Below are 107,201 nucleotides of genomic sequence, written 5' to 3'. Positions count from 1 at the left end.
TTTTTGGATATGAACATAACTGATCTCAAAACATGTTTTCAGATCTCTAGGTATGTCAGTATATGATATATATCTTAATCTGTCTCTCAATTGTTCTGCCAACCTGTGTTTGGCCATCTGCATTCGGAGTAATGGAAACTTTATTTTCTATTCCAAAAGTTTAAAATCTTTACAGATACTTTTCTTGGATAGTAACAGATTGGATGGGGAATGTGGCAAGATCAGGTTCAGTAAAGTCATACATTTACTACTGTATAAAAATAAATCCATTACTTAACTTGCTGTTTGGAATCCAGTCATTGACATAATGGGAACGTAGCATTGTTCATTGTTTATAATAGAGGCTTGCCGTAGTTCTAGGGGCGAGGCTCAGCCCACTACGCTAATCCTATTGGTTCCTTAACCTATATAGTCCAGGTTCACCTTTCAATACTTGTTCTGCAAGTCTTTCTTCTAGGTAGGTCAAAAGTTGCTACTGAACCATAAACATGGATAACCTACGCGATGATTCTTATGTCTACAACAAACCTCAATCTCCAAATCGTGTCCAGATCACTCCTGCATCTCCAGCTGCTTCTGCATCTCAGTCTATTTCGATCGACCCCTTTTCTGATTTTGAAGCCGACCGGTCTCCATCTCCTTCACGCTACTCTTGTAGCTCAAAGCTCCCTGGAACCTCCAGACTCCCGTCAACCAGATCGCTTCGCTTGCTTCACCTTCCACTTCTGTTCAATGCATCGCTTACCAGCGGTAGGTTTAGGCTCTCGCATCTCCCCTTAAACAATATCTCATGCAAGGCGAACATTACAAAGGAGATGTTTTTCAAAGTCTCAAAACTTTTTAAATTATCTACATCATCTTAAAGTACCAATCCCGGCCGATCTAGACAGAGATTCTCTCTTCAAACTAATGTGCAAATCTACTGAAACAATTCCTGTATTCCCAAGCCGCCACCTTGGATCAGAGGGAATCCAGCATCCACAAAAGGTGCAGATCCCCCTCTTATATCCTTGTCTTTCTCCCATCATCAAGGTGAGCCATCCATTGACACTCCCGACTTCATTCTAGCTACTGCTAAATGTAATTCCTCTTCTGGTTTTACTCCCACAAGGATACACTCCCTTCTACTTAATCTGAAGAAACAAATCGTGGCAGGTAAGTATGTTAATTTAATTTCTCTCCTGACCTCCTCCATTCACAGAATAGATTGTGGAGAAGTATCTGTCACATTGAAATCAAGAAATCCCCGCCTATTAAAAAAAACTAAAAATCATTGAGTCCGTATATTAGCCTTCTCATCCTTCCGGGATATTCTCTGTGATTTTTATCCTAATTGCTACTTATCCAACATCGTTGACCTCCATGTTCAATACGGTGGCACAGCAGCTTTCTATGTCAAGACAATATTATTATTAACTAGACTCAAATTGACCATGATCTGTTTAATCAAGTCTTTTCAGATCTTCGGGCCAACTCTTGTGCTGTCTGCGGTTCAGTTAACCATTCTGTACATCAGGACTTCAGATCTTAAAAATGCTCAAATCCAGATGTCTATTATATAAAGCATTTTTATTAGGATCCAATTTTAGAGAGTTGATGCTCCGTCACCCGGCCTTGGTAAAGCTCTGACCAATGTCAGAGGTTGCACCTCTATTGAGGACAGCTCCATCCGGACCATAATGTGAGATCCTGGGACAAAGAGTTTAATCATATCTTCCCTATTTATTCTGTTATTTTCTTACATTTTTAATTGCACTGGAGGCGTATTTTCCTAGAGGCAGAAGCATTCTGCCCAGGATCCACTTTTGGGGGTCGGTGGTCCTCCATCACCCGGCCTTGGTGACCTCTGACCGACGTCGGAGGTTGCACCTCAAATGAGGGCAGCTCCTAACGGTCCAGAAGATGAGATCCTGGGCCGATACAATGCTGAGCTTCAATCTTTGAAAATTAAGGGTCTTCTGGGATGATTTATTTGCCACTTGTTGCAGCCTTTGTGAAACAAGGGCAAAACAAGTGTTTAGCATCTGCATCTTCTGCCTTAAGTGTGAAATAATAGGAATTTTTTCACTTCTGTCTCTCATCCATTTTACCTTCCATAATTTATGCAGGAATTTGTCAGCAGTTCATGCACATTGACATGCTGAGCAAAAGCCTTTAATGGAGTGACATGCTCATTTCTCACCAGGCGACAGTGCAGCGACGTCTGGGCAACCAGGAGGAGCAGAGCAGGAGACCAGGCGACCTCCTGTGCCTGGTGGTGCTGCGACCTGGGAGTCAGGCCCAGTGACCAAAGGTCCAGACATGGAGCCTGGGTGTCCGGGAGCCCAGGCCGAGGGATCCAACCCCCAGGCGCTGGGCTGTGGCATAGGGGTGGTGGTCGGGGCTGTGGTGGAGGTGGTCTCCTCACCTCCCCCCCCTTCTTCGTGGCCGGCAACTCCCCTTTGTGAGGCTCCGGCCACAGTACTTCCTGCTGCCATTCAGGACTGGCAGCGACCCCAGGAGAAGCAGGACCCTCGGGAGGCGACGGCGGCAGCGGACCCTCGGGAGGCAAGCTCGGGAGGGGAGCCCCTGGCCATGAAGGCGGCAGCGGGAGCTCCACTTCTCCCTCGTACTCTGCAACCGGTGTCTCCCAAGGCGATGCAGAGCAGCAGGCGACCCCAGGCGAAGCAGGACCTTCGGCGACCCTAGGAGGAACAAAAGCAGAGAAGCAGGCAACCCCAGGCGATGCGAGGCAGGCATCCTTGGGCGTGGCCAACATTGCAGGAACCTCCGGCTAGGGTGGCAGTGGCCAGAGTTCCTCTTCCCTGTTGGCAGCAGGAGGTAGAGCCCGCTCCAGCTCCTCTGGTGGCGGACGCGGGAACAGCAGCTCGTCTCCCTCTGATGGCGGAGGCGGGAACAGCAGCTCGTCTCCCTCTGGTGGCGGAGGCGAGAACAGCAACTCGTCTCCCTCTGGTGGCGGAGGCGGGAACGGCGACGCTGGTCCTTCCGGTGGCGCTGGACCCTCTGGACCCCCTGGCGACACGGGACCCCCTGGCCCCTCTGGCGACGCTGGACCCTCTGGACCCCCTGGCGGCGCGGGACCCTCTGGCGGCGCTGGACCCTCTGGCCCCTCTGGCACTCGGGACAGTAGCTCCACCCCAGGCGACGGCGGACCAGCAGCGACCCCAGGCAACGGCGGACCAGCATCCCTAGGAGAAAGCACACTGAGAGTTTCTCTGGACGATGCGGGCAGGCAGGCAACCCCAGGCGATGCGGACAGGCAGGCAACCCCAGGCGATGCGGACAGGCAGGCATCCTTGGGCAGTGCTGTGCCTCTTAGCTGCCGGGCAGCTTGTCCCTGCGCTCCCCTCAGCAGCCAGTACAGAGGCTGGGAGGGACCTCCAGCATCTTCTGCTGGCGGTGGAGGGAGAGACAGCGCCCGCTGTTCCCCCTCTGCTGGCGGTGGAGGGAGAAACAGCTCCGGCTGTTCCCCCTCTGCTGGCGGTGGAGGGAGAGACAGCTCCGGCTGTTCCCCCTCTGCTGGCGGTGGAGGGAGAGACAGCTCCGGCTGTTCCCCCTCTGCTGGCAGTGGTGGTGGGAACAGCCTGTATTCTTCCCCTGCGGGTCCCTTCAGCCCTGGGCCTGTGGGCTTCCCCTTCTTGGGCCGTGGACGCACCGACTCCTCCCGCTCGGGCCGTGGACGCACCGACTCCTCCCGCTCGGGCCGTGGACGCACCGACTCTTTCCGCTCGGGCCGTGGACGCACCGACTCCTCCCGCTCGGGCTCCTCCCCCTCGGGCTGTGGACGTTCGGGCTCCTCCCTCTCGGGCTGTGGACGTTCGGGCTCTTCCCTCTCGGGCTGTGGACGTTCGAGCTCCCCCTCTCTGGGCGACGGCAGCGGCTCCACCCCCTTTTCTTCAAGGAGGGGGATCTCCCCCATGTCTATCGCCAGGTATGCCAGGACCATGACGGCTATCTCCTGGAGGGACCCCGGGTGGTGCTCTCTCTCCCACTCCTCCCACCTCTCCCCATCTCGATGCCACAGCGTGTTGATGGCTGTGGGGAGGTCGTGGAAGAGATCCGCTTTGGGGTGCACCAACCACTCCCAGATCTCCCGTGATGGTGGTGAAGGCGGTGTTGGTGGGGAGGCCGCCGAGGACAGGGTTGGTAGCTGCTCCTGGTCCGGGTTGTGGGGGCATCCTGCCCAGCTGTGGCCATCCAGCTCACAGCGCCCACACCAGTCAGCTGGTGGCCCATCCGGACAGGACCTCCACCGGTGGTCCTCCTTCCCGCACCAGGAGCACCACAGGAACAAGCTCGCTGGGTCCTCCCACAGGGTTTGGGTTGGTGGTGGCGGCCGCTGCTGCCGCTGCTGCTGCTTTCTTCGCTGCCTTTGTTTTTTTCCCATTCCGCGCTCCGCCAAAAAACCCCCCAAAAAAACCCTCCAAAAATCCAAAAATTCAAAAAAATACAAAATTCAAAAAAAATACTGCTCTGAGCCTCTAGGTGGCGCTATCCCACTTCCGACACCAAGTGTGGCAGGATGACAGAGGTTTGAGGCTCAGAGACAGTGAAAAGGGCAAAATAATGATCTTTATTAAACAAAAAATAATCAAATAAATAGGCACAAGGGCCAACAAAAAGGTTCAAATACAAATAATTATTATTATTATTATTATTTATTTCTTAGCAGACGCCCTTATCCAGGGCGACTTACAATCGTAAGCAAAAACATTTAAAGCATAACAATACAAGTAATACAATAAGAGCAAGAAATACAATAACTTTTGTTCAAGTAAAGTACAAGTTTGACAAACCACAATTCAATAATACAGCAGGTAATAGTGATAGTTACATCAGGATATGATTAAATAGTGATAGTTACATCAGGATGTGATTAAATACAAAGTACTACAGGTACTAAACACTTGGCAGATTACAGTATTCTGAAGTACAGGATTAAATGCAGTAGAATAGGGTCTGATAAGAGCAAAATAAAGCACATTTACATGAAGGGTGATAGTGTCCCAGGATACAAACAGAGGAGTTCTACAGGTGCTCTTTGAAGAGGTGAGTCTTAAGGAGGCGCCGGAATGTGGTCAGGGACTGGGCAGTCCTGACATCTGTAGGAAGGTCATTCCACCACTGCGGAGCAAGGGTGGAGAAGGAGCGGGCTTTGGAGGCAGGGGAGCGTAGCGGTGGTAGAGCTAGTCTTCTAGTGCAGGCGGAGCGGAGAGGTCGAGTGGGGGTGTAGGGAGAGATGAGGGTCTGGAGGTAGCTGGGTGCAGACTGGTCAAGGCATCTGTAGGCTAGTACACGTGAATAATACACGTGAAAACTTACAAAATAAATGGTCAGGTTCCAAGGCTTTTCAAACAAAACACTCCCTCCTTCCAAACACAAAACTCCCCAAAACCCAGCACTCCCAAACAGAAAAACACCCCCACACAAAGGGTTTCACCTGCCCTTTATACTCTGTGGCTGGAGCCCAATTAACTAATAATTAACAATTAAGCACTTAAGGTTCCAGCCACATTCTCACATGTATTTTCACAGGGAGGAACTTAACCCCCTCCCTGCTGATCCAAACCAAAACAAGAATCACAAAAACATAATGAAAACAGTAAAACTAACAACAATAACAAACACAAATTTATAGGGGCGAGCTAGCACCCCATCACAGGTACCCATCACTATTTTTGACCACATAATTGATGGCATTACCATCCAAGTCATGCAAATGAATTAAACAAATTCTTCACTTGGCTAAACCTTGTATATGTGATATGGTGGTAAATCTAATTAGTCTTCTGCTGTTTTGAGAAGGGCTTGTGGTGGCTTCCCATCCTTCAGCCATAAATCTTACCTATTGCACACTTCCATTTGTTATGTAGGTATCTGTGACAGCCACCTGCCTTGTGGGTACATGCATTTGCTGCTGAGTGACAGGCAGGAGATTGAGATGGAGGTTGTAGCTGATATGCCCGCAGGCAAACAGGTTTTATTTACATAGACAGCCGTCAGCGGTTTCTTTCTTCGGCTCCGATCCCGGTTTACCCTCACGGAAAAATGTTTTGCTCTCTTTGTCCGGGTAGCGTGGATGATGTTCAGCCCTTTGGCTCTGCAGCAGCCCTGAGCTGAATAAACAGGACCTTTTTATACCTGCTACCCTGCTGGAACACACCTACCTGCTGATTAGATTCCACAGCTGGCAATCACACACAGCAGACAGACTCTCCCAGGAGTGTCAGGTACTGCATTAATTATTTATAATTAGTACACACAATGTTTACAATATATATACACACAAAAAACCCTCTTCATATGCTTCATGTTGTCATAATATTTATAGCTGCATGAGAAGTGAAATGTTGATAATTTATTTCTTTATGTTTAATCTTTTTTTATGTAGGTGTTTCATAAGACGAAAGAGGCCAGGTTGGATCAAGCTATGCATTACTCTCATCTGGAGAGCAACCTGAAAAAGCATGTTTGAAAACTGCATCCACGCTCCATGCTATTCAGGATGGTATGTTAAGTATGTATTATTTTGTATCCAGTCACTTACCGGTGCATGCAGGCCAATAATAAATTAACATTTAATTAAAATAAAGCTGTGCAAACATATTCAGTGTCCTGTTTACAAACACGTTTTACAAGTGAAAGGGAACAATCATTTTGTTTTTTATTATTATTTATTTCTTAGCAGACGCCCTTATCCAGGGCGACTTACAATCGTAAGCAAATACATCCCAAAAGATATGGAAATATCTGCAGTTTATTTTTTTAGCTGGTAAAATGAATCTTACTACCTGAATGTGGTTCTCTGCATATGCGAGGTAACATACATTTTCCAAAAAGTATGATTTAATGGTTCTAGTACTGGTACTGAAATGTGTAGACTAAAAATAAAAGAAAAGGCAGAATATCTCATCTTGCAAATAAGAAGTTTGTAATGTGCGGGTGTTTAAAATCATTTTACTATATAGTACATGCATACATTCAAGGCAGGGTTTATCTTTTGTGTGCCCCATGCAAAGGTTCCGTTTGGGACCCCCACACTTTACTAGAAAACCATACTTCAATTTACCACTGGGCCTGCTCGGGCCCCTGACCAGCTCAGGGCCCTGAGAAATCGCTGGCTCTGTATACATTTCCCAAGTGATAATATCAGCAAGAATTAAAGAATTCTACATTTAAAAGGGGAGTGCAAACTTGTGTCTACTACTGTACAGAGCTATCTTATTTTCCCTAACGTAAGTGTAATTTCTTCATTTAGGTAAATTAAAAAACACAGGTCAGGCTGGGCAGATGCTGTCACTGCTCCTGTATAATGTATAATTTTTAACTTTTCTTTTCTCCTTTTGCTCTCCCGTACTCTCCTCTGTACATCCACCTAGAACACAGAGAACTGCAGGCTTATATACAGGTGACCATCTCCCGATTAGCAACAATTAAACAATTAATTAACTCGGGAGATGGTCACCTTCTGCACAAGGTTTTTAATGTGGATGGGGCTTCCCATCCACGCTGCAAAACAATACAGTATAATAAATTGCACAGGGGCAGAGGAGTACCCCGTTCTATAAATAAATAAATAAATGTACAACTGTTACAGTCCTGAAAATAAATTTCTGAAGATTTATATTTCTATTTTTGAATTCTTATTGGATGCATTTTTTGGAAGGTCTTATCACTAATTCACCCTCCATATCACAACACCTATTTAAAATAAATGAAAGCAAGTCCTCAGTTTACACTCACAAATCAAATAAATGTACAACCTTTGTGCTAGTTATCGCTGCATCTCGATACTCCAAAGTTAAAACCATAGTTTTAACCAACTCACGAATGTGTTTCTTCTTCTCTGTTAACTACTTATAAATAATTAACTATCATTTTTGAAAACTGAAATTCTGAATTAATGGTAATGTACTCTGTGTTAGGTTGTGTTGATTGGGTAGAAATGGTGTAATATCCTTTTTTGTGTGTAATAGACTGCTACAGAAGAATCCGGAGGAGACAGAACTAAAGAGCAGATTTTCCAAAGTTGGCTGGTACATAATAGAACAAATAATGGACATCAATTAACAATACAAAAAGGCAAATGAAAAAACCAAAGCCGCAAGTAACACACATTAAACACTAAACCCTTTGTCAATACAACCAAAATAACCCCTACTTTCTCATGTAAAAATGGTATTTGTAGTGCTCCAAATGTGAAATAAAAATGTTGTCAGTTATCACTTTTTAACAGTCATATTTACTACATTTCTGTTTTGTTAGTAAGATGTTTTATGTTTTGTGTCAATTGATTTTTCTTATTGTTTATTCATAGTATTTTTTTTTTTTTAATTATATACAAATATGTAGTTGTGATTTGTTCTTAAACTGTGTTTAAAGAATAATTCACAAGATTTAAATATTGATGGTATTCTGCAGGTCTATTATTAATAAGGTGTCAAATTATTAAATATAAGAAAGGACGCTAGTGTTATTCCCCAATTTTTTTTTATACCACTTTAAAAGTATTGTAAGAGCATAGCACAGTATTCTGAATAGTACTACAGTTGGGAGCTCTGTCTGGTGGGTAAACATTTTTTAATCCCTCTTTCAGAAAATATTGAAGTAGGTTGCATATTTTATTGCAAAGAAGGCGATACAATATACAGTATTTAAAAGAAAGAGAATGGTAGTCTACTGTAAGCTTTCCTGTGCTCGCTTTGTCCTCTATATTAATACATATATATATATATATATATATATATATATATATATATATATATATATATATATATGGAAAATTTAAATAAATACATAGTTAAGATTGACATTCTTAAATCACTGTGGCCGGTGTGGGTCAGAGCACATACAGCATTCTAGCAGCGATGCTGATAAAGCAGAATTCCTAGCCTTGGTCCTACCAGGTGGGCTACACATGTATCACGGAACTTCTGTTACTGCAGTTCAAATTAGGGCACAGAACTTGTGTGATCACTTCCACAATAGAGAAAATCACAGACGAGCAGCTTGGCAGTTTACCACAAGATTTGAACCCAAGCAAGTGTCTGTCTCTTTATTTCTCAGGGTAGTCGCGGTAGAGCAGAGTTGCATAGAATTTGCAAAGCAGATTTCTTATTTGAGATACTTATCCCCTTTTTCAAAATCAGAAGGGTTAATTATCTATCAAGTGGCTGTTCCTAATACCAAACCAGTTATTTTCCCTATACTTGCTTAAATTATATCAATGCCATTATTCAGAGGTCAATAATTTAACCCCCTGGTGGAAAAACCTGCAGTCTTTAGCACCTACACCCAGCTCAGATCTATTCAAACTTAAATATGTTTGGAGCTCTGTGTATACACAGCTTGTAGTTTTTGACCTGAAGGATGGGACATCCAACCTCTTCTGTATATTAAACTTATGTAACAAGCAGGTGCTAATTTTATTTTAATTGTTGCTGGGGCTTAAGTAAAACCTATATTGCCACTTTAGTATTGGGTTGTTAGAATGGCACTGTGTTAAGCACTTTAATTGTATACTTCAGAAATCAAGTGCATTACAATTGATGGGGGTAAATTAGTGGCTAAAGTGATCTGCCTCTTTAATTAGCTCCCATTGATTTTAACCAGATGTGCTCTTTTGTTAGTTGCTGTGTTGGTTTGTTTTTATTTTATTCTTACGTTGTACTGCTGTGTTGATTTTACTTTATTGAACGTACACGTTTTTCATTGTTAATTATCATTTATGGAGTTAATCACAGAGTTAATTTCTCCCCTATTTAATGGTGTCCAAGGATAGTATTTAGGTAAATAGAGGTGTGGTTATTTGTCAGTGGAGTTTCTTGCTGTGATCTACCTTTGTGTGGTTGTACACAGAACTTTCAGTTTAGCACTGAAATATTGATTGATATAGTCTATTGTGGTAGAGTAGGGGGAGTAAGAGGAAAAAAATGTAGTCCGGAAGGAAATGGCAGGACTACATTTCCCAGAAGGCCACGGGACTGTAGGAAAGGGGAAGCACCTGAGCCTGATTAGGCCTGCATACAGGCAGAAGAAGCCCTGCAGTCATTTTTCCTGGGTTTGAACTCAGCCCCATGTGGCTTAGCAGGCCAATTGGCCGGGTGTTACACTTACATGGGATCGGTGGGCTTCTGCTTTAGTGCAGCGTTGTATGTGGTGAAGAGTATGCATGCCAATCAATAGGCGAAAAGCACTCAATGCGCTCTCATCAATGTTGCGTTTTGCATATGCCGTGGGCCCTGGAACTTCCTTCAAAATATGTTGTTCACCCCTTCTACCTGCAGCTTCAACACCAGGATTTATAGTGTTCCAAACAGTGCCATCATTACCAACCTCTTGAGTGCCCGGTGGTGCTGGCTCTACCGTTGGAGAAGAGGCTGCCTCAGGTGAAGTACTGGCTGGCATCCTTGCAGGGGCTGCACACACTCTGTCCTGGCACTTCGCTGGCAATCTCCTCACTGTCACTGCTGCTGGAAAATTCATCTTCGCAAACCCAGTCTGCTTCAGAGTCATCACTGTCTGTCTCTGCTGCATCAGAATCGTTGTTTTGCTGTCCTGCATCTTCCGTGATCCATTTTCAATGTGTATTGGGGTAACAATGAATTTCTTAGAAAAACAAGTGACTTGTATAGTAACCAGAATGCCGGGCACCATGAGCTGTCAAGGCTGATTGTTGGGCTATCAGGAGGATCATTGAAACAATAGAAATGTCAGAAGACTGCTCACTTGAGGAATGTATACTGATATAATCAATCTTCTATACATGGCAGTAAGTCCTGACTGACAAATACAAATAATACCGCAACAGTTAATTGCTATAATGTTTTATATGTATCGGTCAATTTGACCGCTCCTGGTCGGAATAGGTATGACCGTATTTTATCAGCCTAATTTTTGCAGCTACATGATTCTTTCTTTGTCAGGGTAATTAGTACATATATTTACAAAAAGTCAGGAAAGCACAGCTCCGTATCTTAAACACACGCACCGCAATTTAAATTTAAATTCCAAAAATGGTCAAAATGACCGCTGTGGTCATTCTAGTGTTAATCAGGAAGCTAACCCCATAGCAAACATTACAAATAGACCTGGTTCCTCCTCTCCTGTCAGCCCTACTTACACTTGATTGCGTGATGCAGCCTAAAGTAAAACCAAGTAATCTTATGATTCCTGCTGAGAGAGGGAAGGAGGTTTGGCAGCTATCCCAATGCATGTTAACTTCTAATGGTGTCTGGCATGGTTTGATGCTAGCTATGCCAGCTATTGCTGAGTCCTGTGATCACAACGCAGTCTTTCATGGGTACAGGTGTGTATTTATGTGGGTGTGTGACAGGGTAGCGTTGTGGGCCCAGATGTTATTGGCAGGCAAAGAGACTCAGAGGCAAGGAAACTGTAGTTAAAGCGCTTATGCGCTGTTTAATAAACAAAAGGAAATCAAAAAGTTGAACAAAACACAGCTCACAGAGCAAGAATAAAACAGTTAAACAAAAACAAAACTTTCACAGTAAAACAATCACAAAATAACTGGCACAAGGGCCAAAACAAAAGGTTTAAACAAAATACAGAAATGTAGGCTGGGCATTAGCCTTCACTACAGTTTCTTTCTCAAAAAAATAAACAGCACACAAACAAACACTCACCCAAAACAACTCCACCAAACAAAGGATTTTCCCCTTTTTTATACCATGTGGCTGGAGCCTAATTATCAATTACTCAATTAGCTCCAGCCACATTCTCACATGTATTTTGGCAGGGATAGGAAATTAACCCCATCCCTGCCAACCACCACCAAATCACCACACAACAATATTATTTACAGGCAGGGCCCTGCCCTGCCACAGGGTGTTCATGGAAAGATGGGCTATAAGGAGAACATATTATGTGTTTGTTATCTTTACTGTTCTACACATTGTGAACTGAGACAGAAATGGTTACAGAAAGAAATGTTTCAATATTTCGATTCCTATACGGTATTGGCCACCAGTGGTCCATCTGCATAGTGTAATAGCTCATGTGCTCCTTCCGTAGAGAACTTGATACGGGTGTTGTCAGTTATATGTACAGTATATCAGATACACCAGATTGTAAACATTAACCTTTCCTCTTGCTACATTTTGCCCATAGGGGTTGAAAGAAATACCACACATAAGAAAGTTTACAAACGAGAGGAGGCCATTCGGCCCATCTTGCTCGTTTGGTTGTTAGTAGCTTATTGATCCCAGAATCTCATCAAGCAGCTTCTTGAAGGATCCCAGGGTGTCAGCTTCAAAAGCATTACTGGGGAGTGCCTCCTATTTTCTGTTCTGAATGCCTCTTTATCTAATCTCCATTTGTGACCCCTGGTCCTTGTTTCTTTTTTCGGGTCGAAAAAGTCCCCTGGGTCGACATTGTCAATACCTTTTAGAATTTTGAATGCTTGAATCAGATCACCACGTAGTCTTCTTTGCTCAAGACTGAATAGATATTTTAGAGCTGCGAGGATGGAGAGTTCGGGTTTACCCAGTGGAAGTGGGTTGTCGAGGATTTGTGGCACACTCTACAACCCGGTTTCTCAGAGACGTCGGATTCAGTGGCCAAGAGCTGCGTCGCACAGTGAAGAACTTATCTGAAGCAGCAGAGAGGAGCAGCAACTGGCTGTGGTTGAGACGGAGAGATTCTGGCTGGGGACAGGTAAGTAAGCTGGGCTGAGTTGAGTGGGGGACGGAGGGGGGTGATGCTGGGACGCCAGAATCACCGTCGAGCCCTCTTGAGGTGTCGTGGGCTAGTCGACGAAACACTGAGGATGGAAGGTGCCCACTTGAAAACCCCAGAGATGTACCCTACTTAGCTCAATCCAGACGGTTGTCATGCTGATGCGCTGGGGAGGCCGCACTTTGGTTGATCCCCGGAGCCAGCATCGCAGCCGTTGTGTGTGCTGATGCGCCAGGGAGGCAAAATAAGCTGATCCCTGGAGCCAGCATTACACTTCAGCCATTAACACCAGACAGAAGGATATCTACATCATCATATGGAAGGAAACGTAAATGGATGGAGATACATATGGATCACATTAGTTTACTGTAAAGCTACGTCTTAGTTGGTGCTTATCTTGGCGAGAGCCGAGTTCAAATCAGCATGAAGTTTTAACATCTACTCTCGTGTAATGGAAATCATGAAGATCTGGATACGTCCAGTGACTGCTGTGAATAGTGCAGCTGGCAACAAGGGAAAGACCTTGTGACAGCCTGGAGAGACAGCTGACAGGAGGAAAGAGACCCCATTGGGGCTGGTAAGGGTTAGCTACCCTTGTCGGCAGTATCCAGCTCTGTGTTTACAGGATGCTGGAGACACCCGCCCAAGGCTTCTAAGAAATTAAAGAGAAAAATACCCCTAGAGTCTGCGAGAGCGGGGGCGGAAGATGACTCAACGTTGGACAACACGGTTAACGACTTAGGAACGGAAACGGATATGAGTATGGAGAGTACTTCACAAAAGACTAGTTCAAGATCTGCAGTTAACAAAGACATGGAACTCCAGGTTTGTGTCTGCGGCTGGAGCAAGGCGACAACGGTCAGGGGTTTGAAGATTCATCAAGGGAGAATGAAATGCTTGAGGGAGAAGGGACAAGGGCCTCGCATTGATCAGTACTTCTTACGAAGTCAGTCAAGTCAGTCGAATGAAATCCAGCGACAGGAAGCAAACCACAGTTCGCAGGATATCAGCACCCCTGTCATAGATGTGAGGAGGACTTGCATGAACACAGTTAGTGATGAACCTAATGGTCCTTGTGAACCCGGTCAGACAAACCAGCATAAGAGAGAAAAGAACCTCAACGGGCACAAGCCTGGAGTTAAATGGCCAAGAGCTTGTGAGAAAACTGCATGGGACACAGTAAACACAGATCTCTGCGTTGCTTTGGAAAGATTAAGTGGAACAGTTGAAAAGAAGCTGGATAAATTTGGGGACATCATCTACGCATATGGAAGTGAGAGGTTTGGAGTTGAAAAAAGGAAGGAAAAAGTACAAACTATTCCTGGAAAGTCTAGACGGCAGCAGGAGATTGAACGCTTAGTTAGAGAAAGGAGACAGCTGAGGAACCAATGGAGAAGAGCAGAACAAAGTCAGAAGGAGGGACTCAATCTCTTACAAAAGGTCATAAAAGATAAGCTTGCAACATTGCGCAGAGCTGAGCGCCTACGGAAACGCTACAAAAAGAAGGAGCGTGCGAGAGCTAACTTTTATAAAGACCCATTCAAATTTGTAAAGAAGTTATTCACCAGTGAGAAGAATGGCACACTAAAAGCATCTAAGGTTGAGCTGGAGAGATATTTGGAGGAAACACATACAGATTCAAAAAGGCAGGAGCCTATGTCAATTCCGTCAGACATCCCACCTATCAATCCACCAGAATACCAAATGGAGGACTGTGCACCTAAGTGGAAAGAAATAGAGCAAGCTGTGAAAAAAGCAAGGGCTTCATCATCTCCAGGGCCTAATGGAGTTCCGTACAGAGTGTACAAGAGTGCTTCAGGAGTTCTACGAATTCTGTGGAAATTGATGAAAGTGGCATGGGAAAAACAGGTTGTACCAAGAGCATGGCGCCGAGCAGGTGGAGTCTTTATACCTAAAGAAAAAGATTCTACAAGCATCAGTCAGTTTCGTCCCATTTCCCTATTAAACGTAGAAGGCAAGATTTTCTTCAGCATTATTGCTCAGAGATTGTCAGCTTACCTATTAAAGAACTGCTTCATTGACACTTCAATACAAAAAGCAGGCATCCCAGGTTTCCCAGGTTGCTTAGAACACATCAATGTGATCTGGCAACAAATTCAATCAGCTAAAAAGGAGAGGAAGGAGCTCCATGTGACATTCCTGGATTTGGCTAATGCATATGGTTCAGTGCCACATGAACTACTTTGGGCAGCATTTGATTTTTTCAGTGTACCGATGACAATAACAAATTTAGTGAAAGCCTATTTTGGAGATTTGCAATTCAGTTTTTCAACTTCAGAATTCAGCACTACATGGCAATGCCTAGAGGTTGGAATAATGGCAGGATGCACCATTTCTCCACTGGCTTTTACCATGGCAATGGAAGTAATCATTAGGGCATCAAAATGGGTAGTAGGAGGAGAGCGCTTGGCTTCTGGAATGCGACTACCACCAATTCGAGCATACATGGATGACATGACAACCATGACTACAACAGTAGCCTGCACTAATCGATTATTGGGCAAATTAACCAATAACATTGAATGGGCACGAATGCAATTCAAGCCCACTAAATCAAGGAGCATCTCTATAATTAAAGGCAAAGTAGTAGATAAAACATTCTTCATTAATGGTGAGGCAATACCAACAGTGTCTGAGAAGCCAGTGAAGAGTCTTGGGAGATGGTACGACGGGGATCTAAAGGACACAGTTCGTGTGGGAGAAGTTAGACAACAAGCAGTGGAAGGGTTGAAGAGCATAGACAGCTGCGCTCTACCAGGTAAACTAAAACTCTGGTGCTTTCAGTTTGGTCTACTGCCGAGGTTGCTGTGGCCACTGACTGTGTACGAGGTTTCTTTGACAACAGTAGAGAAGCTGGAAGCTTTAATCAGTTCATACATCAGGAAATGGTTGGGAGTTCCACGCTGCCTCAGCAGAGTGGGACTTTATGGTAAAGGAATACTGCAGCTACCAGTCTCTGCTCTAACCGAGGAGTTTAAGTGCGCCAAGGTCAGACTGGAAATGACATTAGTAGAGTCACGCGACAAATGCGTAAGGGAGGCAGCACCTGTGTTGAAAACTGGAAGAAAGTGGGCGGCAAAGAAAGCTGTGGAAGATGCAAAGGCTGCCCTTCGAATTGGTGATATCATGGGGCAAGTTCAGCATGGAAGAGGGGGTCTTGGTTTCAGTTCAACTCCTCCTACATGGCACAAGGCGGCCCCAGCGCAAAGGAGGAAGCTGGTAGTCAACGAGGTGCAAAAGCAGGAGGAGAGGATGAGGTGTATAAAGGCCATTTCCCAGGCCAAACAGGGAGAATGGATGAGATGGGAGAGTGTGGAACAACGCAAGATTGGCTGGCAAGACCTATGGTCAATGGAACAGAGCAGGATCAGTTTCCTCATCAGGTCAACATATGATGTTCTCCCATCACCACAGAACCTAAACCTCTGGGTAGGAGAGGATCCCTCATGTCCTTTGTGTTCATCACCTGCAACATTAAGGCACATTTTGACAGGATGTAAGGTGGCTCTTAGCCAAGGACGGTTTACTTGGCGCCATGACCAGGTGCTGCGATGTTTGGCCTTAGCATTGGAAGACAAGCGTAACATGACCAATAAGTTGCCACCTGTTCCATCAAAACATTACACACAAAAGACAACATTCCTCCGCCCAGGAGAGCAACCACCAAGAAAAGGTGTTAAAACCAATCCTCGCCCAGGACAACTGGAAGCTGCTAGAGACTGGAATATGCTGGCAGATGTTGGTCAACGGCTTATTTTTCCACCTGAGATTGCCACCACTAACCTTCGACCAGATATTGTCTTGTGGTCTGGATCAGCACGCCTTGTTCACCTGGTAGAGTTAACAGTGCCATGGGAGGATGCTGTAGATGAGGCGTATGAGAGGAAGAAACTGCGGTATGCTCAACTAGCCACTGAAGCGGAACAGCGAGGATGGAGAGTTCGGGTTTACCCAGTGGAAGTGGGTTGTCGAGGATTTGTGGCACACTCTACAACCCGGTTTCTCAGAGACGTCGGATTCAGTGGCCAAGAGCTGCGTCGCACAGTGAAGAACTTATCTGAAGCAGCAGAGAGGAGCAGCAACTGGCTGTGGTTGAGACGGAGAGATTCTGGCTGGGGACAGGTAAGTAAGCTGGGCTGAGTTGAGTGGGGGACGGAGGGGGGTGATGCTGGGACGCCAGAATCACTGTCGAGCCCTCTTGAGGTGTCGTGGGCTAGTCGACGAAACACTGAGGATGGAAGGTGCCCACTTGAAAACCCCAGAGATGTACCCTACTTAGCTCAATCCAGACGGTTGTCATGCTGATGCGCTGGGGAGGCCGCACTTTGGTTGATCCCCGGAGCCAGCATCGCAGCCGTTGTGTGTGCTGATGCGCCCGGGAGGCAAAATAAGCTGATCCCTGGAGCCAGCATTACACTTCAGCCATTAACACCAGACAGAAGGATATCTACATCATCATATGGAAGGAAACGTAAATGGATGGAGACACATATGGATCACATTAGTTTACTGTAAAGCTACGTCTTAGTTGGTGCTTATCTTGGCGAGAGCCGAGTTCAAATCAGCATGAAGTTTTAACATCTACTCTCGTGTAATGGAAATCTAGACTATCTGCATACAACATGCCTTTTAAACCCGGGATAATTCTGGTTGCTCTTCTTTGCACTCTTTCTAGAGCAGCAATATCCTTTTTGATAACGAGGTGACCAGAACTGAACACAATATTCTGGATGAGGTCTTACTAATGCATTGTAAAGTTTTGACATTACTTCCCTTGATTTAAATTCAACAGTTTTCACAATATATCCGAGCATCTTGTTGGTCTTTTTTATAGCTTCCCCAGGTGAAGACATTTCTGAGTCAACATAAACGCCTAGGTCTTTTTCATAGATTCCTTCTTCAATTTCAGTATCTCCCATATGATATTTATAATGCACATTTTTATTGCCTGCGTGCAGTGCCTTATACTTTTTATTATTATTATTATTTATTTCTTAGCTGACACCCTTATCCAGGGCGACTTACAATTGTTACAAGATATCACATTATTTTTACATACAATTACCCATTTATACAGTTGGGTTTTTACTGGAGCAATCTAGGTAAAGTACCTTGCTCAAGGGTACAGCAGCAGTATCCCCACTGGGGATTGAACCCACAACCCTCCGGTCAAGAGTCCAGAGCCCTAACCACTACTCCACACTTTTCTCTATTAAATGTAATTTGCCATGTGTCTGCCCAGTTCTGAATGCTGTCTAGATCATTTTGAATGACCTTTGCTGCTGCAACAGTGTTTGCCACTCCTCCTATTTTTGTGCTGTCTGCAAATTTAACAAGTTTGTTTACTATACCACTGGTTACCTCGCTCCATTTTGAGGTTTCTCCTCTAATCAGTACTTTCTGTTTTCTACATGTTAACCACTCCCTAATCCATGTGCATGCATTTCCTTGAATCCCTACTGCGTTCAGTTTGAGGATTAATATTTTATGCAGGACTTTGTCAAAAGCTTTCTGGAAATCTAAATAAAACATGTCATATGCTTTGCAATTATCCATTGTTGATGTTGCATCCTCAAAAAAATCAAGCAGGTTAGTTAGACACGATCTCCCTTTCCTAAAACCGTGCTGACTGTCTCCCAGGATTCTGTTATCATATAGGTAATTTTCCATTTTGGATCTTATTTGGCCTTTCTGACTTGCGTTTGCAGTTCCAAGTACTCTTTCTGTGTACTTAGTTTTTGGTCCCTTTTAAACGCTCTGTAAAGTGCCTTTTTTCGCTGAATATTTTTTTAAATTGAGCTATTAAACCATTTTGGTCATTTTGTTGTACATTTAGATTTGTCTACTTTTGGGATGTAATTGTTTTGCGCCTCTAGCACTACATTTTTAAAAAACAGCCATCCTTTTTCTGTGGATGTTTTTTTTTCTATTTTATTCAAATCTACTTCTGTTAGTCTCTTTTTCATACCTTAATAGTTTGCTTTTCTAAAATTGTAAACCTTAGCTTTAGTCATTACTTTTGGGGTTTTAAAAATCACTTCAAATGAGACCATGTTATGGTCTGAGTTTGCCAGTTGCTCTCTGAACTCTGTTTTAGTTATTCTGTCTTCGTTATTTGTAAAGACTAAATCAAGGCATGCCTCCCCTCTAGTCGGTGCCTTGACAAATTGCGTTAGGAAGCAGTCATTTGTCATTTCCACCATTTCAATTTTGTCCATCGTGCTCCCCACTGGGTTTTCCCATTTTATTAATGAAATTCCCCATTAGTATGGCTTCTCCTTTGCTACACGCATTTCTAATGTCATTGTATAACAGATTATTTTGCTCGGCGTCTGAATTTGGCGGTCTATAGCATGCTTTTTGCATTGTTTGCCTTGTCCAGATTAAACACCTGGGCTTCAAGACTATTTCTTATGTATAGCGCTACCCCTCCGCCTCTTCTGTCCTGCCTGTCTTTCCTATACAGTGTGTACCCACTAATATTATATTCGTCTCCATCACTCTCAGACAACCAAGTTTCTGTAACACCTATCACATCATAGTTACTTGTTAGTGCAGTAGCTTCAAGTTCTAACATTTTGTTTCTGAGACTTATATCATTCAGATAAATACATTTAATAGCTGTCTTACCTGAGTTGTTGCCCTTGTTTTGATGTGGTCTCCCTTCTGTTTTTTTTTTGTTTTCTCTCCCCTTCCTTTCTAGTTTAAATGCTTCTTAAATGAACATGTTTGCCACATAATAGTTTGGTGTGAAAATACCAGTATTGCTAAGTTTTGCTGAAACTTAAAATATAGGCCATCACAAACACAATGATAGTAATGAAAAAAGTGTAGGTAAAAATATGTTTGGCATGGTATAGTATATGGCAGGGAAACACAATTAAATGGCAACATTGCCATACAAACTTAACATGCATTTTGTGTATCTTATTTCCCTCACAGTATTGTTAATACTAAATAAAAAATGTCACATAATTTACACATGTGGTTGTGCAGTTACAATACAATATAGTGTAATTGAAGATACTAATGTATCATATTCAACACTCAAGCTTTTTATTGCCAGTTAGTTTACTTGTCTAGCAATACCTGCTGAATGTTGCACCAGTAAGAAGAACATTGGGCAGATTTGCGATCTTTGCTGTCAGAGTGTGGGATATCTTGCAGTAATGATTATGGCAAGTGAATAAATATTACGAATGTCATCCCAAGTTTTTATTCGCTTTGCATGAAATGTAGGCTACTTAGCGTGCATGTGTTGTAGTTACTGGCATTTGTTTGAAAACAAATCTGTTAATCATTCAAAAACCAAGGTCCACTGCCAAGAATCTCTCTAACCACAGTCAAACAGAAAATCTATTTTGGTACTTTCTCTGAAGCCCATAACAGCTCATTTCTGTCAAAACGTTTACCTGTAGAGGAATTTATAGATACATACCAACCGTATTTACATTGACACATTGTGTACATTGACACATTGTGGCAGGGTAAAAGCCCTTAATGTAAATAGTGTGTGTGTGGGAATGGAAGGTTGGCATTTTGTGCTTGCACAGTTCAAATAAAATGTATTGAAATAAACTGTGGAGCAAAAGTACACAGCTCAAATAAAGATCTTGCGCCCCCTTGCGTAAATTGAATTTCCATTTAAGGGAAGCTGTTTTTTTTATAAAGAATTGAATTTTAAGGTATGCTCTTTTTTGTTCTTGAGTAAATTGAATTTCGAGGTATGCTGTTTTGTTGTTAATAGATACATTTTTTGTTAATAGTTGAGTTTGTGTGTTTCATGTTGGGTCAATTGCAACAAACTTGTAGATTTAGTATGGAGCTGCGTACTAAGTTGCGGACTAGCCGAGACGGGACTATCTCAGGATCATCCCCAGCTGTGTACTAACATACTACCAATTGCAACGAAAAAAGATTAAGTCTAGCTGATCCCCAGCTTTAGTCTGGAGCTCAGGATTAAGCTCTTTATGTGCTACCAAACAGGAACTGAAGGGGGCCTCAAAATCTGAGTGATTGGTTCCAGCTATTATATTTTAGGACTGTTATATTTCGTTACAAGTTCAAAATCTTTTTTTTAAGATACCTAACATCTTAATTATTATATATTTTTTTTAATTAACATTTTTTTAACTTGAAAAAATGATGTATGGAAATGTATTTATGCATGAAAGTAAATACTAAGGCTGAATTGCAAATTAATATTTTGCCATTTTCTTAAACCAAATTCACATGTATGATCACATTTTCCTAAAACATAACCAAAATTAATGAAGCTGCATTAGAGGATAAACAAAACCTGTATTAGTCCTCATTATTTAATTCACACACAAAACAAATGCATTCGTTTATAGGACTGTCACAAAGACGGCCGGAGTGGGTGGCGTCAGACCAGAGCCAGGAAATAAACAACAGAGACTTGGGGTTTTGGTGAGGCTGAGCGCGTGATCGCGCTCAGCATTTAATAAACAGAACAGAAAATAAAAGGTTTGAACACAAAACACGGGACACGGCACTATACGCCAAAATAAAGAGACAAACAAAAACGGACTATACAGTGCACAGACAGACGAACAAAACACGGTGAGCAGATACTCTTATATTTACGCTTTTACAATTTACAATTACCTCCGTCTCCAATCCCGTTCTCCACTCACCGAACACCCAACCCTGAGTGAAAGAAACGTGCATCTACATATACTGTTGTGCTGGGATTCAATTACTAATTAATTATTCACTTGAATCCCAGCACGTGAATTAATTCTGTGCAACCCCGTGCTCGCATATTACATTTAACCAGCACGTGAAGTGATTTGTGCTCTCCTCGTGCCTAAATACAAATCTACACTTTTTAAATACACGTGAAACACAGACCCGTTTATATCCCGTGTACCAATGACTATACACCAACATTAACACACGCACGCAACACCCAACACATAATATGCACACAGGGGCGGGGCACATTGCCACATGGACCAAAAGGTGTATTGTAGACTATAAAAGGTGCAAATCACAGGTGCTAATGACATATTTCAGGCATAGCCTATAAAAGCTTAATTTCTCAACACATCCATACAGAGGCAATCATGGCCAGTAGTTGTGTGCAAAATTATACAACGGAGCAAAAACTTTATTTCATAGAGTGTATAAAAGAGTTTATTGAACCTGTGGAGGATGGCTGAAAGGATCCCACAGCAATTCTGCAGTGCACAACTGCATGGAATACACTTGTAAGCGGATTTAATGCTGCCTGCCCTGCGGAAGAGGCTGACAGTAGAGACACTGAAAGTCATACTGGAATTATTTCTTATTATTTTTTTTTGTATATAAAATAGGCCTTTGTTAAGTTGAATAAGTTAAATAAGGACGAACCTGGTTTTGTTGCAAACGTTTTGCACATGTTTTTTTTTCCCCCCCCTCCCAGAAGATTATAAAAAAAATTACATAATTTTTGGTTATGAAAAGTTCAGTTTCATAAAAGTTGTCAATACATTTTGGGATTTTTCATATTTGTCGTTAGTACGATTCCACAAGTCTACAGTCTACAGAAATTGCTGGACTAACTTAGTAGTAAAATACAGAAAGACATATAAATACGCTTACCTATTTTAAAGACATAACAGTTTTCTGGCACTGTTGCATTGAAGTTTTAATCGTAATTATACAGAGACTACCTAACTATTTCCAAGCCAAAGGAACAAGCTTGGCGCTCTGCAAAGCAACGTGTCCATGCCTGCAAACAGGGTGGGGCGAGTTTGCATTTTAAAGCAATATCACACAGTAAACGTTAACCAAAATAACCTCAGAAATATTTTAGTTATTTCTTTCTAATAACATAATATTATTACGATTTTTTAGAGCAAACCTGAAAGAGGATTACAACTGCACCATAACTTTTTTTTTTTTTCTTTTAATTTACTACATTCTTGTGTGAATTGCCTTGGACAAATTAGTCTGACAAATAAATAAATAACAACACTCCGTAACAACTTGCAGTGTTATGTGTCCGTCTATGAATATATATATATATATATATATATATATATATATATATATATATATATATATATATATATATATATATTACTTTTTGTAAACCATACATGACTGTATAGGTCGGAATGTATTATCGTAAAAGCAAGAATTTTTCTTAAACGCCTTAGCCTCAGAAAAACATAAACGTTACTAATTCTACTCTGAATTGGTATATATTTAACATTGTCCTTTTACACAAAATATTTTAGTTTAACAAATCCTAAAATGCTTTTTATTTTAAGTGTAAAACGCTTAAGGCTAAACAGGATACATGTGCGTTGTTCTCTGGACTTAGGAGGCTACCATACTTTGCAGTACATAACTGAAAAACGTAATACCGATCCACAAAAAGGGAGACAAAACCGAACCAGGTAACTACAGACCAATAAGCCTGACTTCTATTATATGTAAACTTATGGAAACTATAATAAGATCTAAAATGAAAAATTACCTATATGGTAACAATATCCTGGGAGACAATCAGCATGGTTTTAGGAAAGCAGATCGTGTCTAACTAACCTGCTTGATTTTTTTGAGGATGCAACATCGACAATGGATAATTGCAAAGCATACGACATGGTTTACTTAGATTTCCAGAAAGCTTTTGACAAAGCCCCGCATAAAAGATTAATTATCAAACTGAATGCAGTAGAGTTTCAAGGAAATGCATGCACATGGATTAGGGAGTGGTTAACATGTAGAAAACAGAAAGTACTGATTAGAGGAGAAACCTCAAAATGGAGTGAGGTAACCAGTGGTGTACCACATGGTTATCAGTAATAATAATCATTATTATTATTATTTATTTCTTAGCAGGCGCCCTTATCCAGGGCGATTTACAGTCGTAAACAAATACATTTCAAGAATCACAGTGCAAGTAATAATTAAGAGCAAGATAAATACAATGATGAATACAATGACTTTGGTTCAAGCAAGTACAAGTGTGACAAAATACAGTTCAATAATACAGCAGATATAATTAAATACAAAATAGTTACATCAGGATATAATTAAATACAAAATACTACAGATTAAACACTTGGCAGATTATAGTACTCTGAAGTACAGGATTAAATGCAGTAAAATAGGGGGCAGATAAGAGCAAGTAAAGCGTATTTAAAGAAGGGTGATATGTGTCCCAGGGGAAAAACAGAGGAGTTCTACAGGTGCTTTCTGAAGAGGTGAGTCTTGAGGAGGCGCCGGAATGTGGTCAGGGACTGGGCAGTCCTGACATCTGTAGGAAGCTCATTCCACCACTGCGGGGCGAGGGTGGAGAAGGAGCGGGCTCTGGAGGCAGGGGAGCGGAGGTAGAGCCAGTTTTCTAGTGCAGGCGGAGCGGAGAGGTCGAGTGGGGGTGTAGGGAGAGATGAGGGTCTGGAGGTAGCTGGGTGCAGTCTGGTCAAGGCATCTGTAGGCTAGTACAAGAGTCTTGAACTGGATGCGAGCGGTGATCGGGAGCTAGTGGAGTGAGCGGTGTAGTGGAGTTGCATGGGAGTATTAGGTCCCAGTATTAGGTCCTCTGCTATTCCTAATCTACAGTAATGACTTAGATTCTGGTATAGTAAGCAAACTTGTTACATTTGCAGACAACATAAAATTGGAGGAGTGGCAAACACTGCTGCAGCAGCAAAGGTCATTCAAAATGATCTAGGTCAACATTCAGAACTGGGCAGACACATGGCAAATGACATTTAATAGAGAAAAGTGTAAAGTATTGCATGCAGGCAATAAAAATGTGCATTATAAATATCATATGGGAGATACTGAAATTGAAGAAGGAATCTATGAAAAAGACCTAGGGGTTTATGTTGACTCAGAAATGTCTTCATCTAGACAATGTGGGGAAGCTATAAAAAAGGCCAACAAGATTCTTGGATATATTGTGAGAAGTGTTGAATTTAAATCAAGGGAAGTAATGTTAAAACTTTACAATGCATTAGTAAGACCTCACCTAGAATATTGTGTTCAGTTCTGGTCACCTCGTTACAAAAAGGATATTGCTGCTCTAGAAAGAGTGCAAAGGAGAGCAACCAGAATTATCCCGGGTTTAAAATAATTGAATCTATTCTTATGAAAAGCATATCATTGGATAGAATCGATTTCATGTTTTTTCTGTCTATACTTTTACACGATTTATAAATATCAAGTACGGATATATGAATAATGTTCCACGATTAAAATGTGTAGGCTATCATTTTATTTTTTATTTTTTAACAAAGGATAATCGTGTGAAGAACTATCATTATACCCCCCACACCCGGTTCCACCGTTTGTGTCCCGAGACAGAAACTCGGGCGTGAATCGGGTGATTGAATTTGACAAAAACATTTTAATATTTCCCCTCAGACAATTTGCATCACACTAATACAGTAACTGTTACTTATCAATAAACCCATTGTATAATATAATAAACATTATTTGTGTATTTATTACATTCTCTCATGATTTACAGTTTAATCAGATTAATTTCAATATTGTGCCTCAGACAATTTGGATAGCACTATCGTCTGTCACAGTTAACTCGCTTTATATATGGAATATGTGAATATTATGTTAAATTAGCTACACATAGTACCAGTTATAAACTACATGGTTACAATAATTATTATGAAAGAAAAACAAAACATTTAAACGCAAACTAACAATTCATAAAACAGGCCACTTAATGTTTCCTCTATTCAATAAATATTCATGATAACAATAAACATATACATTTTATATACATATATATTTTATAGATACAATGAGTAAGAAACAAAACTTACCAAAGTATTAAGAGCGTCTCAAATCAGCCTTTCAAAAGACGTTTCTCTGGAACTGAGGGATTTTTATTTTTATTTTTTAACGTTTCTTAAGAGGAGACAGCATGAGATCAGAATTCTGCGTTGGGCTATCGTCGGCGTTTGGTTAGTTTGCCGACGCTAACCAACACCGACTGATTCGACTTAAAGCCAATGTTGGGCCAACGTTATGATGTTTACTGGGAAGTAGATGAAAAACAGCCTTCATTTTTTGTCCTAGTCAGAAACAGTCAACTTACTAATTAGTTAATCGTCCCTGTTTTGCGATTTTTTCGCCTTTTTTTAAGTACAGTACTCCGCCGTGGTCTTGGCAAGGTAATAGCAGAGTAGGCCTAATTTATTAGGTTGTGTTCGTGCCATTCAAAAATAAAGTAAACAATCTTATGGATTATTTGATTAATCATTCTGATTAAGTGTTTATCATGTTCAAGTAGTACTAATAGCTGCTCTATTTTTAAAATTAAAGTTCATTTTGAAATTGTAATTGTTCATTTGTATAAGTTCTGCATATGCTATAGAGTAGGGTGTAAAAATAGCTGAGTTTTGCTTGTCTGTTTCTTGTCCAACTCATAAATACATCATACAAATAGGAAAGCACTATTTTTACTGTACCAATGATGAATTTAAAATAATTTGATTTATAAGCTGCATGTTAAAGTACTATACTTTGTCTCCCTCTAGAGGCAACTGAATGTATTTTCACCAGAACAGAAGTCAAACTCAGTTTATGCATTTGTAATAACGTTTTGTTCTTTGATAATGTAACATTAAGGTTACAATACATACACATTTGTTGTGTTCCTGAAAGCATACTTACTGTCTAAAAGCTTCCTTACCCATCACCTTCCTGTCCTAAATGTCATCCAGTTGACCTGGTCTCACCCCCACAGTCACAGTTTGACTCAAGAAGTGATAGGGTACATAAATAATCCATAACTATACAACTATAATTTAGAAATTACAAAAGAAATTTAATAAATGTAATGGCACATATTTCGACTAGAAGTCTTTTTTGATGTGTACAAGATATTTGTCATTCAGGCTAGGACCAAATCAAAACTTTGACAACCTTCTAATCGCACTTAACAAAACTGTATTTAATACCGTTTTCTTTTTATGAGTAGAAGAAATAAGATACTTACCAAAAAAAAAGAAAACACTATTAAATACAACACATATAAATAAAACACTAAAGGGCCAATCCCAAAGGATCTAGGAATAAGAATACGAAGAATATGCTAAAAAGAAAGTGACTATGTAAAACAAAGAAATGTATTAAAAACAAATCTTAAAAAAGAGGATACAAAGAAAGAATTAGAGACGGAGTTAAGAAAAGTGGATCAACTAAAAAAGAGATGATCTACTAGATTATAAAAATAGAGATAAAAAGGTCAAAAGAGTCCCATTAGTAATGACTTACTCTAAACTTTTGCACAATATTTCTAAGATAGTTTGGAAACACTTGCGGATTCTACATAATTCAGAAAAATTGAAAAAAAGTATTTCATAAGGCCCCAGTTGTAGCTTTCAAAAGAGAAGCTAATTTAGGTGATATTTTAGTTCACAGTAAACATAAAAGAATAATTGACAAAAATAGGTTCTACGAATATTTGCATTAGTACATGTAAAGTGTGTAAATACATGGACAAAAGTAAAAATATAATTAAACTTAAGAACACCACATATCCACTAAAAACTAATACCTACTGTAAAAATAGCAATGTTGTTTATGGAATAGCCTGTGAAAAATGTGATGAAATAAAATATGTTGGAGAGACTGGAACAACTTTATATAAAATAATTCAGAACCACCTTTCATTAATTTAGAAATAAAAAAAAATGAACGAACCAGTAGTACAGAACTTCACCATTCAAGGATGTAAAGTTTGTAGTCTTAGAACAGCTAAAATTAGACAATGCAACATATAGAAGAATAAAAGAAAGTAAATGGACAAATAGACTGAACACAATTATGCCAGCGGGACTCAACAGAAAAGAATGAACTAATTAACTTCAATAAATATATAACATTTAAATAAATAAACAAAATTCATTCAAAAGTTGTGCATGCTGATGCGCTGGGGAGGCCAAATCAAGACTGATCCTCAGAGCCAGCATTGCATGATAATATAAATATCAGTTTATATAAAGTAATGTTAATTAGAATTAATACAGATTTAAAGATAGAAGTAAAAATGATGTCACAATATATAGAACACCATTACATCATGTAAGAATAAACCATGGGTTTGACTATAAACAATAACAAGTAGTTGTCATGCCGTCAAAAACCTATAAATACCTCCAATGTTTTGATTTAAACACAGGCTCCCTTGAGAAAGATATGTACAACATATCAAAACCTTGGGCAGCTGGCTCTTTGAGCTAATATATATATATATATATATATATATATATATATATATATATATATATATATATATATATATATATATATATACTGTATATAATGTGAAAGTCAGATAATGAAAGCACTGCATAACATGGCTTTCTATGGCATACAAAATAATTCTATTTGATAACAGAACTTTACTAGAAGTAGTTGCATTTAGTTCCATTCTAGAGTTCATTTCAGAGACATAAGGAAGTGAAAAGCCCCCCTCTTGTGCTGAAGCAGTTTGGTGGCTGCAGACTTCCTAAGAGAGGTTGTGAATCAAATTCTTGCTGTTATCTTGTGCTGTGCTAGAAATAGAGGCTGTGACCGATGCTCTTTGAAAAATGACAGCTGACTTCAAAACCTGCTTGAGCTGCCACCTTGATATCGTCCAGACCAACAAATAAGCAGGCTGGAGTTGTAATCCTGTACTTTACCAGATGGGGGAGGCAGAAGGAGCTACATTCAAGACAATTAAGATGTGGCTATCCTCCGAGTGGCTTCATCCACTGCTAAGACAGACTGGTGCTCCTTTACTTCAGCACTAAACTGAAGGATTCTCATGCGATTCACCATGTCTTCAGCTACAGCAAGGATTCTCTTAGCTCTTTTCATCTCACTTATTGAACTCACCTCGGCAGAAAAAGGTAGGCAAAGAATGTCCATACTTCTGCAAATTCTGACAAACTAACCAGAAGTCTAAATGCATGAGATAAAGGTTGAACTGGAATATACATGTATGATTTGAGAGGAGTGATATGTATCCTACAAAGTTTGGGGGGGGGGGGGGGGGACTTTAGAATGTTACAAAGGTGTTTGAATTTGACATGCATGGGAACAGTGTTTACATTTTCAAAGCTGAGCAAGGAGTGAGGCAGGAAGGTGCTTAGTTAACTAAATAAATGGCTATTTTATTGTGCCACTAAATAATTTAAAATAGATATTTGACTGGTTACCGCTAAGAAGTAAAATAGTTAAATGTGCATTGCTGTTTAAGATATAGGAGATATGTTACAAAATGTAAAATATATGCCTAAGAACTACAATATGCATGTCTGTGGTCTAGAAAAAATTAAATAGAATAAGTGCATCTGAAAGTATATTTCAATATTCTTTTTTCCCCCAAGTAATCCAAAATGATGAAAGCCAAATACTGATAAACATGCCTCCTTTAGGTTTACGGCAGGTGTTATCTGTTAGAGGGCATTGGATTTCTTTCTGTGCTTAAATGAAATCTTCAGGTTTATATTTAAACATATTGTTATGTGCTGCATTTGCTTAATCCATATTATATATCACATCATTTACTGTATAAATCACCCAGTACCTGAGAAAGATTTTGAGTTAATTTAATCAGTGTCTCCAAATATGACTGATCCCCAATACCTAATACAGATTATGTGGTTAGACTCATCTGCAGATGTGGAAGAATGATACTCTGTTGTAATTGTTTTTGAGAACAAAAGATGACAATGTTGAATTATTTTCAGAGGAATATAAGCTGTGACTTGTCCCAGTTTGGAAAATGAGTTCCATACACTTGCCAGTTAAGTAACTGAATAGCTCTGGAATATACTGTGCAATTTTTTATTAAAAACAGTTACTGTCAGTGTTTATGTTCAACTCCTATCTCTCAATCTCGATCTTCAATAGATACAGATATATTGTTGAGGTGAGGCAAGTACTTATTTGGGAAGCCTAAGCTTCTGCAAAGGAACATTTTCTGCACATCAGTTTTTCAGTGCTTTGGATTTAGATATCATACGGTTACATTCATCCCTGCAGTTAGATTTTTATCTGCCTGGATAAACACTACCATTTGCAATTTATGAATTCTCTCTAGTCATTTGCATTTTGTTTTTCTTTTGTTCCATGTAACAACAACAACAACAACATGGAATAATTTACTGAGGCCAAACATTTGGTGCCATTAATTACAATGCCATTATGTGTTACAGTGTAAATATACTATTTAGCTGTGTTGTGTAATAACAAACTTAGTAGTGTTTTTTTTTTTTGTTTTTTTTTTTATATATAATTTCCCTGTACACAGATGTTGTTTTGTAGTTACAATGAATATAGCGTAATTGTGGTCTTATATAAAAAAATGTCAAGTTTATATAGGACAGAATCCAAAAAGTACAGCACTGCTTTTTGATCAATTTTTCTATCACTTCCAAAGACACCTGCGTTCACAAAAATGAGTATTGTGATTGCTAACTATATTATTGCCAAGTGTGACTGAATTCTGACATATAATATGGAAAAATCTATTTTGAGTCAAAAATGAATGCTTGAAAGACAATCTAAATAATCAATAATTCATATTTAAGGCAATTCACCTTTTAGAAAAAATGATCCCACAAGTGAAAAAGAAATGTCAAGCCACACTTGCTAGGAGGTTGTACTGCTTTGTGACTCTTTGCCTTCGTGCTTGAGCACTCTGCAAATGCCAACCAACCGATTTATAATGGATTGTTGAAAACACAGAAGTTACTTGAATTATGGAAAGAAACTATAATAAACTATATAGAAGAGCAGAACAAAGTCAGAAGGAGGGACTCAATCTCTTACAAAGGGTCATAAAAGATAAGCTTGCAACATTGCGCAGAGCTGAGCGCCTACGGAAACGCTACAAAAAGAAGGAGCATGCGAGAGCTAACTTTTATAAAGACCCATTCAAATTTGTAAAGAAGTTATTCACCAGTGAGAAGAATGGCATACTAAAAGCATCTAAGTTTGAGCTGGAGAGATATTTGGAGGAAACACATACAGATTAAAAAAGGCAGGAGCCTATGTCAATTCCGTCAGACATCCCACCTATCAACCCACCAGAATACCAAATGGAGGACTGTGCACCTAAGTGGAAAGAAGTAGAGCAAGCTGTGAAAAAAGCAAGGGCTTCATCATCTCCAGGGCCTAATGGAGTTCCATACAGGGTGTACAAGAGTGCTTCAGGAGTTCTACGAATTCTGTGGAAATTGATGAAAGTGGCATGGGAAAAACAGGTTGTACCAAGAGCATGGCGCCGAGCAGGTGGAGTCTTTATACCTAAAGAAAAGCATCAGTCAGTTTCGTCCTATTTCCCTATTAAACGTAGAAGGCAAGATTTTCTTCAGCATTATTGCTCAGAGATTGTCAACTTACCTATTAAAGAACTGCTTCATTGACACTTCAATACAAAAAGTGGGCATTCCAGGTTTCCCAGGATGCTTAGAACACATCAATTCAATCAGCTAAAAAGGAGAGGAAGGAGCTCCATGTGACATTCCTGGATTTGGCTAATGCATATGGTTCAGTGCCACATGAACTTATTTGGGCAGCATTTGATTTTTTCAGTGTACCGATGACAATAACAAATTTAGTGAAAGCCTACTTTGGAGATTTGCAGTTTAGTTTTTCAACTTCAGAATTCAACATTACATGGCAATGCCTAGAGGTTGGAATAATGGCAGGATGCACCATTTCTCCACTGGCTTTTACCATGGCAATGGAAGCAATCATTAGGGCATCAAAATGGGTAGTAGGAGGAGAGCGCTTGGCTTCTGGAATGTGACTACCACCAATTCGAGCATACATGGATGACATAACAACCATGACTACAACAGTAGCCTGCACTAATCGGTTATTGTGCAAATTAACCAATAACATTGAATGGGCACGAATGCAATTCAAGCCCTAAATCAAGGAGCATCTCTATAATTAAAGGTAAAGTAGTAGATAAAACATTCTTCATTAATGGTGAGGCAATACCAACAGTGTCTGAGAAGCCAGTGAAGAGTCTTGGGAGATGGTACGACGGGGATCAAAAGGACACAGTTTGTGTGGGAGAAGTTAGACAACAAGCAGTAGAAGGGCTGAAGAGCATAGACAGCAGCACTCTACCAGGCAAACTAAAACTCTGGTGCTTTCAGTTTGGTCTACTGCCGAGGTTGCTGTGGCCACTGACTGTGTACGAGGTTTCTTTGACAACAGTAGAGAAGCTGGAAGCTTTAATCAGTTCATACATCAGGAAATGGTTGGGAGTTCCACGCTGCCTCAGCAGAGTGGGACTTTATGGTAAAGGAATACTGCAGCTACCAGTCTCCGCTCTAACCGAGGAGTTTAAGTGCGCCAAGGTCAGACTGGAAATGACATTAGTAGAGTCACGCGTCAAATGCGTAAGGGAGGCAGCACCTGTGTTGAAAACTGGAAGAAAGTGGGCGGCAAAGAAAGCTGTGGAAGATGCAAAGGCTGCCCTTCAAATTGGTGATATCATGGGGTAAGTTCAGCATTGAAGAGGGGGTCTTGGTCTCAGTTCAGCTCCTCCTACATGGCACACGGCAGCCCCAGCTCAAAGGAGGAAGCTGGTAGTCAACGAGGTGCAAAAGCAGGAGGAGAGGATGAGGTGTATAAAGGCCAAGCAGGGAGAATGGATGAGATGGGAGAGTGTGGAACAACGCAAGATTGGCTGGTAAGACCTATGGTCAATGGAACATAGCAGGATCAGTTTCCTCATCAGGTCAACCTATGATGTTCTCCCATCACCACAGAACCTACACCTCTGGGTAGGAGAGGATCCCTCATGTCCTTTGTGTTCATCACCTGCAACATTAAGGCACATTTTGACAGGATGTAAGGTGGCTCTTAGTCAAGGACGGTTTACTTGGCGCCGTGACCAGGTGCTGCGATGTTTGGCCTTAGCATTGGAAGACAAGCGTAACATGACCAATAAGTTGCCACCTGTTCCATCAAAACATTACACACAAAAGACAACATTCCTCTGCCCAGGAGAGCAACCACCAAAAAAAGGTGTTAAAACCAATCCTCGCCCAGGACAACTGGAAGCTGCTAACAAGTAAGTCACAGGTTTTATTTATTTGTATTTATTATAATAGGCAGTGCTTAATTTGTAAAGAAAGAGGTGCCGGGGCGCAAGCAATGACAATAATACCGTCCTTAAGAACTGCACATTCAAAATCTTAACGTACTAGTGTTAGATGTTTGCATTCATGTATTCTACATGCCCAGGACAACTGGAAGTTGCTAGAGACTGGAAAATCCTGGCAGATGTTGATCAACGGCTTACTTTTTCACCTGAGATTGACACCACTAACCTTCGACCAGATATTGTCTTGTGGTCAGGATCAGAGTCGTCGGATTCAGTGGCCAAGAGTTGCGTCACACAGTGAAGAACTTATCTGAAGCAGCAGAGAGGAGCAGCAACTGGCTGTGGTTGAGACGGAAAGATTCTGGCTGGGGATCTCAAGCACAATAGAAAGAAAGAAACGCCGATGTACAGGTAAGTAAGCTGGGCTGAGTTGAGTGGGGGATGGAGGGGGGTGATGCTGGGACGCCAGAATCACCGTCGAGCCCTCTTGAGGTGTCGTGGGCTAGTCGACAAAACACTGAGGATGGAAGGTGCCCACTTGAAGACCCCAGAGATGTACCCTACTTAGCTCAATCCAGACGGTTGTCATGCTGATGCGCCGGGGAGGCCGCACTGTGGTTGATCCCCGGAGCCAGCTTCGCAGCCGTTGTGTGTGCTGATGTGCCAGGGAGGCAAAATAAGCTTATCCCTGGAGCCAGCATTACACTTCAGCCATTAACACCAGGCAGAAGGATATCTACATCATCATATGGAAGGAAGCGCAAATGGATGGAGACACATATGGATCACATTAGTTTACTGTAAAGCTACGTCTTAGTTGGTGCTTATCTTGGTGAGAGCCGAGTTCAAATCAGCATGAAGTTTTAACATCTACTCTCGTGTAATGGAAATCATTAATAATGAAGTAACTTCTCATTTCCTGTTTTCCGACCATTTATGTTTCCAATGAGGGTGACATTTTGTACTGAAGCTACACCTTTAGATATTGGGCTCTTTGCACTGACAGAGCTGTATTTTATAACCCTTAATATTAATTATTTACAATGGAAATGAGAACCAGCACAGTAGTTGCCACAGAAGATGCCAGCTGCTGAACGTTTTTATAGCTTGTAAAACTTGTTTCAAAAGGAACACTTAAAGAATTAGCAAATTGGTGTTTAACAAAGAAACAAAGTCCAATGCAAAATGGAAATAGTCCTGTGACTGGTGCTGAAAACTAAGACAATCTGTTATAGACATTGTTATCTCTGATCTTGGGCACTTGTGTTGCATCTGTGATGAGCTTAGGATGGTGATCTGTGAGATAATAAAGAAGGCAGCAAAACCGTATAGACCTATAATGGAGTGTTTACAGCTGCCACGTTACCACAGTCTTTATGTCTGACTTCAAGATGCTTTTGCTTTTGAATATTTGTTGAATGAGATCACATATAACAACGACACTGGAGATTGAATAGCAGCTGCTTGGTGTGTAACTCTGTTTAAACACTTGTTGGCAGCAAAACTGTAATCTCATTGTAAGTAGAATACCAGGATAGGACTGTTAAAGAGTACATAACACAAACAGGAATTAGACTTAGTGATTGGAAATATGTGGGAATGATCCTTATTTAATCTTCTCTGTCCATCCAATGAGACTAGACATTAACAAACCCAAACAGTGATCCTCACATTAGCAACTACAAATCTGCTCCAGGCCACAGTGCAATGCGAAAAACTGAATTCCTCAAACCTGTAATACTATAGTTCTTCACAATTCCCTATAATAAAACTCATTGAGGGCTATTTTAATGATCTAAACAGTGGCAGGTCTTAATATCACAGCTTACCACATGCAATAACAATTCAAGATCAAGAATAAAATGACAAGCCACTCCGACAAAGTAATGCAATATGTAATTGAGATCAAATATATAATTCTGTGCAAATTACCCCATATTATAGGGGTGGGCTTTCAGTCATTAGTTGTGCTATTAACTATTGTTTTTGTTCCTTTTTCGCTCAGTTGAATGTTAAATAAATATCCCATTACAGCTGTGACACAGTGATGTTGCATGAGAATTATAAATATAGGTTATTGTCTATATTTGTATTAGGGCAAGCATTTAGGTTAAATCTATACATTTTTTTTTAGTTACCCTCCAACAGGCATGTGGGAAGCCATGTGAGAATGTGACTGACCTGTGCTAAGTCTGACCTAATTGGAGGGGAACTGAAAGGTCATGTGAGAATGTGGCCAGGTTAGATTAGATCATTGGAAAGGTATCAGCCTAGTAAAGACCTCATGTAAAAGTGGTTACGAACACATAACTAACAAGTTTTATAGTAGGAGGAACTAGTAGCAACATGAATAAAAATATGTTTGGCCCATTTGTGTCCTGTTTAACTTAAACACTTTTACATTAGACCTTTGCTCGGCTGATCCTTTTTTGCATATAACTTGGCCACAGTAAATTTTACATTGTGTTTTTAAATACTGTGTATTTACACAGTAGTTAATTCGTAAATACATGTGTACTTACACATAATTACAGTTTTATTATGCATAGTTATGATGTACTTAATGTGTACATCTTTTTGCACGATATATGTAAATATACAATTGTATGAGAAAAGGGTTAGGGCTAGGGTTCAGGGTTAGGGTTAGGTTTAAAGTTAGGGTTTACACATTAAGAACACTAACTATGCACAATAACATTGTTATTATGTGTAAGAACACATGTATTTACTAAGTAACTATTATGTAAATACACTCAATTAGAGACAATTAATGTAAAGTGTTACCTTGGCGACTTTATATCACATCTTTATATGGCTGGTCCCTTTATTCTAATAAAGTTTTTTGGACAGTTTTTTTTTTCTTCCAGTGGGATTTGAACTCATGAATCCATATGTGTCAAACATCCCATAAATCTGTCACAGAAGTTTTTATCCTTTAATCTGACTTGGCGGGAGTAACTACCATGACTCCCAATAAGTGGAATGTCTAAATTCCTAGTTAGTTCAACCTGGGACTCACAGGAGATTTGCATGTTGCATGTGCTTTGCAATGAATCTCCGGCTGATGTGTTACTGACATCAGCATAAGACACATACTTGCCTCTTGCTCTTTAGTTGAAGGGTAAGATGTTCGCCTTTGAACCGTATGGTTTGCACTCGGTCATGAGCTACACTATAGTAGCTTTAGCTTGTTGTTACTCTGGACCCAAGTACATGCCTGAATGTAAGACTTGTTCATAGAAAGTTGTGCCAGTCTCCAGTAAACTGAACTACTGGTAGTTATATATATAATTAGGGCTTCTGATTTTCTGTGTTTTACCCAAATTTCTACTGTCCTTCAATAATTAAATTGATATCGTTAAGCCATTTGAGTATCTCAATCACAACTGAGAAACGTTTTAATAGTAAAATTGATTTAATTTATGATTTTTTTTTTCTGTGAAACAACTAAATGGGCTTTTAAATCAGTCAAGCCTTAATTTTTCATTTACAAGCAGAATATACAAACAAGATCGCAACATGTTAATAAGCGCCTAATCTTTATTAAAGCTATAATGAAAAATTAAGTATTTCATGCTGGACACACTTTATTACAATCATTATGCATAACTGTATATACATTAATAAAGAAGAATCACTTCTGCTTTGAAATGAAAAAGTAAGACTTACGATTTAAAAGCCAATTTAGTTCTTTCACAGAAAAAAAAAACTGTAAATGGAATCAGTTTTACTATTAACACGTTTCTCAGTTGTGATTTAGATACACAAACTGCTTAACATTTTATTTAACCAGCTCACAAGTTTCTGAAGGCAGTAAGGATTTTAGACCCACAACATGTCTGGATAAATACCTCCTGTTAGAGTTTATTCCAGGGTTTGATGCTTACTGTAAATCAGAAATGGAGGGATATCATATATGCAAAAGAAAAAGGTAGTGGAATTTCTTTGACCGAATTTTGGAGAAATGCAGAACTATTTCCCAATTTAGCAAGAAAGGCTAAAATATGTCAGTTGTTACCAATTCTGTGGATGCTGAAAGTGTTTCTTCATATGGACATGGATTTTTTTTCTCTTTCATGCAAATATAAGTAACACCAAGTTATTGGCTTCTTATGAACAACCTATTTTTTATATTATATTTAGGGCTTCTGTTTTTCGGGTTTTATTAATTTTATTTTTAGGTGCTTATTTTGAGCTATTTTCGAGTTTTATGTAAATCGTTTTTTTTTCGGGGCTTTTGTTTTTGATATACTGTATGAAATTAGTGTTTTCGGTTACTTTTCAAAATGCTTGAGCGTTTTTTTTTTCTGTCAAAATATGTATAGTAGTAACTCGACAGTACTTGCACACTTAAGTTGTACCTTCTTTCCTTTGCTGTCTTCCACAATGAAATCCCTATGGTCATGGACACATTCTTCTGGGGTTTTTGTGTGTAGGAATTTTTGTACATTTCGACACAATTCTATTTTAAATCCTCTGTATTTTAACTGTAATACAGCTTGAAATCCCGCTAACAAACCTCCATTCCCGATTGTAATCTCGTTTTAAATCTCGCAAGCGGAGTCTCCAATAGAAATGTAGGAATGTGCTGTCACTAAGTAGTTGGGCGGGTTTAAAGTATTGAGAACTAATCAATGATAGATACAAGTTAGGAAGGTGGGACATTACCCAGCAGCATTGGGAAATGTATTTATTATTATTTTTGTAGTAGGCTTTATTTTTTAATGGTTAAAGGGTAAAGTCAACGTGAATTGATTAACCATTTACAGTTTTTTCAGTGTTTATTGGCTATCCACCGATTTAATTTTTTTGTACCGGGGGTGTTTTGTCGGGTTTTATCGGTTAAAACCGAAAATCACAATCCCTAATTATATTCAAAGAACAAAACAAAACCACTAAAAACAAAACAAAGAAAAAATAAATAAACACAGCTTCCATATGTTGCAGAATCTATCAAATGCCCAGATTCCAAGAAATGATTATACAGCCAGCGCCACTTTATCAGGAAGCCTCGGGAGAAATAAAAGTATCCAGAATAAGCGGTTGTCCCAATTAAATGAAAGGCATTTGAGATGACCTTAGACACACTTTTTTTTTTCTAAATGAAATGAAAAATAATAAAATCACATCACATTATGATTACACACTGTACATCATTTAAAATACTAGTCAATTAATCACTGATTTTTTTTATTTCTACTTGAAATGAAAAAGAATGAAATCACAGCATATCACAAGGCGCAGCACCTGCCATGTTGACACGACAACTTTTTTTGCAATCCCGATTATCAGTATCCAACTGTAATATCTATACTGTTCAGGGATCGGTGCCAGAAACGGTAAATCTATTAAAAAATATCTTCTCTTCTGTTGACCAAATATATACTGGTAAATTAAAACCTATAAATAACATATTTAAATTTATGAGTTCTCTGAAATAATATTGAAAAAAACGTCAGTTTAAAATCCTGTTATACATATTCTCAGGGATGTAAGGGTTAAATAAATGTCAATAGCCATATACGGTGTTCTGTTTAATCTGCTAATACGTACTTTGTAGTAATGGGATAAGACATTCGATTGGCTAAAGTAATATAATGATATTGTTCAATGATTGCTCATTACGTGGTTTACTGTGGAGGCTATATCGACATATTGAGTCTGTATAACTAAATTACAGGTTTAAAAAAATGCAGGGCCCTAATTATGGTTAATTCGTGAGTATGTTTCCATGAAAAAAAAAAAAATCTGTAAGGATCAGGCTACTTAATGTACCATATTTAAAAAATGCAAGATGGGATTATTTAAACAGTAAAGCCTCAGTTGGCTTTTCTTCCTGTTTTAGTGGTATACATCAGATCAGACACAGTATTGTAGTTATGTTGTAATAGTATTGATTTTAGAGAGGGACTGAAGTTAGAGTAGAATCACTCTACTGTGTCTTTAAGGAGTCATTGCTGTATTACATTTTTTTCCCAATGATTTCTTTTGTTTTCTGAAGATGATTTGCATTTTGCCTTGACATCCAATATGGTATGAATTCTTTCATTGGGGCTCTTTATTCTATTCTAAAATGAATTTGTAGACATTATGCTTTTTGCATGTCTTAAAACTAACTGGAACACATTTCCATTGTGAGCGTCCACATTGTATAGGCCATAATGGGGTAATCATAATTTGTACACATATCCACAATTTATTGACAGATGGTGAATACATAATGATCTTGCTATGCTACAGGGCTGATGAAGACTGTGAAAGGATTTAAATTACATTCTTTTATATATTTGGCTTCTGGGAAAAATGTTTTTGGTTCACTACTGCAAAGCTCAAAAAGACGCTTTGCACTTCCTCCCTCAGATTTAAAGAGCTGTGTCTGTACAAATTGAAAACTGGCAGCATATAAACTGTACGCCATGTCTGTTGGTACCAACAATAACAACCAGGAGACAGATTTTTCTGTTCAGTCTGTCTGCAATGCCTTCCTCTAAATCTACAAAAACATGAACTGCCAAATGACATATTCATTTTGTGGCATGTTGGTAGTCATGTGGGTGCAATATGTACAGTATATTCACTGTCTTAATGAATGCAAGACACAATGTCTGCACAATTTGAGTCTCATATTAAACATACTTGTAGCTGGAGAGCAGATGTGTTGTTGTGGTGTGTGTTTACTCTTCCATATGGTCCTTCCTTCCTTTAATAAGACAGCTAACTCTGCTTATTCTGGACACCTCGTTTGTTTGGTTTGGTTGTTGAATTGATATTTTCTGAAACTCTTGTTTCCTTGTTTCTGCCATCTTCCCATGACCTTTGTTGAAAAATATCTAGCGAGGATCCTCATACAATAATAACATAAAAGAATAGATATGTATGTCAGGAAGAGATACATCCAACGGGCCACTTCCCTATCAACCACTGCACTGAACTCAATTAGAGGTGCAATTGGCTACATTTTGTCTTCTGCATTGCATTGTACTTCATTGTATAAAAGTATATGCAATGTATTAGTCTCTTGACAATGTTAAAGCTTTATCTAAAGACTAAATGTAAAATACACTCAGAAACAATTGCTGTATTAGTGGCAACCATTGGAGGGAGCCGAGGCATTGCTAATGACAACATATATATATATATATATATATATATATATATATATATATATATATATATATATATATATATATATATATATATATATTAATGAAACAGTTTCACTTAATGTCTATAGTGCCAAGAGAAAACACAACTACTCAAAACATATTGACTTCTAACATTTCTAACAGACCATGTTTGGATTTGCTTTGTTTGTTTTTAGTTATGGACTGGATGAAATTAAGTTTATCATTTTTAACAAGTGGATTTTATGTTTAGTTATCATTTAATCATTCTATTTGAGGATTAAAGATAAGTAGTTTTTAATTATCTTACAAACATATCAAAAATAGCATGCCAGTTTCAATTGCATTGTGAAAAACATCCCCAAATATAATGATAATCTTAATAAAAATGAAGACCAGTTTTAAACATTACTGTACATGTGTGGTAAAATGTTGTTTACATCTTAAAAGTGAATCTCAAGTGCTATTGTAAAAGGATGTTGATGGGGGTTCCATGAATGAACTTTCAAAGGCTGTTGATGGTGAGCTATCTGGAGATGAACTATCCAGAGACTGAGCCCCAGATTTATTATATAGGGGAAACGAATGTTAACCAATAAAACGCGGCTGTATTTGGCAATGTTTGAAGCTGCTGTGTCTCACTGGAGTTCTCTGTTCTTTCCTTTATCTCCAGGTCTAGGCAGTTTTCCAGAGTAGCCCGATTAGAATGTGCCACTAAATCTGAGTTATAGGCTTTTCCTGCAAATATTGTAATCTGATTAAACAAAACAATCAAACAGCAGCTTAAGTTATCAAAAAAAAACCTTATTCTAATCCCCTGCATTTGAAATACAATTGTTATTTGCAATCAAAGCTTTCATCGGTGTGAAGTCTGACATGCACAGAAACTAATAGCATAAATTGTAGCTTGAAATGTACTAACTGATTCCAGATTGGAGTTTCCATTGTTATTACGTGCATAAACTACACTGTATGATGCTAAAAAAAACATTCGATAATATACAAACCCCAAACATAATCTATAGCTTTGATTCTTATTAGTTTCCACTGCACAGAATCAATGTTTTAATGTAGAGCTGCAATATTTTATTTAAATGTAATTAACAATGTAATTACACAGTAACTACACGGTAACAGTGGCATTTGAATCTATATAATATTGACATTGTAATGATTACTTGATGTGTATTTAGTAATTCAATTGGAATGTAAGTTACATTTTTTTGTAATTTATGGTCTCTCTCTAATGGCATGATTTTAAAGGCTTACATGAATGATTGCCATTTTGTGTCCTAGTTTTGAGAATTATATTGTAAATGTTATTCATATGTACATCACCCCTTAGCTACAGTAAATAGAAAGATGAAAACAATGTCATGGGCAAGCGCTCTGATTGGTTGTTAGTGACCACATGACTGTGCAGTAATTTGTGCACTACTGCAAGGTTGTAATTTTGTTTTGCCTCATTGCATTCTTAAAGGTCAAAGTGTTTTTGAATCGACAGCATTTAAAAGTGAATTTCATCGCTATTATAGGTGATAAAGAACTACAGGCAACTTAGATATTCAGCATTTTCATAATTATACATAAGTCTAACACAGTCAGAAAGTAAATGGAATATATACATTTTAAATGTTAACAATTTGCTGTTAATAATTTCCTTGGACGATTTTTTTTTTTAGTATATTTTTTTATCTCAAAATCTCGATCTGGTCTGCCTTTGAGCGCCTCGGCCTATATTACCGAATGCAGACAATTAGCAGCTCTAAGAGAGTGATTGTGTTGGACCTTAACAACAGAGAGATTGCGTATGAAAAAACTAACCAAAATAGTAACGACTAGGTTCAGATTTTGGTCTGTTTAGGAAGTATTCAAGTAGACATCAGTGTGTATTACAATGCAGTAAACAGTTTTGTTTGTGTTGATTAGGAGTTACACCTAGCAATATTATTCAGCTCTGAGTTGAAACGATGGGCAGAGACTGGATGACTGGTGGTGAGAATAAACAGTCTTGGAATTTAAAATGCGAAAGTGCAAAGAATCATTATTGTAGAGAAAGTCATTTCAACATGTAGTTAAGCAGTTTTATTCTTACAGAAAATCAATACATTCAAGCTGCAGTATTCATATAAATAAGTTTATATCACAAGCATGGGTACAGTATATCTAGAATGGGATACATTGTTTTATTCCACTTTAGTGTAATAACAAGTGTGATAACATAAGTAGAATAACATGCTTACAGGGAATAGTTTCGAATGTGTCTTTGCTTACATTCCAATCCAGTGGTGTGCTGCTGAAATTCAGTACGGAGCTGCACAGTACAGTACAAACAATACTGCCACGGATACATGTTTTATACAGCTTTTTTACAACTTTAAAATGTCTGAAATAATTTCAGATTTCTATTGCTTTGATTTGGACCCCGAATTCCATGAGCACGAATTCAGTCAAGAAATGCCAGTTACTGATCTGCCTGCATCTGACTTATCTGAACAGCCTGTAGCCCCTTCATTAAGACCGGTGTAGTGTTAGAAAGTGGTACATCATCAGAATGTGGTACGCATACCAAAACTTGACCCGTGTAATGTCAGAAAGTGGTATGTTGTCACATTGAAAGTGGTACGCTGTCAGATTTTAGTACAGATGCAGTCAATTGCAATCTGATGGGTGTTTTCCTATTGTCAACCAGAGGTATATTTACCATTAATTATGCATTATTTTTTTGCAAACTTAAACTGGAAACAGACAATCAATTTTTCTAAAAAGAAAAAAAACAATTCACGACGAACAAGACAAAACGAGAAGTCCACCACAAAGTTGCACAAGTAAAAAAATGTACAAGACCCAATGTCTTGCTTGATGGTGGAAAAATATGATAAATTACATTAAAAACGATGTAAAAGACTGGAAAATATGATGAATTCAATTTAAAAAGATGCAAAAGACCAAAAACAGCATAACGTACCAGATTTGAATGGGCACTTCCATGCTTTCTTAGCGGAAGTTGTTTAGGCATGCGCGAGCAAGTGCAGTGCACTGCATACCACATTTTAGCATGTACCTGAAAATAACACTACACCGGTAATAGTAGGAAAAAACAGAGGCTGCATATTGACAGACTGAGCTTAAGGTTCGATATAAGAAGTCGGTTGTGAAGACACCATAAACAGGGTTCGAAATGAATCCGTCGAAGCATAGTCTGTTGAAAATTAAAGTAAATATCCACCAGATAAAATAAGCCCTAACTTAATGGATTAAAAAAATTATAAATGTTGTTGCTATTTATTTTAAAAATATACTGGGACATCCTCCTGTGGTGAATAAAAACCATGTACCACCAACGATCATTCATTCATATATACAAAAATAAATAAACAATTATTTCAGTGCCGCATTGGCACATTATGCTACGATACAGTACTTTACATATACTGCACACACTTTACCGAAATAAATCATTTTTAAATTTACATAAAACATTTTACAGTGTATGCGTGGCTGCAAGTAAAACACAAAGCCTACCTGATACTTTTGTTTTCGGTTGGTATGAGTTAGACTTTCTTTGCAAAAGCAATTAAAGAATTTACATTTTTGTAGAGCACATCTTGTGTTTCGAACCACTGGAGTCTATCAGTATTTCTGAACGCTTGTCATCCTTTTCCAACCGATCGATCGCAGTTAGTGTAAACTCTGTAGAGCATGAGATTGTATGCCCTCTTTTAACCATATACTTAATTTTAGCAATTTAGTAGGCTACTTAGAATTTGTCTTCTTCAGTATTGCTATTAGCGAGGGACTACTGTAATTTGCAGGAAAAGTCATTTCAATATATTCTGTGCAATTTGACTGGTACATTCTCAGTAAATTATTATAATTGTCTCGTTCCTGCTCCTGCTGTACTCTTTATTGTGGCATGTTGAAGCTTTGCCAGTGACTGGCTCTTTGGGCTTCACAAAATTATGGAAGGCCATCTGGGTCAAAAACACGTTATTTAGTACATGTTTCAAATATTTAGTACACGTATTGATTTGGAATAGTATGTGTTCTAAATAAATGTAAATGAACTATGCATTTTCTATGTCATTTTGTAAATTCTATGTCATTTTACAGTAGTACCTCTGTATGGGGCTGGTCATTTAACAGGCATGCTGCGTAATTACAAGAGTAGCCAATTACCTTCAGATAACATCTTTTTAATTTCAGACATGAAACACACTTTTTAAAAAAATCAAGAATAAGGAAAATCGCAAATCATGGTGGTGAGAGATTTTCTCTACGGTGCAAATACAGATTTGCCGAGTGCTGCCGACTTCTTGAGACAGACAATGTTGACCATGACACGGTTCAGTTTGTATTAACAATATACGTAATTGTTTTTATATTTTTTAATTATATTTCAGTTTCAAATGTGGATATTACTGATTTTCTTGTTGACATTCTTTAATGGATATGAAATAATTGTTTACTTCATGAATCAGTGTTTGAAAAAAAATATTCAGAGCCAAAATTATACAATCTTTTCCAGCCTCCTGAAAGGAAAAAGAAAGTCTGATTCAAAACACATTATGGCTCATTTTGTAAAATATAAATGTCTGTGTTTATGTGAGACTAAGATAAAATGGCAGAATTTTGACAGTTCATTGAAAAAGAGGCAAAATTCTGCTTATGTACAATACTGTATGTTGATTCCAGGTGGGTAAAATTGAAACACTTAGACATGTTTTCTTTAATAAATTCACGTTCCATTCTTTACACCACCAAAGGTTATTATAACATACAAATGTGTCAGTGTGGCAATGTGCCCCGTCCCTGTGTGCATATTATGTGTTGTATGTTGCGTGCGTGTGTTAATGTTGGTGTATAGATTGGTACACGGGATATAAACGGGTCTGTGTTTCACGTGTGATTTAAAAAGGTAGATTTGTATTTAGGCACGAGGAGGGCACAAATCACTTCACGTGCTGGTTAAATGTAATAATATGTGAGCACGGGGTTGCACAGAATTAATTCACGTGCTGGGATTCAAGTGAATAATTAATTAGTAATTGAATCCCAGCACAACAGTATATATAGATGCACGTTTCTTTCACTCGAGGTTGGATGTTCGGTGAGTGGAGAACGGGATTGGAGACTGAGGTATTTGTGGAAAGTAATAATAGTTAAATCTGCTCACCGTGTTTTGTTCGTCTGTCTGTGCACTGTTTAGTTCGTTTTGTTTGTCTATTTATTTTGGTCTCAAGTGCCGTGCCCTGTGTTTTGTCTGTTCCAACCTTTTATTTTCTGTTCTGTTTATTAAATCAAACCACACCTCTCTGTCTGTTTATTTCCTGCTTCTGGTCTGACGCCACCCACTCCGGCCGTCTTTGTGACACGTGGTGTCCTGCGTGGGATCTACAGCGCCGCCAGGACTCAGGCCAGAGCAGGAACCGCATTTTTGGATTAAAAAAAAAAAGAGGAAAAAAAAAAATGGCAGAAGACGCCATCAAAGTGCGGGACTGGATCCTGGAAAATGCTGGGCTGGAGGCCCAGTCTATACCAGTAGCCGTCCGGTTCCTGCGGTTGATGGACAGAGAGCGATGGGAGGCGTATGCAAGGGAACACACTCTAAGCACCTGGGAGGAAGGTGTGGAGTTGGTCCTCAGCTACCTGGAGGCAGTTATAAGTGGAACAGCAGCCCAGGTAGCAGGTCCACCAGCAGAGGAAGAATGCCTGCTGTCCCCGTCTCCACCAGCAGAGGAAGAATGCCTGCTGGTTTTGCCTCCACAGCCCAAGCGGGAGGAGCCAGAGCGTCCACAGCCCGAGCGGGAGGAGCCTGAGCGTCCACAGCCCAAGCGGGAGGAGCCTGAGCGTCCACAGCCCAAGCGGGAGGAGCCTGAGCGTCCACAGCCCAAGCGGGAGGAGCCTGAGCGTCCACAGCCCAAGCGGGAGGAGCCTGAACGTCCTACGCCTGAGTGGGGGGAGCCCGAGCGTCCTACGCCTGAGTGGGGGGAGCCCGAGCGTCCACAGCCCAAGAGGGGGGAGTCGGTGCGTCCACAGCCCAAAAGGGAGGAGTCGGTGCGTCCACAGCCCAAAAGGGAGGAGTCGATGCGTCCACAGCCCAAAAGGGAGGAGTCGGTGCGTCCACAGCCCGAAGAGAGGGAAGTCGGGGCTTCCACAGCCCTAGGACCCAAGCTGCCAGCAGAGGGAGAATACCTGCTGGTTCCATCTACACCAGCAGAGGAAGCATGCCTGTTGGTTCACCTGCTGCTGCCATCCCGAGAGCTAAAGGGGGAGGAGCCATCGCTGCCGTCCCAAGAGCCAGAAGGGGAGGAATTACAGGCTCAACCCCCTGAATTTTTCTGGGGGGGAGAAAGGCAGGATGCTGGTGTCCCCCAGCAGCCTCTATTTATGCTGCTGAAGGGAGCACGGCGCACACCAGCCCAGCCGCCACAGCAGAGGGAGCCAGCACCGCCACAGCCTCCCTCTGAGTGGCCAGCATCAGCCCCATGGCCTCTGCCTCCACCGCAAGGAGCAGAGCAGCAGGAGCTGCCTCTGCCTCCACCACCTCCACCGCTTCCTCCACTAGGAGCAGAGGAGCAGGAGCTGCCTCTGCCTCCACCACCGCCAGGAGCAGAGGAGCAGGAGCTGCCTCTGCCTCCGCCACCACCACCAACAGGAGCAGAGGAGCAGGAGCTGCCTCTGCCACTTCCAGGAGCAGAGGAGCAGGAGCTGCCTCCGCCACTGCCAGAAGCAGAACAGCAGGAGCTGTCTCTGCTTCCCGTACCTCCACCACAGGGAGTACGGTGGCCGGAGCCCCAGAAAGGGGAGCTGTCGGCCACGAAGAAGGAGGAGGAGGTCTGGAGACCACCAACCCCAGCAGCAGTTTCGCTGCCGGAGATCGTGGGGGAGGTCCGGAGACCTGCTCCCACTGCAGCAGTTTCGCTTCCGGAGATCGTGGGGGAGGTCCGGAGACCTGCTCCCACTGCAGCACTTGCGCTGCCGGAAGTACTGTGGTCGGAGCCCCACCAAGGGGAGCTACCGGCTACGAAGAAAGGGGGAGAGGTCAGGAGACCAGCATCCCCCGCAGCAATTTCGCTGCAGGATGTCAGCCGTGCCACTACCGGCAGGGGTGCTGACAGCATGGCCAGCCATGGGCCCACTGAAGCCTCCCTTCCCAGCCAGAGACTTTGTCCTGGACTGCTGGATTTTTAAGGGGGGAGGTGGCCGTTGAGGCCATGTGTGCTTTGCACAGGGGGGGGTATATGTGGCAATGTGCCCCGTCCCTGTGTGCATATTATGTGTTGTATGTTGCGTGCATGTTAATGTTGGTGTATAGATTGGTACACGGGATATAAACGGGTCTGTGTTTCACGTGTGATTTAAAAAGGTAGATTTGTATTTAGGCACGAGGAGGGCACAAATCACTTCACGTGCTGGTTAAATGTAATAATATGTGAGCACGGGGTTGCACAGAATTAATTCACGTGCTGGGATTCAAGTGAATAATTAATTAGTAATTGAATCCCAGCACAACAGTATATATAGATGCACGTTTCTTTCACTCGAGGTTGGGTGTTCGGTGAGTGGAGAACGGGATTGGAGACGGAGGTATTTGTGGAAAGTAATAATAGTTAAATCTGCTCACCGTGTTTTGTTCGTCTGTCTGTGCACTGTTTAGTTCGTTTTGTTTGTCTATTTATTTTGGCCTCAAGTGCCGTGCCCTGTGTTTTGTCTGTTCCAACCTTTTATTTTCTGTTCTGTTTATTAAATGCTGAGCGAAAGCATTCGCTCAGCTTCACCAAACCACACCTCTCTGTCTGTTTATTTCCTGCTTCTGGTCTGACGCCACCCACTCCGGTCGTCTTTGTGACAGTCAGTTTAATAGAATTAGCCACACAATAACAAGTTACTTTCCCATGATTACCTATGATTAGGCTAATTGAAAACAGTAAGACCACACAGGAAACCGTCCAATGCTGAAAGGGTCATCCAGCTGTTTCTCGCTGGTGCTTCACACAGCTGTGATGAAAAGAGAAAGTGCAAGCTGTTTTAAGTAGCATAACATTGTTTCATCATCTGAGCCTTCCTGTGGTGTGGGTCACCTCTACTCTGTGATAAAACATCACAGGAAAAACTGTTTCAGTTCATCGAGAATCCCTGCTTAGACATTGAGTTGGCAATTTTATTCTCAGCACTTAAAAAAAAACAAAAAAAAACATAATTGTTTGTATCTAGCTGTAATACCAATGTAAAATGGATTCAAAAACATGGTTTAATGCAGTGTGACTGGGCAGTACTAGCCTCTTTTGACTGACATAATAGGAGAGTAGCAGAGAGAGACACACATAGAACTAGGTTTTATTATCAGTGTTTATTGGACACTGTTTACCCCTCAAAGCAATATTTATGGTTCCACAGTTGGAATCTGTTAATGCATCCAATCTTGTCATGGGCTTCAACTTTATTGGCTTTCCTGAGCAAAACTAATAAATTGTATACACAGTGTTTGTGTACTGTCCAAAATAAATAGGAGACTGGACCTGTACAATTCCTTTAATGCTGATTTGTTGAATTTACAGAATTGAGTTTTGTATTATGACAGCCCTTCTGATTTATTTCATTATTTAATCCAGCATACAGTTTATGAAGAAAATTTATAAACTGTCATTAAAGAATGTCCAGATTTCAACAGTTAAATTTAATGGAGGCACGCTACTTTCATCACATGACTCAGTTACACTAACAATTCCAGTAACAGTAATAATCCCTCATTCATACACATTATAAGTGGTTAGCCAAATTTGTGTTAAAAAATGTATTAAATACCAAAGTAAAGAATTGATTGAAAAATGCACAGTACAGCAGCTGTAAATGTAAAATATAAATACATCATAGTATTGACATGTATCTAATCATATGATGTTTTTAGAAAAGAATGTGTCAAGAAGACCTTTAAGAGTAAAGACGCGGACTTCAGAGGATAGTCTGCGGTGGAGACACCCCCATTTGTCTGGCCAAAACAGTTCAGTGGCAGTGAGGGGCTACCTCCTTGGTGTTGGAGGAAGCGGCAGGAAAATGCACAATACACCTCTACAGCAGGACCAGAGAAATCATGAAATACAGAAGCTTGGTAAGTTATTTCCTAATACATAAGTTGATGAAAGGTACTTGGCTGACAAGGCTGACAACTTAAGATATATTCACACATGTGGTGGCAGATGTAGATAATGTAGAGTTCTGCTTTTTTGGTTCTGGTATAGAGCCTGAGGTGGGGAACACAATGACACATTACAAAATGCTCATAGGGGGTGTGTTGAAGAAGAATGCTGAATGAATGAGTAAAGTGAAGCTGAATGAATGAGTAAAGCAAAGCTGAATGAATGAATAAAACGAAGTTGAATGAATGAGATGAGTAAAACAAAGCTGAATGAATGAGTAAAACGAAGATGAATGAATGAGTAAAACAAAGCTGAATGAATGAGCAAAGTGAAGCTGAATGAATGAGTAAAATGAAGCTTAATGAATGAGTAAAATGAAGCTGAATGAGTAAAACAAAGCTGAATGATTGAGTAAAATGAAGCGGAATGAATGAGCCCAGGCTTCATATACTCCACTTTATATAGTCAAGTACTGTATATGGGCAATTTATTTATTGCAATAATTACCAAAATTTGGCACTATTTGTCAGCTAGATAAGAATGTGTAGCAGTTGGCATTATGACAGCCCTGTACATTATTGAAATAAATACTTACAGTTTTGTCTGTACATTGCTATAGTATATGCTACAGATATATTTCCTCTTTGTTTGTAGCTTCTGAGTCCGTGTATGTGGTATCGCTGCAGGCACAAAACGCACATGGACAGAGTCCTCCTTTTTATAAGGAAATCATGACAAAAAAGAAAGCTCCAGGTATGTGTAAAAACTGTGATGAGCTATTAGAGTGTAAGATTCAATATACTGTTCAAACTATTAACAGCTGGTACATTTTTAAATGAAGTACATATTTAAAAAACATAGATGATAAAATATTCTCTCTGGCTTTACTAATTAAATGGTCAATGACAGACAGTCATGGTTGAAAGTATTGTCTTTCAAGTTTGCCATCTGCTAGAATCTAGAGAAAATAACCATTAGAATTACTTTAAATCAATGCATCTCTTTAAAATGCTGATGATAGTATATAATTGTAATTCAATTGTAAAATAACATCTAGACACAAATAGAGGGAGTACTGAACAGATCGCTCTTAGTTGGCTTGCTTTAACCTGACTGAGGTGTCTAAAGATAGGTATGAAGGTAATGTTTTCTGTTTCAGGTTTAGGTTTTGAGAACTGTACTGGGTGAAAATGTATATGCAGGTAGTCTCTTTGATTGAAATAAAAATGTTAGAAAGTGCATGAAAATATATTTCAGTAGAGGTGAAAATAATGGGTAGGATGTGCCACTGCAAACCACTTTTTTATTTTATATTATGACCCCACCATCAACAGAGGAGTTTGGTTAAAAGGTGGTTCTAGAGTATAGGCAGAACTGCTTCTGTTGAAGCAAGCTTAAAAACCAAACCATTGTTGTTGTCTTCAGAACCTGATGAGCTGTATGAGCCTAAGGATATTACTGTTAGAGTAATGTCCCCTCAGTCGGTATTTGTCTCCTGGGTGGATCCTCCACATGAGAAACAAAAGAACAGAGACATCAGCTCAACCAGGTATGTCCACCGTCACTATACTCTTAAGAATGTGGTTTTAGAAGTGTGAAAGGGTAACGTGTTAGCCACAGGAAGGAGACCGAAACGTGATGGCTGCAGTTTAGTGCTGGAGCGCACTTTTATTAAAGCAAAATAAAAGGTTTAAACAAACAAAAATAATGATACAAACAAAAAGAAACCTGCACCCAAGCAACAGCTATCTCGGTGCAATTGCTGGAGTGCACCGCATGCTACTCTCAGCTTTTCTCCTAAACTACCTCCATGGTATGTGGCTGGGACTTCACTGATCAATTATTAAAGCAAGACCCAGCCACATTCCACCACATCCCTGCCTAACTTAAATACAAACTACACACTATTTACATGAAATGAATGTATTTTTTTTTATAATTTATAACAGATAAGTGGTGAAGTTTATTGCATATCTTATATGCCTGGCACATGTTTTGAAATCAGTTCCGATATTTTGCTTATGTTTTTGTAGGCACTACACCATTCGGTACAGAGAAAAAGGGGAGTCGGCCAGGTGGGATTACAAACATGCCACCCAAAGACGAGTGTTAGTGGACAAGCTTTCATCAGACAATATGTATGAATTTTCTGTTCGAATTTCACAGGGAGATAGGGATGGAAAATGGAGTGTTTCAGTCTTTCAGAGAACCCCAGAATCTGGTAAGTTTAGAGGAACTATAATCACAACTTTGACAATTTAGAGAAGTTACATTGACATATACAGTTTGCTTTTCATAGGTTCTGAGTTAAAATGACGAGAAAGCCACTTCCTCATCTGAAGATCACGGGCAAGCTTGTGAACCTAAGCAACAAATATTACCAAGCTACTGAACCCTGGAGGTGAGGCCCAGCCTGGTAAGTCCCATCCTGGACTACTGTTGCACCTGACCAGTAGGGGTCACTGAAGTGCAATAAGAGGAACGATGCCCAACTGATTTTCGGACAGCCCACAGTAGGCCAGAGTCCAATTTACCACACCCTGTGGGCACCCAGTCAACTGACCAATAGGGATCCTTGTGATTGCTTGTTCCAATTTATGGATGATCATTTTTTTCAGGTATTGAAGGGCTTTTGATTTATTTAATATTTATTTTTAATATTTTTGAAGGTTATGAGTCACATAAATGTCTGAATTAAATCAACTTTTCAAAATAAATCAAACACACTGAATACAGGTTTTAAAATTGTTCCATGTCTTAGGTACAAAAAAACATCTTATAAGAAGTAATAGTTAGGTAGAATTCAACTCTGTAAATGTGTAAAAACTGTATTTAGCTGCTGATAAATTCAAGAACGTTTTATTTGTCAATGATTTATAAAATGTGCAGTTCTGTGAATGGTTAAATCAGGTTTCACTGAATATCTGAAAAAGAAAATATCTAAAAGTCAACCTCTATTTTTTTCTGAATCTTCAGTTTTTTTTCCATAAGTAATTTCAATTTAAAGTTAGCAACATTTTACAAAACTGCTGTGTATGAGGTTTTTCGTGGTGGTAGGGGTTGTTGCTGGCATGTTGAGCTTTTTTCTAATTCATAAAATAGGTTTACTGACATTTTAATTTCAGAATTGCACCGATGGCAGTACAGTAAAATGCCAGGAGAATCTGAAAGCACTGTTTTTATACATAACCCTCCTTGTATGCTGTAGATTTTACCTTAACTTTGATCTTGGTTTTTGTTTTAATGATCTAAACAGTGGCAGATCTTAATACAATTCTATGTTAGTTTATTTGCGCTATTTGGACAGTACGCGTCTTACAGATGCAGTATACAGAAAACCTGTATTCCTTGCCTTACCTTTCATTTTAGTTCTTAATGGGCCTGCAATAATTCCGTTTTCATACAAAATGTTGATTAAGATTATTTAATGGCATTTGGCCAGCAACAACAAGGAAATTCCCTACAGTTTAATAACAATCATAATAATATTAAATATGGTAAGTGTCATTTCATAATATATAGCAACTACAGGTAACTTCGTAATGTGCAGTGATGCATGGCCAGCACTGTTCTATTTTTATGTGTTTATATACATTTTAAAACCCAGTAAAATGTGACACATGAAGCTCACTGAGCTGTTTAACACAGTCATGTTTTAAATGATTTAAAGATGTTATTAACTTAACAAACTATGCATAAAAGGTACCAAAGATGGTGGTTTACACTGCACTGACAGTGACCTGCTACTGAACCCTACTATAACGTCCAGCTCCTAGTGCATTGTGGAAACAGGTGTGTCTTGTTCAGTGGTGACGGTTTCTGTAATTTGGTAATTAACAGGTCCTGGATTAGCAGGTTGGTTGCTTGTCACAATATATTCCACACATCTGCAGAATTGATCTGTCATGACCTGCTTCCAAACAGTTTTCTGATTTTTTGATGGTGGTTTACTGAAAATTATGCCGTTCCAGGAACACCAGAGAGACCGTCTTGATAAACACATTGGTCAATGCAGCCTTTGTGCTGAGGGACCAGAACAGCCACCCACTATCTTGCCTCTAGTAAAGTCACTGGGTGATGGTTACACAAAACTCTGAGTTTTAAAGACAAACAGTTTGCTTATGACTTTGTATTGCATTGTATTGTACAGCTCCCACAGGTTCACCTGAAAACTTTGAAGTACAGCCACTGAAAGGGAAAGGGACGTCTGTCACTGCAACATGGGAGCCACCTGCAGACACAAATGGAAAAATTAGAGGTAGGTGAATAAAGCATGGACCAGTACTTACAACAAAATGAAATGATCAGGAAAATAACAGTGAATTATTGGCTATGTTGTTATTGTATGAAGTGCCATTCTGAGAATCACATGATTGTGTGCTACAGAAATGTGTAATTATCTGTAAATAGTGACTGCAGTTAATGTACCTGCATGTTAAAGTGTGTCCCATTAATCTTGTCCTGGTTATGTACATTGTTGGTTTAATATTCATATTTAATATAATACAAGTATTTAAATAAAAAAAATATATAATAAAATAAATAATAAGTGTCAGTTTATGGATTTTTTAGAGGATCCTTGTATAATAAGATTAAACAATAACCTATGATCCTACAGTTATAAGGGTGTTCAAGTCTCGAATTACTGGATATTACATTATTTTAAAAATGCCTTATGTTTGAGGGAGTTACTGCAAACCATAAATCTAATAATTATAGTCCCAACCACAATTCTAGAATGGTCACAATAGATTAGTTGTTTAAAATTGTTTAAAATCAAAACCACAGTGCACTGTAGATTTTGATCTTTTCAGTTTTAATATACTTTATCTTAATTACTCTAACCCCTGATAGCTGATTTCATTTCAATTTATTTTTCCACATGATGTCATTATATACAGATTACACCGTGTAACAATTTTTTTTTTTTTTTGGTTCCTGGGTAGTAAGTGTTATTTCCTAATTGCTTATGCCTCAAAAGTATAGAAAATGGCTATTATTCCCCACAGACTTTGCTTTTGTGACCAGGACAGTGATATTTTGAAATTTACCTATTTCCAATGAGAAAATGGGCGAATTTGTGTCTTTTCGTTCACATAAAGTCAGAAAAAAACAACATATGAATCCAAATTAACATGTATTTATACTAAAGTAATACAAAAATGACTACAAAAGATTTAGAAGTGAGTAGTTTTTTGAGATTTACGATTATACTGTAAATCACTTTCACGAATCAGCCCCCAAATGTAGTCTCCCATCATGTTCTCGTTATACTGTCCTTGGTAGCGGCCTTCAAAGTCCAGTATATCCTGGTGGAAGCGATCGCCTTGCCCCTCCGAGTACGCTCCCATGTTCTCCTTGAATTTATCAAGATGAGAATCAAGGATATGGACTTTGAGGGACATCCTACAGCCCATTGTGCCGTAGTTCTTCACCAGAGTCTCAACCAGCTCCACATAGTTTTCGGCCTTGTGATTGCCCAGGAAGCCCTGAACCACTGCGACAAAGCTGTTCCAAGCCGCTTTCTCCTTACTAGTGAGCTTCTTGAGGAATTCATTGCACTCCAGGATCTTCTTTATCTGTGGTCCGACGAAGACACCGGCTTTGACCTTTGCCTCAGACAGCTTAGGGAAGAAGTCTTGAAGGTACTTGAAGGCTGCCGACTCCTTATCTAGAGCTCTGACAAATTGTTTCATAAGGCCCAATTTGATGTGCAGTGGTGGCATCAGCACCTTCCGGGGGTCCCAGCCGTACTCATCATACTTCAAGGCGTCCAGCAAGGTCTTGATGCTGTTGTAATCCTCTTTGAGGTGCACCGAGTGAGCCAGGGGAAGAGATGGGTACTTGTTACCATTATGGAGCAGCACGGCTTTGAGGCTCCTGAATGAGCTGTCAATGAAGGACAGTATAACGAAAACATGATGGGAGACTACATTTGGGGGCTGATTCGTGAAAGTGATTTACAGTATAATCGTAAATCTCGAAAAACTACTCACTTCTAAATCTTTTGTAGTCATTTTTGTATTACTTTAGTATAAATACATATTAATTTGGATTCATATGTTGTTTTTTTTCTGACTTTATGTGAACGAAAAGACACAAATTCGCCCGTTTTCTCATTGGAAATAGGTAAATTTCAAAATATCACTCTTGGTCACAAAAGCAAAGTTTGTGGGGAATAATAGCCATTTCCTATACTTTTGAGGCATAAGCAATTAGGAAATAACACTTACTACCCAGGAACAAAAATTGTGTTACATAGTGTTATTTAAAGGGTATTGTTTCAGTTTTCTAGAATAATGTCTAGTGACATTATTTTATACAGTATATGCAAGATAATTTAAGGTGACATTTCCTGCCACTGGATTCAGCGGACTTCAGACTGTTAATATGCATCGGACAAACACATTGAACAGGTGTACATCTCTTTAAGCATGTCAGAGTCAACCTATATCTTTTGCACAAGTATACAAAATGCTACTTATGTGAATTATGCCTAGTGTTTAATATGTTTTTTTTTTCAATTTTCAAACATATTGTATTGGAGGAAACTTTTCAAGAATGGTTTGTATGGGTTAACAGAATATAAAACATGAATTGTATTGATTGGGGCTTTTTAATTATTTGAACATCATTTTCTCATAGTTGGGTTCAAATTTTGCCAGCTTACAACATTTCTTATACTAGATTGTATCGGTTGACATGCATTGCTAATTTATACTGTTAGTAATGCACACTCTAATTCATCCTACTCATACAGTATACTGCCAAATCATTTCAGAATACATTCTTTCATATGCCCCGGCTCTCAAACCATTTGGAGCAAAGTCCATTACCTATCGTGGGGATACTACCTCTGCTATAATTGAAGGTCTGCAGCCTGGGGACCGGTATATTTTCAAAATTCGTGCAGCAAACAGGAGAGGACAAGGTCCACAGTCTAAAGCCTTCAGTGTCAATATGCCAACAAGTAAGCATTAGACCTGCTTTCTATAACTTCAGAATTTCTAATTGTTTCATATAACATCTTTATTGCATTTCTTGGCTGCATCAGTACAACACAACTAATGCTGATACAATGAACTCCAGGAATTATTTCCAGCTTATGTCCTGAAGTAAATTATTTGACTGGTAATTTTAATGTAGTATTGAACCTTCCCCATTTTCTATGTAAGTCTATTTTTTAGTTTGTGACACATGCAAAAAAAATTAATGCATGTCTGTAAATTAAGTAACTCTTTGGACTACCCATTTAGTATTATTCACATTTTTTTAAAAGTTGTCTTGTGTGGTTCAGTGCTTGCTCTGTTGCTGTCACCCTTCTCAGTTTTCTTATAGCAGTACTGCATACTGAATGTTTAATACATTTTTTTTATTCCTATGATGGTATAGTTCAATTAAGTGCATTGTAAGCTTAACAATGTCCCCTTTTTTGTCAGCTAGTACTGTTGCATCAACTTCACATCAGCAATCCAAGAGTTCTGATTTTAGCAAGAATGACCAGAGCTCTGTATCACCTTCTAGGACATCTTTAACATCTTCATCCAAGTTGCCTTCATCTCATTCTACCTCCAACATTCAAAAGCGTCCCGCTTCCAAAACACCAAACAGGTTTTCACATGAAGCTCTTAGTGATAGGTCAGAATTGGAGACAGATCTTCAGTCTACTGAGGAACCAGATGAGTCTGAACTATATCCTTCTGAACCTGTTCCTCCCTCGCCATCGAAAGCCACCACCTTGAACTCAAGGAGAAAAACTCGTCCTCTTTCCCAGACAAGATCATACCACAGTATATTCTCTTCTATTAGATCGCCTGTTAGGATTGGCCAATCAGCCATCAAACAAAGACCAGACACAACTACATCATCTCCCCATTTTAAAGACAATGAGACCAAAGATTTAAGTGGCAGACAACATACTTCCTCTTCAAGACAGACAGATTTGAATGAGGATTTAGAGGAGGAACTTGATGAAGATACTGAGGAGAAACACGAGGAAGTTGTAAGACAAAAAAATCCAGTTCATTCAAAGGCGAAGGATGATGGACACAGTGATTTTGCAAATAAAAAACATTCTAGTTTTGTTCCTGATAAAAGTCAAAATCATAAAACTGGTTCCTCATCAAAAGTTCCAGAAACATCTTCTGGGTCATCCCAGCCCCAATTCTCCAGAACATCAGGAAATAGATCAGTGATTTCTGTTCAAAAGCCTCACATGTTTCCTAATTCAGAGACCAGTAAGCCAAGACGACCAATATCCTTTTCCAACAGGAAATCTGTATCACCCTCATTGGTTACTCATTCTTCCTCTTCAGGTGTGCCCTCTTCCACCTTATCTGGCAATAAGGAGTCGGCTGCTTTAAAGAATGAACATTCAGCTCGTAGCTTTCCTAAAAAAAAGGAAACAAACCTTGATTTGAAAAGTGTCTCAGCTTCCTCTTCTTCCAAACCCACAGTATTTAAATCAGGGACTCGTCCTTCTTCTTCAATGTTGACTTCAGGAGGGGCACGGTTACCTGTTTCATCCAACCGTCATTCAAGTACTAATGGCCGCAGAACAGCAGGAACTGGTTCTACCGATTCTTCAAGTTCTGTCCATCAAAAAGGTGTACCAGATCAACCAGGATCTAGCAGGGTAGTAGATGGTCAGCCAAAACCTGGTACTTCTTTAGTCAAATCTAAGTCTATTCTGCCCACAATAGCTCAGCCATCATCTAGACAGCAGTCATCTAAACCACAGGATGATGATTATGATTATGAAAGTAGTGAGACAGAAGTTGAGGTGGTGAAACCAGCTATCTCTTCAACATCAAACCATGCTTTGTCATACTTACCTTCGTCTGCTGTTCCTAAAGGGAGTCCCCAAAACTCATACCTTGGAGTTAGCAGCAGCAAAGAAATTGATGATTCTGTTAATAAGCACAGTTTATCCCCATCATCTCGGGTTAACCCTTCTTCAACCAAATTAGTTCCTTCTGGGCGTAGTCGTTCATCTTTTATAACAAACCATAACCACAGGTTCAGTGTGCCCAGACAGGAAACAAAACTAAGTTTACTTTCTACCCAACAAAACATAGCAACCCCTTCAGCACGGTCTAGTGGTTCACAGTCACTAACACCAAAACACACACAATCAGGTTCTGATGTTTCTCTAGACCAAGAGACTGATGAAAAAGAAAAAAGACCCATTTCTTCATCACCTTCAAAATACGGCCATGGATCATCAGGCTCTTCTCAATCCTCTTTGCCAAACCACCATTCAGTTTCAAGTGGCTCCAGAAAGCCTGATACCTCTTCACACTTTAGTACTTCACCCTCATCTAATCAAGGAGGTTCACGCACACATACTCCCAGTCTATCAGAGTCTGGATCAGAGGATGATGACTATGACTATGAATATTATGGAAGTAAAGAGTTGTATGATAAAGTTGATAAACTTAATTCAGCTTCTGTGTTATTGAAATCTGTGGCACCGGAGCCAAGTACCTCATCTTCAGTTAAACAGACAAGCTCTAGCATTACTGGGGACAGAGAGGAAGATGATGCAGACAGTAAATCAAGTTCCCCTTATGTGCATTCATCCTCACAGCTGCCTACTTCACGCTCAAATGGAAGGTCCCATTCCCCTCAACTAACAAACCGTCAATTTGGCTCTCGGATTTCCAGCAGGGTGCTACCATCTCAAAACATAAAGCTGGGTCAGTCTTCTGTCTCGTCAAACTCCCCTTCTACCAGTGCTTCTCAGTCTGCTTCATCTACAGATAGAGGCACTTCCCGGGTTCCTTCTTCTCAATTGCCTCGTTCCTCCTCCAGGCAGACCTCTTTTTCCTCTCTACCATCTTTGAATTCATCTCGGCAACCAATACAAGGGACAAGGGCCCGATACCCTGGCCGAGCCGATATTGCTACACGAGAGAAAAGACCTGGCACATTTGTGAAACCCAGTTATGAACAAGGTAATATGTTTGTTATTTTTGTAAGCAGATAAGATATAACACATAAATACAGTAATCCGTCGTGTATCCACCCGTCACATATCCGCCCTAACCGTTTATCCACCATGATCAATCTCTTCAGCAGTATTAGTTTATTATTAAACACTGAAGATTTGTTCAGAGATTGTAGATCCTACTAATGTTTTTGTACACTGTGTTGTATGTGCTCCATGCACAACCATTGTTGGTAGTGTCATGTGAGCTGTTCAGTGTGTTGATATGTAAATATTTATAAATCCTGTTCGTCTGCGGGGCGTATCAACTTCAGCTTCCATCTCGATCTCCTGCCTGTCCTACCTACCTGTCCCTCAGCACTTCAAATTTTCTAAAAAATATTCATTAATCTGAATAAGGACGTTTGGCACGAGCGATATTCCATGCCATACAAAACTCGCTTGAGTCGTTACATCTCGCTTCTTTACCGAGCGCAGAAGGAGCATCCGCTGACTGCCGAGTCGTGCTTTTAAATAGGCTAGTTTTGTTTCTCCTCAAGTCTGATCCAGGAGGATATTCAGAAGAAATTTTTTTGCGATCTGAGGTTGCCCGCCTAGTGTATAAGCGATTTGTTGCAGATGAGACACAGATGTTTATCATTGTTTTCAGTGAAAGCATTTTGTCCCATTCTGGCTTAAAGCCTCATACTTTTGTGTATTACTCGTGGAGGGTTTACTCAATACCATTGTCTCCACGAAACAAACGACCACTTAATTCAAAATGATGAAATTGACTCAACCACACAGCCGCCGTTCATTCGATGTGATCGAAATACCTATGCGCAAGAGTGCTGTGTCAAAGGTCATCAAGTGACGAAATGTGCAGTGAACATGCAGGCTGAAATAAACAGGAGAGTGAGAGAGAAGGGAAGAGGAGAAACAATAATAAACACAAATGTCTGTTTCTGTGTGATATTGCTTATCTTTAAAATATATTTCAACATTTGTTTCATCTCATTTATATATTTTGGGATGAGTATTAAATATATGTTAAGTCGGCTAATATATGTTATATATTTTGAAATATATTTGAAGGTAGAAATAGATTGGCAAGCTTATACAAAAATAACTTTGATGTGCTTGGAAAAATATGTTTCCATATATTGTTTTTATGACACATAAAACAATTCCTGTTTTTAATATATATAATATATATGTATTTCAGGTAAAAATGGTAGACCAAATTTTACGGATGCAAATGGAAAAGTTTCTTCTACACCCGAAGACAAAGTCAAACAAACAGGTCGCAGGATAATAAATGGCCCTCAAGGTTCAAAATGGGTGGGTTGCTATTCCTTATTTAGGCAGTCAAACCATAAAGTACATTGTGGCTATTCTATAATAAACTAATTTCTTGAGGTTGCAGTCTCTGACAGTAAATTGGGAAGTGTAATGCAGTGCACAGGCATATGGGTAATTATAGGGGCTTTGAATGAATAATTGTAAATGTACAACATGCATTTGCAATCACAAATAAAATATGTGAAATGCATGCTTGCCTTTACTTTTTATATCTGTATGTTCTGTCTGCTGTGCTGCAGGTCCCTGGCATATTGTGCAGCTGGGCTCTCACACTGCATGCAAAATGATGTTTCAGTGCAATAGAAACCAGTGAGCAGAAAGAGCTTTCTTTCGTTCCTGAAACATGTATTGGCGCTTGAACTTGATCTGAGATCTGAAATCAACCGGTTTAAAACCCTGAACATGATTTTTTTTTTAAATGTGGAGCTGTGTAGCTCTCCAATGCTTTCCAATGGGCCATTTGGAAGAGCTTATCATTATTATTATTATTTATTTATTAACAGATGCCCTTATCCAGGGCAACTTACAGTCGTAAACAAAAAATACATTTAAAAAATCACAGTACAAGTATTAATACAATTAATAGCAAGATAAAATACAACGACTTCAGTTCTAGTAAGTACAAGTATATTACAAAATCCGAATCAATATCGGAGCAGATAACAGTGTCAGTGATAGTTACATCAGGATACGATTAAATGCAAAATACTACAGATTGAATTGGCAGATTACAGTACAGTACTCTGTAAAGTACAGGATTAAATGCAGTAAAATAGGGAGCAGATAAGTGCAAGTAAAGTGCATTAAGGAAGAATGATAAAGTGTCCAGAGGGAAAAGAGGAGTTCTACAGATGCTGTCTGAAGAGGTGAGTCTTGAGCAGGTGCTGGAAGGTGGTCAGGGACTGGGCAGTCCTGACATCTGTAGGAAGGACATTCCACCACTGCGGGGCGAGAGTGGAGAAGGAGCGGGCTCTGGAAGCAGGGGAGCGTAGAGGAGGAACAGCCAGTCTTCCAGTGCAGGAGGAGCGGAGAGGTTGAGTGGGGGGTGTAGGGAGAGATGAGGGTCTGGAGGTAGCTGGGTGCAGTCTGGTCAAGAGGGAGAGAGTGTGGTAGATTCCAGAGGAATGGAGACACAGAGATCAGAGGAGGGAGAGGAGGAGGACGGAAAGAAAAGGAGGTCAGATTTAGAGAGGTTGAGTGTGAGGTGATGCGAGTGCATCCAGGAGGAGATAGCAGACAGACAGATAGAGATACGGGAGGGGATGCTGGAGTCATAGGGGGGGAAGGAGAGGAAAATCTGAGCATCAGCAGCATAGAAATGGTATGAGAAACCATAGGATTTATCATACCACCACAACAACTACTACTACCACATGTTCTATATATGGAGTAAAAATAATTTATTGCATGTAACTGCTGAGTACTATAACAAGCATATATTCCACAAACTTGCATAGTGGGGTCTGAGTCAGAAAGCAAAGTGTATTTAAGCAACTACAAATAGACCGACTTTGAAGCCAAATAGGACAGGGGAAATGGTTAAGTGAGCAGCACAAGGTTAATTTATAATTCAGGTATTTTCAATTTTTTTTATTACTAATATAGCTGAACACATGGCACATGTTGCTAAAGTACACATGATGATTTTATTGAAGAAACATACTGTATACCATCATGATGTGAACACTGATAAAGGGTAGGGTTTTTTTTCTTATGCCTTTATGTGTGAATGTGAAGTGAATGTGCAAATGTTTAGAAAACTACACTGGGAAGTCTGGGGCAACTACTACAGTTTTACTAATAGGGGCTTGCTCAAATTAGTTTCTTTACATTATTATATATTGGTTAATTATGAAATACCACTGTAAAATATACTGTATTTAATGAAGGAAGTTATTTTTTTTTAAATGCACTGAAGATTAGGCAGTTCCGGTTCAGCTAAATCGTATACTAATGCTCTCGATTATGTTTGTGACAGATAGTAGACTTGGACCGTGGGGTGCTAATGAATCAGGAAGGAAGAATTCTCCAAGACTCACATGGCAAACCCCTTGGAGTACAGCTCGGATCAGATGGGCGTACTGTTATGGGTTTGTATTGGTTTTTTAAGAGATGCTTCAGAGTAAAGTAGATTGACTTTCTGCCACTAACACATCTAAAGATTTCAGCTGTTAATTTTGTAGAAATTATTTTTCAATAGTAACCCTATACATATATTGATACATTTACAGTATACCTCAGATTTTCTTCAGTGTTCATTATCTAAATGATGTTTGTTATCCATTTTATTGAAAAAGCCTAATACTAAATCCAGGTCTTTCCCCCAGATTCAGTCAATTTATTTTTCAGCGAAGCATGACCAAACAAATGCAAAATATTTATGATATATTACCAAGGCTATTCACATCAGCCCAATGTATTGCCAGCAGTATCTTGGAAGCGGATAACTGTCAGTATTATACTGATGTGTTTTGTTCTCCTTATAAGATCATGAAGGAACTCCATTGTTGAACCCTGATGGGCTCCCATTTTTTGGACATGGTCGTGATAGCAGGCCTGTGATTAACCCTAAGGGGAAGTCTGTGTTGACAGTGGGAGGCAAGCCACTGGCTGCTTTGGAGATCCGCACAACAACAATACCACCAACAACCACCACCACAACAACCACCACCACAACAACAACTACATCTACTACTACCACAACTACTACTACCACTCCTGAGCCAACTACTGTTCCAACTACAATTGAGATAACCACAGAGGTCCCTACAACTTCTGCATTACCTGAATGTCCTCCAGGCACCTATTATAACGTAGATGAAAGTGGAAAGCCTGTATCTGTAGGACAGAATATACTGAATTGCTACCCAGAAGGTAGGAATGCAATAACCTGTATTTTTTTTTTCTTTAACTTTAAAAGTAAGCTGTTCAGCACATGTGGGAGAAGTTGTTAGGAAGAATACCAAGACCTGAGGTTGATGGGGAAACCCAGTTACAATGAATGCACTTTGTGGAAAATGCATGTTATGTGGCTCTAATGTTAATTAAGCAGAAGGTTAACATAATGAGTTTATTTTAGAAGTAGCTTGGGTCTAACCATTTAGTCTCAGTAAGTATCAAAGAGGTGGGGGCAAAGCTTATTATATTTAGTACAATAATTGGCAGACAGTTAAATTAAAATGTTAAATACAACTATTTGATGAAATCTTTACCTGGAACTTAATCCTTACTTGTCCATATACTGACCCATTAAAGTCCAATTCCCCTATGTGAGACACCAGATTAAAATACATCAGTGCATAGGGTAATGGAAAATATTTTGATTGCATATATCATACTGATGAGAACTGTCTTGTACTGGCATAGAGGCACTAAAGACATCACAAGTATAATAGCTCTATACTTTCCTTGGGAACAACTGTACATGCATTTCCCCCCCAAACAAATTTTCACAGCTTCCTTGTTATACAACAAACTATTCAGTTTGTTATTTTGATACAGTACCATATGAAAAAAAACTGGTCTGTGTCAAAGTTTAAACATGTACGAGTAATACGTGTGTGCCATGACTTGTCCTGAATTGCTTCCTGCTGTCTTGAGCAAATGGACCACACTACAGTACTTCTGGCACAAAACCATTCTTAACTTGGCTTATTTCTAAGCAATGTGTTCCTAAACACCCTGATATCATCAGATAGCATGCCAATCTATCACACAACATTTTACTGAACCATTAAAATAAATATGTATTTGGGTCATACTACAAAAAACCTATTAATAACTTCCTGGCATGTGTTAGACTTTTGTACAAGTTACAATTCATTGTTTCTTCATTTGACACAGTCAGCAAAGTAGGTTGGCCCAAAGTTGGTTTATGGTTGGCTAGGTTGGCAAGTGGTTGTCATTGGCAAGTTAACCAAGGGCCAATGCTGGCCCAACAATCTGCACATTTAATCTGCTCTCGAACTGTGTACCGTTATAGACCCAGTGTTCTAAAAAAGAGTACTCGTGGGGGGGAGGGGGGGGGGGGGGCACAGGGTCTTCTGGGGTGGCAGACAGGGAGTATGAGGGGTTTGTAACAGAGCTGCCGCGGGGGCCGGTGTTACAGGCTAATTCTCACCACAGGCTAATTCTCGCCACGTTAGAATTAGCCTAGGCTAAAACTCAATCCTGTGAGAACTAGCCTAGAGGCCTAGAGGCTAATTCTCACCCCAGGTGAGTTCTATCCTAGGCTAATCCTCACCCTGTCATGCTAATTCTCACCCCCAAGGCTGTGAAGGTTTTTTGAGATTTAGCAATCAGAAAGACAAGAGGATATGTGTCCTTAGTGTGATTTAACCTTTTTGTTATGTTAATTAAGTTAAGGTTGATTATTTATCTCTGGACAGTGTTAAACTTTTTATTGTGTATTTCCATTGGAATATGATATCTCTTTTATATCCTCTGTATCAATGAACTTGCAGTCTTCTTGGATGTGTCTGTCTTTGCAAAGTGCTTTCCTGTTATTTAGGAATTTTATATATATATATATATATATATATATATATATATATATATATATATATATATAGATAGATAGATAGATAGATAGATAGATATAGATGGGCTTCAGTGAGTTACAGGAAAATAATAACAGAATGTCGAGTAATTTATAAACTGTCACAGAAACCAGAGATGGAATTGTTTTCCTGTAACTCACTGAAGAGGCCCATCTATTATTTTTTATAATACATGGATACCCTTCTGATGTTAATATTAAAGAAGACGAGGTTCAGCAGTACAGTTGGGTTTTTTCAAACAAAGTGTTTCAGTGCTGTACAGATGTTCTATGTTGTATCAGCTTTTTTTAAACATATTCTCATTTTGTTGATCAATAATGAACATTTCTGTACTGTGGGTGTTGTCGAGTGACTGAAAACGAGACATTAGGTGTTTGAATTGAAAGTGATGGTCTCGAGGAGTTGAATGGGTCAAAGTTCATAATGCCTTTTATAATGCCTTTTTTTTAATGGCTCAGGATGCAAATATACTGTAGCCTTCATCCATGTATTATATATATATATATATATATATATATATATATATATATATATATATATATATATATATATTCAAATGTCATTCGTGTACAGCTAATTTTATACAAGTTCTTTAAACTGAGGTGCACACTCGTCAGAAACTTCTTTTTATATGGTCATCTTATAATGAAAGAAAGTGATCCACAAACACAAAAATAAGAGGAGTGGCAAACACTGTTGCAGCAGCAAAGGTCATATGAAAAAGACCTAGGAGTTTATGTTGACTCAGAAATGTCTTCATCTAGACAATGTGGGAAGCTATAAAAAAGGCCAACAAAATGCTCGGATATATTGTGAGAAGTGTTGAATTTAAATCAAGGGAAGTAATGTTAAAACTTTACAATGCATTAGTAAGACTTCACCTAGAATATTGTGTTCAGTTCTGGTCACCTCGTTACAAAAAGGATATTGCTGCTCTAGAAAGAGTGCAAAGAAGAGCAACCAGAATTATCCCCGGTTTAAAAGGCATGTCGTATGCAGACAGGCTAAAAGAATTGAATCTATTCAGTCTTGAACAAAGAAGACTACGCGGTGATCTGATTCAAGCATTCAAAATCCTAAAAGGTATAGAAAATGTCGACCCAGGGGACTTTTTTGACCTGAAAAAAGAAACAAGGACCAGGGGTCACAAATGGAGATTAGATAAAGGGGCATTCAGAACAGAAAATAGGAGGCACTTTTTTACAAAGAGAATTGTGAGGGTCTGGAACCAGCTGTTGTGTGGAAACCAAAAGTGCCTCCCATTTTCTGTTCTGAATGCCCCTTTATCTAATCTCCATTTGTGACCCCTCGTCCTTGTTTTTGATTTTGAATGCTTGAATCAGATCACTGATGCTTGAATCAGATTGTAAACTAAAGTATCTTTAAAATAAGTACAGTTTTGCGTAAACGACATTGAACACCACTGCATTATAATTTGGGGGTCTCTCTCATTTTAGTCAGTGCCTTTGATGTTGGTAATTCCACTGTATTATAGCACAACTCATGCTCCAACACTTTTTTGTAGTGATCTTGGTGCATCTATAGCTATGAAATGATAAAATGTACACATTTGGGGAAAGTGGAATGGGTAAAACTGATGTCTGAAGATGGATTTCACTGTTTGTTCTCCTTGCTTGGTCAATTAGTATGTTGATCAATGTTTAAATAAATATGATTTTGTTTGGGAAGATCCTTGTCCAAATTGACCAACAATACCTTGGTTTCAATCTGTTACATATGTGAAATTTTAAATAATTACTTGGCCACCCTTGGTTTTTCATAGATCCGTAGGGCTTAGGTGCTATCTTGTATTGCTACTTTTAAAGACAGATTCATCTTTCACTTGCAGAGGCCCAGACCACTCTCCTTCCAACAACAGAAGCCCCCACAACTGAACCTGAGGAAGGATATCCAGAAACCAGGCCATTTAACTCAAGCCCTTCGTCAGAGTTTGATATAGCTGGGAAAAGACGATTTACAGGTATGTTCAGAATGACTTAGTGCATTGCTCTTGGCATGTTTGTTTTTTAGGAGATGTGAGGAAATGTGTTATGCAACCTCATTTACAGTAATGACACAACATTAATGATTGTTAATCTTTGCACCACAAGGATGATCCCCTGAATTTGTACGATCCAATCTTGATTTAGAATGGTGTCAAATGTTTCAATGGATTATAACAACTGCTTTGTAATGAAATGTATTGTACTGATTTGAATGTTCTGAAGTGCAGTGTTGCGTACCTACTTAAAATGTAGAATATGTGTAATTTAGAGATCTATCAAAATATAGTACCTTACCATAGAAATATACTAAGGCACACTGTTAGAGAAGTATACTACAAATATCAACTAAGCCTATTTCTGGCCTGATAAATCCTGGATTTAGAAGGGCAGAAATAGGATTCTATGTAAATACTTAAAATACTTGAATACTGTTGATCAAGCCTTTTTTGTGTTTAACAAATAAAGTACAAATTTGAAATGAATACCATAAAGTATGTAAAAAAATAATAATTTGCCAAAAATGTAATTATGCAAAAAATCAGCCAATCACCATTAAAGAGTAACTAGCAGGATTCTGAAAAAAAATAGCCAGTAGTCCCCACGTGTTGCTACAACTTTAAATAACATACCTGTAATCTTTCTTTTCATTAACATCCTGACAGCTTTTTTACACTTATTAGTCTGTTTCAAAGCTCTAGTGCACTGATAGTGTAAGGGTTATTGCCCACATTGTCAAACAGGTAACACAGCAATAACGATCCACGATGTGGTACGGACCAGGAAAGCCAGAGCACTTCTTGTGTTGTTTTTTTTTTTTTTTTTTACCGCTTTTCCTGCAGTGATTAAGAGGACAGATCTCAAACCTCAGTGCACTAGCCATTTTGAAAAGAGCTGTGAAACAGACTTTAAAGTTATAAGTGTAAGAAGTTGTCAGGATGTTAACAATGAAACGGATAATGATAGGTACGTTATTTAAACCGTTGTAGCAACACGTGGGGATGTGTAACGCTATATTCTTCGGAACCCTGCTACTTACTCTTTAAGGACTTGTCTAAATTCCAGTACATCATATCCTGTGTAGAGCTGTGATCCTGTGCATAGAACATAACAGTTCTAAAGTAACAAAAAATAAACAACGATACTGTGTTTTAATAGTTGTTCCTGAGTACAATCTTGACAAACCTATAATCAATGCAAACCGTTTTGCCTCATGGCTCAGCTTTCCCCAATGGCAAGGTTTCAATTTACCCCTGACATCCCTCCCTCACTGTTTCAGATCAAGCATACATTTCAGAAAAAAAAACTCCTGTTAGTACAAAAAATAAAGAATATAGTGACATATTAATTAACTTAACAGGTGTAGCAGTTGTTCATCTATGATTCAAAACATTGCAAAAGAGATTAGTTAAAACCAATGTCTCAACTAGCCCAGTCTCCCTCACTAGGTTCTGCACTGTTTTAGTTTCTGCTTTAGAACTAGGACATTGCGACAAATTTTCCACTTGACAATAAAGACAAACTTTCATATAAATTTCCTAATGATTCCATTTAAAAAATATAAAAAATAACTGACGAATCTGGTGATCTGGTTAAATGGGTACTACAAGCATAAATGATCTGGTTCAAACCTGTTTCATGAATTATCAAAACATTGTTAAAAAGCTACTGCCTTAAAGCTTGCAGTGTGGAGTAGTGGTTAGGGCTCTGGACTCTTGACCGGAGGGTCATGGGTTCAATCCCCGGTGGGGACACTGCTGCTGTACCCTTGAGCAAGGTACTTTACCTAGATTGCTCCAGTAAAAACCCAACTGTATAAATGGGTAATTGTATGTATAAATAATGTGATATCTTGTAAGTCGCCCTGGATAAGGGCGTCTGCTAAGAAATAAATTATTTATTTATTTATAAAAGAGCCTAAACTACAATTTGAAGTAATTTGAGGAACATTAGATCTTTTTTTTTTTTATTTGTTGTTCAGTGTGTCAGATAAAATTAGCATTTAGACTCTTGTGGGGAATAAAGAATTGCTTTCCACTTTGGAATAGTCTAAATCCCAAATAGAATAATTGTACATGACACATAAATGTATCTATGCTTACCACAGGGACAGAAGATGTGAACAGAAATGGCTGCATGCCCGGGTAGCATTATTTGAAAAGCTACCAGCAGACTGTACTCTTTACCAATGAAGTATCACATGCCTTTTGCTGCAAGAAAATCTGATGATTTTGTAAAAATTGCAAATAATAAAAACCTATGCAATCACATAAAAAGGCAAAACTGCTTGCTTCTGATTTAGCCACAAAGTTTTACATCTGGTTGTTGTTTCTTTTATGAGTATTCAGCTTTGCCTTATTGTAGGCTTCTCTTGGCACTCCTGCAGACATTGATGCAACTATCCTGATTCCTTTTCTTAATTAATGGCCCATCAGTGATCAGCAACTCCCAAAGGTAGATGATCTAAAGAAAATATGCTGGAGCATCGTGGAGCTCCTCCACACTCACATCTGGGTTAGAGATGGAGACTGCAGGAGCCAACAGTGTTAGGCTTCCAAACAAGTTGGCAAGGAATCATAGAGGTGACAGATTGCTATGATTCACATAGCTGTGGCTACTACACTCCACACCTGAAATTAATTAAAATATTTAAATAAAGCAGCAGCAATGTTCCAGCTATAATTGAGAATATAAAACAAATATCTGAAAATCTGTGCATCCAGTTTTCTGTAATTTCCTAACCTCTGGTAGAAAAATTTCCATAATAAAGACAGTTACAGAGGTGCAACGTCCTTCGTGTAGATGTTTTCCTGTGCTCATCCTGTCAGTTTAGAATCTGAACTTTGTTTTAGAGGTGTGACTTAAAACTAATGACACGCAGAAAAGGGTGGTTACATTTCTCAATGGCTTTTTATTTGTCTACATTGGCGATGGGCAACTGATCAAGAAATAAAATGGAAAAACATTACTTTATTACATGTTTTATTTCAGTATCTATACACTAGTTACAGGTGAGGCGACCATTTTCTTAAAATGGTTAATCAAATAAATAAATGCACACCTGTGTTTAATGGGAATAACTAGATGCTGATCATACAGTGAAGATCTTACCGTTTCATAACCATTTCTGTAGCATAAAGATAGATATAGGAGGCTGTGTGGTCCAGTGGTTAAAGAAAAGGGTTTGTAACCAGGAGGTCCCCGGTTCAAATCCCACCTCAGCCACTGACTCATTGTGTAACCCTGAGCAAGTCACTTAACCTGCTTGTGCTCCGTCTTTCGGGTGAGATCTAATTATAAGTGACTCTGCAGCTGATGCATAGTTCACACACCCTAGTCTCTGTAAGTTGCCTTGGAAAAAGGTGTCTGCTGAATAAACAAATAATAATATAGATTTCAAAGTTCAGTTATAAGTATATAGAATTTTTGTTGGCATCCTTGTTTTGTCAAATAGGTTCTAAGGGATACTTGAAAGTAAACGTGGAAGCAAGTGCCGAATACATAAAATACCCTTCCCGTGGTAAAATATTGTTTATATGAAGCCAAAAAGAAATTCATCTTAAAATAGATAAGAGGAATTTCAATCTGTGAAAGTCAATGCATGCTGCTGAAAAGTGCCGGGTCAGACTACTAGATTATTTCTAGTAGCTCCTCTCAGCAGTAAATCCTGTCAGCATGTGCAGATCTGACACAGATTGCAAGCAGAGTTCACAGAATAGATCAGTTGAGGATTTCAGGAATCAAAAACAGACCATTCTGTTTCTTTATCCAGGCTGCTTGAAAGAAAATATATTTGGTTGATTTTGCATTTGAAAACACTTAAAAAAAATAATAATAATAATTCAGAAACTACTGCACTGTATCAGAACAATGCATTATTTTGATGAAACACATGTGTTGGAATTGTATGGAAACAAAATTAAGAGTATTACAACCTAATCATGGCATCACTGTTTTTACCAGTTTGCTTAATCCTTTTAAGTACAACCCATGGATTTTCAGAAGACTTTAGAAAACATGACTCAGGCTATTGTACACAGTCTGAGGTTTCTGAATTAAGCCTCCAGGTTCTTAATAATGAAACAAATTTGCTGCATGAGGTAACTCTTGGAAAGTAATCTTTTAAGTTATTGAAAATGAGGGTCCTGCTTAAATACGAGTGTAACTTGCAAGCCAATGTGATTGCATGTTTTTTCTTTTGTTTAGTAAGGTGTATCAGTATTGTTTATAATGCTGGTATTTTCCATGGAAAAAATGGAACAGTACACATGTGCAAGTTATAAACTGTTATGGTAAATGTCGACATGTGTCCGACATTCATAATAATGTCATTTTTATATCTGAAACAAGGCCAAGAGTTACTGGTGTCATTGCAAAATGGAAACTATAATAAGATCCAAAATGGAAAATTACCTATATGGTAACAATATCCTGGGAGACAATCAGCATGGTTTTAGGAAAGGGAGATCGTGTCTTACTAACCTGCTTGATTTTTCTGAGGATGGAACATCGACAATGGATAATTGCAAAGCATACAACATGGTTTATTTAGATTTCCAGAAAGCTTTTGACAAAGTCCCACATAAAAGATTAATTCTCAAACTGAACGCAGTAGGGATTCAAGGAAATGCATGCACATAGATTAGGGAGTGGTTAACATGTAGAAAACAGAAAGTACTGATTAGAGGAGAAACCTCAAAGTGGAGCGAGGTAACCAGTGGTGTACCACAGGGATCAGTATTAGGTCCTCTGCTATTCCTAATCTACATTAATGATTTAGATTCTGGTATAGTAAGCAAACTTGTTAAATTTGCAGATTACACAAAAATAGGAGGAGTGGCAAACACTGTTGCAGCAGCAAAGGACGTTCAAAATGATCTAGACAGCATTCAAAACTGGGCACACATGGCAAATGACATTTAATAGAGAAAAGTATAAGGCACTGCACGCAGGCAATAAAAATGTGCATTATAAATATCATATGGGAGATACTGAAATTGAAGAAGGAATCTATGAAAAAGACCTAGGAGTTTATGTTGATACAGAAATGTCTTCATCTAGACAATGTGAGGAAGCTATAAAAAAAGCCAACAAGATGCTCGGATATATTGTGAAAAGTGTTGAATTTAAATCAAGGGAAGTAATGCTAAAACTTTACAATGCATTAGTAAGACTTCACCTAGAATATTGTGTTCAGTTCTAGTCACCTTGTTACAAAAAGGATATGACTGCTCTAGAAAGAGTGCAAAGAAGAGCAACCAGAATTATCCCAGGTTTAAAAGGCATGTTGTATGCAGACAGGCTAAAAGAATTGAATCTGTTCAGTCTTGAACAAAGAAGACTACGCGGTGATCTGATTCAAACATTCAAAATCCTAAAAGGTATAGACAATGTCGACCCAGGGGACCTTTTTGACCTGAAAAAAGAAACAAGGACCAGGGGTCACAAATGGAGATTAGCTAAAGGGGCATTCAGAACAGAAAATAGGAGGCACTTTTTTACACAGAGAATTGTGAGGGTCTGGAACCAACTCCCCAGTAATGTTGTTGAAGCTGACACCCTGGGATCCTTTAAGAAGCTTCTTGATGAGATTCTGGGATCAATAAGCTACTAACAACCAAACGAACAAGATGGGCTGAATGACCTCCTCGTTTGTAAACTTTCTTATGTTCTTAAATAATAAACATTTTTAAAATACCACTTATTTGCACTTGTTAGTTCTTTTTATGTTTTAAGTAAAAACAGTTTTCTGGCACAAGTGCAATTGTATTAGAAGTCAAACACTCAAAAGTGCTGACTAGAAGTCTTTCAATGATTTCCTAAAATGGAGGTCCTTATTTACTATGTGTGTGTGTCTTATATAAAAATACTGCTTATGTTTAAAATTTGTAAAACAACTGAAATAACCCTCTGAGTTGTTTCTCACTAGTTTTATAACAACAGCATCATCCACCACATTCATATATAGGGGTGTGGCAGAATGGTTGCAGTGATGACATCACAGACCAGGAAGGAGCAACACATAAACAAAGAAGGGCGGTGGTGAAACTGAGCGCTACGGCGCTCAGCTATTTTATTAAATAATAAAACAAAAGATTTAAACAAACACAAAACACCACAAAACAAAAGAGCACATTGTCCAAACAAACAATAACAAAATAAGTATATTTAAATATAGCAATTGTTTTTCTTTCCACAAAGTACATCTCACCTCTGATACTCTCTCCTTGCGCAGACAGCTGGAGGCTTTTATATTCTGGCCGAGGTGTTAACTAGCTGTTAATTATCTTATTACCCCTCGGCCACAGTCTGCACGAGTTTAGTAAGGATGTGTGACTGTCAGCTAGTTAAATAATCAGTAGCTGATCAGTCACGCATCCTCACGAGGTTTTTAAAATGCAGTAACAATAACAAATAAGTGGCGCTTTACCGTAATATAAACATAAATCATAATATAAATAAATAATAAACAAAGGGGCGGGACACTCCGCCACAAGGGGGCATATCATTGGTTGCACTAATAAATACACTGGATAGAACTAATTTTTTTTTTTTCCATTCTTCCAGCTCCATATGTGAACTTCATCCGTAAGGACCCTGGGGCCCCCTGCTCATTAACTGAGGCACTGGAATACCTTCAAGTGGATATCTTGGAAGATCTCTTTTCAAAAGATAGCAAAAATCAGCCACCCAAAAATAAGCCCCACAATATCACAGTGGTAGCCATGGAAGGCTGCCACTCCTTCATCATCCTGGACTGGGCACGCCCTGTGAAAGGCGACGCAGTATCAGGTACAATGACAAAGGCAATCCTTTTGTTGGTTTCAATCTTCATTCTTAACTAACAAACACTCAAAAGTGCTGAATTTAGAAATACTAAAAGAAACTAAAGTTTTGACTAGAAGTCTTTTTCAGCGTCTTCAGACTTCTTCTTTATGAGGAGTGCAAATGTAACTAGGCGTTGCTTTGGTTGAATACATAATACTACACAAATTTGCAGCTTGGTGGACTGAGAAACTTGCTCCTATAGCTACACATAGGAGAAGAAAACCCAGAACTGGCTCTCTTGGCTCCCAATTCCTTGCTTTAGCCATGATACTCATGTGACTAATATGAGAATAGTATAATTAAATGTAGTTCTTAATCCCTCTATGCAACCTAATAATTAATTGCTTTATTTTGGGGCATAGGTAAATCAAGAATTTTTAAATAGCAACACAAATTACGGAATGCAGAGTTCATACAGCAGTACTGGTGCAACGTGCTTTCTTTGGCAGATAAATATAAGTTCACACAAAGGCAAACAAGCTTTTGATCTAGAGTCATATATGTATTTGTGTGCATTGCTTATCTAAGTAATGTTAGTGAAAGGTGCAAAGCTGTTACCATTCTTGATAAACTGAGTGTTGATGCGTTGTCTGTATTTTAAAGCTAATACGTCCCAATCAGTAAAGACTTTTACTGGGTTTTACATCTGGAACAGTATTTAAACTTAAACTAACATAACCTGGTGTGTTGGGATTTGAGCCAGCCTAAAACACTACTTGATCTAGATAAGTGGAAACATGTCATGTAAAACTTCCCAGCTAATATATTATGTGATGGGATTTATTATTTCATGCTAAATTCAGTATTTTCCATTATTTAATAATGTTACCATCGGAACAAGATATTACTCCATGTAAAATTAAAAATTAAAATGCAACCCTGCAACCCTTCAACCTTAATACTGCTCTGCATTTAAGAATGCTTTTTCATTGGTTCACATAACTTTTCTAAGGCAACTTTCCAAGTAACTCATGCTCATTTTTAAAGAATTTTCTCAAAACAGAGATATTGTTATTGCTTGTATTATTCATGTGATGAAAACTGACTACCTTACCTTATAGAAAAAGTTTCCTGGTGTTTCAGATTAGTTAAAAGCAGTCACTGTTTCCTGAAGGTTCTGGGTCAACACTTAATTGGAAACAAATGTAAAGTCTGACTTTCATTCCTCTTTCACCCAACAGGGTATATGGTACACAGCGCCTCATATGATGATATTCTGAATAACAGGTGGTCAACCAAAAACTCCAGCGGGACCCATTTACCTGTGGAGAACCTGAAGCCAAACTCAAGGTCTGTTGTAATGTCTTATCTATTTCATGAACACATTTAAAACAGTGAAAAAGTTTGCAATAAAAGAAACTTGTTAAACAGCATGTCATAATATACAAAGGCTTTGAGTTGCAGAGAGAATGGGCCCCGTTTTACACAGTGGGGAACATGGTCCACGTTATACAGTACATTAACTATGAAGTGGGCAATTTGCCCACAGTAAAATAAATGTAGGCCGATGAGACTAACATTGGCAGATAAATGTATGATACCAGTAAAGTATTATGGCAGGCAAAGCAATAGTTGGGTGAAAGATAGGGATTTAGCTTAAATTATTGCTATACAATATAGCTATATTTATTCTCATGGCGGTCTGATCCAGTGATGAATTTAGCAGCTGTATGTAATAAAGGAGAGCACAAGCACATGTGATGCTGTCAAGCCCAATCTAAGGCAGTCAGATTTAGAGAAGAAAAAAAGCTTTTTAAGATGAATGAATCCTGAAAAATAGTTAACCAAATACAGGAGAAGCATCCCACGGTTAAAAACGGAAGCTAAATGGGTGTTCTTTGATGTTGCCCAATATGGACAAAACACAAACATGCCTGGCATTCATCACCCATAATAATATACTGACTGTTATTTTCTTACCTGAAACTGTCAAGTTACTTCCCATAGGATGTCCCTCTAAACCAAAAGCAAAGTAAGATTTTCTAAGAGGAATAAACAATAGTCATTGCAAAAACTAGCAAGAAACCACTTCCGAATATTTAGTCTTTTCTGAAAATGTGCAACTTAAGAACATAAGAAAGTTTACAACCGAGAGGAGGCCATTCGGCCCATCTTGCTTGTTTGGTCGTTAGTAGCTTATTGATCCCAGAATCTCATCAAGCAGCTTCTTGAAGGATCCCAGGGTGTCAGCTTCAACAACATTGGTTCCAGACTCCCACAATTCTCTGTGCCTCCTATTATCTGTCCTGAATGCCCCTTTATCTAATCTCCATTTGTGACCCCTGGTCCTTGTTTCTTTTTTCAGGCTGAAAAAGTCCCCTTGGTCGACATTGTCAATACCTTTTAGAATTTGGAATGCTTGTAATCAGATCGCCGCGTAGTCTTCTTTGTTCAAGACTGAATACATTCATCTTTTTAGGCTGTCTGCATATGACATGCCTTTTAAACCTGGGCTAATTCTGGTCGCTCTTCTCTGCACTCTTTCTAGAGCAGCAATATCCTTTTTGTAGCAAGGTGACCAGAACTGAACACAATATTCTAGATGACATCTTACTAATGCATTGTAAAGTTTTAACACTACATCCCTTGATTTAAATTCAACACTTTTCACAATATATCCGAGCATCTTGTTGGCTTTTTTTATAGCTTCCTCACATTGTCTAGATGAAGATATTTCTGTATCAACATAAACTCCTAGGTCTTTTTCATAGATTCCTTCTTCAATTTCAGTGTCCCCCATATGGTATTTATAATGCACGTTTGTATTGCCTGTGTGCAGTACACTTTTCTATATTAAATGTAATCTGCCATGTGTCTGCCCAGTTCTGAATGCTGTCTAGATCATTTTGAATGACCTTTGCTGCTGCAGTGGTGTTTGCCACTCCTCCTATTGTGTCATCTGTAAATTTAATAAGTTTGCTTACTATACCAGAATCTAAATCATTAATGTAGATTAGGAATAGCAGAGGACCTAATACTGATCCCTGTGGTACACCACTGGTTACCTCGCTCCATTTTGAGGTTTCTCCTCTAATCAGCATTTTCTGTTTTCTACATGTTAACCACTCCATGTGCATGCATGTCCTTGAATCTCTACTGCACTCAGTTTGAGAATTCATCTTTTATGCAGGACTTTGTCAAAAGCTTTCTGAAAATCTAAATAAACCATGTCATATGCTTTGCAATTATCCATTGTCGATGTTGATTCTCAAAAAAATCAAGCAGGTTAGTTTGACACGATCTCCCTTTCCTAACACCATGCTGACTGTCTCCCAGGATACTGTTACCATATAGGTAATTTTCCATTTTGGATCTTATTATAGTTTCCATAAGTTTACATGTAATAGAAGTCAGGATTATTGGTCTGTAGTTACCTGGTTCGGTTTTGTCTCCCTTTTTGAGGATCAGTATTACGTTTGCAATTTTCCAGTCTGTCGGTACAACCCCTGTCTCAAGAGACAGTTGCATGATCTTGGTTAGCGGTTTGTAAATAACTTCTTTCATTTATTTGAGTACTATTGGAAGGATCTCATCCGGCCAAGGGGATTTGTTTATTTTAAGAGCTCCTAGTCCCTTTAACACTTCTGCCTCATGCTAAAGTTATTTAAAACTGGATAGGAACAGGTCGACATGTGGGGTATGTAGTCTGTATCCTCCTTTGTAAATACTTTGTAAGCCCCCCCCCCCAATGAAACCATTTACACAGCTGACCAAGTGTGACCACTGAAAACCACACGTACAAAGGCTAGCTGACAAAATGCAACACTAATATAATTAGCCTTATTAGAAAATAAAACATTTGATTTGGCTGTTGAATTTTCTTTCGAGCTCAACACTATGGTTACTGCTGAGTACATTATTACTGCATAAAAATGTTTAAAAAAAGCATCTTAGAATAAAAGTTAAAAGCTACTGATTGAATCAAAAGTGGGGCTAAACAACTGGATGTTGTTCGTGATTTAAAAGTTGGCAAATGCAAATCAATTGAGAGAGGATGGATAAAAGCATTGTGTCCCAAGATCCGTGTGAACAAGAAAAACAAGCAGAAAAAAGTAACTGAAAGTACCCCGTTGTACACTGCCTGGCTGACTAACAAGTAAGTCACAGGTTGTATTCATTTTTATTTATTATAATATATGCAAGTGTGTGGTGTATTTTCTGGACCGCTGCAACTTGGCAGGTAACCCTTGCGCCCAGCCCCTGTCACCCAGGTCAACCCTGCTTTATCAAAAGCAGCGTGAAATCGCGTACCCGACCCGCATGACACCGGGTCCTGACCCAGGTAGGTTCCGACCTGGGTAAAGCATGCCACTGTGAAAGGGGCTTTAGAAAAGGGTGTGCAATTTCAATTTAGCCTGAAACTGGCTCTCCACCACAATCACGTCAACTGGAGGCTGGAAACCATTGGAGACTTGCCACATTAGTGTTATACGTAGAGAAAATAGAATGTTTATTTGTAGCACAGGATACAAACAGTTCTGAGCACAGCTTCACAGAATACAAACATTTGCAGGCAAACCGCTTCAGGCAGAGGTACAAACTATACATTCTCTTTCCTCTCCCCTAGCACTACTATTTGCCAGTCTTATTTTCTGTGACCCACTGGCTTCCCGAACATGTAAGCTCTCTAAATGATTTTGTTAGTTACGATGTTTGAACTGCTTAAATCACTGCTCCTGACAAGCAGACAAACTGAACACCTCCCTTTCCTTTTCCCTCACTAAACCATTGCGCTTATATGCGGTTCAACCCCGCACACTAACACACAGATAGTTTACTGGTTACATTTTACTCATTTTATATAAACACTCTGCCTATGTAATTTTGTACAAAAAATACATTCTTAACAACAATTAAAACAATAGCAACATTACATTGCATTTTAAAAACATTGAACCCCTCTACTGGGTAAGCTTTTGTTTATTTTAAACAGTGACGGAAAACCGTCACACATATTTTGACAAAGCTTTTTTGTTTACAGTTTAACAGTTCTAGGTTCCTAACATGTCTTTGGTGGATAAAGCACGCTTGGCAATAAATCCTTAGTCATGTTCTCCTTCTTTTGCCGACCAGCCCTTGTGCTTACAAGGAGCACAAAGTAGAAATGCCGGGCAAGTTTATGAGTCATGTGGTTTACCCCCATTGAGTATTATTATTATTATTATTATTATTATTTGTTTATTTAGCAGACGCCTTTATCCAAGGTGACTTACAGAGACTAGGGTGTGTGAACTATGCATCAGCTGCAGAGTCACTTACAACTACGTCTCACCCGAGCGTAGCACAAGGAGGTTAAGTGACTTGCTCAGGGTCACACAATGAGTCAGTGGCTGAGGTGGGATTTGAACCGGGGACCTCCTGGTTACAAGCCCTTTTCTTTTCTTTAACCACTGGACCACACAGTATAGAACTGAAGTTTCCTACTAAACGTGGAAATTCAAATAACAGCTACATTTATACAAAATCAGCTGTTTCCATTGGGCTTGTCTCACGTTGTTAATGAGCATAGATTTATTGAATATAACCGTTTAATGGATATGTAGCCATGATAGGTTCACAGACCCCAATTACTGTTGCACTATTCTTGGACTAAGTTATAGTACCTTAAGGGAGGTTAGCTCATGATTAGTGTTGTCGTAGCCTATGAAATCAGTTGCATGTGTGTTAAGTGGAAACCTAATGAAAACGTATCTACATGGAGCGGCACAATACCATAAAGACAGACAACAAATTAAAGTCAGCTTTGAAAGGCTTGGTTTGAAAAATCTAGGCTGGCACACACGATGGAGCCAACAGAGTCAATTATTTTCCAACTGAACTAAATCCCTTAGAAGTGGTTACTTCATGCCAAACAAGTATCATTTTAAAATATTTTATTAGATTTTTTTCATTTTATATTGTTCGTTTGGACTGTGTTTTTTACTGGGTTTCTGGAGTTTGTCATGTGCTTTCTAATTAAATTCTGAATTGTTGATTTTATATCATTTGTGCTGGTAATAAATAAGAACTGGAAATGTATATAGTATTATTTTTTCATCACAGCATAAGCCCAGCTGACACTGCACAGTGGAAAAGATTGTTAACACTTCAGACTGGAGCCATGTTTACAAAGCTCTAGAGTTATAGAAATAAAGAAATAAAGAAATAATGTTGATCCCTTTGGGAATACACACAGTGGTTTCTGGCAGTTGTCATCAAAATTAAACATTGTAAAAATAAATATTCTTCAATTTTATTGCTTATCCGTCAATTGTAAATGAAAGCCTTTCCTTGATATTGGACAATGACCAAGTATCATCCATTCAATTGGTCCATTTTGTTTGTCCTAGCAGTTTTTATAAGGTTTTATCTTCTTAAAACTGGGTCCCAACTTCATTCCATGTTATTACATGGGTGCATGGGTACAGGGGTGGCAATAGGACCATTAGCCTGGGTTTTAACTCCACAAACAAGCTGTAAGTAACAACACACAGTTCTCAAAGGTTCAAGTAATAGGTCAAGAAACAGATATGTCCTTATATGTGTATTTTGAATATTTTTTTATGACTTAACTGAGCTGCAATGTTGATTTGGCTTCATACTATCATATAGTATAAAATTTAATTGAGGAATTTACATTTTGTACCAAATTATTCATGCCCAAATTTTCCAATTAATTTTGTTCCCCACATTCTATTAGAAGCCCCATTGCGGGTCTGCTTGAAAAACATGCACAGTCTGTTCTATGGGCACTGACATCAATTGTTAGGTTTTCATCTAATCCTGACCACAGTTTTGGCAAGAAAGTTGTTAAAACTTAAATTAGGACTTGTTTTTAATTTATATGAAAAGGAGACTAAATGTCAAATCTTTTTTTAGGTATTACTTCAGAGTTCAGGCAAAGAACGTTTTTGGTCTTGGACCTATCAGTGACACATTTACATACGTAACTGAATCAGGTAAGTACAATGTCTATTTATAGGCATTTTTATTGTAGATCTAGATACATCTTCAAGAGAAAAGGACAAATTAAATATTTCCAGTGTGGTCTAAATTCAACCCTATGTTCATAATATTGGTACAATGCATTTTTTCATAATCAACCAGATTATGCTGTGTAGATGGCCCTGTGCATACACTGATACAACTGCTGTTTACTCCCTGGACTTGTCTGTCTAAGCACATAGCTAAATTGAATACCTTGCATGCTGAAGAAAATAATACACACTACCTAAAACTACCTTTTAGTAAACAAGTAGAGCTTAAACTCTCATAATCTCTTTGAACCAGGCAGGACTTTAGGAAGATAGACAGATGTTCAAGCTATATTCAAAATGCATGCCCCAGGGGCTTTTACAGAGCAAAAACACCTGCAGAGACTGTGCATGAGCATTAGTTATGAGATGCTAAATGCTGTTGGTCTAGGTCAAATTGACCAACATTTACCTACTTTGTCATATTACCTGAAATGTAATTGGAACTGAGCGGAGGTGATAGATAAGTTTCATGTGAATATAATAAAAGGTTTGGGATTGGTTTATTTTACAGATGACCCACTACTGATAGCCAGGCCCCCTGGTAAGTATCTACAGTACATGCAGTATTCTTTTTATTTTTTTGTTCCAACAAAGAATAATTATGGCATTTCAACATGTACATATTCATTCTCTGTAGAAGGCTCCTTTGAGAGCAATTTGACAGAATGTAAAGAAAGCTGTGTCAGCACAACAACTAAAATAAAAAATACTGGCTATGTTTCCATTGCAGTGGATTTATTCGCTAAAAGTTTACGGATTAAAAAAAATATGCGACAAGCTCAATGGAAATGGGTATAATTCGCAAAAACGTGTACATTTATTCGAACTTTTAAAAACCCTAGACCTTAGGGTTTTAGGAAAGTCGATATTTTCAGAAAATGTGAATTAAGGTGCCTTAATGCGCATAACTTTAAATTGAACAATTTTATTCGCATAAAATAAGAGAATCCCCCAAAGTGCACTGCAGCTCCTAAGGAAGTTCCTTACTGGGAGGAAAAAATGGCAAATAACAGTAACAGGTGCAACTGGGAGACTGCATATTCTGCACAGCTAGCCAGCTTATACAGAGCGTTAGCGATTCTCTTTTCTGTTGGTATAGGTGATCTTGGGCTGAACTGTTCTGGAGCAATATACGGGTCAAGTTTAGTGCACAGTTTGTTAAAAGCTTCCCTGGTCATCCTGAAATGGGTACGCCAACGTTGATCATTAAAATGATCTTGCACAATATTTTCCCAAAATATATTGCAACGCTTGTACACCGACTTTCGAGGTGGATTCCGTTTTGTGGTTGTGAGTAGTAACCACTCCAGGTGATACAGCTGCCTTCTAGATCTTCTCCGTCTCCTAACAATACTGATACCTACTGAAGCAAGCTGGAGTAACAGCATCAGTATTATTTGGCCTTGTTCAAGAACATCCTGCAATTGAGTTTTTTCTGCTAAATCATTTTGCTGCTGAAAAGTTAACCGCTGTAGAGAACACGTGCGCAATGGCTTTAATTCTCCAGTTTGAACAGAATAATGTAGCCTGTTTTAATATCTATACGTCACATGTGGTGAACACCAATCTTTCCTTTGCAAATAAATTCCTTGCTTTTATGGCATGAATTTTATTAATATAAAATGACTCTGATAAACTCATACATTTTAATGAATATTTTATTGTAAATACATAAATAAATTTCAGTAATAAATGTAATTACAAAGAAAATATATGTATAGCATTCTGCCTTTCCCCCTTTTTCTTTTGCAATCCACGCAATTTAGAAGTATAGTGACATCAAAGATTAGCCTACATAAAACAAAGTTTGAAACCCCCTTTGTAATGATCTCTCTTGATTTTACACAAACTGAAACAATAAAGCTCTATATACGACTGTATATAAAAATCAGTCAGATGCTTAACTTCGTGTTTATTCCTTGTTTATTAATAGAGAAAAAAATAAGAGGGGGAAAAGAAAGAAAAATGTAATATGAAGTGTGTGCTTATTAAACATTTAACATTTCTCATAAATTACAAAAGGTGAAAATGCTCATTTATAAGAAAATAGTAGGCTACTCTTTAGTAGGCTATAACCAAAATGTCAGTTAATTAAGATTCTTCTGGGGTAAAACAAATCAAGCTGTAGGTAGCCTAACGTACTGAATTTTACAATACAAAAAGTATTGTATTCAAGTACACCGGTCAAATATTATGGTTAGAAGAATAATTATTTTTTTGTGAATAATAAACTGGTGGGAAGTGATGGACAGTAGACTGCTGTTTAGTAAACTCGGGTTATTCGCTAGATGTGATACGTCATCGTATAAGTAAAATCGCATACATTTGTAAAGTAAAATCATGGAAAAGAGTGGAAATGGTCTGTCGCACTATTTTTCTAGCGTATTTCAGTTTTCGATGCGAATAATTTTAGCTCCACCCACAACGTCATCACGTCGGCCAGCTTGTCCGCTAGAAATAGATTTGAATGGAAGCCCAATTTTAGGTTGATTATGCGCATAACTTTTGCCGAATTTAAAATGAGCATAAGACGTTATTCGCATCGATATCTTAATGGAAACATAGCCACTGTGTAAGTAAATTACAGTTCCAGATTCTGAGTGCGCATCCATGCATCGTTTAATTATGAAAATTTAAAATAAGAGCAGTAGGCTATTAAATGTAGCATTTTCAGTTTTAAAAGCTACGTATATAAAATGAACTAGTAAATTTGTTTCATTAGGCATTTACCCAATATGCATTTTTTTTTTGTAAAAGGACAAGATGTTATTGAACTAGCAAGAACTAAATAATGTGTCTGTTGGAATAATACATGTATTCTGGAAGCTTAGACAAGTGCTTTGTTTTCTTTAATGTCATTGCCGTATACACACAGTAGTTCGACGGGCTTCATTTTGCAATTCAGCAAAGTGGAAATCACTTTTAAACTAGATTAAAATCGTAAAGAAGCATATTAGGTGCCTCCATTGCCAGAACCTTCATTAGTAAAATGGAAAGTAGCGCATTTGATAAGGAACACGTCCAATGATCAGCTAGAAAGGGCTTTATATCTAACCTGAAACCGTTCGTCCCTGTCGTGTGTCAGAGTTTGCCTCCTCCGCAGCCTCCACCTGTATTTTCAGCTTCGTCCAAGGGGGAGACAGCTGCCCATGGCTTCCCTACAGTCAGCCTCTTCACTATCATCAAACTAAATTATTGGCAGGGGTACCTTGAAGGGCGAGGCCAAAGATGTAAAGAAAATATATATAACATAGTATTTGTTGTCTGAGCCTTAATAAATATTGTTCTTCTATTGCATGCGTTTTCCTGACTGAACTTGTAAAGAGTATTTTCTGTATTACCAAAGCATTGTATCTATATACAGTATACTGAATGGCAATATATATATATTATTTGTAGGAGGAGAGCCGATTTGGATTCCTTTCTCCTTCAAGTATGCCTCGACCAGCAGTGAATGTAACGGGAGTCAATATGTGAAGCGTACCTGGTACAGAAAATTTGTTGGTGTTGTCCTTTGCAACTCATTGCGGTACAAAATCTTCATAGGAGACGGGTTGAAAGGTAGGGTGAAGTTAAACTTTTAGTTCTATTTAACCAGTTTGATAAGATTTGTAAAGTTTTGTAAAAGTTTACATACACACTAAATAAAGCGTGAGTGATACTTTAAGGAATCTTGGGCTTTTGATGAATAAAGAATGCATTCACCCCAGCAAAATAATAATATGCAATGGAAATATTCACATTCTGTACACTGAGGAAGACATAAGCAAAAATACAGTACTGTGCAAAAGTTTTAGGCAGGTGTGAAAAAATGCTGTAAAGTAAGACCACCCTTTGCCTTCAAAACAGCATCAATTCTTCTAGGTACACTTGCACACAATTTTTGAAGGAACTCGGCAGGTAGGTTGGCCCAAACATCTTGGAGAACTAACCACAGTTCTTCTGTGGATTTAGGCAGCCTCAGTTGCTTCTCTCTCTTCATGTAATCCCAGACAGACTCGATGATGTTGAGATCAGGGCTCTGTGGGGGCCATACCACCACTTCCAGGACTCCTTGTTCTTCTTTACGCTGAAGATAGTTCTAATGACTTTCGCTGTATGTTTGGGGTCGTTGTCATGCTGCAGAATAAATTTGGGGCCAATCAGATGCCTCCCTGATGGTATTGCATGATGGATAAGTATCTGCCTGTACTTCTCAGCATTGAGGAGACCATTAATTCTGACCAAATCCCCAACTCCATTTGCAGAAATGCAGCCCCAAACTTGCAAGGAACCTCCACCATGCTTCACTGTTGCCTGCAGACACTCATTCGTGTACCGCTCTCCAACCTTCGGCGAACAAACTGCCTTCTGCTACAGCCAAATATTTCAAATTTTGACTCATCAGTCCAGAGCACCTGCTGCCATTTTTCTGCACCCCAGTTCCTGTGTTTTCGTGCATAGTTGAGTCGCTTGGCCTTGTTTCCACGTCGGAGGTATGGCTTTTTGGCCACAAGTCTTCCATGAAGGCCACTTCTGACCAGACTTCTCCGGGCAGTAGATTGGGTGTACCAGGGTCCCACTGTTTTCTGCCAATTCTGAGCTGATGGCACTGCTGGACATCTTCCGATTGTGAAGGGAAGTAAGCATGATGTGTCTTTCATCTGCTGCAGTAAGTTTCCTTGGCCGACCACTGCGTCTACGGTCCTCAACGTTGCCCGTTTCTTTGTGCTTCTTCAAAAGAGCTTGGACAGCACATCTGGAAACCCCTGTCTGCCTTGAAATTTCTGCCTGGGAGAGACCTTGCTGATGCAGTATAACTACCTTGTGTCTTGTTGCTGTGCTCAGTCTTGCCATGGTGTATGACTTTTGACAGTAAACTGTCTTCAGCAACCTCACCTTGTTAGCTGAGTTTGGCTGTTCCTCATCCAGTTTTATTCCTCCTACACAGCTGTTTCTGTTTCAGTTAATGAATGTGTTTCAACCTACATATTGAATTGATGATCATTAGCACCTGTTTGGTATAATTGTTTAATCATACACCTGACTATATGCCTACAAAATCCCTGACTTTGTGCAAGTGTACCTAGAAGAATTGATGCTGTTTTGAAGGCAAAGGGTGGTCACACCAAATATGGATTTGATTTAGATTTTTCTTCTGTTCACTCACTTTGCATTTAGTCAATTGATAAATATAATCTATTAACATGTCTATTTTTGAAAGCATTCTTACTTTACAGCATTTTTTCACACCTGCCTAAAACTTTTGCACAGTACTGTATGTGTCTACATGTTTTTTTCTTTTAACTCAGTATTTATGACTGAGTTTTTGAAGTAATGGCAGAATATGCATAAATAGCATTTCATCCATAACTATTAAACACTCTAGTGCTGAATTTAGAAATACTAAAGGAAATAAAAGCAATGAAGGCATAGATAGAGGGTCCTCATAATTCCATAACAAGTGCAAGGTTATAGTGAAATTTATTCTGAAACTTTCATAGCAGGGTAGGAGTGTAAAAAAAAAAAAAATGATGAACATTTGTTGTAGATCGGTGCAAAATCAATAGTTATCGTGTTCACAATGTGTGACAGACAGTGTGGGTCAGTGAAATAGTTAAATGAAATGTATAATTCAAATATTTGTACTGGTAATATTTAACATACTAGATGCTGTACTTTATAGAACATTGATTCTATCCATGTAGCAGTTTACATGAAGATGGATGATATAGAGAGAAATGCACTACATGTCTATTTTAATGTAAATTAAGTGGCGAACCATGTATGTGGCTAAAAACGTTGGCTAATAGTGAAAATAAATATGTTTAATTATGTATGCACACCAATAGTGCAAAGAACAAATAAATAACTAAATATCCCACTGCACTGACACACTCCAGTATTGCATACTTTCTATGATGGATGATTTGGGATGTAAAGATAAAAAATTCAAAAGGGAAGCACATACCGTTTACTATCAATGTGACATAAACATATTGTAGAATTTTTTGTATTCAATGTAAAGCAGATGCCCTTATCCAGGGCGACTTACAATTATTACAAGATATCACATTATTTTTACATACAATTACCCATTTATACAGTTGGGTTTTTACTGGAGCAATCTAGGTAAAGTACCTTGCTCAAGGGTACAGCAGCAGTGTCCCCCACCTGGGATTGAACCCACGACCCTCTGGTCCAGAGCCCTAACCACTACTCCACACTGCTGCCCTAGATAGTATAGACATCTTTTTGATCAATTATTTTCACTTACCGTGCACAATGTAAATCTGTCTGTGTAATGACATTGGTGGTATAAATATTGTCGTTTTGCCTGTTGCATAGAAGTGGCATTGACATAAACCACTGCACCCTCAACACCCTGTGTGCCTGAGTTTCAAAAGTCGGCACCTAGTCTGCTATGTGTATTACCTGCATAATAAATAAAAATGTTTATTGTAGACCCCAATGTAACTTCAATGACTTCTGAGCACTGTTTAGTCTCTACAGTATGTTGTGTGCATGCATATTAGGTGGATACGGCATAAAGTGATGATGTAATGCTTTTGGACTGTTAAGGTAAGAAAGTGAATGATTGAATGTACAGTATTCACATACAATCGAACATTTATCACATTACAGTCAAATGCAATCCAAAATATCTATAGGAGGCTAGGAAAGTATGACAGAAGTTTGTGAAGATCAGTGCAAAATTAAGACAGTTATCGTGTTCACCTGGTACAGTGTCAGCGACGGACAGAGAGACAGACAGACGAGCACGATCACTGCATAAGGGTCCCTGTTTTTTCATGAGAACCCTAATCAGTGTCATTGAATTTTAGTTTTTTAGTATTTTTAAATAGCATTTCATTCGTGTGTTTGGATATTTTGTGTTTTTATTATGGACTGTGCTTTATTTTCCCTAAAAAACGATTTCATATTTTTTAAACCAGTTTTAAACTTGCTTAATTTATACATAGTTGTACTATTTATGTAATTGGTATATAACCTGACTTTTTGCAGATACATTCTACAGCATTGGCGATACCTATGGCCGAGGTGAAGATCACTGTCAGTTTGTAGATTCACACATGGAGGGAAGGACAGGGCCTCGTTATACTTCAAACTCACTGCCTACTATTCCAGGTAAAATGCTGTGTATATCTTAAATAAAAAGTCTGAAAGCACAACAGTATATGTCATATAACCATGCTAGTTTCAAACAAATAATTATTTGTATACCCTTAACTTTATTGATTGTATGTCTATATATGGTATTCAGCATATTCATATCAATTCTGGCACACAGCAAATACATATAATGAAAGGTAATAATCTAGAGTGCCATGCTGATAAAGCCTCCCTATACTTCATGACATATTGCTGAGTCCTCTTGTATCTAACAGCCAAATTCATGTTGTAGGTTTTTACCGTGCTTATCGGCAGGAGCCAGTGCACTTTGGACTTATTGGCAGCAGAACATCTCATTACTATGTGGGCTGGTATGAGTGTGGAGTACCTATTCCAGGGAAGTGGTAATGATGATTCAAACCCATAGATGATGTTCTAAGAGAAAATGACCAAAAATATTCCTTTTCTGAACTAAGAAAGCACAATGAGCACTAATGCCTAAAATGTAAAATTTACACATTTCTATGAGAGAAAATATTCAAAACCCATGCATTGGAATGTATTTTATTATGTGTTTTGTGGAAGCAGGTTAAATGTGGTGGCATCAATTGATTTTCTCTAACTGACAAAAGCATATTGCAATCAAAAATGTGTACTCTGGTCTGTGTTACACACTAGTCTGCAATAATAATTCAGATTTACCTGCCCAGTGGATTTATTATTAAACATGTGCTCAATAAGAATATATGAGCATACATCAGGTTGAAGAAAAAAGGTTGTTACCCTACTGAAGGATTAAGTACTATTGTATTATTCAAAAACAACACATTCAGCCTGATTTTCAAAAGGGGCAGAGGGAAAAACAGGTCGCAAAACACCTTTGCGACTCCAGATAAGTTGCAAAATGTATTTTCAAAAATCATATAAGTCAGTTGCACAATGGAATTTTAGGCTTTGCTCTTTTTTGAAAATACTCTCATATTACAGCTTGTTAAGCATTTGAAATTCATAATTGGTTCTATTTTGCAAATAACGCCTTATTTTCAAAAGGTACAAAACACCAAAATACACTCGCTACTTAAGACATGCCCCCCTTTCGTGTCTTAAACTGCGACCGCTAACAGGGCTACTGAGCTGTAAATGACAATGGAGAATATCAAAGCACTTCCAATTGTTCCACTGCAACTAAACCCAGAATATTTTGTTCCCGTCAGACATTTCTAGATCTAACTATAAAACAAGTTATGCGTAGATACATATAGGCACTATAACAAAGCTGTGTGATCTGCTTAAGTTTGATTTTGAATCACAAACAGCCCGCAGTCATGCTATACCGGTACCTGTAAAGGTTACAGTAGCCCTTCATTTTCATGCAACGGGTGCCATCCAGACAACAGCTGGGGACAGATCAGCAGGCATCTGTCAGTCTTCTATGTCAAAGATACTGACTGATGTCACAGATGCACTTTTCCATAGGGCATACTATTTTCAATTGGGGATGTGGAACAAAATAGAACCAAACACAAATATTATCAATTGTCTGGCTTCCCAAACGTCCTAATCTTTTTTTCCAGTTGTTGGAACCTACATGTGCATTGCCTCGTTGTTTGAGTTAAATGTCCAGACTATTGAAATGTGACTAATTGGCTTGTTAATGAACCAGAAAATCAATTGTCGTTTCAATTAAATCACTCATAAGCAGGAGTTGTAAAGGGCGTTGCGAGTAGGAGAAATGAACCTGTCCCTGTTGAAAATCGAGATGTATAATTAGGTGGCAAAAAAAAAAAACTTGCAGTGCAAATGCATTGAGACCTCTATTTTCTCTCTACAAATGTGCCTTCTGAAAATCAGGCTGATTATCTTCAACGATACTGACACTGAGTTTACTTATTACAATGTATAGTAAAAGATCTATGATGTGCAATTGTTTGCTATTTTTACTTCATATCATACTTCATACTGCTGCCCGCCTGGTGTTCTCTCTGCCTCGCTTCGTCCACGCTACTCCACTACTCTGCTCGCTCCACTGGCTCCCGATCACCGCTCGCATCCAGTTCAAGGCTCTTGTACTAGCCTACAGATGCCTTGACCAGACTGCACCCAGCTACCTCCATACCCTCATCTCTCCCTACACCCCCACTCGACCTCTCCGCTCCGCCTGCACTAGAAGACTAGCTCTACCTCTGCTACGCTCCCCTGCCTCCAGAGCCCGCTCCTTCTCCACCCTTGCTCCGCAGTGGTGGAATGACCTTCCTACAGATGTCAGGACTGCCCAGTCCCTGACCACATTCCGGCACCTCCTTAAGACTCACCTATTCAAACAGCACCTGTAGAACTCCTCTGTTTGTATCCTGGGACACTATCACCCTTCATGTAAATGTGCTTTATTTTGCTCTTATCTGCCCCCTATTTTACTGCATTTAATCCTGTACTTCAGAATACTGTAATCTGCCAAGTGTTTAACCTGTAGTACTTTGTATTTAATCATATCCTGATGTAACTATCACTATTTAATCATATCCTGATGTCACTATCACTATTATCTGCTGTATTATTGAATTGTGGTTTGTCACACTTGTACTTTGCTTGAACAAAAGTTATTGTATTTCTTGCTCTTATTGTATTACTTGTATTGTAACACTTGAAATGTATTTGCTTACGATTGTAAGTCGCCCTGGATAAGGGCGTCTGCTAAGAAATAAATAATAATAATAATAATAATATATCTATTATCTGCACAAAAAGATGTTTAAAATGAACAGATTTTCCTATGGATCATTATGTTATGTTAAACTGGGCTGGGAGTTATTTAATTGTCTACAAGGTCAGGGATGTGGGTATAGCCCAGGTAGCTCAGGAAAGAAAGAATTGCAATGAGGTGCTATAGAAACCACTACAGATGAGATCTACCATATACATAGTCAAACATCCATTGAAAGGTCTCGGCTTTCTGCTCATTTTTTTTTTATCAACATGAAACACAAATCTAACTGCATTCTGACAATGATCCGAATCACAATTAACTACACTTTGGATCTTTAGATTCAAACACTGCCCTAATCTCCAGAAATTAAGACACAATTTAAGTTAGTTATATTACAGAAATGTATGTTATTTATTCTTACTACATTAAATAACATACAGCAATATATTTGTCATAGTACTTCTGTTTTTGAGATCACACAAAATATAACAGTGGATGTTTTTTCAATGGTTACAATTCTTGGGTGCTTCAGTGGATTTTTAAAAAACATTTCTCTTGATGTTGGAATTTGCACTAAAAGGCATTATCAGAATGGTTTCCCTGGGGGACTACCAATGTACCTGTAAAATAAAAAGTGCAGGCATGTTTGTATAATGCTTGCAACCAGCAGTACTGTGTGCAAGGTATATAACTATTCCTGTATCATTTGTGCATCATTATTTCACCCCTCCAGAGCTAACATTAAACTTTTATTTCATTTTAAAACTCATAATGTGCGTTGTAGTCAGTTTCTGTGTCTTTTCTGGCCGACAAACAAATGGCTTTATCATAGGAAGATATTACCATCTGCCAGTAAGTAAAAATGGGTTTGAAACCATAGGGCAGCAAATGGTACCAGTTTGTTCTAATTGCCAAACATTAAATAATGGAGAAAACAAAAATGTGTGAATTTTACAATAAACAAGGCTATGAAAAGTTGAATTCTGGTTTAGATAATCAAACATAGAGCTGTAACATTGTTTACTATTGTGGCAAAGTGGTAATTAGTAGCAGGTGTATATCAGGTGCAGTGCGGATGCAGTAATTCCAAATAACAAACAGACAACAAAGTACGGGTGAAATGAGGGTTTTAATGATTATAAATCCAATTGTCTGATGACCAGCCAGAAAACAATAATGAGCTGGCAATACACAGCAATGTGTATTGCACTGTGGCAAAGTGGTAAAGATGTGCAGGTGAGTGCAGTGCAGAGTAATCACACAGACAACGTTGGTACAGGTGCAAGGGTGTTTATTTAATTCAATAAATGTCCAGAGCCTTAAGGCAAACCTGCAAATAATAATAGTGTTGGAAGTGATACAGCGGCGGGTATCACTTCTGATTTGTAATCCACGGGTTTGACCCGTAACCCCAAAGTCCCGTTCAGTCACCCACACAAAACACAAAACACAGACACAGTTTTGACAGTGCGTGATTATTGTGCGAGTGGTGAAAACAAAGAGTTTGGACAGTGCAAAGCGTGAATGGTGAAGTCCGGTTTTATCGCTGGCCTGCGGCTGCAGCTACGGATCGTGCTCAGTATCCTTCCGTGGCTAAACAATACACAAGACACACAGAGGTTAGACACAAGACACGAAAACACTCACAGTTCCTCACGCTACGGGTTCCTTCTCGGCTAGTTTGTTTAACCATATACAAAGGAACAGATCATTCAAGCCATGCCCCCTATTTATACCCTCGCCCATGACCCCGAGGTTAACGAGCGCATCCGCTCCTCCAGTCCTCGGATGCCACGCCGCTTACCGTCCGGGTCACTGAGCTCGGGTGCCGTGGCTCCGCCCCCTTCCGAAATGACCGACTTCCATCTACCCTACGGAATAAATTGTCGTGCCATTTCATTAAGGGTACTCTGTTCCTCGTACACCATTCCCTCACAGGTCGAGAGGGAGATCTAACACCAAGACTCATTCGATCTCTATCACATGCACAGTAAAAAAAAAAAAAAGGGTTGCAGTCCCGCAAACAATAAACACAGTACAAAACACACACGATCACAGATCCAAAGTGAGTGCTCTCAGTGCTTGTGGTGAAGTACAATATATTACGTGCTATTGGTGAAAAACAAGTGCTGTGGTGATCCGGCTTTGTGCTCGCCCCTGGCGACAGCTCAGGATTTGTGTTTAGCCATCTAGTGCTATTTAACAAAACAAACACAGACAGTTACTAAACAGAAAATACTAACAGAACACTCACAAACTCTTTCTTTTATTTTGGGGATATCTCCCGGTCCTTCCAGTATCCTCGTAACTCTGAAACCCAAGCGAAGGAAAAGAATTACAATTCTCCGGCCCCTTTTATGCGATTATGCATGACCCCTTGGTAAACGATTACAGCTGACTATATTGCTTGCAGCTGCTACCTCGTTTACCTTCCAGGTCAATAATTTCCCACATCGGAGTCTCATCTTTTTCCAGGCTGACTGACCTCCAGACCAAGGGAATAAACTGTCAGAACAACCTGTCCAAAGCCTTTCCCTTTCGCTACTTGGTGGCCTCACAGGTCGAGAGGGAGATTTACAACCAGAACTTATTATATTTCCGTCACAACTATGTATAACTATTATAATATTACATTTTCTGCTTCCTATCTAGTGCAGTATTTTAACTCTAGTACTGTAAGCAGCACTCCAGATAAGCTGTGTAATGGGTGTTTTAGGCATTGAAAAAATCTTACAGGTTGGATAATTGTGTCAATAAGCACTTAATAATACGTAATACGGCACAGAATTTGACCACTGCAACTGTACTTTTGCTACCAGTATACCATTGTTATAAAAACCTCTAAATTGTTACCTGTCATGCTGAAATGATAATAAAGCATGATCTTGTTGGTATCCCTGCTGTAGTCTGCTTCTGGTATGGATAACATGGGTAACAGTTTCAGAATCATGCTGGCTCAATTACAATCTATATGATTCCATCATCTATTTACTGATTCCCTCAAGGATGCATCAGTGTATTGCAGCTGAAATCCTTCAAAGGAACTGGATAATGTCCTGATGGGGAATGGAACTGCTGGATAGTTTTTATCTCCATATAGATTATTTGAAGTCTAAAAGCAACCCCTAAATCCTTTTCTGCCATGGTCAGTTACTCAAGAGTGCAAGTCGATACAAGCTATATCTAACCTGAACTACCCTGAAAAAAAAAACTTCATTCTACGAATCACACAATTCTGGAACTGCTGCTGTAAGCCAAACCATTCCTTACTGTTATATTACTGCAAGCAAGGGCATACTGTATAATTTTGTCAAAATGGTACTGCCAAGACTTCCTTTTGTTTTGAAGGGATTAAAAATGCAATTGAAATATTTTATAATAGAAGGATTTTTACAGACCAAGATTTAGTATCTAATAACAGCCAGCGGGTAGGTTCTCTTTCAAGTACGAAATATTAACCATCACCAATGGGTTATTCCCCTTTAAGAACCCAAGAACTGAAAAGCATTATGCCAGCAAACTCTCGCGAGAGTGCATGACGCAATGTGAGTTGCCCCGACAAAAGCACATTGCAGCCATTTGCAAATTCTCTTTTTCCTTTTTCACTAAGAGTGAAAGCATCTGAGCTAAGTATTTCTTATTACTTAGTAGTATTGCCTTGTTTAACCTGTTTTGCAGTATTCTGTCTCTAACAGTGTTTTTACTACGGTCGCTACCGTTGTTTAAAATATTGCCTAGTTTTTTATCTAGTCAGCCCGACCTGGCAGTGCGCCAGCGGGAGCCTGCGACTTGCGTTCGCCCTCCCCCGGGTCTAGTTCACTATTACGGCAGACAACTCTCATCTGGACAGGGCTCTGTTCCAGAAAAAAAAAAAAAACAAAAAAAACTATCCCCGTGAGATAGTTTTGTTGTTGTATTATTATTTTGTGTATTCAGTGTTGTTTACATTACTGTATACCCCTTCCCTTGTTTTTTCTTACAGAAAACGGGATTCAGTTCTGTGGGCTCACAGGACACTGTATTACGGCTGTAGTACAGAGGTTATTTTCAGGCTTGAGAATAACCTGTAACTGAGTGTTTGACTGTACAGTTAGCTAGCGTGCATCTCTTCGTGAGATCTCCTGCTTTTTTGTAGGATTGCTGGCTGCTGTTGTGCATTAGCACAAGGTTAGCGTTTTCTCTTCTTGTACCTTGGTACCAGAGCTGACGCAACCTTTGAAGTATAGTCCTGTTACACAGTCTCTTCACTGTACGGTTAGCTGGCATGCATCTCTTTGTGAGATCTCCTGCTTTTGTAGGATTGCTGGCTGCTGCTGTTGTACATTAGGTTTGCGTTTTTTCTTCTTTGTACCTCGGTACCAGAGTTGACGCAGCCTTTGACTTATTATTTTCTCTATTGAGACACAGTACCGCATCTCAGTAGCGCATTTTCATATGCTCGGTACTGACGCTACCGCGTTTGCATACGCTTCGGTACTGCATTTGCATACACTCGGTACGGACGCTACCGCGTTTGCATACGCTCGGTACTGACGCTACCGCGTTTGCATACGCTTCGGTACCGCATTTGCATACGCTCGGTACGGACGCTACCGCGTTTGCATACGCTTCGGTACCGACGGTACCCAGAACTGATGTTCGGTACCAGGCTTTTATTGGTACCCAGACTAGTTTTACTAAGTCTGTTGGTACCTACTCCCTCAGTACCTAGAACAAACGCTCAGTACCAGGTTCGGTACCAAGCTAACTGTTGGGTGTACTTTACATGGGGTACCCACACTAGTTTACTAAGCCTGTTGGTACCTACACTACTATGTTTCACGGTTGTATTGACTGTGGCGCCAAGCTGCCAGTGGCTGATGGCCACGAAAGATGTGTGCGCTGCTTAGGTCAGGAACACGCAGAGCGAGCTCTGGCAGACCCTGCCTTTTGTGTGCAGTGTGCTGTTTTCAGCAAGCGATCACTACGGCCCAGGCTTATGCGCCAGTCCAGTGATGTCTCAATTACCCCGGTGCAGTTATCTCCTGCAGAGGCAGCTGGTAGTAGTAGGGGGCGCTCTAGGGAGCGCAGTTCTGGAGAGCGCTGCTCCACGGAGCGCCATTCCAGCCATTCCAGGGAGCTTAGCCAGAGGCCTCGCTCCGCTGAGCACAGTGCCAGGGCACGGGGTTCCAAGGAGTCCAGGAAGCACAGGAGGAGGAGTCCCTCTTCCTCCTCATCCTCTTCCTCTCCTGCTTCTCCTTTTCCAAGGGGTAAGAAAAGGAGGCACAGGTCCCGATCATCGGACCGCTGGCGGTATATGTGTGAGATGTTCCAGCAACAGCAGTCAACTCTGACCCAGTTGTTGCAGGTGCGGTCTCTGCCAGTGCAGGCACCTGCTGTGGTGCAAGCACCTGTTGTGATGCGAGAGCCTGTTGCTCCACCTTCACAAGCGGCTTCTATCTCCCCCCCTCCGCCACTGGCAGAGGTTGAGTTGGGGGGGGGGGGGGGAGGGAATGGAGGACGCTCTCTCTGTCCTCGCTTCAGAAGGAGCTGAGGAGCATGAGGTGTTCTTTTCAGAGGATCCAGCGTTGGACTCGCTGCCTCTGATTCCCTTGCCTGGGGAGCTCATACCCCTGATGCATCGAGCCAATGACGCACTTAGGGTGCCATGGCAGAGTGCGACAGTTGAGAGGTGCTCTGTTTATGACGAGTGTAAGGAGCTACCCTCTGAGGCCCCGCCCATCCACCCGGATTTTTGGCAGGAACTGACCTCATCGTGGCAGCACCCGGCCACAGCCCCTGCGGTCCCTTGGTCAGGTACGACCTTTAGGGTTCACGAGGGGGATAAAAGGGGTCTGGTCCAGTTTCCTCCTGTCGGGTCCACTATTCCAGCTTTGGCGCTACCAGCGAACCTTGCCCTGCTGTCCAAAGATACGGCTTGCCCAAACAAGCAATGTCGGGTCACGGAGGTCCTTCTAAAGAAGGCTTACTCCGCTAATGCCTTTGTTGCCTGGTTGGGCAACTACAATACCTGTTTGGTGGCTTACCAGAGCCACATTTGGGGCTCCGCTGCTGAGGGGGGACTGACCCTCGATCAGACAGAGGAGCTGCGGCTGATCTCCCGAATGTTCCGAGTCAAGCAACAGGGTGCAGTATGGCAGCATTGGTGGCTGCGCGCCGTCAGCTGTGGCTCTCTCAAGCCAGGCTGACGGAGAATAACAAGGCTGCTCTGCTGGACGCGCCCATCATGCCAGGGCATACATTCGGCCCTGCAGTGGACGATTTGTTGCTTCAGTCCAAAGCAGCAAGGCAAGCGACAAAGGCATTTAGTGACCTTGCCCCTAAGCCGGCACCACCGCCTAAGACGCAGTGGTATCAGAGGCTACCGCCTCGGCCACAGTGGCAGCCTCAGGGCGGTCCACGGGGCTCTCCAGCGGTCACTGATAGGTCAAGCCGGGGACGCGGTAGGCAAAGGCGGTTCCAGCGCAATGCACCTGATAAAAGACCGCAGGCGCCTAAACCAAAGCAGCAGCCCTAGGAATTTGCTGCCACAGGCCCAGGGCCCCTTCTCCAAAGCCCATCTGGAGTACTGGGGCCAGTGCACCCGCGATTCGTGGGTGCTCACCACTATACGTCGGGGGTACTCCTTACAATTCAGCCATGTCAGGGACCCCTGTGCCAATGACTCACTGGCTCAGGAGCTAAAGACCCTCCTGCAAAAGCAGGCTATTCGCATCTTACCACCCTCCGACATGGTCGGGGGGTTCTACTCCAAATACTTTCTGGTGCCCAAACGGGACGGCAGCCTCAGACCGATCCTCGATCTCAGACAGGTCAACCTGTATCTGAGCCGCAGGCGGTTCAAGATGTTGACCTTGCGACAGCTGTCGCAGTCCATCAGGCCGGCGACTGGTTCACGACAGTGGACTTGCAGGACGCCTACTTCCACATTCCCATAAAACCAGGGCACCAGAAGTATCTTCGGTTCACCTTTCAAGGGAAAGGCTACGAGTTCCGTGTACTGCCGTTCGGCCTATCCCTAGCGCCACGCGTTTTCACAAAATGCATGGACGCTATCCTGGCCACTCTGAGACTCAACGGTATCAGAATTCTAAACTACCTGGACGACTGGCTCATTTGTGCAGAGTCGCCAGGTCAGGCGCTGCAACACACGGAACGTGTCACCGATCACCTATCCAGACTAGGTCTGAAGGTGAATCATGCGAAAAGTCAACTGACGCCAGCTCAAGTAGCCCGCTACTTGGGTTTGAGTCTGGACGCCCGATCCATGACAGCAGTGCTGTCGGACGACAGGGTGTCAAGCATATCAGCCTGCCTAGACTTATTCCAGTTAGGCAGAGCTTTACCAGTGGTGACATTCCAGAAACTTCTGGGCCTGATGGCAGCAGCTTCTCAATACCTTCCCCTGGGCCTCCTGCATATGCGGCCCCTTCAGGCCTGGTTCAACAGGATGGTCCCTCACCTAATGCTGAACCGCAACCGTTTGGTGACAGTGTCCAGATATTGTCTCCGAACTCTCTCTTGGTGGAAACAACCGGCCCACCTACGCCTAGGCGTCAGGCTGGGAGTGGTCACAAGAAGAGAAGTCGTTACCACCGACGCCTCCAACCATGGTTGGGGTGGGGTGTGGAACGGTCGGGGTGCACAAGGGGTTTGGCGGCCTCCGTGGCTGGGCCGCCACATAAATCTTCTAGAACTGCAAGCAGTGTTTCTCACTCTTCAGTTCTTTCTAGAGGAAATCAGGGAGAGACACATGCTTGTCCGGACGGACAACACGACAGTGGTGGCTTACATCAACCACCAGGGTGGTACAAGATCACCCAGTCTCAACAAGGTGGTCAACAGGCTTCTGGTCTGGGCACACACCCATCTCCTCTCACTCCGAGCGGTACACCTACCTGGAGTGGTGAACATTGCCGCAGACCTCCTCTCGAGGCAGGTTCCAGGCGGCGCAGATTGGAGACTCCATCCCGAGGTTGTCAGCCTCATATGGAAACGGTTTGGGAGGGCGGAGATCGACCTTTTTGCCTCCCAGGAATTGACGCATTGCACCCTGTGGTTCTCCATAATGAGAGACGAAGGGTGTCTAGGGGTCGACGCATTGGCTCACCAATGGCCAGCGCGCCCACTGTATGCGTTTCCGCCGATAGCTTTGCTACCTCTGTGTCTGGAGAAGATCAGACAGGACAGGGCCACGGTCCTACTAGTAACACCTCACTGGCCCAAGAGAGCCTGGTTTGCCTCACTGATACAGCTCCTGTGCGGACAGCCTTGGCAGTTGCCCAGTCGCCGCGACCTGCTCAGCCAGGCACAGGGTGCTCTGTGGCATCACGACCCATTGAGCCTACAGCTCTGGGTTTGGCCCCTGAGCGGCTCCATTTGAGCCGTCTGGGTTTGTCTAATAGGGTGATTGACACCCTACAGAACGCTAGGGCTGCCTCCATTCGTTCCCAGTATGGCTACAAGTGGGGCGTTTTTCAGACATGGTGTCTGTCGAAGGGAGAGGATCCCACAATGTGTCCAATGGCATTGATCTTGCAGTTTTTGCAAGACCTGCTGGACGATGGGAAGAGCCCTTCTACCCTAAAAGTCTACCTGGCAGCTATTTCAGCTTGCCATGTGAAGATAGACTCAGTCTCCCCAGGAGCACATTTCCTGGCGGGACAGTTTTTGAAGGGGGCTAGGAGACTCCGTCCTCCAAGGAAGGACGTTGTTCCTCACTGGCGGTTGAATGTCGTACTGAATGCACTAACGAAAACTCCTTTTGAGCCCATGCATTCCGCAGAGCTAAAGCTTTTGTCTTTTAAGACAGCTTTTTTGGTGGCAGTCACTTCTGCTAAGCGAGTAAGTGAGCTGCAGGCACTTTCCGTCGCAAAAGCCTGTTTATATTTTGCGAAAGGCTGGTCACGGGTGACACTCCGGACCAACCCTGCGTTTTTGCCGAAGACTATTTCGGCTTTCCATGTCAATCAGTCGGTGGAGTTGGAGGCTTTTCACCCTCCTCCTTTTCAGTCCGACAGAGACAGAATGCTCCACACGCTATGCCCTGTCAGAGCGCTGGTGTATTATGTGGAGAGGACAACAAGTTTGCGCCAGTCGGAGCAACTCTTTGTTTGCTACGGTTCTCAGTCCCAAGGTCAGGCTCTGTCTAAACAGCGCCTGTCTAGGTGGCTAACGGAGACCGTGAAGATTGCGTATCAACTTGCAAAGTTGCCCCCGCCTGAGAAGATCACTGGCCATTCCACTAGAGGGCAGGCCACTTCTTGGGCAATGTTCCAGGGTGCATCTGTCATGGACATATGCAATGCAGCGGTGTGGGCGACCCCCCACACGTTCACGAGGTTCTACAGGATGAACATCGTGGATCCGCTGTGTCCTGGTTTTGGATCAAGAGTGTTGAGGGCTGCCTCGGTGGTCGTCCCCTCAACTACAGATTGATCTGTGAGTAACTTGTCACCTTGGACTGCTAGCGCGGTTAGCTCATAGAGTCTTGCACCTGTCCTCACGACAGATTGGGTATACTTACCCATTGGTGATGGTTAATATTTCGTACTTGAAAGAGAACGTTAGGTTATTATCATAACCCTGGTTCTCTGAAATAGAAATATTAACCATCAGTCTTCGCGGTCGCTGCGGAGCCGCGAGACTCAAAAGTAAAAAGAGAATTTGCAAATGGCTGCAATGTGCTTTTGTCGGGGCAACTCACATTGCGTCGTGCACTCTCGCGAGAGTTTGTTGGCATAATGCTTTTCAGTTCTTGGGTTCTTAAAGGGGAATAACCCATTGGTGATGGTTAATATTTCTATTTCAGAGAAACATTTTCAGGTTTCTGTTTTTTTTTTTAAATCACTGTGAAGTCTCAGAAATACTACTCTAAATTGGGTTCCCAAGCGGCTCAGGTGTGCAGGGTAAGTCATACAGTTAAGGAAGCGCAGGTTAGTGTCCTGACTATGTGAAGTCTCCGGTCATCTCTGGGGATTAATGAACATATTCCTCTTTAAAAAGGTTAATTGTTGCAGGTCACGTACATCACTTCCTGTCTCAACAACTAGATAAGGGGAATTCATTAAGCCAAATGCATGTTAATGAGATCAAGAAAAATGAATGGAAGCATAATTCGCTGTTATGGAAACTAGTGTACAGGGAGACGGCTCTCCCACCAGCGTGCAGCAGCCAAATGGAAATAAAAAATCATGGGAATATTTATTTTGTGTATAATTTGTAACCTTAATTTAAAATTGTGCATTTTGTCATCCAGAATGTACATTTATTTAGAACACTTCACATATAAAATGCTGATTTACGGTTATCTGGCATGTGGGTAGAAATCGGACGTATGGATTTAAAAAAAATAATAAACCCCACTAGTCATTTACCCTCATTCGGGGGTATATTTTGCCACAGATTGCTATATACAACTATTTTAATGTGCATTTTGCAATCTTTTTTTTGGTTAAAAAGAAAAATATCTTTTTGGATGCGGTGGGGTGGGGGGCAAGCCATCTACGTAGGCTTGGTTGGAATTTATTTTTTTACGTTGACATCTACTTTTGTATGTATTTTAGTATGTATGATTGTTGGCTATAAATAAAGTGCCATTTGTGTTTGTAGTTGTTGTTGTATACCATGTATGTAACACTTCATTATATATTAAGCTTTTAAAATTAAAATTGAACCCTAACCCAATACACAATTTATTTATAATTAACACTATGTAACACAATTTTTGTTCCTGGGTAGTAAGTGTTATTTCCTAATTGCTTATGCCTCAAAAGTATAGAAAATGGCTATTATTCCCCACAAACTTTGCTTTTGTGACCAGGACAGTGATATTTTGAAATTTACCTATTTCCAATGAGCAAACGGGCGAATTTGTGTCTTTTCGTTCACATAAAGTCAGAAAAAAACAACATATGAATCCAAATGAACATGTATTTATACTACAGTAATACAAAAATGACTACAAAAGATTTAGAAGTGAGTAGTTTTTCGAGATTTACGATTATACTGTAAATCACTTTCACGAATCAGCCCCCAAATGTAGTCTCCCATCATGTTCTCGTTATACTGTCCTTGGTAGCGGCGTTCAAAGTCCAGTATATCCTGGTGGAAGCGCTCGCCTTGCTCCTCCGAGTACGCTCCCATGTTCTCCTTGAATTTATCAAGATGAGCATCAAGGATATGAACTTTGAGGGACATTCTACAGCCCATTGTGCCGTAGTTCTTCACCAGAGTCTCAACCAGCTCCACATAGTTTTCGGCCTTGTGATTGCCCAGGAAGCCCCGAACCACTGCAACAAAGCTGTTCCAAGCCGCTTTCTCCTTACTAGTGAGCTTCTTGGGGAATTCATTGCACTCCAGGGTCTTCTTTATCTGTGGTCCGACGAAGACACCGGCTTTGACCTTTGCCTCAGACAGCTTAGGGAAGAAGTCTTGAAGGTACTTGAAGGCTGCCGACTCCTTATCTAGAGCTCTGACAAATTGTTTCATAAGGCCCAATTTGATGTGCAGTGGTGGCATCAGCACCTTCCGCGGGTCCACCAGTGGCTCCCACTTGACGTTGTTCCTCCCCACAGAGAACTTGGCCCGCTGTGGCCAGTCCCGCCTGTGGTAGTGCGCCTTGGTGTCCCTGCTGTCCCAAAGGCAAAGATAGCAGGGAAACTTGGTAAAACCGCCTTGGAGACCCATCAGGAATGCCACCATTTTGAAGTCTCCAATGACCTCCCAGCCATACTCATCATACTTCAAGGCGTCCAGCAAGGTCTTGATGCTGTTGTAATCCTCTTTGAGGTGCACCGAGTGAGCCAGGGGAAGAGACAGGTACTTGTTACCATTATGGAGCAGCACGGCTGTGAGGCTCCTGGATGAGCTGTCAATGAAGAGGCACCACTCATTCTGGTTACAGGCGATTCCGATTGCCTCGAACAGACTGGTCACATTGTGGCAGAAGCAGAGCCCATCTTGACGGGTGAAGAAGCTGGAAAAAGGTTGGTGACGCTTCCTCTGATCTGCGACTAGCACACTTTCATCCAACAAGTTCCACTGCTTGAGCCTAGACGTCAAAAGCTCGGCATTGGACTTGGTGAGACCAAGATCTCTAATCAAGTCGTTGAGGTCTTTTTGGTTGGGGTAGTATGGGTTTCTCTCCTCAGCTCCACCTCTGAAATTGTCATCTGGATCTACAACGTCTTCCTCGCTCTCTGACTTGCTGCTCTCTTCTAAAGACAGCTGCTCTCTCTCCGGAGGAGTGGGTACGGGGAGCTCATGGCAGTGTGGCACCGGGGCGATGGATGAAGGAAGGTTCAGATACATGATAGCAGGTGCATTCTTGCCAGTCCGACGTTTGGAAAGGTCCACCATGCAGAAGTAGCAGTTGCTTGAGTGGTCAGTGGGTTCCCGCCAAATTCTTGGGATAGCGAACTTCATGGCTCTCTTTTCCCCTCTGTACCATCCTACAAAAATACATTTATTTCACCCATGACTAATGTGTAAGAGATTCTCGCAACATTTTTCATATATGATATATTTTTTCAATAACATTGAAAATTGTAAAACATTTTTAAATTAAAAACTTTTACAATTTTAAAAATTTTAACAAATTTTATAACATAAAATTCCGAGCAACAATTGTCCATATTACCTTCCAGAGTTTTTTTGCAGTGCTCGCAGGTGAAATGAGGTGCCCAAGGTTTGTCTTGATCCCCGACAGACATGCCAAAATATGCTTTGTAGGCCTCACACATCTTAGCAGATGCTTCCACGGAGTACTTTTTTGCTCTTGTCTTGATAAATTGGCCGCAGACATAGCAAAATGCGTCTGCCAGATGCTTGCAGCTTCTTGATGTCATCTCAGAAAAATGCAGATATGTATCCACTTAGGCAGCTGGAACTAAACTGAACTGGTGGGCTTAAGGCCCCTGTATTTATACTACTATTTATATTACTGGAAAGTTCTAGAAAGTTCTAGAAGTTACTCCAAGTTTACTCAGCACTGAATCTATCTGGAATGTTCTGGAAAATAGGTAAATTTCAAAATATCACTGTCCTGATCACAAAAGCAAAGTTTGTGGGGAATAATAGCCATTTTCTATACTTTTGAGGCATAAGCAATTAGGAAATAACACTTACTACCCAGGAACAAAAAAAAAATAATAATAATTGTTACATGGTGTAATCGTTCTGTGAATTCCTCTAATTATGCATTTGCTCTGGTACTCTTTGCTCGCCTCCGTGATAAATAAACTCAACATGATTAGAAGCATCCACTGAAAACTTACAGTATTATAAGAACATTTTATATGCATACAAACATGTGACGGTGAAAGTGTACATTGTACATAAAGTTTGGGGGGAGTCTGACAACATTACAAATACGTTTAGGCAAAATCCTAAGAAAACTTTATTGTAATATCTAATATGCCACTTTCTATACCAAGATTTCATTAGTTACAATTAGGGTTTTATTTGTATAATTCAAATAAAATCTACAGTAGAGGTCAGCTGTCATATAATGTACGTATCCAGATAGGCTACAGTTGCATTGATAATTTCTTGATAGTAACATTACACTGGGTGCAAATAACGGTATATCATTTTAGCAATACAACAAATGTTCCATAAGGTTACAAATGGTTAAAACAAGTGAATAAATCTCATTCATAACCACAAGTATAGAAAAGGCAAAAATATTTTCATAACTACAAATATTGAATTATCTAGGTAGTCTGTAAGAAATGAACTCATGTCCTGTACACTCTCTCTCTGTATCGTCGACGTCACAGCTGCGGTCTGTTACATTTCTGTTTTTAAGGTGAGTTAAATTCTCTTTCGTTAATTAAAACCCTCCTTTTCCAAATGAAAACGAACTCCTGATAAATGATGACAATTAACACAGATTTGCTTTTAAATTCCCACGCAAACAAAAGAAATAGTCACAAGAAGCACTGCTTGTTAAGATATTAATATTATTTCATAAATCAACATAATTTAGGAAATCACATTAGTGCAATTATTTAAAAACGAAATAAGCATACGACGGCTTGAAAATACCAAAATCAAAGCTACATACCGATTTCTTGATTAACACTGGAGTTATCATGTACGACCTGAAAATCCTGCCCTCGTAACTAAGACATTTTTTTTAATGTCTTTGTCAAAGAAATGTATTACAAGTTACAAACTGTTCTACGCACGGTTATGAATAACTTCAGCATACTAAGTGTATTCCAGAGGTCATGTGTAAAAGTTCATTGGAGATTCAAATTATCTTCCAAATTAACCATGCCGGAAAAGCCCTAGCCAAGAATACTGACAAGTGGTGTGATAAAACAGTTGCGGAAATTAATGAACAACAGCTATGTAGGAAAATATTTTATTTGATTGTTCTTTAAAACCAACAAGCAGAAATGTAAGATATTATGTGCTAATTTAAACCAGTTAATTTTGCTAAAAACCCAACTTCCCCATCGGTTATCATCCTCAGTTCCACCTGAACAATCACAAGTTCAACCATTAAGGAATTCTTCAGTAAATAAAGTTACATTATGAATTTCAAACCCAAAGAAAATATTAAACCAAAGTTTTAGAATGTGTTTCCTTCAGTCTGTAATTAACTCCTATTTTTTGAGAAAAATATTTTTATATTTTACAAAGGTAGATGATTCAATGTTGAATGTGATACCTTTTGTGTATTCAGAACTTTTTAAAAATCTACTGTACACTACTTCTTAACTTATCCACTTTTACCTAGTGAAGGACCCTATGTGGTCTTGAAAGCTTTTATATTTTTTAAGTCTGTGTTCCTCTAATTGGGATAACATAACAATTGAAAAAACTAGAAGCAAATTAAATGGTATATGGTCTTGAAAGCTGCAGAAGTTTGTAACATTAACATTCTGTGTTCTCCTTTCAAAAATAAGAATTAATTGCATAGTATGGAAAACATCCCTAACTATAACACTGAATGGTAAGTAGTACTAAAAGTTAAAGTCCAGGGCTTGTAACTAGATGGTCACTGGTTCAAATCTCACCTCTGCCATTGACTGACTCACTGTGTGACCCTGAGCAAGTCACTTAACCTCCTTGTGCTCCATCCTGCGAATGAGATGTTAAATCAACGTCCTATTGTAAGTGACTCTGCATATAATGCACAGTTCACAGCCTGCCTTTGAAAAACATTTTGTGATGGAGGCTGTGTGGTCCAGTGGTTAAAGAAATGGGCTTGTAACCAGGAGGTCCCTGATTCAAATCCCACCCCAGCCACTGACTCATTGTGTGACCCTGAGCAAGTCACTTAACCTCTTTGTGCTCTGTTTTTCAGGTGAGACGTAGTTGTAAGTGTCTCTGCAGCTGATGCATAGTTTACACACCCTTGTCTCTGTAAGTTGCCTTGGATAAAGGCGTCTGCTAAATAAACAAATAATAATATCAAAATGCAAATCACTCAATATACAAATCACTTCAATTTTCTGTTTATATATATATATATATATATATGTATGTAGGATTCCATTCAGATACAGACTTTAAAATTCTGGATAACATGGCTCCATTGTAAGGTTTAATGGTAGTTGTCACCATATTTATGAAACTGCACAGCCCTCCCAGTCTCCCACAAACTGGCAATGCTTTCAAAGGCCATCAAGGCCAATAGTTTGCTTCACTGTTTAAGAATTTAATTTTCTGTCTCACGTCTGACATATATAATCACTTATCAGGTTATTCCTGTCATAAAGATGATTTATGATGGTCAGGATTTTTTTTTTTTTTTTTTTACTTTGCACTGTTTTTAGAAAAGAAAATAATTATGCCATTGTGACAGTCTAGCTGCAGGGAGGACTTCAGGCTAGAAAGATCACACAGACAGACGGTACTGGGCTTGAAACAGAGATGCAATGGCTGTGCTCAGTGCGTTTAATAAACAAACAAAAGGTTTTAAACAGAAAACAGGACACGGCACTTGAGGTCAAAATAAATAGACAAACAAAACGGATTAAGACTAAACAAACAGTGGACGGACAGACAAACACGGTGAGTCTAAACAGTTCTTGTTATTATTATTATTATTATTATTATTATTATTCTCGTTCATTTTACCTCCTCTCCACACCCGTTCTCCACTCACCGAACACACAACCCGAGTGAGTAAAACGTGCATCTATATATAGATATATCTATATATAATCAATTACTAATTATTTATTCACTTGAATCCCAGCACATGAATTAATTATGTGCAACCTCGTGCTCACATATTAAATACTTTAAATGCACGTGAAGTGAAGTGCAATCCCGTGCCTAAATACAATTATACATTTTAAATAATTTGTGCTGCACACACCCATTTATATCCCGTGTACACTACACCAACATTAACACACGCAACATACAACATATAACACACAAATGCACACAGGGGCGGGACACATTGCCACAGCCATTCATAAGAAATGTAACAAAAATTAACTGCTAAATTTACTGTTGGGGCAGGTACTAAGTAACTTCCAAAGAGTTTTCATTCTAGAATGTAATTTGACACTACATTGCATTTTAACTGTTGGCTCCATCTAATCTATAGTGTGTATAGCCCAGAATGATGGAATCAAGG

At 39.7% G+C, this 107,201-nt stretch overlaps 1 protein-coding gene across 1 annotated transcript; it reads left to right on the top strand.

The window, feature by feature from the left end:
• Positions 1 to 28,479: 28,479 nt before the first annotated feature.
• LOC117402185 (fibronectin type III domain-containing protein 1-like) lies at positions 28,480 to 91,358 on the top strand. The gene is made up of 19 exons (XM_034003089.3): positions 28,480 to 28,595; positions 48,854 to 49,054; positions 49,737 to 49,835; positions 50,508 to 50,631; positions 51,116 to 51,303; positions 53,233 to 53,340; positions 55,864 to 56,052; positions 56,522 to 59,038; positions 60,236 to 60,351; positions 62,351 to 62,462; positions 62,860 to 63,246; positions 66,781 to 66,912; positions 73,502 to 73,726; positions 74,944 to 75,052; positions 80,621 to 80,700; positions 81,290 to 81,319; positions 84,178 to 84,339; positions 87,784 to 87,906; positions 88,184 to 91,358. Exons 1-19 carry the CDS (start codon positions 28,511 to 28,513, stop codon positions 88,297 to 88,299), a joined length of 5,103 nt encoding a protein of 1,700 aa, XP_033858980.3. The 5' UTR covers positions 28,480 to 28,510; the 3' UTR covers positions 88,300 to 91,358.
• The last annotated feature ends 15,843 nt before the right edge of the window (positions 91,359 to 107,201 follow it).

This window comes from Acipenser ruthenus, chromosome 5, assembly GCF_902713425.1.
Source record: "Acipenser ruthenus chromosome 5, fAciRut3.2 maternal haplotype, whole genome shotgun sequence".
Classification (NCBI taxonomy): Eukaryota; Metazoa; Chordata; class Actinopteri; order Acipenseriformes; family Acipenseridae; genus Acipenser; species Acipenser ruthenus.
Note: the sequence above shows the minus strand (reverse complement) of the source record. Positions and strands in the feature narration are given on the sequence as shown.

Bases quoted from the DNA above. Each gene is read 5' to 3' on its own strand.
- LOC117402185 (XM_034003089.3), top strand. From the start codon at position 28,511: ATGCGATTCACCATGTCTTCAGCTACAGCAAGGATTCTCTTAGCTCTT. The intron at 62,463-62,859 runs GTTTGTATTGGT...TCTCCTTATAAG, and splicing joins AGATGGGCGTACTGTTATGG to ATCATGAAGGAACTCCATTG. The intron at 75,053-80,620 runs GTCTGTTGTAAT...ATCTTTTTTTAG, and splicing joins AACCTGAAGCCAAACTCAAG to GTATTACTTCAGAGTTCAGG.